The following is a 113611-nucleotide window of genomic DNA, read 5'->3' as shown; positions in this document are numbered from 1 at the left end:
TGTAAAATTATTGCTGTAAATAACGTTCATTGCATCTAAAGACTTTTGTTGTTGTGTTTTAGTTCTCTGTGGTTTTATTTAAACTAGGGCTGGGCATAGATTTATCTAGATTAATCTCATACAAAATAAAAGTACTTTTTTGCACAATATATGTGTAAATATTATGTATATTTAAACACATATATACTGTATATATACATTTAAGAAATGTTTTATTTATATATTGTTTTTTATTTATATGTAATATAGAATATATAAAAATATGAATAAATATATATATATACATATATAAATGTTTCTTAAATACATACATGAATGTGCATTTATATATGCATAATAAATATACACAGCACAAACTCATATGTTATGCAAAAAATACTTTTATATTGTATGAGATAAATCTAGATTAATATATGCCCAGCACTAATTTAAAGATATTTCATTCATTCTTAAGTTTCCTTCTGCGTCACTGTTTAAATGAAAAAAGATCATGTAATTTAAGTGCAATGTTAAATAATTTATTTTATGATGAAAAAAATTTTTTATTAAAGAAAAGTGGATTTTTGTTTGTGCAGAGGTGCATTACAATACAACATTATGTAATCTACAGTTACAGTACCTAAAAGATTACATGTGGAAATGTTCAGCTGACAACACATCACAACAACACAAACGCTAAACAGAACAATACACTGATCTCCATCATTAACCTGCAACACAACAGGTGCACGTTCAAATATAACCGTTAACCACAGGTAAGAATTTATGACTAATTAATTATTAATAGTATCATTTAAAGTGTGTGTTGCAGGTTCTTTTTTTTACGAATTTGTGCAACTTGCTTGTGTGTAATAACCATTTAAAGTGTTATCCATTGTATTTTATGTTGTTGGGTATCACAAAACCCGAAAAAGTATGAAAAAGTACAGCGGTTTGCAATGATTCTCCTTTCCCCCACAACGCACTGTATGACGTCACGCTGGGGAGAGAATTTACCAAAGCCGCATTGAGAGCATTGAGAATGACTTTAGAAAGACGAGTAAAGTACAGTTCTGATAGCGCAGATTATAGATAAATAGATAAATAGATAGATAGATAGACAGACAGACAGACAGACAGACAGACAGACAGACAGACAGACAGACAGATGGATAGGCTAGTATAGAGAGATAGGCAGACAGCCAGATAGCATAACGTTAGCATATCTTCGTGTAGAAAGTAAACAAACAATTAACATACTCGTGCATGCTGGCTTGAGGGGGTCCATGATCTTGCCTGAAATGGGTGTAACTTTATGCGATCTTCAGCACAAACGGTTTTGGCAGCATGTCTCTAATCCAGGAAGGTGAGTGAGGCACGTCACATCTGTTCGCGGGGACCAGCGACCCAAACGCACTCGCTTTCTTACAGCCAGTAGCGGAATGGCAATCGAGAGAGTCGGGACTTTCCCGGTTGGTCGATCTGATAATAGTTATACGTTTCGAGTTAACAACACCGTCTGGCGGCGTGATGGGCGCCGGTTCCCGCAGCCCGCTGGTCAAAGTGCAGCCTCTCTGCTCAACAAAGTAAATGAAAGTGCTCAACCTGTTCGGCAGGTCCAAACATGTACAGGATTTATAAAAATACGGTGATCAATGAGCGGTTCCTCCTCAAATGGCATAGTCTGTCGTGATGTAAAAAGCCGCCGAACGCCTGTTTATTACAGTATGTATGCGGTCGGATCCGAGTGTGCTGCAGCTGCTGACTGCTGCGTATAAAATGATCGTGTGATTCGTTATAATCGCATAAACAATATAACAAAGCATCCTTTTATTTCACAAAACAATATATTTGAGATATTATTTGATAGACTAGTAAGTGTGGATTAAGGATGTTTAAAAATCTCTAGCCTGGTGGTCAGGACATGAATGGATCAAATCAGCAGATTTGCGAAGTTTTATTTATCTCCAAAGATATCATAAATAATAATTAGCATGGTATCTTTGCAGTATAACACATTATATATTTCCTACGATGTATATATGATTTCCAAATTGTATACGCAAGTATTAAACAGCAATAAATGTCTCATCTATCTCTATGGCTCTGGCTGAGGCTTTCTCCACTTCTCCCCAGCGTGACGTCATCGCAGAATTGCGTAAAAAAACCGTTAATACCAAAAACGTAAAAAAAGTGTTCTTTAAGACCATTTTTGAGACATTTTAAAAATTATACACATATCTTGAGTGATTTATGTACCCATTAATCGACAGTGGTGGTTAACCTGCAACACGCCCTTTAAAAGAAGAAATGCATGTGTGCGCAAGATGACACGGTCTGTCTCCGTCTTGCATGAGTCCAGACAGACCTTCGCTGATCGCCTCTGTCCCTGACCATCTCTTTTTATGGCAAACAGAGAAAGAAAACGCAATAGCAAAACTTTTTTAAATGTGTCCTGCTTTAGAAATGGCCAATGTGGTAGATAAAATGGAAACAATCCACCCCCTTTGGATGTTAATCCTCTGGACTGATCGCATGCCCGTATGTAATGTTGCGTTAAAATTTGGGTCACACAACTTTCTATTGTATTTTTACTCAATGACAATTTAATATTAAAATCCTATCAGTTAACAGATAATATTCAGTTAACAGGCTGCGGTTGTCGGTCTGGAAAAATAACTGAAATGAACATCACTATATCACACACAACACTATCAGCATGAAAAGATTTAGTAAAAATACAGCAGCTAGTAAATGACTTGATCCTGTAGACAATGTGACAGTTATTGATGTGTAGTCAAATCCATAGAGAGAAGATAATACTCACAGAGAACTAGAGGAAGAGAAATCAACTCCATACTGATCTACTGATCACTGACACGCCAACATTAAACACTCTTTAATAAAAACTCAACACTTCCTACACAACACCTTTGGGATGCAGCATACATAGACAAATAAAGTTAAACAACATTTCTCGTTAATTTGTCAATATCTATAAAAAGTTTATTAAACTGCTGTCTTTCACACATTGGTCACCAAAGAACTGACTCTTAAACCACAATGAGCTCATATATTTTCCATCAGGTCACTTATGCAGACGGTGCTAAGTTTAACAAACCTGTGAACACAGTTATCAGTGGTCCTTGTGAAAACAATCACTATCAATTCCCAAAGTATTAGAAAACTTCCAGAGCTGGACAGTAACAAAGTAGCCTAAATTTAGTATAGTAATGTACTTACTGTAAGTACAATTTTTGAGTATCTGTACTTGTTACTTTATCTTCACTACATCTTTCTTTTTACTCCACTACAATCCTGTTGAAAGTCATTAATATGTAGCAGCTTTAAAGGTCAGTGGATGATTTTTCTTCTCTAAAGCATGATTGCTTTTTTTAAATATTACCCTAATCGGTTACACTTTATTTTGATAGTCCACTTTAGACATTGTACTAACTATAAACAACTTTGCAACTACATGTCAACTAAATTCCAATAATTTGCAACTATACGTCAACTAACTGTCATTAGAGTATTAGTAGACTGTAAGGGTTGGGGTTAGGGAAGAGGTTTGGATTAGTGGAATAAGTTGACATGCACCTACAATGATACTTATAGACAGTTGAATTTCTGTTGAGATATCATCACAATAAAGTGTTAGTAGATATTAAGCAGACAGTCTACTAATTCTCTAAAGATTGGTAGTTGATAAGTAGTTGTAAAGTTACTTATAATTAGTAAAATGTCTAAAGTGGACTATCGAAATAAAGTTTTACCCAATAATCACTCTTGTAGGGTCACATGTCGTGAAGTTCAATGATTTTTGTGCATTGTTTTACCACTGATTAGTGGATGGTAAAATGGCAGAAGACATCTCCTTTGCGCAATGTGCACACCCATGACCATACTTACAAAGCATGTTCCAGTTTTCATAAAAGACTAGAGCCCGACCAATATGTGTGTTGTTTTTTATTTTATTTTTTGGGGGGGATGCCCGTACACAGATATTAGAGAGTAAAAAAGACAGATAACGTATATAGCGACCGATATTCTTTAGGTGTATATTAAAGGACAGTACACATATACAACAGTAGTGTACATAAAATACACTATATACATTAACAGAATATAATATAATTAAATACATTTTTTGCAATGATCACTCAGAAATGTGGTGATCAAATACTTATATTGATGTGATAAATATGTAATATAGGCAGGGTGTTTAACAATTTAACAATAAACTTTATTATCCAAAACGAGTCTGATATCAGTGCACTAAACAGAAAACTTGACTTATTATATGAGTGTTGATCAAATAATTAGAATATCATCAAAAAGTAGATTTATTTCACTAATTCCATTCAAAAAGTGAATCTTGTATATCGTATTCATTTATTATACACAGACTGATATATTTCAAATGTTTATTTCTTTATTAATTTTGATGATTTTAACTGATAACTAAGGAAAATCCCAAATTCAGTATCTCAGAAAACTGTAGAATTATAAAATCATTGTTCAAGTTGCGAAACTTGACCTTGTCACCTTTTGGCAAACTGTGCTTTTTGGTTTCAAAATAGGTCATTATTGTGTCATCGTTGCTAGCGTTATTTCCATTCCAAATATAACTAAAACATTTTCTGCTGTCATGACCACAAGTGTATTCTGTAGGTTGCTTCAGAGACAGTTATAAAATATTAATACATTCCTTCAACCAAAAGTTGTATCTGTTAACATTGGTTAATGCACATGGAACTAACGTGAACAAAACTATACAGCACATTGTTTATTCAAGTTAGCAAATGCATTATGTAATATTAAACACTTTTTAGGAAGACCAGCTGACCCACCAGCTTGACCAAGTTTGTCTAAGATGGTTGGCTAGTCTTAGCTGGTTTACGATGGAAGTAGCTTTAAATACAAGCAGTGTTACAATTTGTTTCTTTTGATACTTATAACTTACTAAAAACAAGTACTTTTGTACTCTTACCCAAGTAAAAATGTGCCATTAAACTTTTACTTTTAATGGAGTAATATTTGAGCTGTATCTGTACTTTTAAACTAACGGAGGTGTGTAACTTACTTTGTCCACCTCTGAAAACTTTAGATCGAAACATATTCTTCATAATTTGTGTAACAGATATGAATAATACCTGAGATTAAACTTATTGAGGAGTGATGTTATGTTACTGTTAAGGATCACACAACACAGGAATCCCAGCGCAAAGGTTTTTAATTCAAAATGTATAGAAGAGAACACTCAATGTCATCAGGTAGAAATGTAAAATAGGGAAAACACTTGGTGAATCAGTAATATGTATAATAGATAACTCTCAATGTCCGTGTGTGTGATGGATAGATGAAGAGATAAACACTAGCGATGCGAACCACAGCGATCTCCTCAGGATGGTCACAATGTGGGAAACACAGCCGGGCTGTAGGACATCCACAGAACAGTACACACAGAGATGTAATCCTGGCGGGCAAACAGAGAGATTCCTGGCGGGGCACAGAGAGAGAGAGAAGCGGTCAGTGTCTTCAGCAGTAAGCGCGCTGCACAGCGCACTGCGGCAGTCAGAGCGAAGAGCAGAATTACGCGCTAGAGCGCACTGCGGCTGTCAGCGTCTTCAGCAGAATTACGCGCTAGTGCGCACTGCGGCTGGACAGCGCAAGGTGTAAAATATCGCTTGGAGAATCCACTGACTGAGAGTTCGTAAAGACTTGACAGAAGTCACACCAATCGGGAGAGGCAGACAGCAGGGCAGGGAAATCTGACGGGGCAAAGGCAGCAGAGAGCACAGAGAATAATCAAAATATATAACAGGAAACTGAGACACGACAGGACTGGAACTAGACAAGCTAGCGGCAGGAACATACAAAGACGAACTTGCAAAGAACAAAGAAAACGAGGGGAATTTAAATCAAACCGGATTGGGCAATAACAAGGATCAGGTGTGGGACGCCGGTGAGAAGAGTCAGAGATAATGAGATCACCAGGTGGAAGGCGCGCACGTGTGGAGCTGTCAAAACAAAAACACAACACAAGTGAAACAAAGACAAAGCAGCCAATAAAACCGAAATCATGACAGTTACTAAACTATCAACCTAAAGATTTCTGCTTACTGCTACAACCATAGCAACCATCTAACTACACCCTAAAAACCACATACCTCAGTAAAACTCACATAGCAACCACAAGACCAACATGATGTCACAAAGACAAAGCAGCCAATAAAACCGAAATCATGACAGGACCCCCCCCCCCACGACCGCCACCGGGCGGTCCATGAGGAGGCTCACCCCGTCGCCGGCGGAGATCCTCTATCAGCCCAGGGTCCAGGATGTCCCGGGCCGGTACCCAACACCTCTCCTCCGGACCATAGCCCTCCCAGTCTACGAGATATTGAAATCCCCTACCCCGGCGACGCACATCTAGTAGGGACTTGACTGTAAAAACGGGAGCACCATCTACAAGCTGAGGGGTGGGAGGGGCGGGGGCAGAGGGAACAGGGTTAAGGTGGGAAAAATGAACCGGTTTAAGCTTGGAAACATGGAAAACCGGGTGAACCCGACCGAGTGCTGGAGGCAATCTGAGCCGAACCGTCACGGGATTAATGACCTTCACTATGCTGTATGGCCCAAGGAATCGCGGAGCCAGCTTGCGAGAGGGCTCACGGAGAGGTAAATCCTTGGACGAAAGCCATACTTTCTGCCCACAGATAAAACGGGGCGCAGGTCTACGGTGTCGGTCGGCCGCGGCTTTGGTTCGTCTGGAAACCTGACGTAATGTAAATCTAGCCTTCCTCCAGGTGCGTTTGCAACGACGGACGAAGGCCAGCGCAGACGGAACCACCGCATCAGGTTCTTGGGACGGGAACAAAGGAGGCTGAAACCCCATGGACGCCTCAAATGGGGACATATTCAGGGACGACACGGGAAGAGAATTATGGGCGTATTCGACCCAGGGTAGCTGTTGGCATCAGGAGCTCGGATATTGCGATGTCAGACAGCGGAGAGCTCTACCTAAATCTTCGTTAGCCCGTTCACATTGCCCGTTGGTCTGCGGGTGATACCCCGAAGACAAGCTGGCTGTGGAGCCAATTTGTCTACAGAATTCCTGCCAGAAACGAGAAATAAACTGAGGACCCCTATCTGAAACTACGTCTGTTGGCAGACCATGTAAGCGAAAGACGTGTTCGATCATTGCCTGGGCTGTTTCCTTGGCAGAGGGAAGCTTGGGCAAAGGGACAAAGTGAGCCGCCTTGGAGAAGCGGTCAACAATGGTCAATACAACAGTGTTTCCCTTAGAACTAGGCAAATTGGTCACAAAATCGATGGCGATATGAGACCAAGGGCGAGAGGGGATGGGTAAAGTGTTAAGCAGACCAATAGGGGCTTGATGAGAGGCCTTATTACAGGCACAAACCTGACAGGCTAACACAAACTGTCTGACATCGGGACCCATAGAGGGCCACCAGAAACGCTGACTTACGGTAGCCAGCGTTCTCCGAACCCCCAGATGGCAGACAAACTTGGACTCGTGACCCCACCGGATGACCTCGGAGCGAAGATAATCCGGAACCCACAATCGACCCGCTGGGCACCCATCTGGCACTTCCCCCTCCCGGCCGGCCCGCTTCACCCTTTGTTCTATTCCCCAAGGCAGGGCACCCACCGCCTGCCCCTCCGGGAGGATGGTTTCGTCCCCAGCGGAGTCGGGGCTTTCGAACAAACGAGAGAGGGCATCGGGCTTCGTATTCTTAGAACCGGGCCGGTACGAGAGGGTGAAGTTAAATCTGTCAAAGAAGAGTGCCCAACGAGCCTGACGAGAAGATAACCTCCTGGCTGAACGGATGTATTCCAGATTCTTATGATCCGTCCAGACCAGGAAGGGCTCCGAGGTCCCCTCTAACCAGTGACGCCACTCACCCAAAGCCAGTCTGACCGCCAGCAGCTCCCGATTACCTATGTCATAATTTCGCTCTGCTGGGTTTAACCGATGGGAGAAAAAGGCGCAGGGATGCACCTTGCCATCCTTAGCCGACCGCTGAGACAAAACGGCGCCTACCCCGACATCCGAAGCATCCACCTCCACAATAAACTGAGCAGCAGGATCTGGAAAAGAGAGAACAGGAGCAGAGATAAACCGGGACTTTAAATTATCAAAGGCCTCCTGAGCACTAGAATTCCAGACAAACCTCTCCTTGGTGGAGGTGAGAGCAGTAAGAGGCTGAGCAACCTGACCGTAATTCCTGATAAATCGCCTGTAAAAATTGGCGAAACCCAGAAACCTTAATAAATCCTTGCGGGACTCGGGGACTGGCCATTCGGCAACCGCTTTGATCTTGGCTGGGTTGGGACGTATCTCACCTGCGGCAACAACAAAACCCAAGAACGAAACTGACTTACGATGGAACTCGCACTTCTCTGCCTTGACATAAAGCTTATTCTCTAACAACCGGCGTAAGACTCGGCGGACATGCTGAGTGTGTTCCTGCATGGAGGGAGAAAAGATGAGAATATCATCTATGTACACAAAGACAAACTTGTTAATCATGTCTCTCAGCACATCATTGACCAGAGTTTGGAAGACAGAGGGAGCGTTACAAAGCCCGAACGGCAAAACGCAGTACTCAAAGTGTCCAGTAGGGGTGTTAAACGCTGTCTTCCACTCATCTCCCTCTCTTATTCGCACAAGATGATAGGCATTGCGTAAATCTAGCTTAGTAAAGACCTGTGCACCCTGCAGAAGCTCGAAGGCAGTAGACATTAAATGAAGGGGGTACCTATTCTTAACAGTAATGTCATTCAAACCCCTATAGTCAATACAAGGGCGCAGGGAGCCGTCTTTCTTTTCAACAAAGAAAAACCCCGCCCCTGCGGGCGAGGTGGAGGGACGGATGAGACCGGCACGCAGGGCATCATTAATATACTGGTCCATAGCCTCTCTCTCAGGACCCAATAAAGAATAAAGTCTACCCTTAGGCGGAGAAGTGCCGGGGAGGAGATCAATAGCACAATCGTATGGCCGGTGGCGAGGAAGGGAGGTGGCCCGGGCTTTACTAAACACCTGAGCGATATCCGCATACTCCGCCGGGACCCCGGTCAAATCGACCGCCGGAACCTGAGGATGAGAGAGAACAGAACCAGAAAAGGCAGATCCAAGACAAGACACATGACAAGATTGAGACCAAGACAAAATAACATTACGTTGCCAATCAACGTGAGGATTGTGCTGCGCCAACCATGCATGCCCCAAAATAATTGGAGAGAGAGAGGCATGAAGGAGGTGCAACACAATCTCTTCACGATGATTACCAGACACAGAAAGACTCACAGGAGAGGTGCAATGTGTAATACGTGCCATCTGCTGCCCCTTAAGGGACCAGACATCCAAAGGGGATTGGAGAGGGACAACCGGAACACCCCAGGCGCGAACCAGAGCTTCATCTATAAAGTTGCCCTCCGCTCCAGAGTCGAGAAGGGCAGTGGACGGATAATCACGCCCAGCGAAGGACAAAATGACGGGGAGTTGGGTACTGGAGACAGGGGAGAGCTTAGAAGTAGTAGCGCCCACCAGAACTCCTGGGCTCATAGAAGGGCGACGGGTTTTTAACGGGCAAGTCTTCGCAAGATGACCGGGCTTCCCGCAATACAAACACAGAGAATTCTGTAGGCGTCTATCTCTCTCTCTCTGTGACAGGCGCATGCGCCCCAGCTGCATGGGCTCCAACCTGACAGGGAGTGAAGAAGAAGAGGGGGAAGCGGTGGCCTCGTCTATAGAAGTTCGCTGGCGAAGAGATCGTCGCTGGTTGCGGAGCATTCTCCGGGCTTCGATCCGGAGAGCCAGATCAATAATGGCATCCAGCGTGGGGGGAAGATCGTGAACAGCGACTTCATCATGGAGATCATCAGACAACCCCTTTGCAAACTGCGCTCGAAGAGCCGCTTCATTCCAGTGGCAGGCAGCCGCTAAGGTCTTAAACTTAATGGCGTAATCGGTGACTGTAAGACCTCCCTGAACCAGAAGAGCCAGCCGAGCCGCAGCGGCGTCCCCGCGCATTGAACGGTCAAAGAGCCTCTCCATCTCCTTGCAAAAATCACCAAACGACCGACAGCAAGGATCGCGAGCATCCCACACGGCCGTAGCCCACTCACGCGCCTTGCCAACCAGAAGGGTAATCACAAACGCCACCCGGGTGCGTTCAGAGGAATAGCGGTGGGGCTGGAGCTCAAAAACCAAAGAACATTGTGACAGAAATGCCCGGCAAAAGGAGGGATTACCATCATATGGAGGTGGGGCTGTAACATGAGGCTCCGTCGGCGAGGACTGCAGCTCTGTCTGCGACGACTGACTGGCAGAAAAGTCCTCAACCCCCGCGGGATCCATAATGGCAAGTTCGTCCTGTTAAGGATCACACAACACAGGAATCCCAGCGCAGAGGTTTTTAATTCAAAATGTATAGAAGAGAACACTCAATGTCATCAGGTAGAAATGTAAAATAGGGAAAACACTTGGTGAATCAGTAATATGTATAATAGATAACTCTCAATGTCCGTGTGTGTGATGGATAGATGAAGAGATAAACACTAGCGATGCGAACCACAGCGATCTCCTCAGGATGGTCACAATGTGGGAAACACAGCCGGGCTGTAGGACATCCACAGAACAGTACACACAGAGATGTAATCCTGGCGGGCAAACAGAGAGATTCCTGGCGGGGCACAGAGAGAGAGAGAAGCGGTCAGTGTCTTCAGCAGTAAGCGCGCTGGACAGCGCACTGCGGCAGTCAGAGCGAAGAGCAGAATTACGCGCTAGAGCGCACTGCGGCTGTCAGCGTCTTCAGCAGAATTACGCGCTAGTGCGCACTGCGGCTGGACAGCGCAAGGTGTAAAATATCGCTTGGAGAATCCACTGACTGAGAGTTCGTAAAGACTTGACAGAAGTCACACCAATCGGGAGAGGCAGACAGCAGGGCAGGGAAATCTGACGGGGCAAAGGCAGCAGAGAGCACAGAGAATAATCAAAGTATATAACAGGAAACTGAGACACGACAGGACTGGAACTAGACAAGCTAGCGGCAGGTACATACAAAGACGAACTTGCAAAGAACAAAGAAAACGAGGGGAATTTAAATCAAACCGGATTGGGCAATAACAAGGATCAGGTGTGGGACGCCGGTGAGAAGAGTCAGAGATAATGAGATCACCAGGTGGAAGGCGCGCACGTGTGGAGCTGTCAAAACAAAAACACAACACAAGTGTAACAAAGACAAAGCAGCCAATAAAACCGAAATCATGACAGTTACTAAACTATCAACCTAAAGATTTCTGCTTACTGCTACAACCATAGCAACCATCTAACTACACCCTAAAAACCACATACCTCAGTAAAACTCACATACCAACCACAAGACCAACATGATGTCACTTTATGGCGTACAAAAGTTTCAGTCACATCTGATCAGCAGAATATCAAGTAATGACAGAGAAGTTTTCAGGTAACATTAAAAAGAAACAAATGTTGATCATGGGTCAAACTAAGTGTTGTGAGGAGAAACTGAGAGATGAAGAAGCCGCTGGAGTTCATCATCATCATCCTCTATAACTGTACAATAATCTAGTAGATGACTGTGTTGTTTAAACTCAGATTGTGTTGAACTCTCATAGTAAGAGATCATGAACAGCACTTTACTTTCATCTACAGCTGATTCAGAGAAATAAATGAATGAGGAAAATCAAACTTTTTACCTTAAAAGGGAAATAAATGTGTTGACAAGCAACAGTTTCATCAGATTAATGAAGGACTCAGTGAAATGATAATGAACACAGAGGAGCCACAGTGACCCCTCGTGTATGGAAGTCACATCTTCACTACACAATAATTTATTTACATAGAGCAACAAAGAAAACAACACACACTCATTAAGTCACATCTGATTTAATGGTTTCGTTATATGTTGACAGTAAAATGTTAGATTACTGACAGTTTTATCTGAAATTTAACAACATATTTGAACATATTTTTAATCAATAGAAGCCAAAGTTTATCAGTCAATATACAGCTGTTATACTGTGATGTTGTTAATTAAGGTTTGCATTCAGATGAAAATTATGTATATAATCTGGATTGGATAATGGATTGGAACCTGTTTTACTTTAACATGAAATCAAATGCCATTTACAGTATTCAATACATGTTACTAATCTCGTGCATGACTGATTGGTAAACAATTTGAAGAGAAAGCGATTCAATTTTGTCTTGAATAAACTTGTTTGTCAATCCCTCCACTTAAATCAACTGGATGATTTTGATGTTACACCTACATTTTCAGTCCAATCATCTGACTCATAATTATTTTGTTGTATCGCATTATTGCGATGTTGTCTCATCATGACTTTCTATTTCCATGAATAAAAGATAAACAGATACCAATTTCACCTGATTTTATTTTGTATAGAGGCTTACATTTTAATATATAGTTTACTTTTTTATACTTTAAAAAATACTTTTTATAAAGAAAGGTGGCTTAAACACCCACAATGATCAAGCAAGCAAGCAATATGATCCAAAAAGGTGATTAAAGGGATAGTTCACCCAAAAAAGAAAATTCTGTCATCATTTAATTACCCAAACCGTTTGTGGACCCCATTTACTTCCATAGTATTCTTTTCCTACTATGGAGGTGAATGGGGTCTACGAGGGGTTTGGTTACAAAACATTTTCAAAATATCTTCCTTTGTGTTCATCAAAACAAAGAAACATGAGAGTGAGTAAATGATGACAAATTTTTACATATAAATTGGATTATCAAGTATAAAGATCTAATAAATCAGACAGATGTTTCACCTCTTAATCTGTGGTATTTGACAACCAGCACGACTGTCGCTAACAGATAGGGACAAACTGCCAGTGGAAAAGTGATCATGTTGAAGCAAAACTTCTTCACTTGAGAATTTCCTGAAACTGAAACATGTGTTATCATGTAGTATTATCTGAACAACATCAAACAAAATCACTTGAGATCATTTCTATAGACTCACCTCTGACTGAGATCCAGCTCTTTGGAGACTCTCCTCTCTCTGGGTGTTTACAGTAGTAGAAACCCTCATGTGACTTTGAGACTGTAGGGATGATCATCATGTCTCCTGTAGTCTGATTCTGCACCACTGATTCATCTTTATAAAATTCAGCTCTCAGGTTAGAGGGGTTTTTATATCGATATAAACAGCGTAGAGTCAGAGGATCTCCTTCAGTTACAGGATGAACAGGACTGTCCAGAATCACATCAACATCTACAAAAGAAATAACTGATGAATATAAATTATAAAAATAAAACAATTTTATTCCATAGACTTTCATTCATAGGCATGCATGTGCTTGAGACCAAAAATGCAAGCTCTTGCAACAATGTTTCTTAGTTTGCTGCATACTAAAGTTCAAGTCTGATAAACTCTGACCTGCGAATTCATATCACATAGAAATGTGACTTGTAGAAAACCGGTACGTTTCTCTATTGAAAAACACAAATGGATGAAGCCAACAATCGATGTTGAAAAACGTTGCTGGTCCATAATCGCAGCAACGTCCGACAAATATTTGCAGGCTCAACGTACAGTGTAACCGCAACTTTAGTTCAGGCAGGCATTGTAGTCCAGCTCCATCCTCAGCTAAATTTAAACCCAGCCATGCCAGCTGATTTAAATCATGCACCCCAAATGAGCAAACAAGGTGTACCACTAAAATGCAGCTTCAGTAGAGCTTACATTTCTGCTGCCACTGCATACTGCTTTGCAGCCCACTTCCTCCCCAACACCTCCCTTAACTTGTGTTTAAACTTAATTCATTCTGTCTTCATTGTTGCATTCATGCTCTCAAGGGGGATTTATCTTGTTCTGGTCACCCCTAATGCTGCTGCTAAATTCCTGTCTTACCTTTTCATGGAGCTCATGAAAGGACATGGAATTTAGAACGAATTGCCAAATAAAATATTAGAATTTAAATAAGCTTGACCTTTAAGTTGTCTTTGTTTTTTGTTTTGTTTTTTAAATGTCTTGACTGAACTACGGCAGCTGTCTAAAACCACACAGGAAATGTGATAGCAACACCCTAACCACCCACACCACATTTATATTTCTGAACTTGCTGAATCTTAGTAGCCTATGAACAAACAACAATAATAGAAATGACTGAATTGTGCTTATTGCTGCTACCTTTTCTCTATGAATTGATTGTGAAGCTTTCATGCATCTACAATTGAAAACTACAGCCATGTAGACTCACTGTGTACTGAGATATTAACAGGATGAAGTTTCTCTCCAGATTCAGACTGACACCAGTACACTCCAGTATCAGATGTGTAGAGAGATCTGATTGTACATGTAGATGTTGTTCCTGTAGATCTCCAGTCTGATGATGAACAAGGGTTCAGTTTGTCTGTGTATCTTCTCACTGTCCATCCAGTAGAGTTACTGTGATCCTCACAGCGCAGAGAGAGAGATTCAGATGAGAAGTGTTGAGATCTGTTGGGTCTGATGATCAGAGAGACTGAAGGAGAAACACCTGAGAAGAAAATGACAGAAAATCATCTTCATAAGAGATAAATGAATAAATGAATGATATAAGACATAGAGTGTAAGAGATTGTTGTTGTTTAGTTGTGTGTGATGAACTCACCAGTGATCCACAGTATTTTTGTGTTACTGTTTGTGTGATAGACTGGATCTCCTCTCTCTGCTCTGCACATATAAACTCCTGTGGTCTTCACAGTCACTGAACTCACTGTGTTGATGCCTTTAAATCCTCCACTGCTGACTGACACCGGCTTATAATCTGTAAAAAAGTGTGCCATACAGTCTGTTTTTAACACTGAGCAGTGAAAATCTGATTTAACCCTTAAAATGTTTGCAATAAACCAAATGCTGTTATGAGATGAATGAGATATTACCTGAGTTAAGACTCTGTACAGTGAACCAGCTGAATGTCCAGCCTGTAGATGAATTTATAACCTCACACATCAGGGTCACTGAATCTCCTTCAGTCAACCACTGGTCTGGAGAAACACTTAAAACTGTCTGTGGTTTATCTGAAAGTGATCAATCTCTCATGAATAACATGTTACACTTCATCTCTTCACACTAATAATGATGAACAAACATATAAACTCACCTGATGATACAGTCAGTGTAACAGCATCACTCATCTCAGTCTTTTGTTCACGTATCTTTCCTCTACAGGTGTATTTACCACTGTCAGTCTGTTGAATGTTGTTGATTTTACACTCTTGTGTGTTGCATTGTGTGATTATATTTCTGTTATTTGTCTTCTCTACAGTCCAGCTGTATGTCCACTCAGTGTCTCCTGTATCCTGTATGTCACATCTCAGAGTAACAGTTTCTCCTCTGAACAGCTGTGTGTCAGGATTAACACTCACTACAGGGCTCTCTGTACAAACACAATGTATTGCATTATATTTGATTACACAACATCCAGTAGACTGATCAATGTGATACTTCAGAGTCACTGTGTTACCTGTCAGTACAGATCCTTTAGTATCTGATGTGACTTCAGGTTTTGATCCTGCACGAGAATAAAACACATTTAGATCCTGATGAAGCTTCTCTCCGAGGCTTCATCACAGTCATTACTGACCTTTAACAGAGAGAGTCACATGATCGCTGTCCTGTGAGGATGAGGGTCGTCCATTTCTCTCTCCTCTACACCAGAACTCATCCTGATCTGATGGTGATCTGATGGTGTAGATGTTTCCCTTAAACACTGAAGTCCCAGTTGTGTCTTTATACCACCAATATCTCCAGTTTCTGTACTGATCCTCTATCTCACACTTCAGAGTGACTGTCTCTCCAGTGAACACAGATCTGTCTGGTGTTGCTCTCACTGTAGCTCTGGGTAAAGCTGAGGAAAGAAGTTTAAGGGAAATAAGGGTTAAAAACTTACATCACAGATGTAAATGAACAAATAAATAAAACACAACATTTCTGGTCCTTAAAAAACATTTTGAACTAAACAAGACAACCATTGGCACAATGTTTTTGATTACTAGCAACACAAGATGCTTGTCTATTTCTCTAATTTACAGTAACATTGATAATGAGCTTACCATTTACAGTTAGAAAAACACCCGAGCGTGATAGTAAAGTTTGTGGTCGTCCGGGTATCTCTGCACTACACCTGAACCAGCTATGATCAGATTCAGTAACTCTATTGATAGTGAGAGAGTCTCTCTTTACAGTGTAATGCTCAGAGTTAAACACTTCAGTGTTGGCTTTATACCACAGATATGTCCAGTTTAATGATCTGTACAGATATCTCCAGTCACTGTACTGCTCCTCTATCTCACACTTCAGATTGACTGTCTCTCCAGTGAACACAAGACTTTCTGGTGTTACTCTCACTGTAGCTCTGGGTAAAGCTGTAAGGATAATGAAATATTTACTCAGGAGGACTGTAAACATGAAAATGTAAATTTGAGAAAATAACAATATGTTCATACCTTCCTCCATTCAAAATGAATACTTGACAAACTGATAATGAATAGTTTACACTAAATGTGTTCATGTCTTAAACAAATTACCAGGCACTATCCGTAATTTAAATGGATAGTTTTAAATCTGTTATAATTTCCTCAGCTTACAGTATTTTGCATTAAACCTGTATACATTTCTTAATTCTGATGAACAGAAGCAGATACAGTATTTTAATAAATATTTGCTTTCCTACTATGGAAGTTAATGGGTACCGTCAACTGTGTGCTTCCTGTACCAAACTGGTCAAATTTACATAAAGAAGTCTTTGGTTTGGAATTTAGTTTTAATTTATTTATGGCTATGTTATTTTCTTAATTGCCACAAAAGTATTTATTTAATTAACTTTATGAAAATCAAGATGCCACATTCCATTTTTCAACTAAACAATGATGCATTTATTTGCATACATTCATGTATTGTTTTTAGCCACATACTTTTAGGAAAGTTACAAAATTATAGGTTGAAATGAACATGTGTCATATTGAATCGTGAATGTTACACTCACCTGATACTGTCAGTGTAACTGCATTACTGATGTTTGAGTATCGTGATCCTCTGGTCTCTGTTCCTTTACAGGTGTATATACCTGCGTGAAACTCAGTAACAGAACTGATTGTGTAATACTGGAGTTTATCCTGCTGAATTTCTAAATCATCTTTATACCAGCTGTACCCCCAGCCAGTGGCTCCTCCTCTATTGATGACACATCTGAGAGTGACATTTTCTTTTCTGAATACATATTTATCAGGCCAAACAGTCACTTCAGCATTTGGTCTTTCTGTACTTTGTTTACCTGTAAAAGTTTTCAGCAACACAAATACATTTTGCCAAGTTAAGTGAGCTGCTTTAATCAGACCCTTCTTATAAGTAAATGCTTCTGTATAGCTGCCGAAGGTTATGGGTTCGAACCCATTGAAACATCTGGCCGGACGTTGCGACCCTAGTTTTAACACCCAGGTCACCAACAAGGTCTGCTAATGACGCTTTCATCAGAGATCTTAATCTCCTGACAACACACACTTCCAGAACTATCGACTCTCTCTGGCTGTCTTTATTGCGGCAATCTAAGCAAATTAACACATCAAAGCAAACTTCAAACAATGGCAAGAGACGGAGCAGCCATGACACAGAAATGTGTCCTTGTCTAAGATCACAGCTAAAGACCACAGTGAGCGGTTTAAATTGTATATATGATATATCCTTGTATTGCATGTTTGTATCTATAATGTAGCACTTTCTTGTAACACTATAATGATGTTTGCTTTATCTTAGTATAAAGTTTATATTAGTCTTATAATTCACATTTTTGAAATTATTATTTGATGTGTTGTCAGGACTCTGCCTTGAAGTCTTATGTTATATTTGTATTTTGGCATGGTGGAAGGGTTCTGGCAGTCCCAGGCCTTATGTGGAGGTTCATGCCTTGTTTCTGTGTGGCATGTGCCTCCGGTGTCTTGTCTTGTGACCCCGCCCCCTCGTTCTCCTGCTTATTAGTAATCATTGGTTTTCTCCCATCACCTGTTCCTGCTCGTTACCTTGTTTGGTTTCTTCTATTTAATGTCAGTGTATCTTTAGTTCTGTGCAGGTTCATTGTGTTCTGTTCCTCGTGTTCGTGTCTAGTTATTCAAGTCAGAGTCAAAGTCAAAGTCTAGTGTTATCTGTCAGTGTTTCATGTTTTGTACCCCCTCGTGGGTTTTTGTGTTTGTCAAAATAAAGTGTTTTCCGTTTTTCCCCGACATCGTTTGCGTTTGAGTTCATCTGTCCTGCAATTCTTCACATGTGTGTTTTAAATAATATCTTGTCTATACTTTAAATAATCCTATTAAAACTTCCTGACCAGTAATATGTTTCATGTTATTCTAACTGATATCAAACTCAGTTAAGATTAATCCAAGTTATTATTGAAACAACATCCTGCATTAAACAAACTATGCAGATTAAGTCTGACGAGAACAAAGACTTGTTTTCCCGCTCGATCGTCAGTTTCTCACATTGGTCATCTTAACTTCAAGGGGTTGAATTTAGATCAGGTTACGAGGCCTGCACCTCAATTCTTCACAGCTCACAGTCGCTCACAGCACCCCACACGGTACGCTGCTCAACAGCGAGGCCGCGGCACCCAGCCAGGCTTCACATGACAACAAACTCAGCAGAACTCTCTTCCTCGCGCTCACATACGCGCACACGCCCCTCACAAAAGCCAAGCCAAGTATCGCTTGTTCATTCGCTGTGCTAAGTTATTGCCCCTTATTAATTAAGGCGATTCTCAGAGTTTCATATGGTTTGTGCAGAAATTAAGTCTATAGTGATATCGCCCTTCTTTTACTCTCTCTTAATTTTCCATATGTTCTCTCTTATATATGTTTCATATTTATTATTGTTTGTATATATAGTTGGTATGTATAGTTAGACTTGTGTGTTTTTCGTAGTGTAACGTTAGTTTAATAAACCAGTTTTGCATGTCACATTGCATTTTTGTGTTCAATGCTCATGAAATCAAAGTCAATTTGTCTGCCTTTCGATCTTGTTTTACATGCTCTTGAGGTAATATACTTTATAGCAGTAGTAAAGTTATTTTCTAAAGGCCACGGAATTAACTTTTTAATGTAAAATTATGAGTATATTCCCTGGACGAATGCATTAATTAATTGTTATTATTATTCTGCTAAATCAGTTAAAACCTTATTAATTTGTATATTAAATCACAGGTTAATTATACTTATTATTCCCTTTTAGTTAAATCTGGGAATTCCCTTGGGGATTAACGCAGTGTTTCGTTCGGAGGTTCATACTAGTGTTTTAAATAATGTTGTTCCCTTCCTCCCGCCGAATCGCTGGGAACACACATGCTTAATAAAGGTTTACCTTGTAATGCAAATGCATAAATAAATATCTTGTAAATCTTATATTAAAAATTTAAATATATTCTTAAAAACATGCTGGATATAAGGATGCTATTTTGTACAACGTTAAATGATTTCACTCTTAACATTATATTTGGCACTGTACAATATTATGCTATTAATATAGTTTACTTGTGACTTTAAATGTAAGGAATGTACTGTAAGTGTCAGGATACAGGAGCAAATGTACAACAGAGCATTCATGCAAAGGGTCAAAGAGATGCTCCATTAATGAACGGTAAGAAAAATTGATTTTTAACTTTAAATCATGTAAATGCATTTAACTCTTTTCCCGTCATTGAGATAGGGCTCTTACCCAACTTATAGACGGTTTCAGCAGTAACAACATAAACAAGCGGCTGTCGCGGTCCGCACGTAACTTCATTAAACTCCGCTAAGAATAAATAACAACAAAGTACTTTAAACATAGTTTATTTATATAACAAGCAAAAAACAACACATAGATTACCTAGAAAACCAAAACATTTGTTATTTTCGATGAGGCATTTGTTCAAGAGATCAGTATAGCAACTAGTCAGACCATTAAAAAAACGAAACCGGAAGTAAGGTTCGGATCCAGACTTTGATCACGTGCGTCTGATGAAACCATCTATACAACCCGGAAGCAACCCTTAAAGCCAAACAGTTCAAACTCTGTGTATGTTTTAATCATCGCTCTGAATCTAATCTCCATCAAAAGTCCTTCACAAAAAGGCAATTATCTCAGGTTTTTGCTCAACATTTGTTATTTTTGAAGAAACCTACCCATATTTGAGAGGTGATAAAAAGAGAACAAATGAATGAAGGATGAATCTTTTTTTAGTTTAAAAGCAAAGGGTCGGTCCAACAATTTGATATTTTGTAAGTTTTTATATTTAAAGAAGAACATTTTCTGAAAGGCATTCAACTTTTGTTAAAATACTACAAAATGCTGGCGCTACAGGCAACTTTTTTTAAAACGCGAGAGGGGAAAGAGCTAACGTAAAAAAAACACATAAAATGAAATACAATAATAAACTCAGTTTATGAAAATGTGGTGTAATAAATAAATTAAAGTGCCTAATAACAAATAAATTACCTTCAGTTTGTCCGGAGTGGAGGTTTGAAATCAACACTGTAAACAACAAAAATAAAAAACTTATTACAGTTTAAACATGAAGCTGATAAACCATCTGTATGTATAATATTTTTTCAAATTCAAAAAATATATTTAATTAAGCTTTACTTTTTACAAAATCTATTTAGCATATTTTAAACATATTTTGGCCATAGATTTATTTTTTTGCAGTATGAGAATACATTTTTAGAATTAAAAATTGTATCTGTTAACATTATTTAATGCGCATTGAACTACTGTGAGCAATTGTATTGGTATTAACTAACATAAAAAAAATTATCAATGCTCAAAAGCTGTTAAAGTATTACAAATAAAAAATACTTCTAAAAGCAAGTACTTTTGTACTTTTACTCAAGTAAAAATCTGTCTTTACAACTTGTACGTGTACTTGTTATGGAGTATTATTTGAGCTCTATCTGTACTTTTACGGAGTAATGGAGTCAGGGGTGGACTGGGACCAAAAAGTGGCCCTGGACCTTTTCACCCAAAGCAGCCCACCACCAGGGCCGGATTATCCATAGACGGAATTGGGCGAGTGCCCTGGGGCACCAAGCAACAGGGGGCACCAAGAGCTCCAGACTGTGGCCAAATTTTACAAGTACTCGCACATGTGAGGGCCCCCGTGACAAAACTACGGAATGCGAAATCAGGTTTTAACCGCTCATTTGCATGATGCATATATCGTTTTATGTCACCAAGGTGTGCCCTAAATTTTCTGCTGGCACTCCTAAAATTTTTAGTCAGAGTCTACAGTGCTCCAAATAACAAAAATGTTAGTCTGGAGCCTGAATGATATATATATATATATATATATATATATATATATATATATATATATATATATATATATATATATATATATATATATATATATATATATATATATATATATATATATATATATATATATATATATATGTGACCAGTCACGGAAAGTAGGGACACAAGTCGGATCTGGGGCATTTTGAGTTATTCATAGATTCTGAAAGTGCAGTTTCTAAGCTTTCTAACGATGTGTAACACATGGAAATCTGATAAGATTTGGAGAAGTTGTGGCCATTTGAATGTAACACATTCAAGAAAGAGAATGCTGAGAAATTTGAGAAAGAAAAAAGTTAACACTCCCTTTTCCCTGGCTGGAGAGACAATAGGGCTTATTTACATCTCATTAAGCTAAGCCATACCCCCTGTAAAGCCGTTGTGAGATACAGATGTTCTAGCATCATATGTAGTATTTTATTACAGAAGTCCGAATGACAAAATGCAAAAATAAACAGGACTTTTACCTTTGTGGGGATCACAAGTCGAATCCAGTCTGTTTCAGATGTGTGAATCATCCAATGATTTTTGTCCACAAATGCGTATAATCCGTGAAATATATAGTCTATTGTTTACATCAGATTTCGCATGAACTTCTGGTAATACAATATAATATACAATTTAAGGACTATTTACATCGTAACATGTAAGGGTATATCAGATTACAGTCCGGTATTTGCGTTCCGTTAAACACATGAACCCGCCTTCAAATTTTGTATTTAAAATCTCTGTGTAACTTATGAGTTTGACTTCATGCTGCGCTGCAAGACGTCAAAGTACCGCGAGAGCGAGTCGAAATTAAACTACTCCGTAAAATTTCTTGAAGAGCTCTCGCAGTACTTTGACGTCATCCGACTGCGGCGCCCCATAAAGTCAGTGACGCGGCTGACGTACGATGCGGCTGACTGTTATTTGTTCCGCCCCAGCTTCTTTTCTTTTTCTTTTGTTTTGTGCGCCCGAGCTTCATTTACAGTCTGGGGAGACGCACGCTATAAGTTTGAAAAAACAAATAAAACTAAGCAAACATGTCTGAGGAACAGGGCAGCGCGTCACTACAGTCACGTGACTTCACGTTCGAGCCGTAAGAGAAGACAATGCTGAATAAAGTCGTAATTCTTGCTATTTTTGGACCAAACTGTATTTTCGATGCTTCACCACAATCTCACTGACCCACTGATGTCACATGGACTACTTTGATGATGTTTTTATTACCTTTCTGGACATGGAAACCGTACATAGGTTTTCAATGGAGGAAACAGAAAGCTCTCGGACTAAATCTAAAGTTAAAACATAACCCTAACCGCAAAATGTACGCTTTTAAATATACATAAACTGCTATCTCAAACATGGAGAGGCTTCTTCGTGATCTCAACTAACAGATTCTGCAATAAAACGAAAATCACAAATTTTGAAAAAAAAACTTTGATTCTTTTTCTCGAAACTTGTGCTGCCGACTTGTGTCCCTGGTTTCCGTGACGGGTCACATATATATATATATATATATATATATATATATCAGGCAGACCCCTCAAGACAACTGCACGAGAGGACCGTTTGTTGGCTCAAAATCCAAGGCCAGCCTATTTTCCACTGCAGCAGAGCTCCATGAGACCTGGTCACCTGAAGTCCCTGTGTCAACCAGAACAGTTTGTCGGATTTTGTCTCAAAATGGCCAAACGTGCCATTTGCCAAGGCCCACAACCTGCTAAAAGGATGGACGCTGGAAAAGCAGAAGGTTGATTTTTCAGATTAATCTTCTGTTGAATTACAGTTGCCGCAAATATTGCAGGAGACCTACTGGAGCCCGCATGGATCCGAGAATCACACAGAAAACAGTGAAGTTTGGTGGCGGAAAAATCATGGTCTGGTTACATACAGTATGGGAGTGTGCAAGAGATCTGCATGGTGGAAGGCAACATCAATAGTCTAAAATACCAAGAAATCTTAGCTACCTCTTATATTCCCAACCATAAAAGAGGCCAAATTCTGCAGAAGGATGGTGCTCCATCGCATACTTTCATTTTCACGTCTTACTTTCAAGTCATAAAAGATATTTAATTTGGACCTCACAGCACCATTACTTAATTTGCTGACATCTTTTTGTATAGGCCTAAAAATTTGTTCAATTTCTGTATAGGCGACAAAACTTTTGTCTTGCCAAAATTTGACCTTTCTGTCTTGATTAAATGATAAATCTTTTTTCAGTGAAACTAATTTATTTCAGTGCATTAAACATTATTTGGTATGGTTTTAGCTTTTCATATGAGCTATTTCTTACACCAATTGATTAATTAAAAGTCAGGTTAATAGCAGTTGTTTCTACAACATAGATAAGTGACAAGACTTTTGTCAGGGAGTGTATATATATATATATATATATATATATATATATATATATATATTTTTTTTTTTTTTTTGGGGGGGGGACACTTGAAATTTGGTCATCCTGGGGTACTTCACTGTGTTAATCCGGTAGTACACCAGTATGCAAACACTGCTCTCTTTCAGGGGTTTGAGATCCCCCTTCAAAACTTTCGTGAAGACACGGGGAGAGTGAGACAGCCCGAATGGTAAAACTTGTACTGATAAGCCCACCCCTCGAACGCAAAGCGGAGAAACGCCCTGTGTCGGGGGAGAATAGAGACAAGAAAGTACGCGTCCTTTACCTCTATGGCTGCAAACCAATCATGTGGACGAACGCATTAAAATATGCTCTTGGGCGTCAGCATTTTGAACGGCATCTTGTGTAGAGCTCAGTTCAGTGATCACAAGTCCAGGATAGATCGTAACCCGCCTTTTCTCTTGGGCACTATGAAGTAAGGGCTGTAAACTTACATTCTGAAATAAATGATGTCATTAAACGCAAAATGTATAAGACTTGATTACCTTATCAGTTAACATGATTTCTCGTTCTCGTCTGATTGATGGCCATCAGCTGTTGAGTTAAAGACTACAAATCCCATAATTCCACGCTGCTTCAGAGCGTCATTAAACAACGTCATTGTTATTGATTTGATCTGGCGCCATCTAGCGGCACAGATAATACAAATTCCATCTTTAACTTTACTTAAAGTAAAAGTTACTTTTTTTTACAGTGGGGAGAGGTGAGGGATTCTGGTATAGTTCAAAAACGACAAGGGAATATAAATCTCAAACTAGTTGTAGGAAAATTTTTACAATTAAAGTGCAATAACAAAAAGTTAATAAAATAAAAAGCTTTTTTAAACTAAGAAACATTTATGGAATTGTTTAATGATTTTTACATGTGAGTTATGCACTTTTGAAGCAGACATAATATGAGGTCAGCTGCTAGTAAATCCAATCACTATAGTAAGGTTGTAATTGTTGTATTGCTGGTAACATACATTATTTTATAAACTATATATAGTTTAAATGAGCATATAATGAGATGAGTGCCATGGCTATATACTTTTGACACGTTTATTGTCTTCTATCTTCCCTTACCTGGGTACCTGATGTCATATCTTTATTCTTCTTTCACTTTCTCTCTCTCTCTCTCTCTCTCTCTCTCTCTCTCTCTCTCTCTCTCTCTCTCTCTCTCTCTCTCTCTCTCTCTCTCTCTCTCTCTCTCTCTCTCTCTCTCTCTCTCTCTCTCTCTCTCTCTCTCTCTCTCTCTCTCTCTCTCTCTGCAATGTCTAATGACCTGCGCATTCTCGAGGACGTTATTAAGTTGTATTTGAAGCTGCTAGACCTCAGAAGATAATGCACATGGTATTAAAAATGCGTCATTCAAATGAGCGGTAAAAACCTGTCGGCAATTTCGTACTCAAGAGCATGAATCCTACCTTTCATAGGAATGAACTCAAGTTAAAACTGAGCAAAAGAAAGAGGTGGAAATAAATGCTGGGGTGCTGTCTGTTTAATTCTTATTCTGTCTCTTTAATTTTTTTTATAGTTTTCATACTGCTGAAAAAATGTATTCTCAACAATTCAAGTTTGTACTGTCGGGTTGCTTTGAAACATTTGATGAAACTGAAAATTAAAATTAGATGTAATTTAATTATTTATTTTGCAAGGTTAAATGATAAAATATATTTGCAGTTACATATTAAAAAGGTCATAGTCATGAATATTTAAGTGTAACACAAAAATCTATCTTGTTCTGTTGTGTTACTTTTGACCCACCTGTGTTACTTTTGTCGCACTTATGTTCAAAGTAAAATTATACTGAAGTCAAATTATACATCTGTTCAAAATTGCACCTGGTATTGACAGATTAAACTTGTGAGTTACAGCAAAAATATATCTCTGCCTAAAACAATAGCTTTAAAAACTACCTTATTCAAAAATGGTACTTTCGCCCATGCTCTCGCCTACTTTGTCCACCACTTTTGTTGCACATATATCATGAGATAAAGATTTAAACTCTGAGAGGAGCATGAAAAGATTGAATAAAAATACAGGAGCAGTAAATGACTTGATCCTGTAGACAATGTGACAGTAATTGATGTGTAGTCAAATCCATATAGAGAAGATAATACTCACAGATAACTAGAGAAAGAGAAATCAACTCCATACTGATCAACTGATGACTGCCACTGAAACAATAAATACTCTGTGTTTAAACCTCAAGACTTCCTTTATAACAGTTTCCTAACCGGGGGTCCACTCTAGGGGGCTTTTTATGTCAAGCTATGGAGTACTGAGTACAAAGTGTGAGTGGGGCCCCCAAATTGTTGTGGACAGTGGAGGGACTGATGTAAGAAAAGTGCACAGCTCTACCAAACCACAAATGTTTTAGATAGAATCTACAAATGAAGCATCACACTTACATCAGACTTACATGCATTTCTTTACACAAATGTTTGTTTGTGACTTTTTCATAAAGCATCAAATAAAAGTAAAACCACATTCATTTGTCACTAGCTGCACAAAGTCGAGGTAATGTCAGTGTTAATAATGGAAAGAATCTATTAAAAGCTAATGGACAAATATTGTTTTTCACACACCCTGTTTATACCACAGAACTAAAAACAAAACTGAAACTCAGACCTCTAACACTTGTGTGTGCTGCTATGCAAACTTGTGAATGACATAATTGATGCTTAAAAGGACAATAACCACTCTAAAAAACAAACGGTGCTATATAGCACCAAAACAGTTGCTTTGGATCGTAACGATAGAAGAACCATTTTTAGTGCCATATAGCACCGGTGAAGAACCAGTGAAGCACCAGTGAAGCACCAGTGAAGCACCAGTGAAGCACCTGTGTAGAACCATATAGTGCTATGTAGAACCATATGTGGTGCTATATGGCCCCTATATGGTTCTACACTGGTACTTCACTGGTGCTTCACTGGTGCTTCACTGGTTCTTCACCGGTGCTATATGGCACTAAAATGGTTCTTCTATCGTTACGATCCAAAGCAATTGTTTTGGTGCTATATAGCACCGTTTGTTTTTTTAGAGTGTATGTCAATTGTTTATACGTAGCATCACAGTATTCAGGTCACAACTCAACCTGCATTATTTGTGTTATACAGACATTGAATGATACCTGAGATCAAACTTATTGAGAAGTGCTGTTATGTTTCGAGGCATTTAGACTTAAGATTGCTGCTTACTGAATAATAAAATGAGTGAAAACCCCACAGACTTACTGAACATTAAAAGAGGAAACCTGAGCTACTGTATCTGGAGGCCAGAATAACAGAGATACTTAATGGTCCGATCTTTTAAAAAGGACATTTCTCAAGACTTTTTAAGATAATAAATAATAATAAATCTTTGTTGTCCCCAGAGTACATATGTGACGTTTTAGCTCAAATACCATATAGATCATGTTAAAATTGCCACTTTGTATGTGTGAGCAAAAAGGGGAGGGGGGTCCCTTTAAATGCAAATGAGCGCATAAAATGCAAACACTGATCAGCATAATGGTGTTTTGTTAAAATTGAAACTCAGTTGTGCTGTCAATTATTCTTCCTCTCTCTCTCTCTCTCTTTCTCTCTCTCTGCACTAAAATGGCAGTGCCATTGTATTATTATAAGATTCTCTCTTGACATCACAAGGCGAGCCAAATTTTAAATATCTATTTTTTCACATGCTTGCAGAGAATGGTTTACCAAAACTTAGTTACTGGGTTGATCTTTTTAATTTTTTCTAGGTTAATATGAGCACTTAAAGGTGCCGTAGAATGTAAAACTAGGCATATTTGAATGTATTTACTAGGCATAGATGAATAACAAAAGCTCTGTACATGGTAATAACATATCGTGAGCCTCAAACGCGTTGCTTCCCTTATTTTTATGTAAACCTCATGCACGCAAAAGACAGCTGGAAAAAAAGCCAATCTCAACATAACATCGACTGTGATGTCACCGTCGAGATGTACGCCCCAACATTAAACTACACATTAAATAATTTACAAAGTTTTTACAATGCTAAAAACAAAGTTGTGACTGCTGAGTTAGCGCTATAGGCTATGCTAGTCAATGCTATATGTTAACGTTTAGGCTGAAGTTCCACTATTAACTTTACAGTTACGTTTTGCAGGTCCATATTGAAAAATAAAACACAAACGACTCAGAAACTTCCATTAACAATCTCCATACAATTAGTTGTTCCTCAAAATCTGTACTTTCGTCTAATACAGGCTCAAAAATAGACCATTTCATTCAAAAATGACAAATCCCTACACTGTAAAAAATTACCGTTAATTTACGGCCTAATTTTACGGTAGTGAACTGTTTTATAAATTTACAGTTTCTTGCCGTAAATGGTTGCATGACTATTGGCATGAGTGGTGAGCGTGGGGGAGGAACTGCACTGAAATTACTGAGTGGTATGTGTTGGCCACTTATTAATATGCATTTTCTGTCTGGACTTGTATTATAAAGACTGAATAATTTTGAAACGTCATCAGTAGATGGCCAAGTACTGTTCCAATTCAAAGTTAACTTCTAGCAAAGAACAGTTAAAATCCTATATGTGTTCCAGTACAGTAAACGTTTGTTTTGGACTGCATAACTCCTTTAATATAACCATAAATAATGTCATAAAAGGTCTGTTCATTCAATAAACCGGGCAAAATCTGTATGAACGTATACGTAGAAATAATATTGAGGACACACTGCACGATAATGAAACCTTTAGTTTGATTAAAAGTCGATTAATATTTCTGTTTTTATTTTTTATTAAATAAATATTCTATGTTGGCTCTAAACAGGCAACTTTCTTTCTTGGAAGCAGCACTGGAAGAAGCACTTTACTTTCATCTTTTATATCTTTATTTACTTTTATTATGTTATTATTGGCGGAGGCGCGTAAGGCGCGTGTCCGTATACCGAATGCTTTGATCACGTGATTATTCAAACCAGGAGACGCGCAATCTGGATTAACCGCTGTTCTCCTCAGACGAGTGTTTCGGTGGTATTATGAGGTAAGTTTCTTTACATTCGTGGTTACTTTACTGAAATTAGTTCACAGTGATGTTTATTCAGTTGTCAGTATATTTCGATATGTCTAATATAATAAACCTTGATGTTGACCGTTGGTTCGTGTCGTTCGAGCGCCGAGTGGGGTGAGCTGAGCTCGGCGCAGCTGTGAGCTAATGGAGATCTTTTATTTGTCTTTATATCTTCTATAAAAATGTGTTATGCTTGTTCTTAAAAGTATATAACATAGTTAAGTTAATTATAACGCAAGTTTTCTCCAAGTATTGCAATGTGGGCTTAGTTCAGCTCCCGCCTAGATTGACTGAGCTCGTGAGCTTACGTTAGTGGAGATCTTTTAACTTATTTGTTTTTTTATATATCTTTTATAAAAATGTGTTGTGCTTGTTGTTAAATGTATTTGACATTGTTTAGTTAATTATAACGCAGGTATTGCAATATGGGATTTGTTCAACAGGTCCCTCTTATGAAAAACAACGTTATCGTTTTACAGTAAACTTAAACGAGCTAAAGGCCATTCTGAATTAATAACTGTCGTATATTTATGGTTACTTCTTTCAGATCCCTTTCTTGGTGTGTCTTGATGTTTTATGTTGGCTAAAGACAAGAGTAAGTATTACTTGGTTTATATTTGCACAGCCACCAGAACCAAACACAAGTCAAGTGCTCAAAAGTGAAATAGCATGTTGGTCTTTATAATGCAATGGATAAATGAAATCGCAATAACTAATGAAATAGTCAGACCTCACTTTGACTTGATGTACAGTTTGAGCGAAGTCAGAACACAGCTCATTCACACAAATCAAATCACTTTCAAACTTAAAGGGATAGTTCACCCAAAAATAAACATTATGTTATCATTTACTCAGACTCATGTTGTTCAAAACCTGTATGAGTTTCTTTACTCCATTGAACACAAAATTAGATAATTTGATAAATGATGAAGCGCACAGTAGATTGTACCCATTGACTTCTATAGTAGGAATAAATACTATGGAAGTCAATGGGTACAGTCTACTGTGTGCTTACCATCATTTATCAAAATATCTTTTTTGTGTTCAACAAAATAAAGAAACTCAAACAGGGTTTGAGGCTGTGTAAATGATAACAAAATGTTTATTTTTGGGTAAACTATCCCTTTAAGTTTGAAAGTAGGAGTACATTTCATGTATTCTCAGCACTCTACTAAAATGGCATTTTGAGAAGCTTGATAAATATGGACGCAGGTGTCTAACTTGATATTAACTTTAGTTTTTACCTTTCCTAACAGTATGTCTGCAAAGGCTGGTTCCATGTCACATTGCTTATTCGAGACTAGATCTACAAATAACACTGCAGGTGAGTCGTCATCATCATGAGAAAACATCATGCTCACTGCGATGTTTAATAGCGGGTTGCGAGGTGCATACCACCACTAACTGTATTGGAAACCCCATATAGTGTATATGTGCCCTCATACAGTAGGTGGCAACCCGCTATTAAACATTAGATGAATAAGAAGGTAATGTGAATGCGCGTATTGCTCAGGGGATAGTGTTGTATTATGGCACTTTTCCATTGCATAGTACTCCACGGTTTAGTTTAGTTTGGGTGGGGTCATCTCACTTTGGTGTGGTTAGCTTTTCCATCGAGTTTAGTAACACTTCGGAGTGGGAGGGATTATAGGCGTCTCGTTATATTTGCGCTGCCTACTGCTGTGACATCATACAAGTGAGAGTGTCGCTGTACATTCCCTTACATTTATTTATTTTTCAGTCCACCACAAAATTAAAATTGGCCACCACAAATAGATGTTTGCACATCGCGATTATCACTACCTATGTCTCACATGACAGTTTCTGTATAAACACCTGACCCGTGGCTTCAGTCGAATGCGCTGCGCTGAGCCTCATTGAAGTTGCATTTAAGCATATATAATGCTGACGTGCTCGTGTTTTCGCGTCACGTTTGGTATCAGCTCGGGTTGCTTGGAACCCCAACCGAGGTGGTACGAAAAAAGTATCGGGTACTACGCACTGCACCCAGTGGAAAAGCTCCCAAAAGTAAGCTGACCCGACCCAAACTAAACCAAACCGTGGGGTACTATGCAATGGAAAAGTGCCATTTGAGGTTAAAAAAATTATATAAATACTGTTCGGTTATTCACACAAACCAATTGTTTTATTTCTTAGTATATTAATGTGTTGTCATAAGCCACATGGTTTAATTTGGATTTGTCTGTGCATGTTTTTTTTTTCTATATCAGATTTTGTTACCATCAACTTGCATTATACAACTGACAGACTGAAACGGTTGGACTCAAAAATCTACATTTGTGTTCCACTGGAGAAACAAAGTCACCTACATCTTGGATGGCCTGGGGGTAAGCTGATAAACATAAAAAAAATTTTAAGATGAACTATAGCTTTAACTTCGAGCCGATGCTAGAGTTATTTAAGTAAATGTCCAGGGATCAGGGAACATTTTCTGACTTTTAACCCCAAAAAAGTGCATTCATCCTTCACAGAGGTAATCCACACGGCTCCAATAGGTTAATAAAGGTCTTCTGGGGTAATGGTTGTGATTGTGTAAGAAATATATTTTAAACTTTATAAACTGTATTAACTAGCTTCCGGTAACGGCACCTTCTTGGACTCACATGATTCACACGAGTTTTAACGTAGTGAGCACTCGTTGACATGGGTATGTTGTGCAGTTACTCTTGAGTCCAAGATGGCATCATTACCGGAATCACTTAGGGTGTACTCACTTTTGCACTCACGAAGGAATATATTTTGAGTTATGTTTGTAAACAAACCGTTCATGAGCCCCACTCACTTCCATAGTAGGAAACAAGAATACTATGGAAGTGAATGGGGCTCATGAACGGTTTGTCTACAAACATTTCTCAAAATATATTCCTTCATGTTCATCGGAACAAAAATATTTAATCAGGTTTGTAACAACATGAGCGTGAGTAAATGATGAGAGACACACTATTACTGCCACGTGTAGTGTTAAATTTACTTTTAGCACACTGCTTACAAAGTTTTTTTTTTATGTTTATCTTTCAGACTACCTGACCTGTTCCTGTTAAGAGCTAGTCACTCTTTGTGGAATGTTCCTGGCCCATTTTTCCCAAGTTTTTACAAAAGTTTTTTCAATGACCTCAAAATTGATGTGTAAAAATTATAATAAACTTGAATTTGTTTAAATATGTCTATAGACTGGGTTATTTTTGCACAAACCTATTTGGTAATTTTATGGTTCCTCATCTTATCTTTGCCATTCTATTATTTAATTACAAAGCAGCAATTTAGAATACGGTAATTAAACAGTAGGATTACAGTATGCAGCTGGAAACCCTGCTGCCAGTATTTTACCGTAAATTTAAAGAACAACCGTAATTTAGAATACGGTAATGAAACCATAGGATTACGGTACACAGCTAAAACAGGCTTGCGGTATTTTACTATTAATTTACATAACAGCCGTAATTTAGAATACGGTAATGAAACTGTAAAATTACGGTTCACTGCTGGAACCCCAGCTGCCAGTACTTTACCGTAAAATTACGGCGAAATTTTTTACAGTGTAGGGTTCTAAATAGACGTGTAAAAAAATTTCTCTAATTAATTATATGTTGTTTGTATGTTTTATGTTTTAAGTCAAGCCATTTACCAGACGACTAGATTGCACCGAAGCCACTGACTTTGGCATGGATCCGTCTGCTGTCTGGGGTGCAAATTCATTATTCAACCCCATTGCTGAGTATTTGCTCCATAAAATTGGATACAATCTCATTCCTGCAGTTTAAAATCACCTTGGTTTCCAATGTCACGATCATGTAACCAATCATATCAACACGGTTGAACACGTGGATCAGTAGTTTGAGTTATAAATATTATATGGATGCCGCATTCGACAATGAAGCAATTGCAGCACCTAGTCCTGCACATTTTGTGTTTCTATAATCTGACACAAAATGAAAGTATGACTAGTTGAAGAAAAATTATTAAAACAGCACTGGGGTATTTATTTTATAGGCCACCCAATACAGATAATTTCACAATAGCGATCATGTGTTTAATGTGGAAACTTAACGGACAAGAAGGGGTAACAGTTTTGGCTTAATATTCCCCCCTTCATTCCACTATAATTCACTCTAAAGAGTGAACAAAAAACAAGCGAGTTAAACTTGGTCACTTGAGCCCGCTAGAGGTGCGGGTACCATCTCCTATAGAGAGAGTCGCTTTGTAGAGAGTCTGCTAGGGTCTACGGTGTTTTTCCAATCACTTCTAAGTGCCCCTCACTCCTCTCAAACTCAATAACTCCTCCACCAGATAACCATAATTTAAATTAAATTAAGTCTTCATACCTTATTTTCTGGTTGATCAGGAATGTAACCAAAGAATCATTGCACACGAGTCCTCCACCATTAACTGTGAACAATGAAATACCCCTCCATGATTTCTCGATCATTGTGCACGCCAAGCTGTGCAGCACACAGACCGAGTTTTGCTGCCTCTTTAACCTGATCCTCCATGAGAGCAACCAAGAGGGACACAATCACAACTATCACCTTGCCAGCCTTGCCAGTTTCTCGCTGATGATCGGTAATAGTTGATTAAGTAAACTTCTCCCAAAACCTGTCGGGAGTAGGGCAACAACATAATCTCCATTCTGTTTAACAAACACTTTTCTAGTTCTAGTTAATTTGCGAATGGCTTGGTGGAAGTGTAGCGGCTAGTTGTGAGTTCTTCAGTTTTGCACTAATTATCGCGTCACAATCGCATTGTGGGGTTGATTGAGAGCACTTAATAATGTCCACTATGATCTCGGACAACACTAAAAATGCATGTTCCCTCAAATAGTACACTATTCAGTGATCTAGGGAGCTATTTCGGACACAGCCTTGAAGTGCACTATAAAATTAAGTGCTGCCTTAAAGGCGGGGTGAACGATTTTTGAAAAACACTTTGGAAAAGGGAGTCAGACCAAGTACCAAAACACACTTGTAGCCAATCAGCATAAAGGGGTGTGTCTACTAACCAACATCCTTGTCTGGGTTGTGTGTGTGTGGGGTGGGTCTATCAAAAGAACATAGGGCCGTGTTTGTTTAGGTGATTTCAAATGTCAACATTGGCTTTCAGATTTTACATTTTACCTTCAAACTGGCTTCACAAATCATTTTAACTTGAATTCTGACCTCTTGTGAGTTGCGAGTTATTTAAAAATATATATATTTTAAAGAGGACATTTTATGAGTCTTATTTAAGATGTAAAATGAATTTTTGGAGCCCTGAGAGTGTGAAGTCTTAGGTCAAAATTCAACAAAACTTCTACCAGTTTAAATAACAGAATTCTTCACTGATTTGTTTAGTGGTCTTTACATCATTACACCTGTAGGTGGCGATCAGTGAGTATCTTTCAGATCATATGTGATGATTCTCTTTAATAAGGCAAGGAAAGGCATGTTTATTTGTATAGCACATTTCATAAACAGAGGTAATTCAAACTGATTTACATAAAAATGAGAAAACAATCTAAGAGAAAATAATATGTAAAAATAAGAGACACACAATAACATCAAAAGAAAAACAAAGATACATGAGAATTCAAAATAACAATTAAATCAAAATAAATGTGTTTAAATTAAAACAGTTTAAAATGTGAAATAAAGAGAGAATAAAATAGGAATAAAAACGACTCGAATTAAAAGTGCAGTCAGTTGTAAAACTATGATTTAATATTGCTTTCATTTCTTTTCAGTATGGTGTTGTGGTCTTCTCTTTATGTACACTTTATAAGTAATGTTACTGTAATGATCACAGCAGTTGGCTTTCATGTGTTATGAAAGAACCCGGACACTGCCCCAAAAATATTTTAAACCCTTTTTAATGCAGATTGACCACCCAAATTAAGACTACATACATGACCTGGTATATCTGGTATAACATTACAAATCATATCATATATTTAGCTGCATAAAAAACATGCAGTTAAATAAGGCATAAATAGCTTATATAGAGCTCACAACAAGTTTTATACTGTACCTGTGTAAAATAACACATTTCAGACTTTTGATCTAGGAACCAGACAGCCCCTTTTTTTTAAAGTTCCCCAACAGCATTTTTTTGTGGATTTTCACAAAAGTTTCACAAATTGCCTTCCAGGAATATTTTCTTCTAAAATAAACATACTAATATATCAAATGAAAAAAAAAACTCTGCTTTCAAAAAAAAAAAAAAAAAAAATGGGAAAACCATTTCATCCTATCTTTTTTTTCTCTGCTTATAAACTCTTAAATATGGTTATTTTTCTTTCTTAAAATTTTAGCAAAAAGTATAATTGCATTTTTGTGAAGGAATTTTGTTAGAGATCAGATTCAGAACGATTATCAAAACATACACAGAGTTCAAAATAAATAAATAATGTTTTGGCTTCAGTTTTTTCATTAATTGGATAATCGTGGTATTTGAGATTAACATAATAATTCACCAGGAACAAATTTTTTTTATGCAAATGTTTTCTCTTAATTGACGAGATAACTCTTCAATAAAGAGGAAAGAGTTAATACCTCAGAAAGGTTAAAAAAAATGAGTAACTTTGCATGTAAGATTTCATGTAAAGTAAAAATGGGAGGTTTGATATCATATATGCATGTTATAAACAAAGAGTTTTAGTGAGGAACAAACTCTGAGGGTTATTTTAATTTAAATAGTAGCACCAAATTCTAAGAAAACATGATTGGTAAAGAAAACGACATCTGAATGTTAAATGAGCGGTTTTTCACAATTCTGAATATATCACAGTGTTTTGTCATAGACTAATTTTTTTGTCATGTTTACTTCACACCATAAGAATGTGTTGCTTTAGTTTGCTGCAGGATGTCAAATGTAAAAAAAAAAGTCAAACAGACACAAACTTTGATTGTTGTATAGTTTATGGGTTGGTATTAGATAAAATTTTAACAGTTTTTACTCTAAAAACCTAACAAGTTTAACCGAGGATACAGATTGCCTTAATTTGAGTTTGTAAAAGTACAGGTCAACCTTTAATTATTTAAAATGAGTTGCTAAATGTATTCCTTGCATCCATGTGTACAGTTTAAGTCTAATTTACGAGACTTTATTATCTACACATATAACAAAGCTCCAACTGCTGTTAACTAAAGTCAATAATTACAGTACTGGGGCCGTATTCACAAAGAATTTTAAGGCTAAAAGTAGCTCCTAACTGGCGAATTTAGAAGCTACTCCTAAAAATAATAGGCGTGTAACTCCTAAATTTAGGACTCCTAATTTTTTTCACTAAGAGTAATTCACAAAGCATTTTAGCCCTAAAAGTAGCACCTAAGTCTGGGACAGCTTAAAAGAAGTCGAGAGGACTCCTAACTCACTAAGACCTATTCACAAAGGATCTTAAAATGTCTTAGGTGCTGATCCTCCTTAACATGGACAGTTTCACCAACTCAAAAGCATTGCACATACTTAAAAGCACACTTTAATGTAAGCATATTGTTTATGACATTTGTTTCATAATTCATTACATTCATGACAAGCAGGAAGTTTTTTAGAATTACATGAAACAATAATGATATTAAATATTTAATATTATAGGCATACCTGTTGCCATGCTAGTCTGTTTAAAGGCTGCAATCTCAACCCTCTACTGCGATTGTAATGCATATACCACCGCCTCTCGCATTCGTCCGGGGTCCGCGACATAAGCGGGAATGTTGCATTGATCTGCAACAAATCCTCTCCCCAGTGATGCGCGGGTTGATCCAAAATGAGCGGATGCATGTGGTCACCCGCGGTCACGAGTCATCCAAAAATATTTTTTATGATATTCGGGTCGCGTTCGGTCGGGTCGTTTGAAATAAAGATGGCAATAAACTATTAAACAATTACTACTTAAAAAAAATGCTGGCCAGGGAGCGGGTCGGGTAGGCCTACACTATTTATTTTTTATTTTTTGCGGTCCGAGTTGCGGGGGGGTTAGTTGAAAACGTTGGTCGGGTGCCAGTTGTTTTGTACATTGACCCGCGCATCACTTTCTCGCATGTCTCACGCTTAGTTTTGCTTGATATCTCAGTGCCGAATTTCCCTTTTATTACGTTTCTTTTTTCCAGCACCAACTGGGCCAGCAGCAGTAACTGATCCTGCATCCATTTGGGCTTTCTTTTGGCGAGTTCCACCACCATTTATTTATTACATTAGGCAGGCTTCTTTAATATGGGCAACATTTCCTTGCTTTAAGTAGTCTATTTAGGCTAATAGGATGTACATTAATCAAGCAAGTAATGCAAAGTCGTTTTATTATTAGGCAATTGGCGGTTTTCATTTGTATTAGGCTTGATTTAATTTAATTTAATTCACGACTTTTCTTTAATATATGCATTTTGATGGTATTACTATTATTATTTTGTATAGGACACAGACATATTTCGATATTGTAATTCCATGATTTGGTGCGTCTGTGTTATGTTACGCATGACAGCCCTGTCATCTAACAACCAATCACCGTGGTCATTGCGAGGCAGCTCGTGCATGAGAATTGACGTCATCCGTAGCAACGAAGACTCACTCTTAGTTTAGGAGTTATCATTTTTCCTTACTAAAAGTAGGTCTGAAAGGCGTTGTGAATAAGTTTTAAGAGAAAACTCCTAGCTAAAATCTTTTAGTGCGATTTAGGAGTACTCTTAGTGATAAGATAAAATGCTTTGTGAATACGGCCCCTGGTCTCTATAAAATTATTTCTTGGATACAAACAAGAAAAACTTTTATTATTTTTATTAATAAGTAAGTCAGAAGAGACTGATCTCAGTACAGGCACATGCACAGTTAGATGCACCCAGTACGGCCATCTTGTAACCATAACACATCCTGAGCACAAGTAAGAGGCTGTTTACACTTGGCATTAACATGCGTTTTCGTCGATCGGATCACAAGTGGACGACGTTAATGCCAGGTGTAAACGGTGTTCAAAACGTTTTGAGCTCGTCCACTTTCGGCCACTTTCAACCACATCCAGAGGTAGTTGAAACCACTTTCGATCGGATCGCTTTGGAGTTGCGGAACGCATATGTGGTTGAATGTGTTCGAACAGCCACACGCGACCGTCTTCTCTCCGCCCATTTACCTAATTTGAGGTATTAAACACAAGTTTTTCTTCTTTTTTTGACTCCTGGTGTGAACATACGGTGAACAGTGTCATTTTTAGCCTTTCATTGATAAAACTGAAGCGGCTGATCTCTGTAGTTTCGTTTTGAAAGCGTGTGAAAGTTTCGCGATCCTATTTCATCCATTGCGCTGAAAATTCAGAGAAAGCTCTTACATACACACTTACAAAACACTGTGCAGCACATTTACTTGCTAAACAAGCAGTGGACTCCGACATAATATTAGTTTGCGTCCATATAAACTCATAATTACAAACTGAAATCCAAGATGGCCGACTGAGCTGCAGACGTGTTTGTTACTGTGCGTTTAATTATCTGTATTTGCATTGTTACTTTACTTCTGTTCAGTCATTTTTATTTTTGTCTCATTTATATTTATTTTACTTTCGTTTTTGTTTACTTTTACTTTTGTTTTTACTTTAATCATATTATGCACTAATTAGCCGATCTCATCCTACACTGTAAAAAATCCAATTAATGAAATGTTGGACGGGCAAAAATATATAAGTTAAACCAATTTTTTTGTTTGAGCTAGTTGAGAAGACATATTATTTTAAGTCTATATTACTGTTATTTGGTCATAAAATGTAATTGAGTTGTTCAGGCGTGAATGTATGTGCTTAAAGTTTAAATATGCGGTCGGTTAATAAAGATAGCGTCTATTTAAAAGTGTGCTCGGACACTTTCGGACGGAGATTAGCTCCATATGAGCTCCAGAAAATCACCGGCACTTAAGCGCTCACACCCCGCCCAGCGCAGCCTCGCTTCGGCAAGCGCATCAGAAATCGACTGCTGGCTCTGATATCTCTGTGGCGTTTAAACGTGATTTAATTCATTTTAATTTCTCATACTTAACAATGAAAGGGTTATGTTTTAAATCATATTTTAGGATTGCACTTAATTGATATCGCTGTTGAGTGATGTTTCATATCTTTTACATTTGTTATAACCGGACAGCATGCGAATTTGAACTTCAGAGCTGAAGGAGCGGATGGAGAAATAGTCCCAATATCATAACAATCTTAGATAAAACTTCTAAATATACCCGTGTGTGTACCCGTGTGCGCGCCTGCGTGTTTGTGTATGTACAGTATGTGCGTGAGAGTTTTTTTTATTTAAAATGTCTTAACTCGGAAGGATCTGGATCACAGGTCATTTAATCTGAGATCAATCCGCACGCAACAGCTGGAATCACTTACTGATTCACAGGACACAAGTTATCAGCCGTTTCCTCAAGTTCACGTCAGGTAAGTGGTTGTAATTAAATGTTAATTTTAGAATATATTAATCGGCAAAGACGCAAATACTCGACGTTTTTGTAATGATATTTTTGTAAAGATATATTTAAAAGTGTGTTATGTTATGTGTCCGAAGTAAAGTGGGGCTATTTTAGTAAAGATAGCCTTTAGGTGGTTTACCGGACAGGGTTTAGAACTCGGTCTTTATTATAATTGGGACATTTTTACAAACAAACCTTATAAAATACAATACTTGCGTGCATTTTGAGACAAAACAATAGTACGTTACTCATATGTTAAGAGATGTCAGTAAGTTATTTTAGTCAGTGATAAGCCCTGTCCGAGAAAACCACCCAATAGTGTTTAATTATGTGTAATGTCTGAGGGAAATTTGGCCTAACGTTAACGTTATTTTAGGGAACAAAGTATTTCACAATCAAGCTTTATTATATTAAACATGTTATTTATGTGTGTGTGTTTATATTCCTCTGTTTATCAAACCAGAGCGGTGATGATGCGGAGAGGCAGACCTGATGTCACGGTTTATGAATGCATTGTTTCCTTCCTGATTCACATGGCTGTGTTGTGTTTGTGTGTGCGGGTGTGGGTGTGTGTGGCACTTACCTCCAGCGCACCTGATTGTCATCAACTCACTCCAGCTGCAGCTCATTGTCTCGCCTATATATACTCACTCAGTTCTCATGTTCTTTGTCAGATCGTTGTGGATGTCAGTGAGGTCTCGTGCTGTGTGTTCCTGTGTTCCAGCTCTCTTGTTCGTGTTCGTGTCGTGTTTTTGGATTTGGATTTCCTCAAGACCGGAGTTTACTGTTTCCACGCTGGCCACCTCAACTGCCTGTGTCACCCGCTCTGCTGTTTGCATCCACCTATTTACTCTGTGTTCAATAAACCTCTTAACTCGCATTTGTTTCCTCTCGTGTGTCATAACAGAACGATCTGACCAACTGATGGAAGCAGCGAGTTCCAATATTACATCCATGGAAGAATTCTTTGATCGCAGCAACCGACGTATGGAGTCCCAAGAACGCAATCTCTGCGAGACGGGTCGCGCTGTCCAAGCGTTGGTGGCACAGGTATCGGAGCTCACCCAACAATTTCAACAACTGCAGATGCCCACTGCGCCGCCCACACCGCCCGTCCAGCCCATACCACCGGAAAACAACACGTCCTCGGAGCCCCGCCTACCTGTGCCTGAATCATATGCTGGTGAGCCGAATTTTTGTAGAGCGTTTCTAACACGCTGCTCTATGCATTTCTCTTTGCAACCTAGAACCTTCAACAACGAACGTACCAAGGTGGCGTTTGTGTTAACCCTCTTGACGGGTAAGGCGGCGCTCTGGGGAACGGCGGTGTGGGAGAATCAAGATCCATGCTGCGCCTCATTCCAGACACTTTCAGCGGAGATGAAGCGAGTCTTCGATCGGGCTCTCGCCGGTAGGGAAGCGGCTCGTCTACTGGCGGAGTTGAAGCAAGGGGAGAGATCCGTTTCGGATTATTCGATTGAGTTCAGAACGCTTGCTGCCGAGTGTCAATGGAATGAGGAGGCGCAGTGGGATATGTTCCTGCATGGGCTGGCTGACCGCGTCCATAGGGAGATCTACACCACGGAGTTACCCACTACACTCAATGGACTCATTGAACTGGCTTTGAGAGTCGATTCCCGTCTGTCTCGGATGAATCGCAGAGTCACACCCAGCTCCGGCGTCAGCAGAACGGAGGGGCTTAGAGTCACTGGTGGAGACGCGGTCGGCCATGCCAACGATCCCGAGCCCATGCAGGTGGGTCGAGCCCGACTCTCCCGGGAGGAAAAGGAGCGGCGGAGATCCCAGGGCCTTTGTTTATATTGCGGCGGGACTGGTCACTTTGCTTACAACTGTCCAGTAAAAGGCCCAGCCCGGTAGTAAGTTTGAGGCTACTATCGGGCGGGGTCTCAGCCGAGAAGTCCTCATCTACATCTACGCTCCTCCCGGTGAGACTGAGGTGGCCAGCACATCATCACGATTGCCAGGCGTTGGTGGATTCGGGTGCAGAAGGTAATTTTATGGACCATTCATTCGCCATAAGACACAACATACCACTCAGACCCCTTTCACAACAGATTTCAGTTCATGCACTCAACGGACAGGATCTTCCCACCATAGTTTTTTCCACCGAGAACATCACACTCATCACGTCTGGCAATCACACCGAGATAATTTCTTTTTACATTCTGGACTCACCCCTGGCACCCGTTGTACTTGGACACCCCTGGTTAAGGCTTCATAACCCCAAAGTGGACTGGCAGAGCAACTCAGTGTGTGCTTGGAGTGTTAAGTGTCATGAGTCTTGTCTTGTTTCTGCCTGTTCGTCTGTGCCTTTGTCTGTGTTTCAGGAGGAGGCAGTGGATTTATCTAACGTGCCCGCGGAGTACCATGACCTGAAGGAAGTGTTCAGTAAGTCTCGTGCTGCTTCTCTACCTCCGCATCGTCCCTATGACTGTGCTATTGAGTTAATGTCAGGTAAGTCTCCGCCTAAAGGCAAGTTATATTCGCTTTCGATTCCCGAAAGGGAGGCTATGGAGAAATACATTTCTGATTCTCTAGCTAACGGGTTCATCCGCCCTTCCTCTTCTCCGGCGGGGGCGGGGTTCTTTTTTGTGGGGAAGAAGGATGGTACTCTGCGACCTTGTATTGACTACCGAGGGTTGAACAACATCACGGTTAAGAATACTTATACTTTGCCGTTGATGTCTTCAGCCTTCGAGAGGTTGCAGGGAGCATCCGTCTTTACAAAATTGGACTTACGTAATGCTTATCATTTGGTCCGCATAAGGGAGGGGGATGAATGGAAAACTGCTTTTAACACCCCTCGCGGCCATTTTGAATATTTGGTGATGCCTTTCGGATTATCAAATTCGCCAGCAGTTTTCCAGGCACTCGTCAATGATGTGTTGCGAGATATGGTTGACCAGTTCATATATGTCTACCTGGATGACATATTGATTTTTTCTTCATCTCTCCAGGAACATGTGCAACACGTCAGACGAGTGCTTCAGAGGTTGCTAGAGAATGGGCTTTTTGTCAAGGCGGAGAAATGCGAGTTTCACGCACAGTCGGTACCATTTCTGGGGTACATCATCTCTACTGAGGGAGTGCGTATGGATCCTGAAAGGGTTACGGCTGTGGTAGATTGGCCAAGCCCAGATTCCCGTAAGGCCCTGCAGAGGTTTCTGGGGTTCGCCAATTTTTACCGGCGTTTTATTCGCAATTTCAGCCAGCTAGCCGCACCTCTGACCACCTTGACCTCTCCACGAACTACGTTCAGGTGGTCGGACGCAGCTGAGGCTGCGTTTGCCAAACTGAAAGGTTGCTTTGTTTCAGCCCCTATTCTCATTGCCCCTGATCCTTCACGTCAGTTCGTGGTCGAGGTCGATGCGTCAGAGGTGGGGGTAGGAGCAGTGTTATCACAACGCACTTCCTCAGATGACAAGATGCACCCTTGCGCGTTATTTTCACATCGATTGTCCCCCGCGGAACGTAATTACGATATTGGTAATAGAGAGTTGCTGGCCGTCAAGTTAGCATTGGAAGAATGGCGCCACTGGTTAGAGGGTTCCGGGGTACCTTTTATCGTTTGGACCGATCATAAGAACTTGGAATATATTAGAACGGCTAAAAGACTGAACTCCAGGCAGGCTCGGTGGGCACTTTTTTTCGGTCGTTTTGATTTTTCTCTCTCGTATCGTCCGGGTTCTAAAAACATCAAACCCGATTCTTTGTCACGCATTTTTGATCGTTCCGAACGCCTGTCTACTCCCGAGTGTATTTTACCGGAGAGGATAGTTATCTCCGCACTCGTATGGGAGGTCGAATCGAGAGTCAAAGCGGCTCTAGAAGGGGTAACGCCTCCGGTCGGGTGTCCACCGAATCGTTTATTTGTGCCGGAGAGGTTAAGGTCCAATGTCATTCAGTGGGGTCATTGTTCCAATATTGCTTGTAATCCCGGAGTTAGTCGAACCAGATATTTGGTCAAGCAACGATTCTGGTGGCCACGTATGGCTCGAGACATTCACAGTTTTGTTTTGGCTTGTTCGGTTTGCGCCAGTGGTAAGACTTCCAATCGTCCTCCTGATGGGTTACTTCAACCGCTGCCCGTCCCTTCGAGACCCTGGTCCCACATCGCTCTAGATTTTGTTACCGCCCTCCCGCCCTCCCAGGGCAACACGGTTGTTTTGACCGTGGTGGACCGATTCTCGAAGGCGACTCATTTTATTCCCTTGCCCAAATTACCGTCAGCCAAGGAGACAGCGTTGATTGTCGTAAACCACGTCTTTCGCTTACATGGCCTCCCGTCAGACGTGGTTTCCGACAGGGGTCCCCAGTTCGTGTCCAAATTTTGGCGTGAGTTTTGCAAGTTGCTAGGGGCGACTGTTAGTCTTTCCTCCGGGTTTCATCCCCAGACCAATGGTCAAACCGAAAGAGCCAACCAAGATCTGGAGAGAGTGTTGCGATGTCTGGTTTCCAAGAATCCTTCATCCTGGAGTCAACAGCTCTCTATGGTGGAGTACGCCCACAATTCTTTACCGGTATCAGCTACGGGCCTGTCGCCGTTTCAGTGTAGTGTAGGTTACCAACCACCTGTTTTTCCCAGTCTGGAATCCGAAGTCACGGTCCCCTCTGCTCACGCATTTGTTCAGAGGTGTCGTCGCACCTGGACTAGAACCCGTGAGGTTTTACTCCAGGTGCGGGAGCGCACCAAGGCCAAAGCCGATCGCCACCGGTCTAGGCCTCCGAGGTACGTCGTTGGTCAAAGAGTGTGGCTTTCTACCAAGAATATTCCTCTCCGATCCGTATCTAATAAGTTAGCTCCCAAATTTATTGGCCCGTTCAAAGTCACTAAAATCATTAATCCAGTGACTGTCCGCCTTAGTCTTCCTCCTGCGTACAGGAGAGTACATCCCGCCTTTCATATTTCCAAAATTAAACCTGTGTTTTTTTCACGCCTTAATCCGCCTGCCCCGGTTCCCCCCCCGCCTCTTCTCGTAGATGGGGTGACCACGTATTCGGTAAATCGCATTCTGGACTCTAGGCGGAGGGGACGCGGATTTCAGTACTTGGTGGATTGGGAAGGTTACGGTCCGGAGGAGAGAAGTTGGGTTCCTGCTCGGGACATACTGGATCACTCCCTTATCGATGAGTTCAATCGGCAGGTAAAGGAGTCTGGGAACGCCAGGCGGCGTTCCTAGAGGGAGGGGTACTGTAACGGTTTATGAATGCATTGTTTCCTTCCTGATTCACATGGCTGTGTTGTGTTTGTGTGTGCGGGTGTGGGTGTGTGTGGCACTTACCTCCAGCGCACCTGATTGTCATCAACTCACTCCAGCTGCAGCTCATTGTCTCGCCTATATATACTCACTCAGTTCTCATGTTCTTTGTCAGATCGTTGTGGATGTCAGTGAGGTCTCGTGCTGTGTGTTCCTGTGTTCCAGCTCTCTTGTTCGTGTTCGTGTCGTGTTTTTGGATTTTGGATTTGGATTTCCTCAAGACCGGAGTTTACTGTTTCCACGCTGGCCACCTCAACTGCCTGTGTCACCCGCTCTGCTGTTTGCATCCACCTATTTACTCTGTGTTCAATAAACCTCTTAACTCGCATTTGTTTCCTCTCGTGTGTCATAACACCTGAAGAAAGTCTCCTAAATGGCCCTGGAGATGTTCTGACTGGCTTCGGAGTGCTTTTTAGACTGTTTAATGTCCTCTATTTAGAGAAGACTTAATTCTGTATGTTCAGTCTGTATGATAAGTGAATAAGTGAATAAAAAGCTTTTGTTTTCATGTGACTGAAGTTAATTATTTTGTTAACAACACCAGCATAAATTATTTGATAAATAATTTTAAAATGTTATAAAAAAATCCCAAATAATAAATATTAATTGAAGTAACACATAAAACATTGAGTGAATACTTAAATTTTAATTGACAGAGTCTTTGCTGTAATTTTTTAAAGATTCAACTGATTAAAACATTTTAGTTGAATGAACTATAAAACTAATTGAGCCAACATACTTTTTTATATTTGAGTCAAGTTTGGGCCAACTAAAAAACATCAATCCAGGTAACACTTTGGAGACAGAAATTGAGTGAACGTAAAATTTCTGTTGAACTAGTTACTAAAAAATAATTCATTGAGCCAACAATTTATTTTTTACAGTGTACTTTGGCTTACCTGCGACTGTCAGCAATTTTGATCTGTGCCAGGGGATTTACGCAAGCTGTGCCATACCCGGCTAAACTGCGGGCACAGACCGATTCCTTCACACCTTTTACGGCTTTTTGGATCAATAACCTGCTGTCTTTTGATCTCTGCATAATTTAGTTTGCCCCACAAACTTTGGACAACAATACTGGTCCGGACTGCTCTTAACATCGTATGAGCTAATGGCGGTTGACATCGGTCTGCACGAGCTTTCTTCCCAGCTATATGGGGCCTTGGATTACACTTCACTCTTCAGATCTAACTAGAGGTTGCCAGCTCTGTTTTACACTGCTACGGGTATTTGGTGCAAGGAATATATCTACAACAGTGGACGCCTGGATCACATTGCCAACCTCTGAATCAAGTGAATGTGCTGTGATTAAGCATCCTAATTTATGATTTATTTGCTGGCATTGTTCCGATCATTCAAGCTGTCTCGATCATCCAAGCTGTGGGTTAGGCCTGGTTCTCTAGGCCTCTATGGTCTCATTGGATTGATAAACTGTTGTTCTCAAATTTGCACAAACGTGTTTCATCCAAGCTGCTGGTTAGGCCTGGTTCTCTAGGCCTCTACGGTCTCATTGGACTGATAAACTGTTGTTCTCAAATTTGCACAAACGTGTTTCATCCAAGCTGCTGGTTAGGCCTGGTTCTCTAGGCCTCTACGGTCTCATTGGACTGATAAACTGTTGTTCTCAAATTTGCACAAACATGCTTTATTTTATGATCACTGGTCGTTTTTTTGAACTGGATTACTCATAACATCGCTCGAATTAACGACTGTTGACATCGGCGAGCACGAGCTAGCATTGGAGCTAGCTTGACTTTTGGTTAGCTGTGGATATTTGTTTATGTAGCATCATCAGGTCTGAGACTGCCAGTTTCGCCTACAGACTGTGGTTTGCCTCTCACTGTAATAGCTAACTGGGTACTTAGCTATAGTACGACCTGGCTTTGTTTTTCATTTTATTTTTTCTTTAGACTGACCATATCCCGCTATGTGATTTGTTAACATTACGGTCCTTTCATTCACAGTTACTAGGTCTTTCTGTATTGGACCACATTGTATTTTGTATGTTTGATTTTTAGTATACAACACAAACCAATGCTGTGTAGTGTTGTGTTTAACTAATTTTGGGTCATGCATTTCTCCTGTTAATTATTTTAGTAACTAATTTTAGTCTAGTTTTTATCTAAGTTTCAAGTTGGAAACTAATCTCTTAAATTATAATTTTTTTTTTTCTGACAATCTGACAATATGAGCCGTTTACGCATACTGGAGTTAGTTTTTATTTTTTTGTTATACTGTAACCCTTTAAGCTCAGTTCAATTTACTTTATTTGATCCCTTCACCCCTCCTCCCACTTCCTCAAAAACCCTGACTGATCCACTTACTCATACAGATGATACCTCGTTTTTCATCACCCATTGGTTAGGTTTACCATCTCAATATATCTATTTTATAATACCCCTGTCTACTCATAGTGCTTTTAACATTCTATATTCTACCAAGTTGTTCCCCTCGCCCATACATGGCACTAGGCACCCAATTCTTAACAGCTTCCGTCGTATATTAATTTTACTTCTACTCAGTTCCTCTGGTGATATCGAATCCAATCCTGGACCGCTAGCCAACACAGCTGTTCCTATTTCTAATGGGTTTTCCTATGCAGATTTCTGCAATCATAAAAATCTTGGATTCATGCACATTAACATCAGAAGTCTCCTCCCTAAATTAGATTTACTTACTGCCCTTGTACATGCAACCAATCCCGATATTCTAGCCGTCTCAGAATCTTGGCTTAGAAACACCATTAAAGATTCAGATGTATCTATTTCTAATTATAATATCTATCGGCAAGATAGGTCATCGAAAGGAGGTGGAGTTATGCTCTACTGTAGGAAGCATTTACAATGTACTGTCATCTTATCCAAGTCGATTCCAAAACAATTTGAGCTTCTACTGTTAAGGATTTGTATTTCTAAAAATAAATCTCTCACTGTGGCAGTTTGTTATAGACCTCCCTCTGCCCCTAGTTGTGCGCTTGATTCCATCTGCAATACAATTGCACCTTATTTATCCTCTGAGTTTTTGCTGTTAGGTGATTTGAATTATGACATGCTTAATCCTACAAACAATTTATTAACTAAGCTCGATGCCCTAAATCTCGTGCAGATAATTAATGAACCTACTAGATACAACCTAAAATCGGCTGATAAAGACACTCTTATTGATATCGCCCTAACTAACTTACCCACTAAATTTTCTTCCGCTGTTTTCAGTCAGGATATTAGTGACCATTGCCTTATTGCTTGCATGCACAACGGATCAGCTATTAAAAGTCCTCCCCTTATTTTACTTAAACGTTCCCTAAAACATTTTAGCTAGCAAGCTTTTTTATTTGACCTAGCTAATGTGTCCTGGAAGTACATTGAACTTATCCCTACTGTGGAGGATGCTTGGTTATTTTTTAAAAATGCTTTTCTTGCCTGCTTAAACAAACATGCCCCTTTTAAAAAACATAGAACTAAGTTTAGATATAGCCCTTGGTATACTCCAGACCTAACAAACCTAAGCCAACACAAAAACACCCTGTGGCGTGTTGCATTAGCGTCGAAACATCCCCATGACATGCAATTATTTAAGGAAGCCAGAAACCATTACACACAGGCAGTTAGAAATGCTAAATCTAGTTATTTTAAACAAAAATTATCTTCCTGTGGTACAAACAATAAAAATTTTTGGGACACAATAAAGTTGATGGAAGGTAATAACACTTCTGCCCAGTTGCCCACTGCGTTAAGATTTGAAAACACTGTCACCACTAAAAAGTCCCACATTATAGAGAACCTTAACAAACATTTTGTAAGAGCTGGACATGCTTTCCAACTGACACCTTCTGTCACAGCCATAAACTCATCAGAGCCTACAGTTTTTCCAGTCAGTTGGTCACTTTTTTCTTTTACCCATATCCAGATAGCCGATGTTTTGGAGGAAATCATAAATCTTGTTCCATCCAAATCTGCCGGACTGGACAATTTAGACCCCTTATTTTTAAAATTGGCTGCTCCTATTATTGCTACACCCTTAACTGCCATTTTTAATCTTTCTCTTGACACTTCTTACATTCCAAAAGACTGGAAAGTTGCGGCTGTATTCCCCATTTTTAAAGGGGGAGACCATTTAGATCCCAATTGCTACAGACCTATTTCTATCTTACCCTGTCTTTCTAAGGTTTTTGAACACCTGGTAAATAAACAGATCACTAACTATTTTGAATCTAACCACAGCCTATCCGATATGCAATCGGGCTTTCGAGTTGGTCGAGGGTGTACCTCGGCCACACTCAAAGTCATAAATGACATCATATCTGCTATTGATCGTAAACATTACTGTGCAGCAGTCTTTATAGATCTGGCCAAAGCTTTCGACTCCGTCAATCATACAATCCTAATTGGTAGGCTAAAGAGTTTGGGCCTCTCAAATCACTCCCTTGCTTGGTTCACTAATTATCTCTCAGATAGATTCCAATGTGTTAAAGCGGAGGGCTTGCTATCTAGCCCACTGGCTGTCTCCATAGGGGTGCCACAAGGTTCAATTCTGGGCCCTATACTCTTTTCGGCCTACATTAAAGGTGCCATTTGTAATAATTGAGGTAAAAGATTTTTAAAAATTAGTTACACGCATCAAAAGAATGAGAAGAAATAAGGGCAAAGATGTCATTAAAAAAATGACAAGGTATAGTGCCGCAGAAATATCAATCTGAATTAGCATGCTAAATTACTAGCTACAGCCCGACTGGTGTTGTAATACCAGTTTCGACCATGGGAGGCGGTATGCGGGCCACGCACATAACCGCCAGCCAAACTGCAATACACGAATAAGTGGGAGTACAGCCCTCTACTAGTACCGCTGCGTCCGAAAACTAAGGCAGCTGACTTGTTGATTTAAGATTTATGAATGCAGCTCAGAGAAATGCAATTCGGACAGCCATGGATTCGGACATGCCTTGATGCCTTCCTGCCTTGCAATAGGGGTTTCGGACGTATTTCAGTTCAGGGAAGAGAGCGGAAGAATGGCTAAAGCAAGAGACATTTACCACTACCACAAACATTTGCTGCAGGGAACAACGCGCTCGGAATCACAAATTAAATATGATAAATAAAGTAACTGAACCAGAGTAAATACTGGCACTGCTTTTCATCGCTGGAGACAACTAATGAACATGAAAGAAATGAGGTTCGACTCTGAAATGACAACTTTTCTTTTCGATTGGTAAGTAAGATGCTGTTAGTATTTCGCTAGAAGTTCACTTATAATAGGCATTGCCATAACCTATGCTCAGCTTGTACATGAACTACGGCTTTGTGCAGTAAATGTGGCTCCATCTGAAAGCAGCTGATGGCGATTCACTTTTAATCAATAAACCGGCTTCACTGACGAGAAGCGCAATGACTATCGCATGCAAATTATTGCGCATCCTTAGCTGTTAACGTTTAATAGTTAGCTCTACCCACGGATCCGATCCGGTTTTCACCCGTTATCTACCAAGCTGATGCTAAAATGTAACATTAGCTAAGAAGCTTGAAATGTCTTCGATTATAATGAACACCAAATGGACGCACGAAACGTAGCGGAAAACATTGCAATTGCAATTTTAATGAGACAGAATGTTTTTTTTGTGACTAATGATAACTTAGTTGCTAATGTAAATCAAACTTGATATATGCTGCTGAATTTGCAGCTGCTAAATTAAAATAGAACAACTCACTTTTCTGGAGGTATACTGCCCCCGTCTGTTTGGCGTGTGGAGTATGAATTGATTTTTTTTTGGGCGGACATGTTAAATGGTCCCTTTAACGACGTGGCAGTGGCCGCAGGTGACTCTTTGATACATCTATATGCAGATGATACTATTCTTTACACCTTCGGCCCATCTATGAATACTGTGCTAGACAACCTCCAAGCAAGTTTCAATAGCTTACAACATTAATTTTGTGGTCTTCAATTACTTTTAAACCCCAGTAAAACTAAATGCATGATTTTTAATCGAACTCTCTCTGCACCTTCATACACAAAACAAATTTCCACCTTGGATGGTTCTGTTTTGGAGTTTGTTGACAACTATAAATATCTAGGTATTTGTTTAGATTCCTCTCTCTCTTTCCAAACCCATATTAACAAACTCCAATCCAAAATCAAATCCAGGATAAGTTTTCTTTTTCGTAACAGAGCCTCTTTCACTCTCCCTGCTAAACATGCTCTTGTAAATATGACTATTCTTCCTATCTTAGACTTTGGTGACGTGGTCTACAGATCTGCTTCTAATACTCTTCTCAGAAAGCTAGATGTACTATACCACTGTGCTATACGTTTTGCCACCAACGCTCCATTTAGTACTCATCATTGTAATCTTTACACACTTATTGGTTGGCCTTCCCTCCACATCCGGCGACAACGACATTGGTTTTGTTTTATATATAAAACTATATTAGGCAAAGGCCCTACCTACTTGAGAAACCTAATCTCAGTAGCTTCTCCCTCTCGTAATTTACGCTCAAGTAAGCTTATCTCATTAACTACTCCCAAAGCCCGCACTTCCTTTGGTCGTTTTTCTTTTCAGTTTTCTGCTGCCAATGATTGGAACGAACTCCAAAAAACTTTAAGCCTTGAATCTATTGTTCCGTTATCCACTTTTAAACGATTGATAACTAACCTATTGTCATATCATTGTTCATGTTAGCTTATATTTTTCCCCTGTGTAAACTAGAGCAATCATTATTTTATTATTTTTCTCTCGATATTGCTACTTGTTAATAATGTAAACTGCACTTATTTAATAGTTTATTTATCTAGTACGTTTTTATATTGATTTCTATGAATTGTCTAGTTATTGGATTTGGAATTACTTTGTACGAAGTGCTTTGACTGAATAATTGTTTGCATTGTCTTGTCTTTTACGTGTAACTTATGTTGTCTGCATTATGACGCTTTATCTTGGCCAGGTCGCCGTTTTTAATGAGAATGAGTCCTCTATGTGCCAACCTGGTTAAATAAAGATTAATAATAAAATAATAATAATAATAATTACTCCCGCTCGCGTTTAAATGACAGCAGAGAGACTTGCCCCTTACAGACCACCCCCTCACAGTTTTCAGGACAGAAGGGGTCGAAAGTGGACAAAAGAGACGGATGTAAATACCAGGTGTAAACGTAATGTGTCTCTCTCGTCCACTTGTGATCCGATCGATGAAAACACATCTTAATACCAAGTGTAAACAGCCCCTAACACTCTTCTGCACAATGAAAACCACAAGTCTTCGTCATCGCTTCGTAACATTGGTGTCTTATTTGATTCATCTCTATCTTTTGGCTCTCACATTTCTTCTCGCTAAAAACTCTTTTTTCCATCTCCGTAATATTGCTGGTCTCTGATCTTCTCTCACTTTAGCTATACTGAAACCTTAATTCACACATAAATCACTTCACGTCTGGACCATTGCAATGCCTTATTTCTCGGTCTACCCAAAAAACGGTTTACAAGATTACAGTTTGTTCAAAACTTGTCAGCAGGAGTCCTCACCTCCACGAGGCGCTCTGTTCGCATTACTCCTTTGTTACATGACCTTCATTGGCTACCCGTGGAATCTCGTATCCACTTTAAAGTATTGCTTCTAACGTTTAAAGCATTAAATGGTCTTGCTCCCTAATAGCTGTATGTATGATTTACTCTACCATTAAAGCCCTGCCCGGTCCCTTAGATCAGCTGAACTTGGTTTATTGTCCATCCCCTGTTTTCGATTGTCCAGGAGGAAGATCATTTATTATTAATGCTTCTCAATAATGGAATTCACTGCCTATTACACTACGTACTACCTCATCTGTGGGTGCATTTAAGACCCAATTAAAAACAAATATATATTTAACATGCATTTTGGGTAATGTAACTATACGTATCATATGTGACTGTGCTGTATACGGGGGTGTCTAAATGTGTAAAGTGTATTGTAAAGCGACCTTGAGCTATGGAAAGGCGCTATATAAATAAAACTTCTTCTTCTTCTGTCTTTATCTATTGAATTATTTTGAGCATTCATGTTCAGGGTGTGTTACTAACTTCCTAAAATACAGCATGAAACTGTGCACACTATGCAAGATGTAGCGGCTGATAAGTGACCAGAACTACAGATGGTGTTAAGTTTCACATTTATTCTCAGAAACTGTGAAGTGAGAATGACTATGAGCATGAGAACTGTAATATAAATAAATACAGCAAAAAATCTGATAAAAACACACTGTGAATTAAAAATGTCAAAATCTATTACTTGAATGGAAAGATGCAAATAGATTAGTACAATAAAAAAACTTGTTCCTTCTTAAACGAGACAAAAACATGTCAAACTAGACCTGATAATCATAGTACACTCCCAGAAAAAAAGGTACACTTTTGTACCTCAAAGGTATACATTTTAGATGGACATACGGGTACTTTAAAGGTACATATCTGTACCAAAATGGTAAATATTAGGACTTTAAAGGGTTCATGGTAAAACTGGCTGCTGGTAGAGGTGTTAGTAAGATGCTGGTCTGACACGTTTGTCTGTGTGGGTCATAACACCCCAGTATAGTGATGGGGACACTATACTATCAAATGTTAAATGATCCTTAGGATGAGACGCTAAACCAAAGAGGGGTATGCCTCAACATCCTGACCAAATTTGCCTATTGGCCTACTTATCATCCCCATATCACTCAGACTGTGTCTCAATCAGCTCCCTTGTTCAGTAGTCAGGGCACAGACCAGGGAGTCAGCCATTTTAAGGGCTGTCTTAATAGCAAATAGTGCACTGGAACGTTTATTCCCTAATTATTTCCACAATGTAACACAAAAAAGGCTAGGGTCCTTACCAGTGCCATGGTAACGATATACTGATTCACGACCTTAAGAGCTGATTGAGACACAGCCTGGTGGGCGTTCTGGTGCAATATGGCTGCCGTCACATCATCCAGGTGGATGCTGCACATTGGTGGTGGTTGAGATTTATCCTTCTTTTATACGTAATGCACTTTGAGTGCTGCAGAAAAGTGCTATATAAATGTAACAAATTATTATCGTCGCAGTGACAACTTTTGTACCTTTTTTTCTGAAAGTGTAGGTTTAATTTTCACAAAACACTTTATTTAACTATTGCATAGTCTGCAGTATATACACAACTCATAATAAAATAAAATATCTATTAGTAATATATCTTACTGTACAGTACAGAGCGTGACTAGACTTTGGATTTTGGGCTGCTGAATTAAATGTTTTTCCATAAGAATTAAGAATTAGTCTACAGTCATGTCAAATGTACCACTAGGGTACATTAAGGTACAACCTACTGTTATATAAATGAAATGGATATTTTATGATATCTCATATGAATTCTACAAACACATGCCAATTCACACTTATCCAAAAACGTCAACAAACTCAACAAAACATCAAGCTTACATATGAATATCACTTGTTGAACAAATAAACATAAAGTGAACACATGAAAAGTAAATAAAAAGATAACTCACATAACCCCGATAGTATTTATATATATAAATATACATGTATCACTGTCAGGGTTTTTTCTCCTCCTAGGAGTTTTCCTCCTGGACTAGCCAGGAGGGTTTTTTCCCTAGGGGTTTTTGTCATCCCTTGGAGAGTCCGCCACCATTGGCTTAACTTAAAACTTTACTGTATATGTTACATTATTACTACGCTTGCTTTTCTATGCTATTTTTCTACATTTATTAATGTAAAGCTGCTTTGAAACAATTAACAATCGTGAAAAGCGCTATATAAATAAAACTGAATTGAATTGAACCCTCATATGTCATAGTCCTAAATCATTACAACAACTGATAATAACACAAAGTCTGGTGCTATACAGAATCAAATATTTGCAAGCATTTACTTTGAAGCACATGAAGTACTGATGATATCAAATAGGCTATTAGTTAATGTACTGCTGTCTTTTATCCTCTTTCTTGTCTTTTATTTAATCTGAGCATAAGTCACATCATCAGATCCAGAAACAACATCTGAAAAAACAAATGAATGCAAAAGACTAAAATGAGTTTGAATCATTCAGTAGTTAATTTTATTCCTAAACACTGAATGATGGTCACAGATGCTGTTTTCACTGTTTTTTTATTATTTTAGTTCATCATATGTTTGTATAATCATGAATAATGGAAATTAAAAAGTCATTTGAAAACTTTCTTTACCTTTTTTCTTTTTTGTCTTCACTTCTTTCTTGGGCTTCAGTTCAATGTCAGCATAGGTGATATCAGCTGTTTCACTTACACTGTCTACAAAGAAGAATAAAGAAATTAATTCCCACTGTGTTTGGAAAATCTGGTTTTTATTGTTGTTTATATGTCTATGTGGTGTTTTTAATATGTTTTAATAAGACATGCCATGTGCAATGTATCATTCAACACAATTGGTGAGTATTTTAAAATTGGAGACAGTCTCATTCCAGCGGTTTAAAAATCGCTTTGGTTTCCAGCGTCACAAACATAAAATCAGATCTGCACAGTTGAACACATGGATCAGTAGTTTACGTTATAGATATTATGTATGGATGCCACATAGACCCAGCGCTGAAATGATCACAGCCCTGCTGCTGTTCCGAGGTGGTGTGGAGACGGGGACTAATGTGCATATTTCTGTCAAGAGATCTTTCTAAAAGTTACACATTGCACCTTTAAGAGTTTAAGAGTATTTAGTTTTACTCTTTAAGTTGTTTTTACCTTTCTTCTTGAGTTTCTTTTTCTTAAAGCTGACCTGTGAATACAGGACATGACTGAGTCCGGCCTGAGTCACTGTTAAAGAAAAATTATTTCACCCTTGATAAAAAAAAACATTAAAACATTTTATGAGATGAACAACATTAAATTACATCAATACTGTGCATTACCTGTGTCATAAACATGAGCATCTCCTGTAATGAAGGAATAAAGTAATAAATAGTTTAAGAGATTATCTATAAATGCTTTATATAATATGAAAGAAATTAAACATTGTTTAACATGCAGATATTGACTGAAAATAAAGTTTAGTTCCAAAACAAGATAATTTTTTTGTGTGTGTCAAAACATGTTTATTATTATGTAATCATGTTTTTATTGTGTTTTATTGTGCTACTTAGCTGTATTTTGTTTTAGTTATGAAGGCTTGAATAAAAAAACAACAACTGCAGTTTCAGTATTAATTAATCAAAAAACAAGATATTTGAAAAAGTTATCTTGTTTTGGAACCAAACTCTTCAAATATTTCATATGCATGTGATTATAATGAATCTAGACGGACCAGACTTCAGTGGTGTGTATCCATCTTCACTTTGTATCTGATCTGTTGTCTGACTGATGTCCTGCTGTGGGCTGACAGCTGAGGAAGACTGAGAGACTTTACCTACAGAAGTCAACACAGTACACCTTTAGGACTGTTAACTTTTAGGTGGTTTATCCTAGTCCCAGACTAAAATGCATGTTTGAGCTGCATGCTTTAATTTAAAAACACCTTTTCCTGAATAATTTTAACATATATTGGTTACATTGTTTTCTCTCAAGTGGCACAGCTGTAGTTTTTTCAAAGGTATGCTTGTAAAACTTCTTAAATGTCCTAATATAAATAAGGCCTAGTCCTGGATTAACCTAAACCCTGTCCAGGAAACCGTCCCTTAAAGTTTTAACAAAAGTATATATAAAATGCTGACTTTTGTAAGTGCACACATCTTTGACATAACAAGAAACAGAACTTCTTAATATTAAATGTGAAGTTTGTAATTTCTGTGCCTTAAACAAGTTATCTTAACACTTCACCAAGACCCTGTCATCTGGCATTGTGTGGGGAAACATAAATCATCTTGTAGGTGCAGTAGTGCCACACCTTTAGCAAAAAGTAGACATGACAGCTCATAATATAAAAGTCTGAAGAAATACCTGAAAAAAGCTTTTTAAAATGCTTAAAGTCGCCATGAAACGGAAGTAGCGATTGCCTTATTTTCCCCGTGGTGACGTATATCCGAATGAAACGGCTTTTGAGATGAAATAAGGCAGGGCTGGATTTGAATTTGTCCATCGAGATCTGATTGGATCGTTTGAAGTTGGGTCGTGTTGCTAATTGCTAATCGCTGCGATCCTCTCCCGGACCCCGCCCACCTGCCATACTTTTGACCGGAAGTGAAGAGAGATCGTTTTGAGGAGGGGAGGAGATTTACATTTTTGATTAAAGATTATGAGCACACACGAATTTTTAAAATATAATGAAGCTCACAGATAAGTCATTTGTTAATAATCCCACAATATTAAAAATATATATATATAGTTTTTCACTTCAATTTCATTGCGACTTTAAACATTAAATAGCTTGTGTTTACCCTGCTGATGTTCATTAGTGATCTAGCATTAAGAAATTAACAAAGTTTAGTTGCATTTTGTTTGTTCACATGACCTTTATTATCTTTCCTTTTATTATTTACTCATTAACACAGAGATTGTGAACAATATAATACAAAAACACCAGAAATTAAAATCTAGATTAAAGAAAACATGTGTAAACATACACCAATGACACAGAGAGTGTCTGGTAGAAGATTAGAGATTTAAGATCACACAATGTCTGATTTGCCCATCACTCAATGTTTCTTTCTGGTCAAACACGCTCAGCCAAGTGACTGACAAGTCTTAGGAGAAATGCTCAGATTGAAAATGTACTTCTGCTTGTCTGAACTAACTACATTGTAACTTTTCAAATCTATCAGTATGAACCAAATATGTTTGGACCACCACTGAAAAACATCAGGGATATCACACTTCACCTTTAAGGTTTTTCTGTGTAGATGTGTCACCAATCACAGTGAATTCCTGTAAGAGCACAAGATTCAAACCTTTTCTGTTTTTGTAGATCCACAGGAGGACCAAGAAAATGATCAAAAACATGACGCTCAGTCCAACACTCACTCCAACTACAAGACCACGAGATGGAGAACTCGAAGCTGGAGAAGTAGAGATATGTTCTTCTTATATAACCAGAACATTTGTAAATGATGCAAAAATATTTTTACTGTGTTTATTCTTACAGATGATACGTCTGACTGAGATCCAGCTCTTTGGAGACTCTCCTCTCTCTGGGTGTTTACAGTAGTAGAAACCCTCATGTGACTTTGAGACTGTAGGGATGATCATCATGTCTCCTGTAGTCTGATTCTGCACCACTGATCCATCTTTATAAAATTCAGCTCTCAGGTTAGAGGGGTTTTTATCTCGATATAAACAGCGTAGAGTCAGATTTTGTCCTTCAGTCACAGGATGAACAGGACTGTCCAGAATCACATAAACATCTACACAACAGAAGAAATGAATGATGATTACAAATGATTAAAATATAACAAATTAAACAAGTCTTAAATCTCATAGACCTACATTGGAGGAGGCACAAACAATTATAACTCTCTGAATATCTCTCTTTAGCAATTAAAAAGCATGTTGCAACCCACATCACCGCAACAGCATTTAGTTTTTTTTTATCTGAAGTACAATTTATCATTGAAATGTTACTGAACACAATTACTGAATTACTTAAAATTACTGAATTGTATTTAATGCTGCATTTGTCCTTTATGAACTGATTGTTAAGCTTCCATGCCTCTGAAATAAATGTAAACTCACTGTGTACTGAGATATTAACAGGATGAAGTTTCTCTCCAGATTCAGACTGACACCAGTACACTCCAGTATCAGATGTGTAGAGAGATCTGATTGTACATGTAGATGTTGTTCCTGTAGATCTCCAGTATGATGATGAACAAGATTCCAGTTTGTCTGTGTATCTTCTTACTGTCCATCCAGCAGAGTTACTGTGATCCTCACAGCTCAGAGAGAGAGATTCAGATGAGAAGTGTTGAGATCTGTTGGGTCTGATGATCAGAGAGACTGAAGGAGAAACACCTGAGAAGAAAATGACAGAAACTCATCTTTATAAGAGATAAATAAATAAATGAATGATATAAGACATAGATTGTGAGAGATTGTTGTTGTTTAGTTGTGTGTGATGAACTCACCAGTGATCCACAGTGTTTGTGTGTTACTGTACTCTGTGTGATAGACTGGATCTCCTCTCTCTGCTCTGCACATATAAACTCCTGTGTGCTTCACAGTCACTGAACTCACTGTGTAGATGCCTTTAGATCCTCCACTGCTGTTTGACACCAGCTCATAATCAACATCTTCATTCACTGTTAAAAGGTCAAAATGTGCAATGCATTATGTTTTAAAAATGCAATATTAACAAAGAGAGAAAATAAACAGAGAAAATTTGGAAATGTTTTCATTATGAAACTGTATTTGTTATGATTTATTATGGTTTATACTATGGGGCTGTTGAATGCTTTAAACTGTTTGGTTGACTGAAGAGGAACGTCTTTATTATTTAAAACTACAGTATTTAAGTATAAACATTACAAAACACTGCTCTGATGTATGGTGAGCCATGCAGCATACAAGCAAGAAGCAAAATATGACATTGTATTATAAGTCACCAAATGCAATCTTCTGCCAAACACAGCACACAAGGAGTTTGTAAAACTCATTAAACATTATGATTTATTGTTATAATATTGACCGGTTAATTCACGCTCTTCTCTCTCATTCAGCTTAAAGCACAAATGGATTCAGCTTAAAGCTGTGGATTGTTAGCATGGGTGCCAGCCGAACTTAGCCCCGCCCACCACATTTGAGGTCGGGAAATTCGGACTGGGGTCGCTCTATCGCTGCACTACTATGCTTGGGCGAAAGCAGGTCGAACCAATCAAATTGTTGTCAAACTGGCTATATACGATGATGGACAGATGATCAACAGTAACATAATCAACCATGTCACCAAAGAGCGCTTGTGTTGAATCCGTTTACAACAAAGACGGCTGCCGCTGGAGAATTGAGATGAAGTGAAGTTTTAGCCATCGAGTCTGTTCTATAAGATATCGACAGATCATTGATTTTAAAAGAGGAAAAAAAACGCAATCAAGGCATTTGTTGATCAGAAAGATGTTTTTGCCGTTCCTCCTACGGGATTTAGCAAAACTGCAAAAGTTTAATTTATCAGCTGGCTCAGCGCGCACGTGCAACTCGGTGTGCCCGACAACGTGGATATAACTAGAGGGCTTTGCCAGCTCCTTTTCAGAAACCGTGGATGAAGTTCATCTAACTTACAAATGTTAAGAGATAGTCTGACTGTATGACTTAGTAAATAACTCAAAATGTCGTGATAGGAATGAAATGTTGTAAACATAATAGGTGTTAACTCAGACTTAGTACAATCATAATGTTAGTCTCATTGTAGCGAAATAACTAGCAGTTCAGGTCAGGCTGCAAAAGAGGACAGGCGCAATATCAACATATGTCACACACTTGGTTGCTCTGATTGGTTGTAGGTCTATCCAATTTAGTGCAGAGGCATTTTTTGTAGAGATCGACCGATACTCATTTTTTCAAACCGATGCCGATAACAAATATTTGGAGGCTTATGTGCCCGATAACCGATATGCTGAACCGATTTTTATTTACTGTTTTACTTCTGTTTTTGACATAATAATTACTACACTACTGAACTGAACAAACCCTTATAATAATAATCATTATCACAATCACTCCCTCTTTGCATACAAAGTCATAAATAGAGGGGTCTGAAAGAGTGAAGAATAATATTAATTTAATGAATAATGTAGAAACTATATTCCCAATACATGGACTATTCCAAACACCCCTATCATTTCGTCAGAAATGGACTGATCCAAAGTTCGCGCTCCGGTTTTCAGGTAACAGAGCGGGAGAGAGAGAAAAGTATAGCGGAGTTGGCTGCTTGTTATACATAGTTTATAGAGTAAAACAGGTGGATTAAGTGCCTTTTTTGGGATATAATATCGTTGTTTTGACCAGCAACCTGAGCCTTCAGCAATCCAACCAGTAGTTAGCAAAGAGATTTTACAAATATTATCACTGACTGGAATACTACATTCAGGAAAGTAACAATCAAAACGGCTTATATATCATCAAATTTCTTAACTGGTAACATTATTTGATTTCAGAATAATTAATATTTAGTTGTTTTAGCTTATGAAATGTCTGTAGACAGCGCTGTTTATCTATGCATTTACTCGCGCATTAACTGTATTAAACTGTGACCGCTTGCGGAGGTAATTAATAATTAATTAATATCCAGAGACATTTATTTAGATATTTTAGCAAAATAATGTTTATCTGGTAAATGTTAATAGGGTAAATCTTGTTAAAAGTGGTAGATGTGCTTTAGCCTCCGGTAAGTGATCAGCAATATGAACGTGATTTTACGATGCTAATGATAAGCATAAATAACAGAAAAACAAATTTAATTTAGCGTTTTTAATTCCACAAAGCATTAATTCATGGCTGTTTTATTCATGCAAAGCTACGTCGTTATTGGGACCGGATTTTATGGATCAGCCAGCGTGACTCTGTGAGTTCGTCTCTATTCTTGGACAAGCTGCACACATTGCTTTTAATATCAACTTATTTAACATAACATACATTAATGCACAAATAAGCTGTGCTATAAATGCCTCATATGCAAAGTAAGTATACTCAAAGTCCTTTTAATAAAGTCGCGTCACTCCGCCGTCATATTTGCTGTGCACGCTGCTGCTACTTTGAGCTCCTCTCCTCAGATGCGTCCAGCGCGCAATTTTCTTGTTTATCGGTCAATCCGATATTACAAAACAGATATCCGATCATCGGAAAATGCTCAAATATCGGGGAAAATATCGGAAAACAGATATATCGGTCGATCTCTAATTTTTTGTCCTAGTTCGGTTAAAACACGCCCTATAATCACAGCCCAATGGAGCGGTATCAGACTCATATTCTGACTAGAATTGAGTATGACAACGTCAGGCTAGTGGATTGTGGCTTTGAAATTAAATCAATTAAAAATTATGTTTACAAACTAAATGTATGTGTCAGGAAAACACTAAATAACTCCTCAAGTAATCTCTCTTCACCTGTCATTGTCCTGTGTGTGTGTGTGTGTGTGTGTGTGTGTGTGTGTGTATGTGTGTAAGCCCTGCCTCCAACACACAATGACAGACACAGTGCAATCGGATAAAGTTTTACAAATGAATATGACATTTATTTTTATAAAGTTGTAAACACACCTCAGGCAAATGTGCTGCTACATCACTCTCTGAATGCCCAAACGCAGTACTTGACTAAAGCAAACACTGAATTCATAGATACTAAATGCTGTTTTATAAAACGGGCAGTTCTGGTTCTTCATTTTTATTTGTTGAAATGCGTTCTAAAGCACTATTTGGACGGGATTAGTTTTCCAAACAATGTTTGAGTTTCAACTTGTCCCCCAGGACGTCTGTGTTTTTATGTACCGATTCGGACGGGATTAAAATGATGCAGGCTATTCCAGAGATGGGAGTGTTTGTTTCATGCATTTGGGCGTTGCAGAAGAGCACATGCTTTGGATACGTGTGTTTGTAATGTTTAATATTTTGCTTTAAATGTAAAAATATGACATGTAACATGTAATTTATTAATTTAATTTTAACAAATCAAAATAAAATAAACAAATCCTACTAAAGTAACGTTAGCCTACGTGTTTTATATAACTGTCTGCTTATAATAAACCCAAAGAAATAAAGAAATAATGATTAATAACAATTTATTATCTTTATTAATTAACATTACCATTCCGGAGTTGAACAACTTTGAATGGAGTTTCTTATAACGTTAATGATATTACAGTGGCCAGTCTTAACAGTGTTTGATATTCAGCTCATCTTGATTTAATTATTTTATTTTTCCGAATGCGAAAAAACATCCATATCTAAATGAATGGGACTCAGGAAATACAATATACGCGCATTAGTAAGACCTTACGGCAGATCACGTTGGCCAAAACACGAAATGAACCGCGTTTTCAAAAGATATTGCGGGCAAACACACAGACATTTGCATCCGTAGGTAAATTGTTCTGGAATTCTTACGGAGGTCGTCAGAGAAAAACACAGACATGGCCGATTCGGACGGGATTAAAAACACAGAGGACCTCTGAGAAGCACAATTTTCTCAGAGGTCCCCCTGTAAAACTAAGGGGCTGTCCACACGGAGACGCGAATCACTGTATACGCATAAATTTGTTATCGTATTGGTGTTTCATCCACACGGATCCGGCGATTTCAGAGAGTGAAACCGCTATTTTTTGAAACCTGGTCCTAAAGTGGATAAATCTGAAACCGACACCCTTGCGGTTTCGTCTGTACAGCCAATCCGTATATTTTGTGAAGCGAAAACGTCATCACATCACGTGTCGGAAGCGTCACACGTATCAGCAACAACAATAACGGCGGATTACGTGATTGTGTTCGTGCTACAGAAGCTACTAAAGCCTACTAGCTTTATTACAGCAAAATCTATTGCGTCTATGCAATTGTGGTGACCAACAAGCGATAATGGACAACACCATACGTTGGCTATGCGCATGCTCAAAGTCTTCTTCTCCGTGTATAGTGTATATCTGTGGCAGAATTACAGCGCCCCATACTGGTCCGGCATATATACTACACCGCTTTCAGTCGGTTTCAGTGGTTCCGTGTTTACGGATTATTTTTTTAGAGCAAGGAAAAAAAATGATCGGATAGGGAATGCACCGGCTTCGTGTGGATATAGCCTAATCCCGTCCGAATAGGGCTTAAGCCTTGATAAAATAGCCCGGTAAACCCACGGTTAAGACCGCATTACATAAGTATCACTGCGCCACTGTTGCTGTGTACTAATTTATGAAAATAAACACCACAGTCTTTAATCATATTTTTTATTTGTATAAAATTGCACAATTATGGCGATATCCAGATACATGTCAATAAATATTGTTGAGTCATCTAATAAATAAAGAGAAAACGCTCCCTGAGGAGTTTCTACCTCAAATTCATATTTCCGCTATCCACTGGGGGGTGATCTTACCCAACTGAAACACTGACGCATACACTCAACACTAAAAACAGCGTGTTTTGTTCAGGTTCTGAATCTGATCTCTTACAAAAGTTATTCACATAAATGGAATTATCTCCGCTTTTAGCAAAAACAAATTGAGAGGTGATAAGAGAACAAATTAAGGTAGGATGAAACGTTTTTTTTCATGTTGTTTGAAAACGGATGGTCTGTTCTTTCATTTGATATTTTATGTTTATTTAAAGAAGAAATTTTTTCTGCAAGGCATTTAACTAAAACTGGGTGGCAACTTTAAAAAAAAAACCCCGCTGACTGGGAAAGAGTTCAGCATCCTTCCAAGCATATTTGATCATCACTTCAACAGTTGCATGATGTAAATGTTAATGTATAAATTAGATGAATGTTGGTTTATAAAATAAACACCACACTCTTTAATCATATTTTTATTGTGTCTTTGCTGCGTCTGTGTTGGTTGGGAACTGCGCTCGGTTTCAGTCACACCTCCCCTTCGCATCGTGTCTAACAATGCCCCTTAGCTGTTATAAAATGCGCTGGTAACCCACTGCTTCTTGAAGCTTATTGCTTTATTTTTCCTCTTCAAAAAATCTATTCAGTTGATTTTAACTCTCCTCCAGTACAGAATTAAGTCTAAAATCAAGGTTTGTGCCAATCTCTATTTTAAATGTTCTTACTACTCCTCCTGTCTACCTGCTGAGCCATGCCTGTATAATATAATGTCCGAAGCTCTCTCAGTGGGCCAATCAGAACAGGGACCAGTCAGTGACTAAACATTAACATTATAAAAGCATGCATTTTATTGGTCCACAAAACGCGATGTCCATTCCATTGGACGCAGGGTCTTAAAGGCAAGTTGCATACTCAATAATATGATTTTGCATATTGTTAATACAACAACTAAGATATTATGGCACATACTGTATATATTGCACAGCTCTAGTGTAAATCAGGGGCGTTGCTAGATATAAAGCTCTACTGGGGCACATGCCCCCCATTTTTTTTTTCTTGAGAGCCTGCAGTGTCCATAAATGTGCAACACTTCTATACAATTTCCTTTGCTTAACCCACTATTCCAACACTGCAACAAGTACTGGGAAAGAAAAAACATGTATTTAAAAATATTTAAGTATTATAAGTATAAGTATCTTCATATGCTTAACATTATTAACATGTTTGGAGGCATAAAATGTTTGAAAATAATGACATCAGAAAAAATATTTTGATGCACATTTGCATTTTACATAACAATGATTAATAACTTATTTTTTACAAAAATATTTTTCTTTTTATGACTGCTACTAAAATAACCTATCTTAGTTACTGCTAACTGTTTATGTAATGTCTTAGAGCTAGTGAACTAAATATTCTAGTGAAATAAATATTAATTTCAAATCTGAAAATACAGAACAGTATAACACACATACTTTGTGTTGATTTTCTCTGCAAAAATGCAATTCCATAGACTTGAGTAAGGTTGTCCTAAGATGTTTTCTCTAATGTTTAAGACCTGACTGGGTAAACATGTAATTTGTCTTACCTCCTTAAACTCATCATCTCTCATTTTTGCTTCCCTTTCCCTGCTTTGCACAAAACATTTCTGATGCCTATCACATGAGCCAATAACGATCGAGTCAAAAAAAGATTATTATTATTATTATTAGAAACTTACTTTAGTCTCGACATGTTTTTTTTTTGTCTCGTCATGTTTTCATAAGTCAACTCAATCGTGTAGCCTTACCTGGACTTTTGTTTGCGGCTGCACGTGTCTGAATAGACGTGCACGCGTCAGTGCAACTGCTTGGGTAACTACATTGCATATAGATCCGTTTTGCCTCGATTATATTTGAAAATTAATACACCAGTTAACTGCTAAAATGTAAACTTGAGATTTACACTGGGGCACAGAAGATTTACAGTGGGGCATGTGCCCCAGTAAAAGGGGTCTAGCGACGCCCCTGGAAATGAAGATAATATAATCATAATTACAGAAATGTGCTATCACTAATAACGCTCCTAAATCAACAACTACAGTAACTGATTATATGTACAATATGTAGCAGGATTAGGTGGGCTGTGAGTGGCAGCTATCACCACCTATTAGGGAGTGGCAGTCCCCTTTTAAGCGGCGATTGGCTGCTGCCCGGAATGCGTCATATCCGGCTATCCACCTTGGTGTTCGCAACGATAGCGACAGGTGAGCATTGCGTGTAAATGTTAGTAGTTTTAATCTGTTTGTTATTTAAAACTAATGTTGCGTTGGTTTTAGAGTGTTTGTCTGTTGTGCTGGTGCCCTCCTGTACTTGAATGGGTTAAATGACTGTTTACCCTCAGTTAGCTGTTGTTTACCTGATATTGGTAAACCTGTGCTGTAAAACTGTAATGTGTCTGAGGTGATACTACTGTTTGGTAAGTGTCCAGCCCAAAGTCGAAATGTTTGAGTGTATGACGTTGTGATTTAGTTTTAATATTATATTTATTCATTTTAGGATTCTCCTTTTTGTCCTACGCTGTGTTTCCTCTGTTGCTGCAGTTTGATTTTTGCGCTGCTGTGTCGCACCGCTGAAACAACGTCACTATCTTTACTGTGGTACCATGGACTGTACACTGTCTGGTTTCTAAGCTTTACTGCAAAATCCTATTTCTGAGTGGAGGATTGTCCAGCACATTGAAGCTGGCATATGGACTTTGTGTTCGCGCCGTATGACTTCTTCTGTGTAGCCCCATTTGCCAATTATTGGTGTGTGTTGCTTTGCTTTCAGGAGCTGAGGGTTTCCACGGGCAAAGGATCTTTTAATGGTGGTGGTACAGCGTCAACGGTTGCCGTGCTACACATTTTGACATGTATGAGTGTGTGCTCTGAATTCACGGTGTGGTGTGTGTGAGTGCTTTTTGATAATTTGCGCCAGTGATCACTCCTGTGGGAACCTCAGCCCTGTAAGTTGATGTATTGTGTTTTTATTTGTTATTTTGACTGTTGCCAGTCGCTGCATTCTTTGCAGTAAGGATATTTCTTTTTTTTCTACAGTTGTTTTGTACCTTTGTATAATTATGTTTTGTGATGTTGTGATGTTTTATGTAATTTGTTTTGTGTCTTTTCTTGTTGGAGTATAAGAGAGAGCTGTGTGGAGTAACATCAGTCTATGCCTGTTTTAAGTCATTTTCCTACCTCAATGAAGGTTACAAAAATAAATTTTATATTTTTGTATTATACCCACGTCTCCTGCTTATTGCTCTTGTTCTGAGGAATTAACTTTTGTGCCTTACCGCCTTTTTGGGTGTAAGGATTATTTCCCTGGGTGCAAGTCCTGGGGTGGCGTAGTCTGAGTTTTATGCAAAATCTTTGCTTTCGTCGCAAAGCTATCCCCCAACCCCCTCGTTGTGCCACAAATATAAACAACTCTATGTTTGACCCTTGACAGTGTTTGTATTTTAGTGTTGTATTTGTTATGAGATGAATGAGATATTACCTGAGTGAAGACTCTGTACATTGAACCAGCTGAATGTCCAGTCTGTAGATGAATTTATAACCTCACACATCAGAGTCACTGAATCTCCTTCAGTCAACCACTGCTGTGGAGAAACACTTAAAACTGTCTGTGGTTTATCTGAAAGTGATCAATCTCTCATGAATAACATGTTACACTTCATCTCTTCACACTAATAATGATGAACAAACATATAAACTCACCTGATGATACAGTCAGTGTAACAGCATCACTCATCTCAGTGTTTTGTTCACGTATCTTTCCTCTACAGGTGTATTTACCACTGTCATAGTATTGAATGTCGTTGATTTTACACTCTTGTGTGTTGCATTGGTGCCAGTTATATGTCCACTTAAACCAGCTGTATGTCCACTCAGTGTCTCCTGTATCCTGTATGTCACATCTCAGAGTAACAGTTTCTCCTCTGAACAGCTGTGTGTCAGGAGCAACACTTACTACAGGTTTAGGTCTCTCTGTATAAACACAATTTATAGTAGTGACATTTTTAATAAAACATGCCAACCACAAATACAACTCAAGTGTGCACGTATCCAAAAAAGAAAAAAAATTAAGAATGTACTATACACTTTTGTTAGTATAGTGAAAGTAAATATAAATAGGATTAAAGTTTGGGAAAACTTTCCCTTTAAGGCTTTCAGACAGCAGAGTTCAACTCATTGACAACCTTGTTTTTTATATCAGGTTAAATTAAAGATTCTACAGTGTAAAGCTGTAAAGTAAAGCTTATATAGTGACTGAGATCAATAGGATCTTAAAATCCTTGTTGTCTCTTACCTTTAACATTTATCCACAGTCCATCACTGTAGTCTGTGTAATAGTCTGGTTTTCCTCTTCCAGCTCTACACCAGTACTGACCTCCATCTGAAACTTTAACTCTGTCGATTGTGTAAGAGTTTATTTCTGTTGTTGTCTTCTGAGTGTTTTGTGTGTTTTTGTACCAGTAAAACTTCCATCCAGTAGACCAATGATCAATGTGACACTCCAGAGTCACTGTGTTACCTGTCAGTACAGATCCTTTAGTATATGATGTGAGTTCAGGTTTTGGTTTTGATCCTATAAAAAATAAAACACAGAGTCTCTTTACATTGTAGTGCTTTATATCACATATATCTTCAGTACTGATCCTTTATCTCACACTTCAGTCTCTCCAGTGAACTCAGATGCTTCTGGTGTTACTCTCACTGCTGTAAAAAGTAAATGAGATTATAAATCTCATCACAAAGCTGTTTATATGAAATCACAGATCTGGAAAACATTATTAATGTAATTCTTACAAAATGATTCATTAGTGTCAAAAATTTTCTTTTAATTTGAGCTTGCTCATAAAGTTGAAAATTTGATTGAAGCAGAAGCTTTACTCCTTTAGTCTGGGCAATGTCTGATTTACATTAAGGCTCTGCTGTATTCTGATAGGGAATCTTTAGCACACAGGGGCGGAGTGGCAATCGGGAGATTCGGGACTTTTCCCGGTGGGCCGGTAGTGTTTTAAGGCTGCGAGGGCTGGTCTGATAATAGCCGTGCTTTCAGTCTTTAGTCGTGCACTCCGGCCACACTAAAACCTATTTAACATATATTGAATATGCTTCAGCGCTCAAAATGTATCTGACCGCACCGCTCTCTCTATCAAGCCCGTCTCCCCTGGAGTTCTATCAGCCAATCAAAAAATAAAGAAAGAGGCTACACAATAGCCAATCAGAAAATAGGACTGTTGTATCTGGGTAAGATTTAACGCAACAACCAATAAAAAAGCATAGCCTCGCACACCAACAGAGGAATGGAGCTCCAAGCATCACTTTGAGCAGCACAGAGATCTCCTGTTTTAATGTTTCAACAAATGCACAACTTTGACACAAACCATGACAACTTGACTGCTGTTAGAGAATGTTTCCCAGATAATCAGCCTCAGTTTTTCACGAGTGTATGTAACTTAGCCAACAGTTTACAGCCTGTTCACTGACAACACCTTCTCAGAACACGTAAGTTTAAGCCTCGTTAAATTTTCGTTATCACACGATGACTGACATTTTGTCACATAAAATATCTCTCTCCAAACAGGCTTAATAATTTTATAAGCAACTGCTTTGCAACCAAAGTAAGCTTTAGCTTACCTAAAACTAGGGAACTGTTGACTTTAAGATCTTTTCAATAATAATTATTACACTTGGTATTTCATGTTGTTTTGCAGTCATTTTATTGTAATTTTAGATTTCAGCATTTGCTTATTTACAGCGAACCATTTTCTTTTTCCTTTTTTTTTTTTACCACAGAGGGCTGGTGGTCTATGAAATTTCCCGGTAGATTTTTGGGTCCCACTCCGCCCCTGTTAGCACATGACATTGATTTAAACCTTCACTTTAATGCTGATATTACATCTGTTAACTGATTGATCTCTAAATGCATTGTAGCTTTTGTAACATTCAACCTTGAATACATTTGTCATTTTAATATGTAAGGGATAATGTAGAGGCAGCCGGTAGTTATCGGGAAATAAGCCCCGACAGTGTGATCAGGACCCGACGCGAAGCGGAGGGTCTTGTATCACACTGAAGGGGCTTATTTCCCGATAACTACCGGCTGACTCTACATTATCCCGCTTATTACACGGCTACTTGTCACATAAGAAAAAAAACTGGGCATGAATATGAATTTGAAACATTTTATTGGCATATTTGTTTTAAATTAACATTTTTATCCTTCCGCGAAACTTTGCACAGATGCATAAAATGATCGTAATACCTTATTAAGATCCTCTGCTTCATACTTGTCTGTCTCCATTTTTTTCTCTTTTAGCCAGTCTTTGAGAAGTTTTAATGCCCATTCTGTATTTTTTTGTGTGTTGGCTTCGTAGCTGTCATGCTCTATTTTGTCAAGTTCAGTCTCAGTAAGCTCTGTCTTGTCGTGGTTGTCCAGTGTTTGTCACAAGATGGCGCCAAACAAACAGTAATCTTTATTGGCGCGGAGCGATCTTACTCGTAAAAGTAGTACCGGCTATGCGTTATTATTTTGGAGCGGTTATTATTCGAAAAGAACGAACCTGCAAATGTCTCAACTGACCGATCAGAATCAAGCATTCCAGAGAGCCGTGTAATAAATATATTTAATAATTGTTCAATGTATTGTGCATGATGTGTAGGACAGGTCTGATTTTAATTTCAAGGAACTAAACCAGTAAACTACTGTCATGACTTCAGTTTGATTAAGTTCAGTTTTCTGTCCCTGTGTGTGTATGTCTGTGTGTTTTGTCATGTTAAACATTCATTGTGGTGTCTTTCCTCTGCCCTCTTGTAATTCCATTATTCCTCAGGCTTGCATTCTTATCTCTAATTTATCCCTTAGTCTTGTATTAGACTACTGTGTAAGCTGACAACAGTGTAAGCTGCCTGTCCAGTCTCAAGGTATTTATACTAGTTTATCATTTTTTTGAAATTACCTCTACAGTAGTTAACTCTGTCTTACCCAGTTTAAAGTAATAACTCATCTTTAGTAAGCCGATCCATTCCAGTCATGTCAGTCACATTCTTCTCTGGGGTCTCTCTCCCTCTCTCTCTCACTCTCTATTTCTCTATCTTTAGGCTGAAATCCCAGCTCCTGTTGTCCTAATCTTCTCATTTGATGGTTCAATTTGTCACTTAAGACGAGACTACATTGTGTGATTTCAGCAGTGCCTTTGTTAAAAACTAACTCACACTGTACAATTAAATTGCATGTGATGAATCACCAAAGCTTACGGTTTAAGTGCTCATGCTGTGTGTTTGAAATAAACGCGTGAAATTTCAGAGAAAGAAACAAGGCATTGAGATGACAAGACGTGATTGATATAATTGATCTTTTTTGAAACGCAAATTGAACAGCAGATCTCCCTTTGATTAAAGATCTGTTTATGTGTTCCTTGTTTGATTTATGGCTCACCATACCAAAGTAACATGCCACTATGGTTTCATTTGGATTTTGCTCTTGTGCACTAAAGGAAAAACACTGAGTTTACGGCGATTGATTTGTATCTCTGCTTCAACTGTGCAACACCCAATGAGGGGGGACCAAAACTTCTAAATTGTCAAAAAATCATCTGACCGACCAATTACCAGTCTGGAGAGGTTAATCGGCTCTTGTTTCCACTGTACACTGCACAACAAATGACATATAATCAAACTCAAATTTGGCGAACTCAAAAAAAAAAAACAATACGTTGCACAACCCAGATATCAACTGAAATTCGGACGAAAAGTGCACAGTATATGCCCTGTTTTAAGTGTCACAGTTTTTCCCCTTGGCAGTCATGTTGCCCCCTCTGACTCTCCCGATACTCTTTGAAAGCCAATCGCTGTCACTAATAAATCTGTATTGTGTGCCTGCACTTGAATCTCAGTCTCACTCCTGACAACTACAGGTTGAAATGAAGTTTGCCATAATATAATGTATATTTTTTGGATGATGATGAATAAAGATAAACAGACTTACCTGATAATGTCAGTGTAACTGCACTACTGATGTGTGAGTATCGTGGTCCACTGGTCTCTGTTCCTTCACAGGTGTATTTACCTGCGTCAGACTCAGCAACAGATCTGATTGTGTAATACTGGAGTTTATTCTGCTGGATGATTGAATCTTTATACCAGCTGTACTGCCAGCTGCTGACTCCTCCTCCACTGATCACACATTTGAGATTGACAGTTTCTCCTCTAAATACAAGTTTATCAGGGTCAACAGACAACAGAGGTGTTGGTCGTACTGTAGAATGACACCAAATCATACTGTAAATAATGTCAAAATATTTAAACATTTGATTCTCAACCATTTGTGCTGTATCATACAGGATTGATCATGTACTGTTTAACTGCCACTTGTATATTGTCATATGAGATGATATTCATTGTGATCACAGGTCAAAGTGTATTATGTGAGTATAAATACTTACCATTTACTGTCACTGTTATTGGTTCACTGTCTTCTGTGTAAACCTGAGGGTTTCCTCTCCCGGCTCTGCACTTGTACTTTCCTCCATCAGATACTTTGACTGATGATTGCACAGATCTGGTTGTTTTAGTTCCTGTAGCTACATAGTATTCAGAGTTTGAAGGTTTAACAAAAATAAACTCCCATCCAGTGGCCTGATGAACCTCACAGGTCAGAGTAACTGAGTCTCCAATGAACACAGGCGTATTTGGCTCCATAGTCAGAGTTGGTGTTATATCTGTCAATAAAATATCAATAGGAGTTGTAAAAGTACAGAAACAAGATTTGGTAAATCATGGGGGCAGTCCAAAAGCATTTAAACATGGCTGAAAAAACGCCAGGCAGACAGTGACTGAAGGGTAGCGTGCACACCAAAGCATTTATGGTGGCGGTCAGTGCATGTTTACAATAGTTTCATATGAAAGCACCGCGCTTTTAAAAAAAGTGTTTGCCTTTTTTGCCGGTGCACTGAGAGTTAAAAAAGTTCAACTTGAGAAAGAATGCTAAGCTCATCAATGTCACTTCTCATTCAGCCATCCAATCACAGTGGAGAAGGGGCGGGACAAATATCACAACAATCAGCCGACACATCGTTCAATGACTGATAAACAAAAAACCAAAGCGCTCAGCTGAAAAAAACCTGGAAAGCGCCTACAATCGTTGAAACGTAAGTTACAACATGACCCAACTTCAAATAATCCTATCAGTTTTCGGTGGACGAAATCATGTCCGCCCTAGCTTTTTTCTCATTTTAGAAGCTGTTTCACTCGGATATATGTCACGATGGAGAAAATAAGACAAGCATTACTTCCGTTTCATGATGACTTTAAGCATTTAAAGAGATGGGTTTAAAGTGAGAATGCCAATTATTTTATTTTCATTTTAGTCTTCTTTTAGGTTTTAGGGTGCCACTTTAGAATAGTGATCCATTGTTAATGAATAACTACACAGGAACAAATGAGTAATGCAATATTAACAATCTAGTGACTACTGTTAACTAACATGAAACTCTTGATTAGCAAACTAGTAAGTAATAGCACACAGATGAACGTAGTAGTTCACTATTAACTAATCAATAACTACTATTTTATCTTACTCCCAGAGAACTACTGAGAAGTTTCATAATTCATGCAAAACTAAACAATAACTAATATAGGACAAATGATAACACTACATTAACACGTTAACTACTGTAAACAAATACACAAGACTATTTACATTAGCAATAGGTAATAGCAAACTTGTTTTTATTGAATTACTAGAGAGTCATTGAGAGACGACTGGAACATAGATTCATCAACCATCCAAATGCCATACATACAGCGATTTTATTATTTAACCTTCCTGTCAAAAAACAAGTTTTATATATGGTTCCTAGCTCAAGCAAAAATCCTGTGAATGGTAAAAAGACTCTACATTTTAAGATTACATTGTTCTAAAGGAATTACTAATGGGTTACCATGATCTTCCAGCCTGGTCTCACTGTTAATACGTAGTATTTACACGTAACTTTAATAAACAAAAAACTTATTTTTTGTACATTTAAATAGATGTTAAAACGTACAATGCAACGTATTTACAACATTTAAACGTAGCATTATTACGTTTTGACAGCTAAAAAACTTAAAACTTTTACGTATCTTTCATTCCATAAAGGTTGCTGTATAATTTCCTTTTAACCATTTTAGCGATATGTTACCACCTTAACCCTACCCCAAACCTTACCCTAAACCCAAATCTTACACTAAACCCAAATCTTACCCTAAATCCAAACTCTTTTAATACAAAATGTTTAAATACAAATCTATTATTTTTATATTATGCAACGTAATGGATAGATATGTTTAGGAACATATTAGTAACAATATAGCATTCAAAAGATATTGGTGCTAAAAAGTTTATTAAAATCATTTAACGTTACTGTTTAAAAAATCATAACAGACAGACAAGTGTAATCACAACCATTTATTTATTGCTGAATATGTACTGAATATTAAAATCAGTACCAAAAGTAGTTAAAATGACGATGTGCTGCAGCCGCGGTCCTCTCTGGAGTATATGAAGTAAAGTAAAGAGAAGTATTAAAGTTATTAATCCAAGAGTTTGATCAGCGTTGATCCGGCTTCCCTCTGTCACGACGCGCTTTTTTTTATTTCAAACGTACACCAATGGAAATGACGCAAATATGTCACGTGGCACTCAAAGAGCCAATGAGCTTTTGATATCTCTGCCGTAAAGCAATGTGTCGTAAAGCTTCCTGAAGCGTGATATTTGAATTCACATTAACGAACTCGCGATCTGACTTTATGGTTGCTGATGAGAACTCGGATTAAGATCGCTGGATAAAGGGCTGAATTTGGATCTGTTCCTCGCAATCTTTATTAAAGAATTTTAAAGATGTGGATTACAGCAAATGAATAAAAGTAACATCTTTTGTGAATTTCTGTTATATTTTGTTGAAATTATTGCTTAGTAGTAATAATAACGTATTGCATAGAAGACACAGGAGAAGACGCGTTTTTGTGTGTCATAGCAAACAAACAAAATATAAATACAGAAATGCTATTCATTTTAAAGTTCTCTGAATATCATAATCATTTCATTAGGTAAATGGGTAAACTGTCTTCAATAAATAAGTCAAAAAATATGACTGAAAACATGTCATTAATATGAGTAAGAAACGCCAATGCCCGCGATTTTAATATTTATGAATAGGAATAACTTACATACAAGTTTGTACGTTTGTAAAGCTGAAAATACGTAAATAATTTACGTATTAGTCCTGTCAAAACGTCGATATTGTACGTTTCAGTGTGTTTTAAACGTAAGTAAATGTATGTATTGTACAACCACACTGAAATGTAAAAATACACACGTATTCTCATGAGATCACGTTGGATCTTCACTTTATAATACTGATCCAAATCATTAAAAGCCCTACATTTCTTGCCTCTGTTAAATAGGGCTGTAATGAGATTAACCAAGATGTGTCACACCTGCCAAGTTGGTAAAACTAATGAGGTCATATGCTGGCTGTGAAAAATCCCTCCAAACATTTAACCATTGATTGTGTTGGTTCACTAAGTCTGTCTTAAACTGGTGATATATACTAACTGTGTCAGGTGAACCTGTTATCCTAACTCTATAGTGAAGACTAGTTTATTTCAATCTTTGGTATTCCAATAATTATTCAAACTGACAGGGGGACCAATTTCACATCTTAAATGTTTGCAAATGTTAAAAGTATTGCCACCACTGTGTGTAAACCATTAGAAAAGTAGAGCATATCACCCTATGAGACTTCTGGATGGAATGGAATGCTGGGAAGATGGCCGCATGAATGTTTTTGTCCTTTCCTGTTCAGTATGAAACCTCAAATAACGTCTCGGTTACGTATGTAACCCTCGTTCCCTGAAGGAGGGAACGGAGACGTCACGTCGTGACCGACGAATTGGGAACTCGCTTAGAGAGACCAATCTGCTTCGAATACTACTAAAACGCCAATGAACTTGGCATTGAGATATTTGCATAATGCTGGCGCCGCCCCGCCAGGTGCGTATATAAGCCACAGGTGCAAATATGGAAATTAGCTTCTTTTTCGCTGAGAAAGCCGGAAAGTGTGACCGGCCGATAAACAGCAGGGAGCAGCCCTGTGGCGACGGGACGTGACGTCTCCGTTCCCTCCTTCAGGGAACGAGGGTTACATACGTAACCGAGACGTTCCCTTTCAGTCGGTCACTACGACGTCACGTCGTGACCGACGAATTGGGAATCCCTACCAAAACGCCACTGAGGGCTGACCTCTTCCAGTGTCTGCGTAAAGCCCTCCGGTTCCACTTAAGGATAAGGAGAATTAGGTTTTAAGGCAGAAGGCCGGGCACTAGATGTTCCTTTAACCCCACAGTAGTGCTAGCGACTGGGAAGCGCCCTATCTGAGCGGTATAGGGACGCTGCGGAAGCCACCGCCCTGTTAAGGGCTATTGGTGGGCGAAAGTCAACCGTAGTTGAGGTATAAATGACAGCCGTGGCTGTGTAAGCAAAGCAGTGCTCTGCTGAGGGAAACGTGGGCTAGTAGGATTAACCCCACGGAAAATACTCACAAAGGAACCCGGTGGGACGCAATGTGGATGCCCGAGCCAAACACAGGTTCGCGAGGATGCAGCTAGTGAGAGGCTGGCAGCGGATGCTCCGCAACATCAGGCTGCCAAGGCAGCGGAGGAAGGCAAAACAAATTATTACGCGTTTTTGCCTTGGTGGCCTTCCATACTGAGCTCAGTTTGGAGCAGCAGTCGGAGGCTGCAAGCCGACCTGCGAGCCTGTTCTCTGTGCTTCCCCTAACGAGGAAAGGGCACGAGAGGAGACAGGCTCGACACGAACACTGTAAAATCTAATGAACGTATTAGGTGTCGCCCAACCAGCAGCTCTGCAGATGTCTGTTAGCGAGGAACCACGAGCGAATGCCCAAAATGAGGCAACACTTCTAGTAGAGTGAGCTCTCAAATTAAATGGACAAGGAATGCCCTGCAGATTATAAGCAAGGGCGATAGTATCAACTATCCAATGAGACATCCTCTGCTTAGTGACAGCTTTCCCTCTCTGCTGACCACCATAACAAACAAAGAGCTGATCTGAGGTCCTAAGGCTTTGTGTGCGATCCACGTAGATGCGTAACGTTCGTACGGGGCATAATAAAGCCATGGTTGGGTCTGCCCTCCTCCGGGGGGCAGCGCTTGCAAGCTCACCACCTTATCTCTGAAGGGAGTGGTGGGAACTTTGGGCACGTAGCCTGGTCTGGGTCTCAGTGAGACAGCAGGACCAAACTGAAGGCACGAATCGTCAACAGAGAATGCATGTAAATTCCTTACTCTCTTCACGGAGACCAATGCTAGCAGGGTCAGAGTTTTCATTGACAAAAACTTCAGACTCGCAGACTGCAAAGGCTCGAACGCGGAACCTGTAGTAGGGCTTCAGCACCATGGACAGGTCTCAGGAGGAATAGAGGGAGGGCGCGAGGGGTTTAGCCTGCGAGCGCCTCTTAAAATCTAATAACCAACTCATGCTGCCAACTGATCTGCCGTTAATAAGCGAGTGATGAGCAGAAATAGCGGCGATATCAACTTTAATGGTGGAGGGTGACAGTCTACCATCTAACCTATGTTGAAGATATATAAAAGCACAATGTTAAGCATTCTCTGGGGTCCTCGCGTTGCGAAGAGCACCAGGTGACGAAAAGGGTCTCATTTAAGCGCGTAAGCCCGTCTTGTGGACGGTGCTCGTACCGCGTCGTTGGTGTTAGATACCGCTTGCGATAAATCACCTAAACCTTGCGCGCACTCAACGACCATACATGGAGATCCCACAGGTCGGGGCGCGGGTGCCATAATGTGCCCGTTCCTTGAGAAAGAAAGTCCTTCCTAGGGGAATTCGCCAGGGAGGGGCTGTCGCGAGGAGCATTAACTCTGAAACCAATTCCTGGTCGTCCAGTATGGGGCGACTAACGAAAGGCTCTCCTCGTCCTGCCTGACTTTGCACAGTGTCTGTGCGTTTAAGCTCACTGGAGTGAATGCGTATTTTCGCGTCCCCCGCGGCCAGCTGTGTGCCAACGCATCCACGCCGAGGCTGCCCTCGGTTAGTGAATAAAAACCGGCGACAGTGGGTATCGTCCGGCGACGCAAACAGATATATCTGCGCACGACCGAACTTCTTCCAAATTAGCTGGACCGTCTGGGGGTGGAGTCGCCATTCACCGGGGCGCGCAGCTCGGGAAAGCGCGTCTGCCGCTGTATTGAGCGAACCCGGGATGTAAATGGCACGAAGGGACCTCAGATGCTTCTGACTCCAAAGGAGGAGATGACGAGCGAGATGCGACAGGTGACGAGAGCGCAAAAACCGCCTTAACGGTAAATAACGCAACAGTCGCAATGTTGTCGGTGTCGGCTAATAGATCCTTCCCTCGCATCTCCATAGCGGAGCGTACAAGTCCCAGATATACAGCGCACCGCTCGCGGCAGTTGGGGTGCTATGCACACCCCTGAGACTGCAAGCCCGTCATACGTGGCTGCTCATCCCGTGCTGGGGGCATTGTATGTGCTACAGAATGCCAGGAGACCCGACTCAGGGGCATATCTTGCTATCAGAAATGCTGGGTCTGCCACGGGGTAAAATTGAAATGACACGCAGGTGTAATGGTTACACAGTGTATGCCGTTGCGCCACGCTCTCCTCGAGACTCGATCGTAAAACCAATGCTGAAGCGGTCTCATATGAAGCAGCTCGAGCAGTGTCACAGCCGCAGCATGCTGCCATATGTCCAAGAGCTTCTGAAATTGTTTCAGAGGGACCGCGTACTTCCCTCGAATTAAACCGAGGCAAGTCAGAACTGACTGGTTGCGCGCTCTTGTAAAACACGCCAATAAATCGATCGAGTCTATTTCCATACTGAGAAAAGGATCCTCTGCGCGGGGCAAAGTTGCTCTTTTCCCAGCTGACCTGATGACTTAAACGAGCCAGATGCTGAAGCATTAAATCTCTGTGTTCGCGCACGTCTGCCGAGAACGAGCCATTATAGTTGACGTAAATATAAGCAGAATACGAACAACGCTCTCTCTCTCTGAGATTTTAATGCCATGACTAGCACTTTCATGGAGACACGGGGAGAGAGAGACAGCTCGAATGGTGTACTTAGTATTAGTATGTCCACTCCATGAACGCAGAGCGAAAAACGGTCTAAGGCGAGGGGAGATGGACACATAAAGTACACGTCTACAGGTCTATGCTGCAAACCGATCTGAATATTGAAATACGAGCCTCGGCGTATCATCCTAAAGGATCACATTTGTAGAGCCGGTGCGTAAATAATCGGTCGTAACCCACCGCGTATTTTGGGTACTATGAGATAAAGGCTGGAAAAACCCTATCATCATTCTCGGTAAGAGGGACCGGCTCGAAACGTCCTTCGCCAGCAGGACATCGACTTTTGCACGCAGTACATGTGCATCGGACGCTTTCACTATAGTGAAACGAATGCCCGAGAATTTGGGGGAGTGCCGGTAATTGTATTACGTAACCGAGGCGGATAGTGCGTAAAACCCAACGAGACGGGCTGGGAACTGAAGCGAAGCATCCCGGGACCGTACGAGGAGAATTAACGACACTACCGAAGTACCCGCGGTGGGGCAGCGAAGCGAGACAGGTAATACTGCCGGTGCGTCTGCTGTGACAGCATAAACATCTACAGTGTGTGTGTGAGACACTGACCTGAGCCCGCTGAGGGTGACGGTCGTCTGGTCTCCTCTGCGGAGAGCGCAGACTCCGATGAGGGTGCTGGTGGTCCGGTCTGCTCAGTGGAGAGCTCGGACTCCTCAGGACACCCGCTGGCGATAGAGGAGAGGTAGAGTGAGCAGGTGTACGCCCACGGCTCTCTCGATCCTCCGGAGACCTGGAGAGGAAAGAGGAATGCACTCTTATGTGTGGTTAAGTGGGTACCGGCTGGACAGCCGGTGGAACATATGCAAACCAAGGATTTTCCACCCGACCCTCTACCGGGGGAAGGAGCGAATCACTGTCTCCTGAAGAGTGATCCTCTGCCACTCCGGGTCGCCCGTCTCTGGCCACTTAAACTCCCGATTTTCACGGGAAGCGGCTAAGCGGGCGGGGCGAGCTGCTGACGACCGGTTCCCCTGCGCTGCCGAGATGGGGTCCGAGGAGGGGAACGGAGGTGGCCGCCGCAGGACGCGGACGGCGAGAGGCAGACTGAGGAGCCGGCGTTGGTGGACCAGGGCAGCTCTCATCCGCCGGGGCACGACCTAGGAGATCGCCTCAGTCTGCGCAGAGGAGCTGTACGACTCCCCGGGCTCGCCGAAGAGGCCGGTCTGTGAGACAGGAGCATTCATGAAGTTGTTCCGTCATATAAGCCAGACATAGCCAAGGGTGGCGATCTTGAACACTGTGGTGGACATCGCACGACTGAAGGTCGCGGCTTCCCTCGTATATCTCTAAAGCCTCGTTTGGTGAACCTGCAGTACGTTAATGCGTGCAGGGCTGAAGCCGCGTCTCCGCATGCCTGATGGGCAGCGCCCGTAACCGGACGACTGTCTATACAAACACGGGAGGGAAGGGTTGGGTGGTCCCTCCAGGAACGCAGCTGCATCGCAACCCCCCGCTCAACTGAAGGGATCCCCCCTTAGCGGCTCCGTTAGTGAGGGAGATGAGGGGTGAAGCTGAACGACCGAGACGGCCGCAAATCACGTCAGCTCTTCGTGCCGTCGGGAAAGGCAGGCACAGGAGGTGAGGACCGTAGAGGCCCGGACAGCTCCGAAGTACCAATCATGTGGGCGGGACGGTTCGGGCGGAGAGGGATTAACCCCTCCAACTCTACCGTTTCCGCCGCTCGAGCGGGCACGGCCGCCATCTCCGGGAAGACTCCGCCTCGGAGGGAAAAAATGGGCACCCCTCTGATGCTGTAGAAGTGACGGGACCAGAAGGAGGTCCAGTGGATTCGGCAGAAATCGCAGAACACGACTCTGCAGTCTCCACCGGAGCCTCAACCGGCTGAGGATGAGAAGGCCGGTAGGTGAAGGACGCATCCTCCGTCCTACTCAGCATAGTGATGCGAAGAGCGTCCTGCGAGCGCTTGACAGCCGCACCATGGCGGCGTTCAGCACTGCAAAGGCGCGGACGCCGTTCCCGTAAAAACGACAGTCGTCTCCGCAATCCAAGAGGGTTATGCTCTCACAGAGAGAGCAAGAGCTCTCCACGAACGCAGCCTCGGAGTGCTCGATGCCATAGCACGAAGACAGCGCTCGTGACCGTCACTGGAATCCCTGTACTTCTCGCATCCAAGATCGCACGGAGGAAAAGCTATCCTGAAAAGGACGCTGATCTCCGAATATACGAGAGAGTGGCTGTCTTTAAAAAGACACAGAGCTCTCACGTATCACTCTTTAGGGAAATCACTCTTTAGGTGCTCAGCTGATGATGCGCACAGGGAGAGGCAACGCACACACTAAACTCAAAACAAAAAATATGCAGAGCAGTGGAATACTGCGAGCGTCCGCTGTGTCAGTACTGCTTGTCAATCAACTTCAGCAACCGTTCCCAGAAGAGCAGAGAGTAGCTTCTCAGTAGCAGATAATGCCGGCTTTCGAAGCGAAAAAAGCTAATTTCCATATTTGCACCTGTGGCTTATATACGCACCTGGCGGGGCGGCGCCAGCATTATGCAAATATCTCAATGCCAAGTTCATTGGCGTTTTAGTAGTATTCGAAGCAGATTGGTCTCTCTAAGCGAGTTCCCAATTCGTCGGTCACGACGTGACGTCGTAGTGACCGACTGAAAGGGAACTTTATATCTAAGTGTTTATATTAGTTAAATAAGTAATTAATTGACTACTTAAGATTGTGCTTTAATTTTTTATTAATTTTGGTTCGTTTGGAGCTGCATTATGGCTGATAATACGCGACAACGCAACAAGAAGGACGCCGACGGTGAACAGTCCTCTATAATGAATGAGTTGCGTGCGCTAAGTGTTAAAATGGACAATATGCAGACCAAAATGGACGGTATGCAAGTTAAAATTGAAACACAGATGGATGTGAAAATAAATTTATTACGTGGAAGTTTGGAGAAATTAATTTCCGATGGACAAGCCGTGTTTAAAAGTGAGCTGGAGAAGATAGTCAATGAAATGTGCAACAACTTGGATTTGGAAGTCAGTATTTTAAGTTCCAGAATGGAAAACCTTGAAATGAAATTGAATAGAAAGGAGGTGCGGGGCAAGCCCTTTGATCCGGACGTTTCACTGGTTATTGTCGGGCTGCCGCAAGCAGAAGGCGAAGATGTGGAGGCCAAAGTTAAAGAGTTATTGCGTGAGGGGTTGCGCTGTGACCCGATGCCAAAGTTGGTGGCCGTGGAGTGCGTAAGGCCGAGAGGTCGACAACCAGGGCTGGTGAAAGCGGAGCTCGAGACAGTACATGACAAAGTGGCTGTGCTTCGTAGGAAGTCTAAGCTCAAGGATCATGATAACTACCGAAGAGTGTATGTATCGTCTGCGAAATCGCATGTGGAGCGGCTCATGGATTTTATTTTGCGAACTCTCCTTCGAGAGATCCCATCGGCAAGGAATTATTATTTGGCTGGCAATGGGAGATTGATTAAGCGTACGGAGATTGATGCGGAAAGAGGGCCACGAGTGTGACGAGCAGGGACGTGCACAGGAATTTTTAGGGGCAGTTGCTCTGACCCATAGACTGTAAAAAAAGATGGACGACGCCTGTTCGCCCCCTTCCATTGGTGAAAAGTGAAGCCGCCAGAGTCCCGATATGGCGCTGACATCTTGGGTCTTGAGTCTGCGCATTAGCGATTTCGGGACCAGTCATGCGCAGTAGTGAGCAGGAAGTGAACCCGCGAAATCAAAACCCCGCCCTCGCTCTCGCAGAATGCGCATATCACACGATATCACCGCTGTCAATCATGACGTGACACCACCGTTTTTATATCATTAAATAACTAACTAAACACAAACTTATTTTAAAAACAAACATTTGAATTTGCATCAGTGTGATAAAAACTACAATAAATGACAGAAACTAGGTTCGGAAAAAAGATAATTGAAGTGTAATTAATTTTTTTAGTTGGTCTCAAGTCTCATTGAATAACATGGGGAGGCGGGGTTTATGACCTATACTGGGACCAGTCACTGGGGGGCGATCGAGAAGGTTTGGCTTCACTTTTCAGGGCTTGTGCGGCACGCTTGCTCTGACCTAAATAAAGGGCACCCCCCCCCTAAATATTTTTTTAAACACCGCCTATATGAAGGATTGAGAATAACAGGGTCTTTATTAAAATCAGCAAACATGTTTGCCTAATTCCTACCAAAAAAATTGTAGCCTAGGCTGCTTGTCTGCAAGCTGTAGCTAGCTGCTATCTGTCTGATTATTTAAGCTTAAACGTGGCAAACTCAGCCTAGATTCATGAAGATTTTAACAGAGGTGGAAAGAGTAGCCAAAAACTTTACTCAAGTAAAAGTACAAGTAACTAAATAAATAATTACTCAAGTAGAAGTAAAAAGTATGCAATGAAAATAATACTCAAGTAGCGAGTTACTAGTTACTGATGAAAAAATAAATCTAGATATACACGGGCAAACACGCACGCACGCACGCACGCACACACACAATACAGTGCCCTCCATAAGTATCAGAACTGTAAAGACAAGATTTTTCTGTTTGCTGTGGAGACCAGAAATTGGTAAGATAAGTATCAGTATGTCAGAAGTTTAGAATGTCACATTTTATTAACCTTTGTTTATGTTTCAACACATACATGCTTTAACAACAAAGAACAACAGCATTAAATGCTGACTTATGTATGTTGTACACAAATGCACATACGTGAATCAAACTGATCCTACACATTTTATGCTTTTCATGTGTAAACAATCAGGACACAGCTAAGTGACCATTAAAAAATAATGATGTGACAGTTTCTGTACTTTTGTCTCATGTTCATCTTTTAATGTTTAGACATTTCGTGACTACACAACAAACAGAAGAATACTTATGAAGGGCACTTGTACAGTAGGCCTATGTGTAAAACTACAACATACACAAACAGTACAGAAAAAAGAATACAAACACAGAATAGACAAGCATTTCAAATTAACAAATTAACTCTAGTCTCAATGATGATGTAGCTTATAGCTGAAATATCAGACAAGTAAGCTGACAACAGTTTTGCATATGTATAAAGTTAGAAATCTCCTAAGATGGTCTGAGGACATTGACAGTTTACACTTACATAAAAATGATTTTAGACAAAACTCATGTTTTCTTACGTTGTCATGTCACGTGTGTTTTGTGAGAATCACTTACATCATATACAGTACAGTATACAGCGAATCAGACCTCAATCATCGATGGATTTTCTTCAATCTGTGCTTCAGTGTTTCTGGAGGTCGCACGCGTTTAACTGTGTCTGACGACGAACAGGTCGCGTGTATTAGTGATGTTACGTTCGTGAACGAATCGTTCTTTTTGAACGAATCTTTTATGTGAACGAATCGTTCTCGTTCACGCCATCCATTGACTCATATTTCTTGTTCACTGAAATTTCCCTCCCTTCTTGAGGAGCACGGACAAATGATGCGCGGCTTTCTTTCCGCCTTCAAAGAGTGACAAAACTACGAGCCAATGGCAATCGAGTATAAGCTGTGGCCGAGCATATGATTGGCTCAACGTACTGAATGAATACGCCCTTCACTGACCGAGCCGCTGTTTTGAGTCTGAACGAACGAGAGAGAGATAGAGAGATCGCGTTCTTAAACAAACTGAATGACTGGTACAGGTTACAACCTAATGAATGAGAGAGATCGTATAGATAGCGAGTGCAACGTAAACAATCTTGTGAAAGAATCATGTGGTTTTATTTTAATAAAGTTATAGTAACCATGTTTAGGCGGACTATTTACCTTAATACAAATGATAAGCAAGGTAATTACTGTTGAAAAAATTGGTATTTCTGTTTAATATAGTTTTATATGTCTATATAGTTTAATCCACCCTTTCACCGAACTTAAATCAGTCATCTGCGTCTGAACGAAGTTTTGAACGACATGACCCAAATTATATGATTCGTGAACGAGGATCTGATGACTGACTGAACCAGAGGAGGCATGCACGGGAGTCTTTATTTACAACAAATCCAGATTAGATGTACTATGAATGTACGTGTGTCTTAATATATTCGGTAACTTGATAAAATTATGCTTAGTATTTCACAATTTGAGCTTTATTAAAAACTAATGAGTTTTTGCAAAAAGTCATTCATTGTCTTATAACACATAATGACACACATCTTCGCCACCTATTGGCGTATTTTTGTAAAATTAAGAAATGGTCACTGAACGAATCAGTGAACGAGTCTGAACGAATCATTTTGGTGAACGAACTGAAAATGAACGAGTCACCTAAATGAACGAAAATTTCCATCACTAGCGTGTATGTAATGGCGGGTACATGTGTGAAGTTTTGCTTTTAGTTAAAAGATTGGTAAATTCATTTCCACGTCACCCAAAAATGGTTATATTCTGCGTGTTTCTACATAGGTTACGAGTAAAACAGCTTTGGACGATTCCGTTTTTGCAGCGATCTGAACAATTCATTCAAACTGATTCGCGAACCAATTTAAACGTTTGGCCCATTCGCTTTGTAAAGAATCGACTCAAAAGACTCGTTTATTTGCAAAACTTTGTAAGGAATCGAATCAAACGAGTCATTAATTCGCGAATGCGCCAGAAACACAAGATAGCAATTTAAAAATAAAATACAAATTTCGTTATTAATTAAAATACAGTAACGAAGGAACGCTGCATAGTGTAAACGAAGTAAAAGTACAATTTATTTTTTTCCACCTCGGAAGGGCAACTTGCGTCGAGAAGGGCATATGGGCAGTTGCCCGGGCAACCTGAGCAACCCCCCTGTGCACGTCCCTGCCTGAACTTGATGGTTTTACCTGGATTGGACACAACCGTGCTGTGCACAAAAGAGCTGTTAAAGGCTCTGGTGGTGTGGGTGTTTTTGTTAAAAATACTATTCTGGACAACTTTTCAATGAGAACTGACAAGGCTTATGAGGAAATACTTTGTTTACGTTTTGAACATATGGTGTCACGATATTCATTTATAGTAATCTCTTGTTATTTGTCCCCTGAAAACTCTACATGGGGTCGTAATGCCGATCTTTTCTATGCTCATTTACTTTCATTAATATATGCAGCTGATGCTGATTCTGTTTATATTTGTTGAGATTAAAATAGTCTTATACCATGGTCTGTTTAAATACTCGATTCTGATTGGCTGGAAGGTGTGCATTAAAACCATTTAATGCACAGGTAGTTCCAGTCAGTTTGATTACAGTTAGAAATTAATCTGCTACTATAAACATTGGTAACCATAGTAACACAGTTACTCTTGCAGAGAGAGAGAGAGAGAGAGAGAGAGAGAGAGAGACATAAGTGCGTCTCTCTTTAAAGTGTGCAGGTTTTATTTCAGCACTACTTTATTTAAAGCGGATGGAGTGCGAGCCTTAACTTAAGAAAATGACCGTAATTTTTACCCGTCTGATAAAAAATCACACTGTTAACATTAATTACAGCTTTAACTTGGCAAATAACCAAGGTATAAGCGGGATAATCCACGGCTAGCCATGCATTAAAGGGTTTTAATGCACTTCGCAGAGACAGGGCTACGCGTCGGGTGGTTCTTCGCCTCTACGTCGTGCATTAAAACCCTTTAATGCATGGCTAGCCGTGGATTATCCCTTACGTATTGCATACCTGAAAGATTATGTTGAGGAGGATGACATTCCCTCCAGGGTGGTGCTGGATACAAGCTCAAACAAACATGGGGAAACGTTTATTGAATTTCTTAAAGATTCTAAATGTTGCGTTTTGAATGGAAGAGTAACCCCAGAAAATGATAATTTTACTTCTATATCTGTCAGAGGAAAAGCTGTGGTAGATTATATTGTGACGCCACATGTAGATTTAAATACTTGTGTAGAGTTTAAAGTTTTTACTACTTTGGGCCTAGTAGAACAAAATCAGTTTGTGATAAACCTGATAAATGATAGAAGTAGGCTTCCTAATCATTCTGTGCTATATTTACGCTTCAAAACACCAGAGGCAGGCCTTACAAAAAGTTTATATTCTGGTTTAAAAGGTAAAAGTCCTATGAGAAAGTTGCATGATAATTTCCTGGAGTCTGAGGTCTGTCACAAAGCTTTGAATGACATTATAGATCAATTAGAAAATGGGGAGAAAACACAGGAAAAAGTAAATCATTGTTATGAATGGCTTTGTATGACTTTACATAGAGAAATTGATAAAAGGCATAGAACAGGTAGTAAAAAGATATATAAAATCAAACAACCCTATTGGAATAATGAACTACAGAGCATGTGGCTAAATCTTCGCATGGCAGAGAAAAAATATTTACAATGCAAAGAACAGATTTTGAAAAGGGATTTATTTGTTGTATTTAAAAACCGTCAGAATGATTTTGATAAAAAGTTGAGATTATATAAAAGACACTTTAGGAGAGGAAAAGCACTCCAGCTACAACAGTATTTGTTGAGCAATAATTCACAGCAGTTCTGGAGAGAAATTAATAAGCTTGGGCCGAAAAGGAAAAAGCCAATTCCACATGAGATTGTCACAGACACAGGGGAATCTATATTTACAACAGAGCAAGTGATAGGTAGATGGGAGACAGACTATAGTAATCTGTTTGCATGCAACAGCACTCATCAGTTTGATGATGAGTTTTTGGTAAATATCTGTAGATCTAAAATGTTGTTTGAATGTCCATCTCTGCCCTTCATAAATGACATCTTAAATGGTGATATTACGGTAGAGGAGGTGCAGACTGTTATTGAAAAGACTAAACCATATTAAAGCTGTTGGTGTGGATGAACTGTCTAACGAGGTCCTTAAATGTCCTAAGTTGTTAAAGACTCTGCATTGTTTATTTAAATATTGTTTTCAAAATGGCTTTATACCATCAGTGTGGTATAAGTCTATTATTCAGCCTATCCCCAAATCTTCTCAAGCTGATCCAAGAGTCCCCTTAAATTACAGAGGCATTAGTTTGATAAGTACAGTTTATAAGGTGTTTTCTGGCATCCTCAATAAACGGCTTTGTGAATTTCTAGAAATGAATAAAATATTTGGTGGATGAGCAGAATGGATTCAGGAAAAATAGAGCATGCATTGACCACATCTATGTTCTGTCCTCAGTGGTGAGAGCAAGACTGCAGGAAGATAAAAGTATTTTTGTTTGTTTTGTTGATTTAAAAAAAGCTTTTGATTGCATAAACAGAGACCTTCTGGAATATAAATTAATTATGTGTGGCATTGATGGTCATTTTTATAAATCCATTAAAGCCCTGTACAAGGTCCTATTAGCCTGTGTGCAGGTGAATGAGCTAAGGACAGATTGGTTTCACACCCCATTTGGAGTGAAACAAGGAGATGTTCTCTCACCAACTCTATTTGCAATCTATGTGAATGATTTAGTTCAAGAAATAAAGAGCGCTAACTTGGGTATAGACATTGATGACCTGAATCTCAGTATATTACTGTACGCTGATGATATTGTTTTGGTTGCTGACGAGGAGAAAAAACTACAGAAGATGCTGGATATTATGAATGAATGGTGTAACAAACGGAGATTTGTCATTAATGGTGATAAAACACAAATAGTTCATTTTAGAAAGCCTTCTGTACTTCGGAGTGATTATGAATTTTATTTTGGACAAACACTATTGATGTACTCTGTAACCTATAAGTATCTCGGGTTTGTTTTTCATGAAAATACGAATTTTTCAGAAGGCAGACGAGTGTTATCAGAGTCTGCTGGGAGGGCACTTGGAGCTGTGGTTAATGAGATGAAGGTTTGCCCTGAGCTGAGCTTTGATATATTTACTAAACTGTACGATTCAGTGGTTAGATCTGTACTATTCTATGCTGCTGGAACATGGGGCTTTGGAGATGCGCCCGAATGTAATATGGTCCAAAGTAGAGCTGTGAGATTTTCTTGGAGTACACAGGTTTACCACTAGGGCGGCCATAGAGGGGGACATGGGCAGGGAGCCCTGTGTGGTCAAACAAAGAGCAGAAGTCCTTAGGCTATGGAACCGCCTTGTGTGTTTACCAGAGGAAAGGCTCACACGAAAAGTGTTTAACTGGGATAGATCCCCGACATCAGACAGTTATTATTTGAGTTATTATTTGAAGTTATGTACAGTTTAAGGAACATTTTTCTACTGAACTTTATGTCAAATATAATTTGAAAAGAAGACAGAGGTCTTTATGTGCTCAGCTCAGAGCGGGAGTGTTGCCCCTAGAGGTGGAAGTGGGGCGTTTTAAAGGAGTCCCAGAGGAGGATCGGTTATGTTCCGTATGTGATTTATGTTTGGTGGAGGATGAATTTCATTTTATGTTTTATTGCCCAATGTATAATAATTTAAGAATTGAGTTGTATACTATGATGCAACAGAAAAAACCGGATTTGTTTTGGATGCCGGAAGGTGAAATTATGTTTTGGTTATTTGAAAATGAATTTTTTTTTGTGTGGCAACCTTTGTTGAGAAGGCATGGATATTGAGACAAAAAACTTTGTATCCTAGGATAATATGGTTTAGTTGTGTGTATGTCAGGATGTTGTGGTGTTTTATATTGTTTTTTTTTTTTCTTGTTTGATGGTCATCTTTCCTAATAACTGGATAGTGTCATATAAGCCCATGTGGGCTGGGCACCTATGAGTGCATGACACTTAAATAAAATACAATCAATCAATCAATCAATCTGAGTAGATTGACTAAGTGAAAAAATTGCACAGACAATGAAGTCAAGATTTTTACATTGGCAAAGTTAATTTTTAACAAAGTAAATAAATTTTTTGCAACATTAATGGTTCTCATACTAATGCAGACAAATTTTGCCTATTTTAGATTATAGGGGTGAAAATGTCTTTGTCAAAACTTGTGTTAAGTTCATTTAACTGCCGTTAATTCTGGAAAAAAAATCTCAAAAGGGCTAAGCCCAAGATGTTTAAAAAATGGGTCAAAGGTGGAGTCTTGCTTTGTTTTCATGTGAGATTTAAAGAAGAACTAAAGCGAATACAAATTTGTGTACAGATTACGAAGTTAATCAAGCGTTATAGTGGGACTGCAAATTTAGGCTGATTGATGCCTTTTTTTCTTTTCATAGCTATTCTTATATGAATTGTAAAATTTTAATAAAACCATCAAACACTGGCTGCTTCTGAAAGCTGTTAATGATGCCTTTGGAGAACTCATTCCAAACAGACGCGAGCAGACCCAAACAATCTTGTGTGTGCATCGAGTCCTTTTCCAACACTCCCTCTGTTTGCCAAGAGCGCTTGCAACATCATGTGGCTGGCGGTTAATTTTCATTGGAGACAGACCTGTCAGTCAACTTTGAATGCACATTTTAGCAGTTACCTTGGTGTCGTGGTCAGATAACAAATGAAGATAAATTGAGCAGCAGGCAAAATAGGTTGGGAGGCTTCTTTCTGTCTGACTTTCTGTCTGAAAATCATCACAAAAAGAACAAAATATCTTTCTCAGGAGCATGGAGTGAGACAGGGTTGCTCTTTAAGCCAAACAATCAGTCTGGAGTGATCAACATTTATTGTTTGGGGGGGCAGTAGGCATTGGGGTCCATGCGATGTGGAGCCAGATCAGCCATAGACGCATAAAGCACTACGTTAACCAGTCCTGTCCTTAGTATGCCAGCTACTGAGTCTGTTCACAAGATGGCCACCGCCACACCCGAGCCATTTCATGAGATGACTGCAATACCGGTGCACCCAGTTGAGGCCTGTGCAAACCGGTTAGTCTCTAGCTTGGCGGATACTCCGATGGTGTCGGTTCGGGAGGCCAGCATCCCTAAGCCACCTGTCTCCATGACCCGATCGTCGGAGCCAGCCGGGTCAGCTGGGTCGACCGATTTTTTCAGATTCAATTAAGTTCAATGAGTCTTCTGAGTCAAATGAGTCCTCTGATTCAGCGGGACAATCCGAATCATTTGAACCTTTTGAACCTTCTATGTTTGCCTTAGCATTGTGGTGTGCTTGGTCTGTTTTTTGCTCTTCTGCTTCACAGGAGGTCTCTCAAACTCATGAGCCGGAGTTTCCTGAACATTTGTTTAATTATGTCATTTTAATGCAAAATGACATTGTTTGAATTGTCTTTGTTATGACAATTCATGGGTTAACATTACATTAAACTGCCATTTAAATGTCATTAAGTGTTAATACTATGTCAATTAATTTTAAATACTTAAATACATTCAAATGCAACAGACACATAAAAAATATTATAGTTAACTTTATGTACATGTCCAATACATAAAAGCTGAGGGTTCTGAAATTTTCTGACAGGAAAAAATAAGAAAATATTTAATCAATTTATTTTAATGCAATTAACTCTGCAGTGATATGGACCCAACTGATTGCTTAACCCATTATTGTTCTGTTTTTTTTTTTTTTTAATTTTAGGTGACTCGGCATCCAACTACAATAAAATATAATTTTATCAATTTTAATAAATATTATTATTATGGAGGAAACTTAAAAAAACTTTATGGACTGAAGAATATTCATGCCGCTGTTAAACTATTTGACAAAGTATTAACACATAATGATAATAACAAATTATATTTGTACCACTGTAGTTGAGGTCAAGATAAATATTCATGACGCTGTTATAAAACTATTTGACAGAGTATTAACACTTAATGACATTTTAATGAGACATTCAATTTGTTTCACTGGTAAAAAGTGGTCAGTTATGTCGTCTTGGTAATGTCAAGTTGTCATGACAAGTTATGATGTATTGTTTAATGTCAAGTTGTCAAAGACATCTCAAACAATATAATCTTTGCATTAAAAATGACATAACTGAACAAATGACAGTTGACATAAACATGCATAAAATCTCATTCGTGTTCATAGCACATGTCATGTCATGATTATGAATGTGTCATGTCAGTCTTATGAACATCCCTTCAAGTAAAGTGTTACCTTTTACTTTTATTTGCGCTATTTGTATGCAGCCCAATAGTTGCAAAAACCTTCTTATGTAACTTTATAGTTACTGGATTACAGCAAACATATTTGCCAATTTTGGGATAAAATTGTCATTGTCAAATTTGTAATAGAAAACACTTTATTAATGATAGATTAATAAATAGTTTATATAGCTGCCATAATGGGGGAAAATATCCTTGGGGGACCATGCCTTGGAACCTCTAGATTTGGGCTAAGCCCCCAATGTCTACAATGTCTGCCTCTGGCCCTGTTCAAAATCACTCTTGCATAAATTGCCCCATTTAATTCAAAGCATTAAAAGTTTCATCCTCTATAACTTGTTCATTATCATATGAAATAGTGTTCATTGTTTTCTCAGAACAAAGTATATTGTGTGAGTATAAATACTTACCCGTTACGGTCACAGTTATTGGTTCACTGTATTGTGTATAAACCTGAGGGTTTCCTCTTCCAGCTCTGCACTTGTACTCTCCTCCATCAGAGACTTTTACAGATCTGATTGTTTTAGTTCCTGTAGTTTCAGTGGATTCAGTGTTTGATGGTGTGATAAAGATAAACTCCCAACCAGTTGACTGATGAAAATCACAGGTCAGAGTAACTTTGTCTCCAATGAACACAGGCGTCTGTGGCTGCACAGTCAGAGTTGGTGTTATGTCTGTCAATTTTAAATCAATAGGAGTTGTAAAAGTTTTTTAACAAGATCTCCAACTGGTAAATAGTGCATTTTTATTTCACAGTTAATCTGAATACTTAACTGATAGATGAGATCTTTTGAGATGTTTTGATGTGTGTACAGTACATTGTGTACACTGTACATTTAAATAGACAAAATTCAATGTTTTTTTTTTTCTTGCTGACATTAAAAACTAAATCAGTATAAAATTGAATTTGATATTTTTTATTTGCTTATATATATGCATACATATTAAAATGCATTTATAATCAAAATATTGAGGGATTTATGCTACCATTAAAATTATGCACTATTTAAAACATGAAAAACTGAACAAGATAAATGTCTGTGTGCATTTTAATAATCAGTTTTATACAATTTGCCCCATTTATTCCAATACATTAAAACATGTATCCTCTATAATTGTAAATCACTACTTATTCAATGATTTATAAAATAATTTACATTGTCTTCTCAGAACAAAGTGTATTATGTGAGTATAAATACTTACCCTGTACTGTCACTGTTATTGGATTACTGTCTCGTGTGTAAACCTTAGGGTTTCCTCTTCCAGCTCTGCACTTGTACTCTCCTCCATCAGAGACTGTGACTGTTGATTGCACAGATCTGATTGTTTTAGTTCCTGTAGCTTTATAGTATTCAGTGTTTGGAGATTTGGTAAAGATAAACTCCCATTCAGTGGACTGATGCATCTCACAGATCAGAGTAACTGAGTCTCCAATGAACACAGACGTCTGTGGCTGCACAGTCAGAGTTGGTGTTACATCTGTCAATATAAAATTATTGGGAGTTGTGAAAGTTTATTGACAAGATCTTCTTAAGCATATTATAGCAATGAATACATCATAACGCACACAATATGTAAAGTTTGCAGTTTTGTGTTGATTCAGAGTTGATGTCATCTTCAGTCAGGGTTATTTTTAACATTTTAAACACTTTTTGGGTAGTTTCAGTTTTCTGGATGTTGGGTTAAACTGCTGGGTTATTATGCTGGATTGTTTGAAGAGGCTCACGTGCTTCGCGCCCCATGTTTGAATGTGCTCAGCAACGGTCGTCGTGAAAGGACATAGCCACTGAAAGCAGTTTCAAGGTAAGTTTATATGTTTTTATGAACATTTCATATGAATATTAACAAGATTATAACATTTTGCGAGACAGCAACGCGTTAATTTATACAGACTAAGATGAAGTGGGTAATTTAGAGGAGTGACGACTGTTACCTCAGATCGCCGTTTAGACAAATTGACTCGAATACTCGTTCTAAGATGTGTGATATGGCATAATAATAATTTTTTTTTTATGTTACAAAATCCCCATCACACGGTTGATTAAGTTAACCCTAGACAATTTATGTAAGTCTTTAACAAAGCGAGTCAAAACCTGTACCGAGTCAGACCTCTGCCACCCCAATTCGGCTTTTGTCTCACACACACGCATAGTTTTCCCAGCTTAGCAATTCGCGACTATTAAATTAAATTTAGTGTCAAACGAGTTACTTTCTTGTCATTCGATATCAGTGGCGGCTGGTGCTAAAAAAATTTGGGGGGGCACAAACACACTCAAAATCAAACTTTTACTGTAGTAATGCAGTACTGTTAATAGCCATTTATCAGGAGATGAATATCATTAGGCTACTGCTTAGCTAAAATGCTGAAAATGTTACAGTTGAAATCAACAACACAAAATAAATGTACTATGAATCTGTAATGAACTAATATCAAGGTAATCATTCACACACAGACACACACACATACACATACATAGGTTGCGATAGACTTTTTCAATCTACATCATTTTTTTGATAAACAGCATTGTAAAGAGTCCGTCACAGTCAGTTATTATTGGTCATTTCATGTTTTAGTTATTTTCATTTTCGTTCACATGTCCATTTCTAATCATAAACTTACAAGATGAGCAAACAAGTCAAATGTGTTTATTTATTTGTTTAGAGAACAGATAAACGGAGACCGTGCATCACTTTACATGTTTAACATCAGACTTTAATGCAGACTCTTGTCATTAGATTTTGTATCTTTACCTTAGACAGGCGTCTGGTTGCAGCGTACCTGTAATGTTTAACTTCAGCAGCGATGCGCAGACTAGGGATGTTAACAATTAATCGATCTTCGATTAATTGTCGATAAGACTTAAATCGATAAAACTTAACGATTGTCGAAAAAGCAAGCACGTGTGTCCGGTGCCTGCGCAAAGCACATACACAGCTGGTGAAAAAACTAACCAAGCGCGAAGAAGTTAAACCAGCCATGATCACAACGATGCTCGATGCCAAACACACACTTGGGCTTTTTGTCCTCATTCGAGACGAGGCTGGCTGCTTACGGAACAAAATGGTATCCGCAGAGGATCTGAGAGGGTCTGATGCCGAAAATCTAAACACAGTTAGGATACTGAAAGCAAAGACCCTCTTCAGGGAAGCCTGCAAGATTAGCATAGCAACGCTGCTAACGCTGCTTTACACAGGGAAGGCGTCCAGAAGTCGTTTTTAATAAACAGATTAAAATAAAAAACTTAAAGTCTGGCAAGAAACTGTTAAATGTAAACTGTAACTGACTGTCGTTACACTCTGATGCCCGCAACATATATCATTGATCATCATCATGACTGGCTGAGGCGCTACACGCTAAACACTGTTGCAGGTTTTCTAATGGAAGGTTGAAGTCTTCATAATATAAGCATCTTTGCTGAAAGTACGCCGCAGGTCTAAAGCTGAGGTAACGACGGGAAAAGTGCCCTTTCGTGTGCTTCTTGGATATAATTACAACAAGCGGTGTATCGACGACTCAGAAAGCGAGGTGAACAACTAGAAAAATAACACTTGATGATAATGAAACTTTTATTTTGTCATGGATGCATGCGACTGTGCGGAGTGCCCGTTATGAGGCGGAGTTTACTGTGTCTATTAATCATTATATTTCGTTACGAGATTAAATTGATGATTTTTATCAAAACACCAACTACATTGACTCATTTTACAATCCCACTAGGATATTATTTAGACAAAATAAAATCTTTTAATTCGCGTGAGGAAGCTGGCGTTTTTACGCACACTTTTATGTCATTGGCTATATGCCACTGCTGTAAGGCTTATTGCACTATTACTGTTAACGATTATTCGATTGATTGATCGTTAATTTAAATGATCATCGAATATGGGAAAATGCATAATTTGACATCCCTAGCGCAGACCAATCAGTGTATGACATCAAAATATCGTGAGAATGTTTAGAACTCAGTGCGTCATTTGAGCAACACACTGCCACCAACTGGAAATACCCAGGAATTAGATTCTCAAGTTAAGTTGTATGGGCAATCTGCCAAAATGGTGTTCAAATTTTTCTTTAGCCTGCTTAAAATGTTCTCCGTCAAAGACTTTTCGTTTAACACGACCGAACACACACAAAAAGAGAAAGTTGCACAGGCTCGTACGTTTCTTTTTGTTTTTATAGCAATAGCACAATCACATTTTTCCCTCACAACAGAGCACGGTTCGTGAAGTTCCCTTTAAAACAGTGTTTTTTTTGTGGGTGCTTTTTTAAACTCTACAACAACAAAACTAACAACAACAAAGTTGACCAAGCCACGGAATATACCGGATTATATGAGCTCTCGCTCTCATTATGTCCACGCAACACAAGCTCAAACGCGCCACAAAATTTCATGCCGTGCACGTCTAGCACGCATTCAGACTTAAAAATGGCAAACAGGGAATTTTTTTTTAACTCAAGACTTACATGATATCCAGCTAGCCAACTCCATTTGCCATGAGAAGTGGTGGAGCACACAGACTGCCATCATTTGACATTGGTCAATCTGGTCCAAGCTTCTTAATCTTTTATTTATTCATCAAATACCTTGTGGTTTTGTAATGATAAAATCATCTCAAGATACTTGCTTTCACTGATCAGTACTGTAGCTATCAGTTAACACAGCAATCTGCAACGCGGTTATGAGACTCTGAGAACGCTCCAATCACAGGAGGTAAAAAACATTAAAAACAATATTGATTCGCTTACAACATAAGTAGGAGGATTTGGGGCGCACAGTCCTGTGCCCCAGGGCTGATCCGGAACTCACACGTGGTGGTAATGCAGCCAGGGATGCAAAAGGAAGCCTTATAATTTTTATAAAATGTATAATTCACTTGGCCCACATGGTTTTCTGAATACTTAAATCTGATCATTCAGTTCAGACCACTAAAAAGTTTTTCCTCTTTTGTAGATTGCAACAAATGTGGTGGAATTTCTTTTCTAGACAGAATCCTCGAAACCCTTTCCTTTCGTCCTGGCCATGGTAAACATCCAGCAGATCTCTCAATCTTTTGTAATTATTAATGCCATTTACTTGCAGCTGTTGATGTATGTTTTAAATGCGGGGCAACCTTCTGGTCTCTCTGATGGAGCCAATATGTAAGTGACTTAAACTGCAATTTAGCCAAGATGGGGACAGCACGCACCACCTGCTTTAAGCTTCAAAAATGATCTTCACAAACTAATGGGTGACGTCAAGGACACGACTTCCATATTTTTTACAGTCTATGGTTTAAAGGCATTTTACGTGTTTGAAAATAAATACCCTAGGCAATGTGCTTCTACATGGGAATTAGGGCTGCACGATTAATCGAAAAAGAATCACGATCTCGATTCATACATATAGGCGATCTTCATTTTAAATGACGGCAATTCACTTGCATTTACAGTATTTCCCTGTATTCAGTTTCTGCGTTCAAGTGTTCACGTATTTACATTACAACAACCCAAGAATATCAGTCAAACTTGCTAACACACACTCATACAGGGTAAAACCAAACCCTATTCATTCACCAATCAGACCCGATCGTTTCTCTCCTCTCTCTCATCTCATTTGCGGTGTTCCGCTGTCACTCGCGTGACGTATAACAAGGCGGCAGACCTAAACACAGTTGTTTACTTGGTGGATCTGGAGCGGCAATTTTCACAAAAAAGAGAGGATAAACGAGTGTCACTGTGGAAAATCCTAGTGGCGACGGAGAAAGTGAAGATGCAACAACATTGGTTTCGAAAAAAGGCAAGGAAATTATTTACCTCAGGCTCCGGACGTTTCTAAATCGGAAGGCTGCAACCTCAGGAGGTCGCATGCAGGCTGTATACGTCATCAAGCCTGGTTCATTTGAGTCAACGGAGCATTACATTCGCAAGTCATTAACATACTTCAACAATTTATTATTAACTAAAAATATTAGTCATCTTTATAACGTTAATTGTTAATATTCTGAAATTAGACAGTCTTTATGATGCGCAGTTTAGAAATGCGACCTCCAGAGAGGCTGCAGCCTTCACATTGAGAAACGGCCTCTTTGCGTTCCCCATTAGAAAGGGTTTTTCGCACGAGGGGAACATTGTTACATGTCTGCGTTTCTCTCTGATGCCTCAAAATGTTGATCTTTTAGTCTTTTAAAGGTTTAACGTTAGTGTTTTTAAAGTTTTAAGGTTGGCCAGTTTGATAGTACAAAAAGCACAGGTGCAATTTAACAGCTAACAAATTTTAAATTATTCTAAATTTTAAGGGGTCTAAAATAAGAAAAAGAGACTTTTAAGAAACGTTATTATAACTGAAAGTCCTGTAGCACATTTTTTAGTTAAGTGCATAATAAATGTTTTTGTTAAAATAAAGAGAATCGGGTGAGAGAATCGGGATCTCAATTCCCATGGAAAAAAATCGGGATTCACATTTTAGCTTGAATCGTGCAGCCCTAATGGGAATTCATGTAGTCTGTCATTTTCCAAATGGATAAATCCTCTGCTGTTCAATTCCTTTGTTCATCTTTATTCGCAAGGAGTAACTTTAATAAATTAAGTATTTTTAGTCAAATACTTTCCATACTGTGAAACTTAGAACATCTGTTCTGTAAAAAACTTAACACATTTGTGGATGATTTTAATTAAACATTTACATTGTTTCTTTTCCTACACTGCTACTGTAGTTTTGTTTATGTACATTTCAGTATTTCATTTATTTAATGTTAAATTCAAAATTCTGTCTTAAACACTTGATTCAACCTGTTACATTGTTACTTCAATGTGCATAATTTATGATATTTAATAAATATATTTATACTTTATGTCAGTAAGCAGTCCTTTGAATGATTTTGCAACTTTCGACTGTAAAAATGTTTGTAGTTATTTTGCAGTTAAATAAACCTTTATTTGGTGTTCACAATGGTCTTGATTTACAATAAAGCACATGATAAAAAATAACCCAGCAAGAATAACCCAAACCCAGAATATTAATCCCAAAATGACTACATGTTGTGTAACTTTAACCCAGCATGTGTTCTGTCCAATATTTACCCAGCGCTGGGTTGGGTTTTTAACCCAACCATTTTTAGAGTGTTAAATCCTCACAGTGTGAAACAAATTGAGGAACTAAATCAGAATAAATTGAATATTTTTTATTTGTATTTATATATAATCAAAATATTGAGGGATTTATTACTACCATTAAAATTCTACACTATTGAAAGATAAAAAAAGAAAAATGTTTATGTACATTTTCATAATCATTTTTATACAAATTGCCCCATTTATTCCAATAAATAAAAAATGTTTTACACTGACACTGTTTAGATTATTAAAACGTTAAAACTCAATAATTTAAAACACCAATAAAAAGCTAATAATTTTTTTTTTCTAAACTCACCTTCCTTAAACTCCTCATCATTTGCTGTCAAAACTTTAGGCTTGCCATCAGTGCTTGTTTCTAACACAAAAGAAATGTTATAGTTCAAGAGATTGTATGTACAAGAACAATGAAATGTATTATTATTATTTTTTACTTAGTGAATGAGTTTCACACACCAGCAGCCTAGCTATTGACAGACATCCATGGACCCAATGTCACACAACGCAGCCAATTTAACACAAGGAATTGTTAATTCATGGTAGGAGACAGGAGCGATCATCACACAACAAACAAAATGCAAAACCAATTTTCACTTCATGGTGAAAGTCATGGTGAGAAGATGAAGGAATTTACTCGATCAGCGAGGTTTAATTTAAATGCTTATGTAGGCTGCAATGTGCAAGCGAGCAATACAGCGACCAGACAATATCACATTAATAAGCAAGTTGTTAACTATACTAAGTGATTACTAGAAAAAAAGATTTTACTTCAAAATATGCCATCTACACAATATTCTAAAGAACATCAAAACGAGCGTCATTTCTGCAGACGCTATGCTTCCCATTAGTCCAAGTGATTAAAAACAGCCCTGATATCTTCAAATGAACAATCATTAGATTCTTCATTGGCTTCATTTATGTCCATCTTTGTCCCCCCCTCCATCTCCTCAATTCAATTCTCTGTCACTGCTTATGTTTCATGAGTGTACACTACTGGCATAACCATTGAAATGCGTTTAAATTGAACGCCTAAGCCCTTGATTAAGGTAAATTAAGTGCAAACACTGCAGGCGCAGTGCTGCGCAGACCAATCAGTGTATAACATCAAAGTACTGCAAGAGTGATTTAAAAACTGTGCGCAAGTTCCTGTTGTGACGTTACAACCATAACACCTACCAGAACAGCCAAAACCTCGGTAAAGTCTTTTATAATCAGCTGACCTTCATTGATGACATCACTAAGACAACATGGTCATGCTCATTATAAAGACCCAATGGTGGTCAGTCTTTTATTTTTACTTTGGCTGCGTTTCACAATTCTATGCATGGGCATGCACAGGGAATGTGATTGGTCAAGCCTGGTCGAGTTCGAAAAAATAAAATGGCTGTCAAAAAATGTCCGAATGCATTTCCTATAGATGCTTGTCGCTTAAGTAATTGCCTCATGAGGCAGTGAGGCAACAAGTCAGCTGCCTTCAGGCCGTTTCACACGGTACAGTACATAGCAACCGCAAGTGTTTAGTTCTTTTTCAATAGGAGACATGCGGAAAGAGGCAAAACGGGGGCGGTAGCAGAGGTGAAACAGAGTTGGTCCACACGCCTTGCGCACCCAAAATTCTGTCCCTTCTCCGGACATGGTACTTCATGACAGGCGCCGTTGAAGATAAACATATTTGCAATATATGCTGCACAAAACGCTTCCTATACAAGATAAAAGCTCAAGCCGTGCAGCGATTTTGCTGCGTACCATGTGAAATGGCCATTAGTTTCTGGATGCAGCCTTTTTCTCAGCAGGTTTGTATCAGAATATATATGAATATGTGATTGTATCAGAATTATAACAGAATATGTGAATATGTGATGAAATAATTGAATTAATAATAACTGAATCCTCACCTTTAGTTTGTCCAGAGTGGATGTTTAAAATCAACACTGTAAAGAACAAAGAGAAAAACTTATTACAGTTTCAACCGTATAAATAAAGCTGATAAACTATCTGTATGTAAATAAATAAATAAATGTATAGATCTTTTTGTTTCTGTTAAGACAAATATTAAGGCTTAACAAACTAAACTAAACACACCGTTTCTATTTTAAAGCTACTTACTTTCTTTCAAACTTTTGACATATATAGGACATAAAAAAAAAACAATACTAACACAAAACAATGGCACTTATATATTATACATATTTTAAGATGTCAGTGTATGCTGTTTTCACTGTTATATACATCACTGTCTCTTAAGCCCCGCCCACACATTTATGCTCCTCTGTTTCAACTTCTGATGCCAGTGACATGAAGCCGCTTGTTAAATCAGATGTCATGCATCCCTTCTGGGTCCAACCGATTTCAAATGCCATAAGGAAATAACACAACAATCATGCTAACATACACTATCACAATTCAAAACTCCAAAAAACACAAACAATCTTAATCTTTATCTCCATAAAAAAATCCGAGATGACTCATGGAAATACATTTTTTTTTACGAATTATTACTATGTTGCTGCCAGTGATTCTGTGAGCCTGGAGACTGCAGTGTACAGTCCGAGATGTGTAAGTTTATAAAATGTTCCCTTAAATGTGTCATATGAATAAATAGCTCATAAATGGCTGTTATCCTCTACTGAAATGAGTGAAAGCTTGGACCCAGAAATAGAATCTTTAATTTCCTTACGGTGCATTCACACGGGGCATCAGCGTTAACGCTTCTCATTCACTTTTAATGGATGACGTCATGCGTTGCCGAACTGAATTGTGGATCTGTCTGTGCCACGTCAGTGCCATTGCTCGCGGCAGAAGTTGAACATTTCTCAACTTTTCAAGCGGTAACGCGTGCGTCAGCCAATCAGATCGCCTTATGTAAATAACCTAGGCAGAGCCAGCCAATTACGTTTATGGAAGACTGGAGCATAGGTTCCGGCCACTGTGATTGGCTGTTGGCCACGCTTCAGACAAGCCTTCCGTCAAGCGTTAACGCTGACGCCCCATGTGAATGCGCCATTATATCATGACTTAATAAGCCCACAGAATTATTTGAGCAATAAAACTATAGAGATGCCTCTGCAAATATTACAACCTAAAAAGTAAAAAATCAGTAAATATTACATAAATAATGAATTATGTATGAAGAAAAGCTGAAACGTAGCTGAGTTGTATTTTGATAAGACATTGTGAAGTGATTGTAATGTACACAACCCCAAACAAGGATTACTGAATACTCACCTAGTGCAATTTAACACGTTTATATTTAATTATTGCAAATATTACAAACATTTATTTTATTAGAATATGTTTACAAAATATATACTCTGTGCAGCCAAATACAACATGCACTGCTCCATGCATGTTCACTTCTGCTGCTATGTGTGTGCACTTAATCTTGGATGGGAGGACAAATTCTGTGTATGTGTTACATTACATTCCCTGCTGAAAAAAACAGCATACCAGCAAGACCAGCATATGTTGTGTTTTGGTGCTGGTTTGCTAGTGAACACCAGCTAAACGAGCACCAAACCAGCATCAGCACCAGCATTAGCACCAGCTAAACCAGCACCAAACCAGCATTAGCACCAGCATCCCATTCTGGTCATTTTTTGTTGCTTGTTTGCTGGTGACCACCAGCTAAACCAGCATAATTCCCATGCTGGTCCCTGCTGGTTTAATGCTGGATTTTTCAGCAGGGTTCACACGGGGCGTCAGTGTTAACGTTTGCCGTACAGTAGGGTGTGTCTGAAGCGTGGCCTTGATGCGATCATCACTGTGACACTAGCAAATGAAAGTGGCCCCAACACATGCTTTCTGTATTACGGTCTTGCATATATGTAACTGGCTGGCTCTGCACTAGTTTATTTGCATAAGGTGATCTGGTTGGCTGTTCAACTTCTGATGCCAGTGACGTAAAGCCGATGTATCCACAATTCAGTTCGGCAATGTATGTCATCACCCATTCAAAGTAAATGAGAAGCATTAAAGCGAATGCCCCATGTGAATCTATCGTAACACATACAAAAATGTGTTCTCCCATTCTAGTTTAAGTGACATACATAGCAGCATTTCACGCACAGAGCAGTGCATGGCATTCACTGCGATACCCTGGGACATTTACCAAGATAATCTAGTAAAAGCCATCTGGTCATAAAACATTGAATTTGTTATATGTTGCATAAAAACCTACACATAAAATAACTTATAGAATAATGCCTAAGTTATTTGCAAATATATAACCTAAAAAGTTAAAAGTAAAAAATCAGTAAATATTACATAAATAATGAATTATGCATGAAGAAAAGCTGAACCGTAGCTGAGTTGTATTTTGATGGCATTTAGACAATGGTCCTCAATTCTGTTACACATTGATATGTCGCATGCTGTTTGCTGAGCATTTAATAAAGTATAGTATTACATAACAAAATGAGTACATAAAACAACATCTATTGGTCACTAACTGCACATAATAATGGTGGTAGTGACTGAAAATTAATGGCCTAAATCTATTTGAAGCTGATGAACAACTGCTGTTTTTCACACATTGGTTTATACACAGGACTGAAACTAAAAAACCACACTGAACTTAATCTCCATCCGACCTCCAACACTGATGTGAGCTGCTATATATGAACCTGTGAATATAGACATCAGTGATGCTTGAGAAGACAATAATAACTATATCTAGCATTTAAACAACTTCTCATCCTCCATCATTTGTGCAACAGATATGAATGATACCAGAGATCAAGCTTGTTGAGGAGTTTGATGTTTTCTAAGCATTTACTTGCTTAGAGTTAAAAACATCACAGACTTACTAAATATAGAAAGAGGAACATGAGCTTCTGTGTGTATGAACACCAAAATAACTTTGAGCACATGTGTCAAATACAGGGCCTGTGGGCCAATCTATTATCCGCTGTGCATTTGTATTCGGTCCGCTCAGTGATATAAGATTTTAAACTGATCTTGGACCACTTCTATTCTCAGCACTGGACTACAATTTTTTAACCCAGGCTGCAATTTCTTTAGCTATTGTAACTGACTGTACTCATTAGTGTTCAAATGTTTATATGCAAGGAAAAGTTAATAGTTTTTAGGGCTAAAACGATTCATCGAGTTACTCGATTAACTCGATTACAAAAATTCCTCGAGGCAAAAATTCTGCCTCAAAGCCTCGTTACATTCCCATGACGCGTATTATACGCACCGGGATCTGATTCACACGGACCTTTGTACAATGTTCAGGAAGCACACCATAGCGCGTGATACATTTTGAATTTAGTTGGCACGATGGCTGAGAAGATGTCCATAAACGGCAGAGAATGTCTAAAGTTTGGGATCATTACTTTATCATTAAATTACATTCAGCATCTGAACCGAAAACATCCACTGCTGGTTCACCAAGCTTTGCTGAAACAAGGTAAAGAAGCCTATTAATGTTTACTGATTTTAATCCCATACTGTATTTGTTGCGATGTCGTTATGGGTATTAACTAGATATAATGTTTAGCTTTGATGTTTTAAAGTAGTAAACTTATTCAAGTTGAATTGCAAGAGAGTATAGCTTAAAAAAGAACCCCTTTACAAACAAACACATGCACCCTCGTCTCTCTCACACGAGTCAGACCGATCGCGCAATGCATCACATATGCTTAAACATTTATGTAGTCACGCAACAATAATTTCAGCATGCATTCACTGTATACACCAGGACGTGATGTTGTGATGCAATTTTTCCAACGGATGCTTCACCTAAAATGCACCGCAATGCAAGTGATGCAAGCCAAATACAGCGTTATATATTGAAAATGAATGTATGTATTTCTGCTGTACCAAACTGCAATAAAGCAACTGGTCTGACTTGGGCGTCACTCCTCCTCACGCACACACAAACCACATGCACGTGCACACACACACACATTCTGGTTTCCATGTTTTGTGGGGACATTCCATAGATGTAATGCATTTTATACCATACAAACTGTATATTCTATTCCCCTTACCTGCCCCATTCCCTAACCCCAACCATCACAAAAACCTTTCTTGTACCTTAGATTTTAAATAAACATCATCTTGTTTGATTTATAAGCTTGTTGCTCAGGGGACATCAAAATGTCCCCACAAGGTCACAAAAACACAGGTATTCCTATCTTTGTGGGGACAATTGGTCCCCACAACGTGATAATTACCAGGTACACACACACACACACACACACACACACAGTTTTCCATGTTTTGTGGGGACAGTCCATAGACGTAATGGTTTTTATACTGTACAAACTGTATATTCTATTCCCTTCCCCTAACCCAAACCCCAACCTTCACAGAAAACTTTCTTATACTTCAGATTTTGAAGAAACATCATCATGGTAAAGGTACTTAACTCGCAATAGTTATTTTTACGGAACAAAGCACTCACGGTCATAACACAGACCAACCAAATAAATAAATAAAAACCTTTTTTGCATGAACACTTAAAAATGAATTGCATTAAATAGTTTGCCACCGTTTGCCACTGAACCTGCATTAACGACGACAGTGGGGCTTCCGGCCTTAGTCAAACGGTTTGGCACGTATGGTTGGGTTGCGATTTTGGTGCTTTCGTGTGTGTTGTGAATAGTATGCCATACAGACCCGTTTGCCACTGAACCTGCATTAACGATGACAGTGGGGCTTCCGGCCTTAGTCAAACGGTTTGGCACGTATGGTTGGGTTGCGATTTTGGTGCTTTCGTGTGTGTTGTGAATAGTATGCCATACAGACCCGTTTGCCACTGAACCTGCATTAACGATGACAGTGGGGCCTCCAGCCTTAGTCAAACGGGTCGTCAGGTTTCATTTGCTCTTAAAGATCGGAAGGTGACCCTTATTTACCATATATACCTTCGCATTGGGCCCCCAACTTGCTAAATCCTCAACTGTGGATAATATAATTATGCCGCAATATTTAGTCTGTCTGGAACTAAGCTGAGTTAAACCACATCACTGTGTGACACTTCAATACATATGAACGGCTGCTACGCTAATACGATTTTGTTTTTCTCTCCCCGTCTCGTCCTCGACCCCGAGGACAACGAGACAAACAGACCCAGTCCCGGTAGATGTGAAAGTCGGCACACCTCTGATCTACTGGCCGTCCTTCAACCTGATGCCCAGCTGATGCCTGACCAACGATCACCGGCAGAACCCGCTTAATCTCCGCTAAATCTCCTTATCCGTTCTCCCAAGGGTTTTCCCTCCTAGGACTTATTTTTCCTCGGATAAAAGCCCGGGGTTTTTTTTCTCCTAGGGGGTTTTTCACCCTGGGGAGGCAGCCTTTTTGGGCTTTACTTAGCTTCCTCTTCTAGACGTTACTTTAGTAATACGTTCGCTTATAATATTGAGTCATAGCCGCAGCAAATTTAAATGCTTATGCTATCATGTATTTTGTTGTGCTATCTGCACTGTAAAAAAATTCCGTAGAAATTGCAGCTGGGTTGCCGGTAATTTACCGTAGATTTAAATTTATGTTTTTAACTGGCAACATTTTGTTCAAAGTTAAATGAACATTAAACATTTACAAGTCTTTGTCTTTATAGAGTAAAACTAAAAAAACAGCATCAAGCAAAACATTCTGGGAAACAAAATCTGAAGCAAAAACAGAAAAAGGTTGATGATGATTTCTGGTTCCCAGAATGCTTTGCATGAGGCTGTTATTGTATAGTTTTATTCTGTAAAGATAAATACTTGTTAATATTTAAAATTGATTGAACTTTGAACAAATTCTTGCCAGTAAATTACATAAATGTAAATCTACGGTAAATTACCGGCAACCCAGCTGCAATAACATTGTAATTTCTACGGAATTTTTTTACAGTGTGTTGTTTTTCTGTGCTTTTCACTGCTTCTATTTATGTAAAGCTGCTTTGAAACAATTGACTTTTGTGAAAAGCGCTATATAAATAAAATTTAATTTAATTTAATTGAATTGAATATTTACTTTGATGTCAGGGCTAGATTACAGCATGAAACCTGTTGTGCCTATTAATAAATTAAATTGCTTAATTGTTGGCAAATGATTTTTTTTTAGAAATAAAAGCCAAATGCTTGAGCATTTTACAGCCACATCATTTTCGTTATGCATTATTTGTTTTGGCGGTTTAAAAACACACAAAAAATATCCGATTTATTGATCGATTAAGTGCTAGATTAATCGATTACAAAAAGAATCGATAGCTGCAGCCCTAATAGTTTTATTGCCATTACCAATTTTTTATAAGGCATAACTGTGTTCATGTTCATTTTAAGAGGACTTACATAAGTAGTTAAATGCAAATTTTTTACATTAGCAGTATTTGGCCAAGTTGTCTTTTAGTTTGAATCGTTAAAGTCAGCAAGACAAAGTTAGCCTCTCATGAGTGGAAATTTTCTAATCTGGCACTCAGCATAAATGGGTTTGACACAACTTACAGGCTTCTAGCAAAGGTGTGATCTTTTACCGGCAGTCAGTGTGAAACACTCAGAAAGCACCTAAACAGATCTAGTTAGTTTCATCTGTCTCATGTTTAACAATGTAACTGTCATTTCTAAAAGTTTTGTAAAAAGAATTTTGTGAAATACTTCATAAAAATATAGACAGCAAATTTAAGAAGTAATTTAAATTATAGTCAATGTTTAACTGTAAGAGAAATTAAGCTTATAGAGGAAGTAGAAAGAAAACACACAGTATGATGAGAGTGATAATGCAAGAATTTTGGTTTCGAAAAAAGGAAAAGAAATACCTCTGTATCACTGCCACAAGTTCCCCATCAGAAAGGGTTTTTAGCACGGGGGGAACCAACATGGCTGCATTCTGCCCTAAAGCCTCAAAATGTTGACCGTTTAGTGTTTTAAAGCTTTAGTGTTTTAAAATGTTAAGGTTTGCCTGTTGTTGTTTACAAAAAGCACAGGTGCTATTTATTTTTATTATTTTTATTTATTAATGTCAACATTCTAGTGTTTATTATTAACAGCTTACAGCTTTTAAGTTAATCTTAAGGGGTCTAAAATAAGGAAAAAAAGACTTTTAAGACTTTTAAAATCCAGCACTTTATTATAACCGAAAGTACTGTGTAGCACTTTTTTTTACTTGAGTGCAATAAATGTTTTTGTAAAAAAGAGAGAATTGTGTGAGAGAATCTTGATCTCGCTTCCCATGGAGAAAAATTGTGATTCAGATTTTAGCAAGAATTTTGCAGCCCTAATCAGTATAAATATCTTGTTGTTGATTCTGTGAAGAGACGCTCACACTAGAGCTTAAAAAAGATCTTATCTGTTCATCCAACCCTATATCACGAAAATGCGTGACTATTTCACGCATGGACCAGCGTGACAATGTCACGTTTTGCCGCGTTTGAGCGTGAGCATGTCGCGCTTTTCTGTTTGTGTCACTGTCACGTATTGGTTACTCAACTTTTTTGTCCTATTTTCAAACCATTGTCGCGTCGGTTTAGGGTTAGATTTGGTGCTTGTGTTATGTCACTTTAAGTATTTGTCACTTTAAGTATTGGTTTATAAAAAAAAAGATACAATACTTATTCTTTTATATTTTCTAAACTTTAACCAATTGTCACCTGACGTTGGGGTTTGAGTTTGTTTAGGTAAGGATGTAATTTTATGTAAATCTTACCCTAAACCGAAGTGACAATGGTAAGAAATTAGGACAAAAAAGTTGAGTAACCAATACATGACAGTGACACAAACAGAAAGCGTGACATGCTCAAGCGCGGCAAAGCGTGACATGGTCACGCTGGTCCATGTGTGAAATAGTCACGCAATTTCGTGATACTGGGTTGGTTCATCAGCTATGTTTAATGTTAAAGTTTACTGTGTTTTGACATAACACCCAAAATATATTTAATATTACAGACTTAAAATATATTTAATATGCCATTTTGTGAATACTGTTTTCTTTTTAGTCTATTTATTTAGACTGATTTAACTGGATGCTTAGTTTGATGATTTAATTTTTGCAAATATTACAAATAATTTATTTATTATAATATGTTTAAATAAAATACGCTCTGTGCAGCCACTTACAACAGAAAATTAATGATAACTAACATTTTAACTTTATTGATATGCTGTAGTATTGGGATGTGAATTTTTTTGTTGTTGTAAGATGTAGGCCTAATGTTGACATAATATCCAAGTTTACAACAGCAGACATTTAATAGAACAACTAAGAGCAAGAATGTTATTATTTTGCAAAAGAAACAAAAATATCTCTAGAAACTCTCTTCTTCCTCTTTAGTTGATGTGTGATGTTTAACAGCTCATTGTGCTGAATCTGTAGCCTAGAAATCTAGACGCACCCTAGCGGCCACAAAATATATTTGCTGCCAGGGTTTAGTCTAGGCACTCACAATACACTTAACCGGTCCAAAAACCAAAATTTGGTCAGGCCAGTCACATCGTGTGTAGCGTCTGTGGGGCGGGCTTAACATGATGACGACAGAGCTGCAACGGTTCCTACTTGAAAACAGAGAATGGCTGCTGCTGCTGGCGAACAGCTATCTTTTGAAGCGGCTTTGGCCGCGACTCTGGAGGACTTAGACTTATGTTTTTCTTTGAGAGAAGAGCAAATAACCCTACTGAAGTCCTTTTTAAGCAAGAAAGATGTGTTTGGAGTTTTGCCGACTGGTTACGGTAACTACGTCACCTTCTTCGTTGCTCTGATCCGTCATAGCGCTATCCTATTGCGTGCAGAGGCATTTTGAGGGACAACCTTATATCCCGCCCCTTGAATTGAGCCGTTTGTGTGAAGAGTTGCCAGACCTTACATCTTGATGTAGGTCTGGCTAACCAGGCTACTGAATCTGAGTTTTAACAGGATATTTCACACATTTTAATGTCACTACATGTTTTCTTTCACTTACATCTGCAGATGTGCATTAGTGCCTCTATAATATGTATGTGTTAAGTATTTCTTATCTAAAGCTTAAATGTGTAAAATGTTTATAGTGACAACATGAATGAATGTCACTGTTACATAGCCTTTAATACTAGCCCTTCTTAAAGCAACACGTAGTTTTTCAACCTTAAAGGGGACATTTTACAAGACTTTTTTAAGATGTCAAATAAATCTTTGGTGTCCCCAGAGTACACATGTGAAGTTTTAGCTCAAAATATCATATAGATAATTTATTATAGCATGTTAAAATTATCACTTTGTAGGTGTGAGCAAAAATGTGCCGTTTTGGTTGTGTGGTTTAAAATGCAAATGAGCTGATCTCTGCACTAAATGGCAGTGCCGTGGTTGGATAGTGCAGATATGGGGATGGTATTTATCCCCTTCTGACATCACCAGTGGAGCCATATTTCAATGACCTATTTTTTCACATGCTTCTGGAGAATGGTTTACCAAAACTAAGTTACTGGGTTGATCTTATTCACAATTTCTATGTTGATAAAAGCACTGGGGACCCAATTATAGCACTTAAACATGGAAAAAGTCAGATTTTCATGGTATGTCCCCTTTAAAATAATGTCTCTAAAATGATTTCAGTGGTAACTCTTAACTGGATGAATTCTACTGCTGCAACCTGAGGAGTCTCGTAGCGGCTATAATACACCGTTCATGAGCCCCATGAGAACCAAGTTTGAGAACCCCTAGTTTAAAAACACTTTCTATAAAAGGTCTGTTAACCAGGTTGACATGTTTACAGTTTCAACAAACGTCTTTACTAATTACAGTAAAATGATCCTCATTTCAGCTACAGAATCTTCTTGAATGCTGTTGTTACTCTTGAATGTTACACATAATCTCATACTGCTGTATACAGATTTGCCTATCACACCAGACAAAAGTCTCTGTTCAACTGTTCTGAGAACAGCACACTGAGTTTAAACCAACAGCTCTGAACTTCACATCACAAATACAGTATACACAATAACTACTACTGTAAATCTACTTATTGCCAAAGCTGTGATAGCTGTGCAAAACAAAACTGAACAAACACACTGATATCCCTCATTCATCTACAACATAGCACATTTCTGTGTAACAAACACACAACACTATCTGCACACAAGCTCACACAAACATTATTCACTCATATATCATGAGATAAAGCATGAGAGGAGCATGAAAAGATTTAGTAAAAATACAGGAGCAGTAAATGACTTGATCCTGTAGACAATGTGACAGTAATTGATATGTAGTTAAATCCATAGAGAGAAGATAATACTCACAGAGAGCTAGAGGAACAGAAATCAACTCCATACTGATCTACTGATGACTGACACTTAAACATTAAACACTCTGTGTTAAACACTTAACACTTCCTCTATTCACCTTATTTCTGAACTCGGAAGTAAGTGATGTGATGTATTTTCCTTCTTTGTGTGAGACGTCCGTTTCAATAGCCAGCCGGTAAAAAACAGTGCAGTGGGAGCACACATAAAACATGATTTAAACAGTTATGGTAAATAGTTATTACACCTGCCATGTTTGAACCAGTGTGAGGATGAAATGAAGAAGTGTATTGAGATATCAAATGAAGATATTCAATCATTTTAAACTGACTTCAGGGGTGACGGGTCTTCATTGCACAAATATAAAAGCACAGAGACATACCAGTATCTTTACAATGGGAAAGTCAGTCAGGTGTTTGTACATGGATCAAGACTTTCGGTTTTCCTGGATTTAATAATAAAAAAACAGTCAAAACGGCACACTCGTGTTTTACACAAATGAGCTCAAAGATGGCGGTGCCCACATTTATGTCAAGGTGGACAACACCACGTAGGCTACCTCCCCTTCATCACAATGTGTATCCTAAATAGTATTCAAAACTACAATTAGTGTGTCACAAATCATAGTATTTTGCTATGATAGTAAGTTCACCAATGAGTATCTACAGTACCTGGATGGTCTGGTGAAAGTTGAGGTATAGATCTATAAACAAAACAATCTTACGGCTGATATTACCCACAACTCATTGTGAGAGGGAGAAGTTGTAAATGTTAAATGACCATTAAATCCCACATCAATGAAGTAAGCTGACACTTTTACCTCCAGCTATAGAGGGCGATGTTGTCAAGGAACTATACAAAAAGGCTTTCACCCAAAAGGACTTGCTAAATGCGCTTTATTTATTTTTGCTTTAGTTAAATATTGATTTTGTTGAATGCTTAATGTGGACTTTGTTATTTGTTTTGCAAGAAGGCTTATGTTTTTACCACATACTTTAACTTTGAAATATGAGAGGAAGTGGGGAGGCGCTGTTCGTGTATTTTCGCGCACTTTCTAAGTGAAGCGTCAGTCTGATTAACGCTACCGTTTGGGAGGTATGGCTGAGTTTGGAGGATTGAGGTGTGATCCGGGAGGTGCAGGAAGTGAGGTGGATGAAGGAAGTAAGACACGGGTAACGAGGGAAATTCAAACAACGAAGAATGGAGGTTAGTGAATCGGAAAAAAATGAAAAGAAAACAGAGAGAATCTGATGGAGAAAAGGGAGAGAAAGAACAAAGGTCTGAAGTTAAGGTTATTATGCGATTTTAATCTCCCGGTACATTAAATCCCTTGAAGGTTAGTAAAGTTATTCACAAGTTGGTAGGTGAAGTACGGTTTGTTAAAACCTTACGAGATGGGAATCTGCTAATTATATGTAGAGATAAAGTACAGAAGCAAGGATTAATGAAATGTAAATCATTGCTTGGGAAAGAGGTTAAGCCACAAGTATGGGAAGATAGAGGAAAGGTTATGGGTGTAATATCTGGAGTGTCTACTGAAATAAAGGCCAGGGTATACAGTGCGTCCGCGCAGCTTTTCGAGTATACTCCCCGCGGCTACACACGGATGGCCGCGTTCGACACTATAAGCAATACAAAAGATTTCTTATTCAAATTATTAGACTAACAGGCTGTCAGGGCAGCACTGATTTGGCGACATTTACAGTACATTAAAACATTAGGATAGGTGAAGAAAAGTAACTGATCCATAGGGCTGTGACGGTGGCAAATTTTTACCACCGCGGTGGAACCATCAACAGCAACCGCCGGTGTTGCGGTGGTGGGGTCCATGGGGGGGTTAGGATGGTTTAAATGGTGAAAGAAAATAAAGTTTCACTAAATGCGCTTCCTGATTCGCGCGACTTTAACCTGGTAAAATTTTTATTTCACAACAAAAGACAAACGTGATGTGTATGTATCACTGTCACTGGAGACCAAAAGAAACTAAAGCAGACGCAAAACACAGTGACATGGCTAAACTCCAACGTGCTGAGTTGTGCTAAAATCCACCAGTTTAGTGGAAACGCCATACATGGTAATGTAGCGGAGATTTGTGTATTAACATAAAACAATGTTATAAATTTGTATCTTAGGCTTTAAATTACTGTACAACTTTTGTTATTATTTTTTCACGTGTAAAAAAACCTGCAATTTTTACTTATTATTTTGTTTAATCATTCACCTGATATGTGACGTCACACAACCGCCGGTGGCACTTCACCACTGCGGTGGCATTGCACCACCGCGGTGGTGCGGTGGTCATGACAACCATCCCACCCCTACTGATCCACCTTTGCAAACAAGAACAAACAACGAAAACACAGACAAGGAATCAAACAAACATGCTCCAGAGCTTTCTGTTCTTGGAAGAAGTAAAAGTTGAAGAAGAAAAACGATAGTGTGTGTGCAAATGCTGTCTATTTCCTTTGTATAATTGTTTATAGTGGAGTGCACTGTCTAAATATTTTCACGTGCATGCGCTGTTGTACGCGCACTGTCCGCGCGGTCTCAAATTTTGGGCTGCACGCGGACGGTCCGCACGGCCGGCCGCTGACCCTCTTGATGATGAAAATGACGTCATGCGGACAGTGCGCATATGCAGACGTCCCTAGTATACTTTCGGCTTAACTGAAGAAGAAATCAAGGTTAATGTCAGAGGAGTGCGAGTAACGAGAGATAAACGTTTACCTTTCACAAGAGATGG

At 39.1% G+C, this 113611-nt stretch overlaps 2 protein-coding genes and 1 long non-coding RNA gene across 3 annotated transcripts; 1 reads left to right on the top strand and 2 right to left on the bottom strand.

Annotated features, from left to right (window-relative positions):
• Positions 1-12029: 12029 nt before the first annotated feature.
• On the bottom strand, positions 12030-25905 carry LOC135733726 (Fc receptor-like protein 5). The gene is made up of 9 exons (XM_073813748.1): positions 25875-25905; positions 20511-20546; positions 17035-17307; positions 15151-15426; positions 14942-15067; positions 14659-14814; positions 14267-14545; positions 13027-13278; positions 12030-12949 (listed from the first exon to the last, which is right to left on the bottom strand). The coding sequence occupies exons 1-9, from the start codon at positions 25903-25905 to the stop codon at positions 12816-12818; spliced, it is 1563 nt and encodes a 520-aa protein (XP_073669849.1). The 3' UTR covers positions 12030-12815.
• A 4084-nt stretch (positions 25906-29989) lies between these two features.
• Positions 29990-31981, top strand: LOC135733806 (uncharacterized). Its single transcript, XR_010527021.2, has 3 exons — positions 29990-30121; positions 31029-31145; positions 31837-31981. It is a non-coding gene; the product is annotated as an uncharacterized lncRNA (long non-coding RNA).
• Positions 31982-52618: 20637 nt separating this feature from the next.
• LOC135768677 (Fc receptor-like protein 5) lies at positions 52619-110896 on the bottom strand. Its single transcript, XM_073813747.1, has 15 exons — positions 110866-110896; positions 100561-100596; positions 92943-93033; positions 91965-92140; positions 71450-71719; positions 66965-67090; positions 58538-58711; positions 58146-58424; positions 57566-57817; positions 57365-57472; positions 55786-55887; positions 55394-55417; positions 55227-55298; positions 54699-54782; positions 52619-54512 (listed from the first exon to the last, which is right to left on the bottom strand). The coding sequence occupies exons 1-15, from the start codon at positions 110894-110896 to the stop codon at positions 54466-54468; spliced, it is 1872 nt and encodes a 623-aa protein (XP_073669848.1). The 3' UTR covers positions 52619-54465.
• Positions 110897-113611: the final 2715 nt, after the last annotated feature.

Source organism: Paramisgurnus dabryanus, chromosome 3, assembly GCF_030506205.2.
Source record: "Paramisgurnus dabryanus chromosome 3, PD_genome_1.1, whole genome shotgun sequence".
In the NCBI taxonomy this organism is placed as follows: domain Eukaryota; kingdom Metazoa; phylum Chordata; class Actinopteri; order Cypriniformes; family Cobitidae; genus Paramisgurnus; species Paramisgurnus dabryanus.
This window is presented reverse-complemented; position numbering and strand designations above follow the sequence as displayed.

Excerpts from the sequence above, each read along its gene's own strand:
- LOC135733726 (XM_073813748.1), bottom strand. The coding sequence starts at position 25,905 with ATGGAGTTGATTTCTCTTTCTCTAGTTATCT. Across the intron at positions 14,546-14,658 it reads AAAAATACTGTGGATCACTG|GTGTTTCTCCTTCAGTCTCT; the intron begins GTGAGTTCATCA and ends TTTTCTTCTCAG. Across the intron at positions 12,950-13,026 it reads GAGCTGGATCTCAGTCAGAG|TTTCAGGAAATTCTCAAGTG; the intron begins GTGAGTCTATAG and ends CACATGTTTCAG.
- LOC135768677 (XM_073813747.1), bottom strand. The coding sequence starts at position 110,896 with ATGGAGTTGATTTCTGTTCCTCTAGCTCTCT. Across the intron at positions 57,818-58,145 it reads TGTTAATATCTCAGTACACA|ATGTTTATGTGATTCTGGAC; the intron begins GTGAGTTTACAT and ends TCTGTTGTGTAG. Across the intron at positions 55,299-55,393 it reads TGCTCATGTTTATGACACAG|TGACTCAGGCCGGACTCAGT; the intron begins GTAATGCACAGT and ends TTTCTTTAACAG.